The sequence below is a fragment of the Eriocheir sinensis genome, chromosome 4 (assembly GCF_024679095.1).
Source record: "Eriocheir sinensis breed Jianghai 21 chromosome 4, ASM2467909v1, whole genome shotgun sequence".
NCBI lineage: Eukaryota > Metazoa > Arthropoda > Malacostraca > Decapoda > Varunidae > Eriocheir > Eriocheir sinensis.
This window is the reverse complement of record NC_066512.1, coordinates 11,696,554-11,831,393: the sequence shown is the minus strand read 5'-3', so window position 1 is coordinate 11,831,393 and position 134,840 is coordinate 11,696,554. Positions and strand designations below refer to the sequence as shown.

Below are 134,840 nucleotides of genomic sequence, written 5' to 3'. Positions count from 1 at the left end.
GCCGGGGAGAAGTGAAGACAAAATTCACACGTTAGCATCTCAGAAGTAGCGGTGTGATTTGGGAGGGAGGGAGGAAGTAATGAATGAAGAGGGGGAAAACGCAGGTGTTTTCCCATTGGGGGAGGATTAGCAGAGATAATTATCTCCCTCTTTCTCTATTCCTTCCTTTCTTAAGGGGCTCTCACACATTCCCGGTCCCGGTCGCGACCGTCCCCGATGACTCCCGATAAGCCGGTCGCCGGTCGACCGACTGTAAGATCGGGGATTGTCGGCGGCAGACCGCCGGTCGACCGCCGGTCGACCCTGAGGACCGTAGACGCAGCCGACCACCGCCGGTCAACTTTAAAATTTTCAAAGATATCGGCGATGCGCCCGGTCGACCGGCGGTGTGGAAAAATGTCGCCGGTCGACCGGCGGTCAGCCGCCGACACCCACGGCAGACCGGCGGTAGACCGCGAGTGAACACCTGTGTCTGACCTGGGGATTAGCGAGGGAGGAAGGAGGAAAACGAAGAGGAACAGGTAGGAGCGAGAGATGAAGAGAGAGAGGAGATGAATGGGTGAAGAGGAATGAGAGAGAGAGAGAGAGAGAGAGAGAGAGAAGAGAGAGAGAGAGAGAAGAGAGAGAGAGAGAAGAGAGAGAGAGAGAGAGATATATATATATATATATATATATATATATATATATATATATATATATATATATATATATATATAGATATATATAGATAGATAGATAGATAGATAGATAGATAGATAGATAGATAGATAGATAGATAGATAGATAGATAGAGAGAGAGAGAGAGAGAGAGAGAGAGAGAGAGAGAGAGAGAGAGAGAGAGAGAGAGAGAGAGAGAGAGAGAGAGAGAGACAGAAGGGAAAGGAATGGAAGGAGGAACAGGAGAGAGAGAGAGAGAGAGAGAGAGAGAGAAAGGAATGGAAAGAGGAACAGGTGGGAGGGAGAGAGAGAGAGAGAGAGAGAGAGAGAGAGAGATATAGAGAGAGAGAGAGAGAGAGAGAGAGAGAGAGAGAGAGAGAGAGAGAGAGAGAGAGAGAGAGAGAGAGAGAGAGAGTTTTATGCACACGAATGAATTTAGGTATGAAGCTATTTATGAGGTAATTATAAATATATTGAAATGCAAAGAAAGTGTTTGCTCGTTGATGTGCAGCAGGTCTGCCGCCGGCAGACCGGCAGTCTGCCGCCGGTAGGCCGGCGGACTACCGCCGACTGACATGCTGCAGTCGCCGGTCGGAGAAATCGAAAATCGTATATGGTCGCCGGTCTACCGCCGGTAAACCGCCGGCTTACCGGCGGTAAGCCGCCGGTCCGGGGATTATTGCCTATTTTGTCGGCGGTCAGGCCCCGATCGGCTTATCGGGAGTCATCGGGGACGGTCGCGACCGGGACCGGGAATGTGTGAGAGCCCCCTCTTTCTTTCTTCTTTCCTTTCTTACTTGCTTTCTCTTTCTCCTTTCTTTCTCTTTCATTCTTCCTCCCTCTCTCATTTTTAAAAAATCGCGGTCAAGAGGAGCACACTCACGCAGCATGGCTAGGCGCAGACTGACCCGGCTGGCCCGCTCAGAGCCTCAGGTGGGGAACCGCATCGACGTCACGGTAGTCACACACGGCACGTCAGCCCCCCGGTGGGAGGCGGGTTGGCTTAGTGAACACACCTCCTATTTCTCTACACCTTGCCCCGCTCCACTGCCGGCGCAGCGCTCCGCAGGGGCCGTCAACAATTATGATGTTAGCCTCAATAATAACCCTCGATATGCACTTATTCGCAACGTCGTATTGAGTGAGTGAGTCTTAATTGCTTTCATGGATAGCTTGCTGATGTCATTTTAATAAACTTGGCATCATTAGTCACTTGGCCATATTCTGGTTCTTACCAATCACAATATCTTTCTTTTTTACAGTATCACAAATATCCATTATTCAATTTTCCTTTTATCTGATATTTTCTCTATTGTATCACAATCTAATGTCCAACGAGTATTTCCAACTCACTAAACATTTAACCCTAATTCTATCTTCGAGTCTCAAACACCAATTAATAGCCATGATCGGTTATGTTACGAATTCTCTCAATTTCAGTCTGAAGGACTACACAACACTGGTCATTCGCTGAGTGGTTGATTTCAGGCTTCTTGTACCTCATACAATTTATGCATTTCTTCTCAGCCATGGAGCACTCCTTTGATTTATGATCCCCAGCACATTTGAAACATTTTGGGGCTTCTCCATTGTTCTTGGCAGTACAGTTGGCCTCAAGATGGCCGTATCTTTGACAATGATAACATATGACTGCATGGTATCTATCTCTCACAGTATACACTCCCCGTTCTAGTTTTATCTTGTCATGATGCTTGTGAATCAGCTCTCTAACAGTTGGGTCCCATTTCAAAATATAGTGCATTGTGCCATCAGCAACAGGCTTATTGAAAATCTTCTCAATTTTCCCCTCAACTTCTGAAATCGAGTGTAGGAACTCATTCCTGTTTAACAATGTCTCAATTATCTTATCCCCGGTCTCCTCCTTATGCACATTGCAGATCATGATCGTTGGCCTTGATTTTCCCTCACTTTTTGTGCTAACTTGCTCTACATTTTCTAACTTCTGAGGTGCTTCATTCCTTATATTCTCATCATCAAAGTTCATAACAATGTTACCTCAATTCGTGAACCTTGAATCAGTAATCTGAATGCCTTGTAATGCCTGGGATACTTCATTTTTCATCTCAGTAGCCTTTTATCTTGATCAGAGGCCTTCACGACAAGGAGATGCTTCTTCCTCCTCCGTTTTGCTACATCAGCCCAGCTGGCGCCAGCCGACTCTGTCTTGTCAGCGCAAAGCACATCCGCCACCTCGCCCAACTTCTCTTTCACACTGAGTGCCCGAGTTTCAACTTCATCTTTCACAACTATTATTTCTTTAGATAATTCTTGCTTAAATTCATGCAATTTTTCCACAATGTTGGTTGCTAAAGATGCCTTGGGTAAGCATGGCGAACACACCCAGTTTATTTTGGGTATATTATTATGTTTGACCCCTGTCAAATGAGCACACTTCACATGACACCACTTAGGGGACAAACAGCATGCAATCCACTTATCGCCTGAATAGTCTTCACAGACGCAAAACACGTCTCTCAGAGTCCTGCTCCTGCTGCTTGTCACTGTCGAATCAGCAGTTTCAGGAGCTCACAAAACGACCGTCCATCCGCTCTCACTGTCATTCAATCACTCCACTGTCTAGCTACGTCGGTCGCCGCACAGCTCACACAACTGTTCATTCTTTACTCTCTGGCAGATCGATACATCGGTACTTATTATGAGTAAATAATAGTAATCGTTTGGCTCACACATGTCTCTGTTCGGGATTATGGGTTCTTAGCCCCTACATGCTCGAGGGTCTTAAGATATGGAGATGAATGCCAGCACAACACACAGCTCAGCGTAACCCCTCAACTTTACAGTATAGATGTGTAGAATGAAAGAAAATAATGCGCAAAATAGGTAGCTCACACATCCATACTAAAAACATTATACCATACGATTGTATACTTCTCTATTTTTTTCCCCCGCTTAACCCGCCTGACCATCCCTCCTCCACTTCATGTTTTCTTTCGTCTCTTTTCTTCATGACTATCCCTGCTTCCTTTCCTGTTTTGCCCTTGAATAGAAAGATTGGGAAACAGATGTATCGATATGGGGGAATGGAGAGAGAGAGAGAGAGAGAGAGAGAGTGTAAGGGTTAGATGAAAGGTGGTAGGGGAGAGTGAGTGGGTGTCAGCAATCGGGTCAGCACACAGAAAAATGCATTACCTCTGTGTTTGTTCACGACTCAACGAGCGCAAACGTAAATGCATATAGAGAAAGTGAACTAAAAATAGAAGTAAATTAAATGTAAATGTTTCTTACTATATAATTATCATATAATTGTAATGCTAGTCACCTCGCTTATAGTGTGTGTGTGTGTGTGTGTGTGTGACGACTTCTGTAATGGTAGATATTTTTTTTTTACATCTCCGCCTGTAGCACCGGTAGGCTTTCTTCATGGGCCTGGTGGTCGGCCCAAGCCCGTCATGGCGCAGGCCAGTTAGGCTTGGCTCATGCTGCCCCCCGGAACACATTCTTGATTCACTTGGACGGTTTCTTCTAGAGTCCGGGTTGATGGGTGGTCCTCTGGACAGCATGTGGGTAGTCCTCGGCCACTCGGAGGTGACTGAAAAATCCCAGGTGGTAGCGTGGGGATTTGAACTGACGTTGTCCATAGCGCGGTGAATGTGGGGCCCGCACGCTAACCACTCAGCCACCGCCTACCCAAAATGGCACAATGCTTGAATCTTTTGGTCACATGGAGAGGTAACAAGCTAGCGAGATGACAAAAAAGAGTAGATAGAAGGTTAGGGAGCTGTGGAGGTGGACAGGGGGAAAGGGTGGTGGTGAGAGGAAGAGCCGCTGTTAATTGGGGACAAAGTTTTAAAAAATACTCTCTTTGAAGGCCGAGGATGTGAGGAGGGGCAATAACTCGAGCATGCGAGGACAGTGTAGGGACGAGAGTACAAAAAATGGGGTTTCTTTTACTCTGACCACCTTAGAAGCTTAGAACTGATGCGTTATTTTTTCTCTTTCTTACTCTTAATTGAGGACATCCATTTTCTACCTTTTTTTCCTTTGAGTAATCACACGCATGCAAAACGTCTACTTCATTTATTTTCAATGCTGTTCATTATAACTTTTTTTTCATCTGGACCATCCGTGACAATCTAGTTCTTAGTTGGATGGAATGAACTTCAGTAACGTTTTCAGCGTTCTCTTCTTGTTTCTCTATTGTCTTTCTCTATATTCTTCTTTCGAATTCCTCTTTATTATTCGCGTTTATTTTTTTTTGGTGTGTTTAGTCGCACCCTTCTCATCAATAAATATCGTTAGTTCTTACCAAGCTACGCGTTTATTCTTTTCCCACACAGATGGTTTAGCGAGGCGGGATGACGTCAAGAAATTCGAGTCACGTTGCCTGGCGTGCTCCGTAGACCTTTATTTACGATGAAGTGGGAAGAAAGCGAAACATTGAAGCAAATATAGGAAAGTTGTGAAAAGGAATGATAAAAAGAAAGTAAGAAAAGTTGAGAAATTATAGAAAAATTGGACAGGAATAATTGACAAAAGGAAGAAAGATGGACGACCGGTAGAAAACTTGAGAGAGCGAATGACAGAAACGAGGGAATGAAAGAGAGTTTGCGATAAAGAACAACGATAACGACGGGTTGTAGCGAACTGATATGTCCTGTTTGATCATGCGAGTTGCCGCCCCTCAGCACGTGCACCTAACGAATCACTGTTACAGGGGCAGGTGATTAGTCATGCTGCACACACACACACACACACACACACACACACACACACACACACACACACACACACACACACGCACACACAAACAAACGCACACACACGAAGTAGTTACACAAGACAATAGAAAACAGATGGACCTCTTTCGTAAACTGTCCATCAAATGTTATATGAAATAGTAATATAAATAGAATAATTAATAGCTAGAAGGGAAGGCGGTGGCTGAGTGGATAGAGTGACGGCGCCGCGTTCAGGACGACGTGGGTTTTCCCTCCCCCCGTGCCACAAACTGGGATTTTTCAGTCACCGCCGAGTGGCCTAAGACTACCCACATGCTGTCCAGAAAGCCACCTGTTAACCCGGACTCTAGATTTTAGGAACAAAGATGGACTCCGGGGGACAGCAAGAGCCAATGCAAGATGGCGCCACTATAAATACTTGCCTGCGCCACAACGAGCTGGGCTATAATATCAGGCCCCTCCAAGCAAGCCTACCGGCGCCATGGGGAAAACGTAAAAAAAATAGTTATAATAATTGATAGATAATACGAAAGATAGTTAATTCAGTAGATGAAATAAGCATCAAATATGTAATAGAAGATATGAAAAGTTATGAACATAATTGTAAGAAGTATCTTGATAAGTGAAATATATATAAAGTCACAGCATTTCTGTAGTAGAAGGCATCACGTGGCCTGTCCCCGCGGCACTAGCAGTGAAGACACAGCTCTCTACTCAGCGCGTCTGAGCACTAAGCAGATAAAGCTGTAGGGCGAGGGCTCACGCTGGGCCTGGCCGGGGGGTGAACAGGACGTGGGTGGACTAAGGGATACGGCTAACGTTTCTACCCCTTCAGCGGGTCTCCCCTTTTCCTTCCCTCTGTTCCCTCTAATAAAGTCCAATTTGCTTCCTATTTTGTTCCACAACCAAAGCCCTTATTTCTTCCCTCTTTTCCCTCCACCCAAGCTCCCATCCAGCCTCTCCCTTCTTCCCCTTAGTTTCCTATATCAAAGGTCATCTATCCTACTCTATACATATTCAATAATAATAACAACAACAACAACAACAACAACAACAACAATAATAATAATAATAATAATAATATTCACACATACAGACAGACTTGTCTGATGTACATACGTCATGATGGAGTTCCCAGGGCGCTCCACCCTACCTACGCATACAGTTACACTGCGTGTCGGCGCAATACAGCCAGAAGGGTTTGATTCCCGGGTATATTGGAAAAGGATGGGTAGTCTTCTTACACCCGTTCTCCTTTTGGTCTGGCACCACCAAAGACAAATAACCGAAGGGTGGAAACCCAATGCCATTAGACAAGATAGGTACGTGCAGACTTGACTCAGCCCTATAAGATATACGTAGAAGAATACAAGGAAGTGAACACACACACACACACACCAACTCTATATTTTCCATTCTTGCTGTTCTGTTGCCCCGGTAATCTTCACTTCCTCCTCCTCCTTACGTAGCCCCTCTCTCGCCTAACACAGCGGTTCCTAACCATTTTATTATCACACTCCCGCTTGGAAGAGTTCCTAAATTCCACACCCCACTTTCATATATAAATAAAATTCCATTCCAGAATATAGTAGATATAGTAAAATATAGTATAGTAAATTTTGGGACCCCTTCATGACTAGTGCACGATAGCTATAATGTGAGAGGGTTACTCGCCCTCGCGATAAAGCCTAGAGAAAAACGGCAAATATCCCAACTTCTAGACTACAATGTGTCTATTCTGCACTAGAAAAAAGAAGTAATAACGCGTGGAACAGTCGAATGAAGCGATCGAGAAGGGCGATAGCAGCGCCTGGACACAGGTAGAGGAAGGTGCCGGAAGCCCCATGCCTCATTCTTTCAAGCCGCCTCACTCCTTGTGGACGCTCTTCCCCGCTCTGCTCAGCACGACTCCCCTCCCATACCGGCGCCCAGTTCTCCCCGTCACACCGGGCGAGATGGGCGGCCGTGCTTGTGACGATTCCTAGCGCCCACGGGCTGCTTTTCGTCCCCGGCGGTGCGATTCCATGATCCCCTCCCATACCGGCGCCCACTTCTCCCCGTCTCACCGGGCGAGATGGGCGACCGTGCTTGTGACGAATCCTTGGCGCCCACTGGCTGCCTTTTGTCCCAGGTGGCGCGGGTCCTTGATCCCCTCCCGAACCGGCGTCCCTTCTCCCCGCCTCCCCAGGTGAAATGGGCGGCCGAGTTTGTGACGAGTGGTTAGCGTCCATTTTGTTCGCCTACCTCCCTGGAGACCGGTACCCTCTCTCCCGCGTTACGGGTGTACGGAACGACTGTGTTGTGAACCCCGCTCCCCGTATCATACCCCTACTCGGGCTGCGGGCGCGGCTAGCTGCCGTGTTCGATACGTGCGTCAACTCAAGCCTTACCATCAGACACTTCCCTCTACCTCTCACGTTCGTCTTTGTCACACTTGTCGTTCGTTACCCTTTCTGAGGCTATGGCGATTACAGAGAAGGATTTGGCCTCTCTCTCCTTTTGTCGACACGCTTAGCTCTGGCCGACTAAGTGGGGGGGCCAATGTTTTCCTGTTGGTTTGAAATGTTAATTTTTGGCCACTGGTCGGACTGTGTTCTGGAAGGATTAAACTTACCAAAAAATTATGTCGCCATTTTTTTATTTTGGTTATTTCTTTATAATTGTCTCTCAATTTCAGATTTCGGCCCAAATCGTGCTAAATAAGTAGATTGTATTATCCCAAAATAAAGTATGTCTGTAAACACCCAATATATTCCTAAAAGTAATATAATAATTAAGAAAAAAACCTTCGTTCAACAACTCAAACTTTTTTATTCTTAACTTCTAAATTGTACATCCAGTGATAATCTCATAGCTCAAACATGCTTTATTTAGTTCTTTCGGTCTACCATCTGGCTGGGTCTGGTCAGGTAATGTAAGATAGAACTTCAATGTTCATTTAGTATTTGTGTTTATAGTTAGATGGAAGGATCTCCTTCTTCTTCATCTTCTTCAATTCCTAAGAGTGCCTGATATCCATGGCCTGGACATCCTGCGGCGCATTTTGATTGTCTTGTTTGACGACATCCATGGCTTAAATGTCCCTGGCTTCAGTAGTGCGCATGATTACCCTAGAAAGTAACTATACAGAGTCTTGTGCAGAATAGGGTTTAATTGCTCCCCCATTTCCTCCAGGATGGTATCTAGCGAAGATAGTACCTTCAGCTGCTTTTGCACTAGGTGGATGACAGCAGATGAAATCTGGGTCAGTCAGGCACTTCAGAGAGCGGTCCCTGTTTTTTTGGTCAGTCAGTCTTAACTTCCTTGTGCTCTGTGGGTCAATAGAATTTTTTTTTGCATTGATACAGTGCGGTGGCTGTTGCATGTAGGGTCCGCTTCCCATCTGGTGTGTCCTCATTGAAGTCACTGTTGTCTATGGCAAAGAAAATGAATGTCCCCGTGCACATTGTTGCTGGCAAATATTTTCCTTATTCCTGAGTTGCATCTATGACTGCATTGGCCAGTTGGGTTTCAAGCCTCAGGATCCTTGTGTAATCTACTGAGAGGCCTAATCCATGCAGGAATTCAAGGAGCTTCTTGCTCCTAGTGGGCTGATGAACTGCAATGCCAACAGAGAGCAGTTGTGGCCATTCCAAACGATGGCGGAATGGAGCATCTGGTTGTTTTGGCTTGTATGTGACTTGGCGCTTTGACTTGAAGCAGTCACGATGTTCTGACTATTTTTTTTTTTTACGTGTACGGCTGTAGCGCCGGTAGGCTCTCTTGAGGGGCCTGGATGGAAGTCGGCCCCAGCCCGTCATGGCGCAGGCAAGTGTTTATAGTGGCGCCATCTTCTCTTGGCTCATGCTGCCCCCTGGAACTCCTTCTTGATTCACTTGGACGGTTTCCTCTAGAGTCCGGGTTGATGGGTGGTCTTCAGGACTGCATGTGGGTAGTTTTAAGCCACTCGGCGGTGACTGAAAAACCCGAGGTGGTAGCGTGGGGATTCGAACCCGCGTCGTCCATCACGCGGTGAATGTGGGCCCAGCACGCTACCACTCAGCCATCGATGAATGGTGGCAGAACGGACTGTGTCTGTTTCAATGTTTACAGCGGGTCCTGCAACCAACCAGCGAATGAAGGCATAGAGTGCTTTTGGAACATGTTCAGCATCTTCTATTCATTGCTCTTGCTCAGTTCTCCTTTGAATTCCCATTGGTGCTTGTTCTGGACAGTAATGGCAGCTCGAAGTATAGAAGTACTCTCGAACAGTTTCCCAATGTCACTCTCAGTAGTCTTTGCCGTAGCATTCTCCATAGTGTTATCGCGGACAGCTGTTGTGAACACACGGTCTGACTCATTTCACCGTTTCGATTTTCTGAAATGAACATCATCGATGTGAGAGGTGATCTTTCCCTTGATATCTCGCGTAGATGGCTTCATGTATACACCATTGGATTCAAGCATATTAGAGTAGGCCGACTTGGGGTCTGTCATGGTGACAACTTCTCCAGCCTGGAATAGAGTGCGAACTAGGCTGACAAACTCAATGTCTGAAACTACTTTGCCAACATTAACTTCTTGTTGTGTATACGCATTGTCCTCACTGCTGCTGGTTGCACCACGCTGGACATTCTGAACCCAGCATGAGAGGTGGTACTTTACATCAATGGCACGAGCATCGTCCTTAGTGATGGCGGCACTTAGCTGCACCTTCCAAGTTTTATTCTTGCTTTCATCAACACCCTTTTTTAGTTGTTTCCCTGCACTGAATGTACACATCTCGTGAACTGGCTCCTTCCTGTCTTCTTGGCAGAAGAAACACTGCTTTACATTGAAAGGAGTTGTTAGGCCTTTTTGTATCGTGCCTTGGCACGCTCAAGGCGACCACTATTACAAGTAGGCATAACATTTTCTTTGCCACTTTGCTTTCATATATTTTAGATTGGAGGCAGTGTACCCATGCAATCGCCGACTGACCTGTGCATAATCAGCATCTCCACACACACACACACACACACACACACACACACACACACACACACACACACACACACACACACACACGAAAACTTAAATGTTTCAGTATCCCATGAAATATCTCTCGTTTTCCTTATTATTCTCCGCCTTCTCTCTTACATACTGCTGATGACGTCAAAACCTGCGCGTGAGAAGACCTGGTCTATTCTCTTGATCTTGGTCTGGGGTGCCGCTGCATCCCTGGCCTTCGCTCGGACCCATTCTCTATACGACTCCAGTTACCAGCGTTTGCGTTTGTAACAAGTACTTACCATCCATTTGGTGTACTGCCCGTCCCAAGGGCACGGGTGTACGCCTACCGCGTTACCAGCGTCTGCGTCTGTGACAAGTGCTTACCATCCATGTGGTGTACTGCCCGTCCCAAGGGCACGGGTGTACGCCCCGCGTTACCAGCGGCTGCGTTTGTGACAAGTGCTTACCATACATGTGGTGTACTGCCCGTCCCAAGGGCACGGGTGTACGCCTCCCGCGTTACCAGCGTCTGCGTCTGTGACAAGTGCTTACCATACATGTGGTGTACTGCCCGTCCCAAGGGCACGGGGTACGGCTCCCGCGTTACCAGCGGCTGCGTCCGTGACAAGTGCTTACCATTCATGTGACGAATGATTAACTTCCATATGGTGTACCGCCCGTCCTGAGGGCACTTCTCAGATGAGGTCTTTCCTCCTTGCCCCCACGATGAATTATCACGACCTCCCTATCCAGGCTTCGGATGTGCGAGACGCAACTTTTAAAAAGGATTTCCTGGCACGGAAGACAGTGACTACGTTCGCTTCATCGGTGTCTTACTTGTTTCTCATCTCTGCCTGGGTGAACACCCTTGCCTCAAACCACCTTGAAGTTTTATTCTGGTGGTATTCCTCCTCTCGGGTAGCGGAGTGGATTACGCAACATTGTACGCTACGGCAAGTTCGGGCGACCTCAGTCGCTTCTACGCTTACCAACTTGGCAGGACGCATAAGTAGACTCAAGCATGTGGCACTTCGATGGAGTTCCCTTCTCCCCTGCTCCAAGTGGGAGTTTACTATCGTGCACTAGTCATGAAGGGTTCCCAAAATGACGGTTTTGATCTCTGAAGAACCTATTTTTGGGAACCCGGAATGACTACTGCACATTTCTTATTCCCCTCCTCCTTCCCCACAGAAGGTTCCTCCAGCCTCCGTCGAAGCGCCTTGAAAGAATGAGGCATGGGGCTTCCGGAACCTTCCTCTATCTGTGTCCAGGCGCTGCTATCGCCCTTCTCGATCGCTTCATTCGACTGTTCCACGCGTTATTACTTAATTTTTCTAGTGCAGCCTAGACACATTGTAGTCTAGAAATTGGGATATTTGCCGTTTTTCTCTAGGCTTTCCCTCTCACATTATAGCTATCGTGCACTAGTTACGAAAGGTTTCCAAAAATAGGTTTTTCAAAGATCAAAACCGTCAGTATAGTAAAATATAGGAAGCCAAAGTTGACAATAGAAAGCTAATAGTTAGTAAAGGCAATATTATTATATTTTCGCTTTAAATTTCTCAGTATTAACCCACGGTCTCCTGTTAAGGTAATAACAAGTATTATTGGAGAAAGTCCCACTTATCCCCCCCCCCCCCCAGGATAATTCCTCCGCCACCATATGAGGGTGCGCCAACCAGGTTAAGAACCACCGATCTAATACTCGTAAGCGGAGGTGAATGAAGATAAAGAAGAGGAGGAGGAGTAGGAGATAAAAAAAATTCCACTTGCCCTTTTCAAATTTGCTAAGCAGCCTTTCGATAGATCTCTCTCTCTCTCTCTCTCTCTCTCTCTCTCTCTCTCTCTCTCTCTCTCTCTCTCTCTCTCTCTCTCTCTCTCTCTCTCTCTCTCTCTCTCTCTCTCTCTCTCTCTCTCTCTCTCTCTCTCTTTTTTAGGTTTAAGGACAGGCCACCTAGTCTGGACCATGGGGTCTGTGTGGTCTGATTTTCTATGTAAATCTCTCTCTCTCTCTCTCTCTCTCTCTCTCTCTCTCTCTCTCTCTCTCTCTCTCTCTCTCTCTCTCTCTCTCTCTCTCTCTCTCTCTCTCTCTCTCTCTCTCTCTCTCTCTCTCTCTCTCTCTCTCTCTCTCTCTCTCTCTCTCTCTCTTCAGCAAGGCCTTCAGCCTCAACAACCGCTTACAGACTCTTTGCAGAGAGCTTGACGTTGAGTTCTTCAACGCCTGGGACAATTTCTACGGACAGAGTGAGCTCTTCCACAGGGACGGAATACACTTGTCCCTCATCCGGGCAGCCAGATTCGGAAGGCTCTTAAACGACACTGTACGTGACACCCGTTCAAAAAACCGCTCTCGACCACGTCCCTCCACCCCGCCCGTGTAAATAGACGCCATGCATCGCAACAAACCCGTAACCGTGAACCCGCAATTACCACCACCTCTATTACCAAGCCTTTAGATAACTTAAAAATCCTTAGTTTCAATGCGCGTAACCTAAGAAACAAGTTTGATGAACTGAGATGTCTTGCTCTAACAGAAAATTTTGACGTAATTGCTATAACCGAAACACTTATCGACACCACAAATATTGATTTAAGTTCCGCATACAACACAGATAGCTACAGACTCTTCAACAAAGATCGTGTAAACCGTGGAGGCGGTGGCGTTGCCCTTTTTGTCAAAAAGCTATTTGCAACCCACTGACAAAACACTAAGAGACAGTAACGTTGAACATTTGTGCGTGCGAGTAAACATTGCCAAAGTCAATTTGAATATATCTGTCACCTACAGGCCTCCCGGGCAATCATTCGATGACGATCTTGAAATGTACAGCGTTTTAAGGCAGTCACTTAATAACAACGACTCACTGATATTAGGAGACTTTAACCTCCCCCATTTCGACTGGGCGACACTGTCAGGTACAGAAGGCGAGTCACATAGAACGATCGAATTTTTAGAAGAAAATTATCTAAGCCAAATGGTTTCTGAACCAACTCGACAAAATAACATTCTCGACCTTGTTATAACTACCCAAGATAACCTAGTCAGTAATGTCACGGTAGGAGAACACCTCGGTTCTTGTGATCATAAATTAGTGCGCGTCGACATTAGAGCTCAAACATCAGTGACTGAAAATAAAGTAAAGGTACCCAATTTCAAAAGAGTTAACTTCGTAAAAATCCGACAAAAACTAACAGAAATACAACTATCAGATAACGGCAATGTAGAGGAAGCCTGGCTAAGCTTTAAAAAATCATTTACTCGCTCAGCAGAACACATTCGTCTCTTTGTGTGAGAAGCGAATTAACACTAATAAAAGCCCACCTTGGTTTAATAGCGAAATTAAACACTCAGTCAAGGAGGGAAAATTGTTTTACAGGTTAAAGAAAGAACAAAACACGCCCGAAAACATTAGACGTTATCATGATGACAGGCGACGAGTAAAAAGATTAGTATGTCAGGCAAGGCGTAGATATGAAGAAAATATTGCAGCCAACTGTAAAAATAATCCGAAATCCTTCTTCAGTTACATAAACAACAGAAAGGCGATCAGAAGTGGAATTGGACCTTTAACCCGTCCACTGCGATCGGTACAGATTTCGTCTTCACTGGTAGCCTGGTAACATATACTCCCAGGTCTTTCTCTGCCTCTGTGGTGGACAGTGGAGTGTCTCCCATGTGGTATTGGTATGCTGGATATCCCCTCCCAAGGTACAGGACTTTACACTTTTCTTCATTGAATTGTAGCAGCCACTTTTTGTTCCATTCCTATAGCTTTGTGATGTCTTCTTGTAGGGAATCCGCAGCCAAGGGGTTAACAAACAGCGACGGTGCACTAGTGACTGACAGCCAACACATTGCAAACCTCTTAAACAATTAGTTTTCCTCGGTGTTTAATACTAACAGTCTTCCTCCCACTACCACCAACACCAGTACTTATATAAATCTCGAGCATGCATTGCCTAATTTTGAAATAACAGCCGATGAAGTCCTGAAAGCTCAACATTTACTTAAAACAAATAAAAGTCCCGGACCCGACCAAGTATATCCTATACTACTTAAAGAAACAAAGAGCGAAATACTCTCCTCCCTCACAACCGTATTCAATATGTCCTTGCGACAAGGCATCGGCCCTTCGGATTGGAAAAAAGCTAAGGTAATTACAGACCCATTAGTCTAACTTCAGTTGTTGGTAAGCTACTTTAGAGCATAATTAGAGACAAAATTGTGAGTTACTTTGAAAGCCACTCATTAATTGGGGATTCACAGCATGGCTTCCGTAACAAAAGATCCTGCCTATCAAACCTATTGACCTTTTATAAAGACCTCTTCTTAGTTTATGACGTAACCAAATCATTGGACATAGTCTATCTTGATTTCCAGAAAGCGTTTGATAAAGTCCCACATCTTAAATTACTTTAGAAATTAAAGCAAATAGGTATTGACGGTCAAGTAAACCAATGGATCGCGAATTGGTTGAACAACAGACAACAAAGAGTGGTGATTGACGGATTTAACTCAGAGTGGGCACCGGTCACTTGTGGCGTCCCTCAGGGCTCGGTTCTTGCCCAGTGCTCTTCATTATTTACATCAACGATGTGGATGTTGGACTCATTAATCGCATTAATAAATTTCCAGACGACACAAAGATTGGTAACTTCGGTTCTCACTGACAAAGACAGGCAAAGCCTCCAAGAGGATTTGCACAAAATTTCAGCATGGTCGGATAGATGGGAGATGCCCTTTAACGTAGACAAGTGCCAGGTCCTTCAAGTTGAAACATGAAATAAGAAGTTCGATTACGAAATGCGCGGCGTTAAACTCACAAGCGTTCAATGAGTTAAGGACCTGGGGGTCAAAATCGCGTTAAACCTCAAATTCTCACAGCAATGCATCGATGCAGCAAATAAAGCGAACAGAAACTTTTTATTCAAGAATAAAGATGTAATACTTCCGCTCTACAATAGTTTAGTCAGACCCCACTTGGAATATGCGGTACAGTTTTGGTCTCCCCACCATGTAAAGGACATTGCTAAATTAGAAGGTGTTCAGCGTCGGGCAACAAAGATGATCCCTTCCTTGCGCAACAAATCCTACGAAGAAAGGCTTTCCACCCTTAACATGTTCTCTCTTGAGAAACGTCGCCTCCGAGGAAAACTGATCGATTTTTTTTTTTTTTTTACAACAAAGGAAACAGCTCAAGGGCACAAAAAAAGGAAACAATAATAAAAAAAAAGCCCGCTACTCGCTACTCCTAAAAAAAAATCAAAAGAGGTGTCCGAAAGAGAGGTCAATTTCGGAAGGAGAGGTGTCCTTATACCCTTCTCTTCAAAGAGTTCAAGTCGTTTCACGAATGAAGACAGATCAGAATTGTTTATGAGATGACACTTTGCGAACGAGGAACAATGGCATAAAACTCAAATGTAGACAAGTAAATTCAGACTGCACCAAATTTTTCTTCACCAACGTTGTAGTGCGAGAATGGAATAAGCTCCCACCGTCAGTGGCCCAGTGTAACACGATTGACTCCTTTAAAAACAAGCTCGACCGTCACTCCTTGAACTTAATATTAACTAGAGTAGAAATGCAACGTTTTGGAGCCATCTGATTAATGTAGAATCATTTAGGTTTAAGGACAGGCCACCTAGTCTGGACCATGGGGTCTGTGTAGTCTGATTTTCTATGTAAATCTCTGTAAATCTCTCTCTCTCTCTCTCTCTCTCTCTCTCTCTCTCTCTCTCTCTCTCTCTCTCTCTCTCTCTCTCTCTCTCTCTCTCTCTCTCTCTCTCTCTCTCTCTCTCTCTCTCTCTCTCTCTCTCTCTCTCTCTCTCTCTCTCTCTCTCTCTCTTTTTTATTTAAACATAATATCTATGTACAAAAAGGAGGCTCAAAATTACACTCATTAGGTTTAACTATTTCAAGAGCCTGTGTATGAGACAAAATTAATTGACCACTAGCGCACTTGGGTATCCCTCACGCCACCTGTGAGCGGCCAGTTTCACCTGCTACGTGTTCATGTTCTCCACTTGAGGAGTGGTTGCTGTGAACATGTTCCACAGGCGTGTGGTCCTGGCTTTGGGCAGCGCGTGGAGGAAGCCTCAGGGTGATGAGGTGGGGAACCCCCTGCTCCTGGGCTTTGTGGCACACCACCAGTGCTGAGACGTCCCGGCGGTGTTCCAGCGACGTCACGGTGGTAAACGACTCCTCCAGGTGCTCGTTGGCCTCCACCAGACGCAGTGCTCGTTGCGGCACTGCGTTGAGCCTCTGCATGAGGGTGGCAACACTCAACGTCCAGCACAGGGCACCGTACTCTAGATACGATCGTATCTGTGCCTTGTAGAGAGTGAGGATGCCCCGTGGGTCGAGGGATCCCGCTACTCTTCGCAGCGAAGAGACTCGCAGGGAGGCCTGGCGGGCAACAGCTCGGACGTGGTGGTCGAAGCGCAGGCTTTGGTCTACAGACACTCCCAGGACCTTAATGTGGTCCTGGAGGGGTATACTCTTGCCTCCAAGACGCAGCTGGCCGGAGACTGCTCGAGAGGCGTCTGGGGACCGTGAGGTGACCATGGCCTGCGTCTTCTCCGAGGCGAGGGTGACCTGCCACTCCTCTCCCCACTGCTCCACTAGCCTGAGCTGCCTGTTGATCTCTTCGACGGCGCGCTGGCTGTCGGGGCGACAGTAGGAGAGGGAGAGTGTCCAGTCATCGGCGTAGGCTGCCACTGCCGATAGCTGCCAGAGGAGATCGTCGATATATATGTTCCACAGGATTAGGCCGAGCACGGAACCCTGTGGAACTGAGGCTTGCACTGGTGAAGGCCTTGCTAACTGCCCGTTGATCACCACCTGAAGGGTCTTCCCCTGCAGGTAATCCTTGAACAGCATCAGCAGGGCACCCTGGACACCCTTGGAGCGAAGCTTTTTCAATGAGCCCCGCGTACCAAACCCTGTCAAAAGCTCCAGCAATATCACGGGCTACCACGAGTGTGTCCAGGCCTACATCCAGTGCGTCTTGACAATCCTTGTAGAGGAGGAAGAGGTCCGCGGTGGACCAGTCATGGTCTGAAGCCAAACTGTCTGTCTGAGAGGAGATGGCTCTCACGCAGGTGCTGACAGATGACTGCAGCCACCACACGCTCCAGCACCTTGCCCACCACAGAAAGCACGGAGATGGGCCTGTAGTTGCTGGGCTCAGACCTCGATTTATTCTTGTGGACCGGAACCACACGCGCCTCCTTCCATATTGAGGGCCATTTGCACTCACAAAGGACACAAAGGACACAAAGAAAGAACAAACAACAGCAGACCTGCTGGTCCTTACGAGGCTGTTTGTAACAAGCTACACTAACTATCTAATCAAAGGTGGAAGATGAAGGACAGCAAAGGCGAAGGCTCCTCCCCACCCACCATCCCTCCAGCCAAAGCTGGCAGGAAAGAAAAAAGAACCATGCAGCATGGAAAAACTGCATGGAAATTATGTAGGAAAGAGGAAAGAACTACCATTACTGCTACCACTTACCGGGCGATAAAAGCGAACAAGGACACCAGTATTCGAAAGAACTTAACGTTATTACGACAATGAGTAATATCTTAGTTGCTGGTTGGATTCAAAATACTTGTCTAATCTATTCTTGAAGGCCGTAACTGTTGTACTATCAATGATATCACAGGGGAGATAGTTCCAAACATTAACAACTCGATTGAAGAAGTGTTTAGCTTCATGCGACGAGGATCTTTTACCACTTATCTTCAAATTGTGATTTCTTCTTGTTCTATTTGATCGATCAATTGTAAAGTAATCTTCCGCATTAATATCACTGAATCCTTTAAACATTTTAAACACTTCTATTAGATCGCCTCGCATTCTTCGTTTTGATAGGCTGAATAAATTTACTTCTTTAAGCCTTTGTTCATATGATATATTTCTCAACCATGGAATCATCTCTGTTACTCTTTGTTGAACCCGTTCCAACTTTTCTATGTCTTTTCTGTAATAGGGAGACCAAAACTGTATACAGTACTCTAGACGGGCTCGAACCAACGAATTATACAGTTTTAATATTACTTTTTCCGACTTATTATTAAAGACTCGTCCGATGAAGCCAACCAATTTGTTTGCAGTTTTAACTACCTCTGAACAATGCTGACCGGGCTTTAAATCGCTTGATATAGTGATTCCAAGATTCTTTTCTTTACTTACTGCAAAAAGTTGTTGGCCATTCATAACGTACCGAACGCGATTGTTATTTTTTCCGATGTGTAACACTACATTTGTCAACGTTAAATTTGATTTGCCATTGATTGGCCCAACGTGCAAGTCGATCTAGATTTGATTGTAAAGCTTCTTCGTCGAGTGTCGCAATTACTTTACTAGCAATTTTTGGGGCATTTGCAAATTTTGATACTTTGCAAGTGAGCCCATCATCGATATCATTAACATAAATTAAGAAGAGCATGGGGCCAAGCACTGCTCCTTGAGGTACGCTTCTGACATCGAGCCAGTTATATGTAACACCGTTTAGAACTACTCTCTGTTTCCGCTCAGAGAGCCAGTCCACAAGCCAATTGTGAATGTTACCCGAGATACCGTGCGCCAATAGTTTGCTGAGCAATCGTTGGTGGGGGACCTTAACAAATGCCTTTTGAAAATCCAGATATATGATATCTACTGATCTTCTTTCATCGAACACCTCAAAAATATAATGAAAAATATCAAGTAAGTTAGTTAAACACGAATGTTTACTACGGAAGCCATGTTGCGAATTATTTATTATATTATTTTCTTCGAAGAATTTCACCATATTGTCGCGAGTGATAGTCTCCATTAACTTACAAACAATCGATGTCAGACTAATTGGTCGATAGTTTCCTGGATGAGACTTGTCCCCCTTTTTGAAAATTGGTGTGACATTTGCAAGTTTCCAATCCAACGGAACTTTTCCAACTGTTAAAGATTTATTGAATATGATGGAGAGCGGTTTACAAATTTGATGTTTGATTTCTTTTAAGACCCTAGGGGTAATTTTGTCTGGACCAGGAGCTTTGCTTACTTTAATCTTTTCAATTGTGCGTAAAATGTCACTTTCTACGATGAGCACGCCACTTAACATCTTTTCGGTCCTTCTAACCTCCGGCGGTTGAGGTGATAAACAATCTTCGTCGGTAAATACGGATGTGAAAAAGTTGTTTAGGATTGTAGCCATTTCATTTTCATCGTTCGTGTGGTTATCATTATCATTCGCAAGCGGTCCGATACCACAAGAGAGTGACTTTTTTATTATTTACATAGCTAAAAAAATCTTTAGGATTAGATTTACTCGTTTCCGCTATATATTCTTCAAGATTTTTCTCGCTTCGTTTTATTAATTTATTGGTTTCGCGGCGAATTCTGTCCAACTCTTGTTTGTCAGCCTCGCTCTGAGTTGATATGTATCTACTGTATACGCGTTTTTTAAGAGAGAGGCTATTTTGAATTTCGTTGTTCGACCATTTGGGTTTCTTCTTAAAAAAAAACTCCCTTAGGCAAGACGTGAAGACGACGGAGAGAGGACCTGAGAGCTCCTTGGCTCAGTTCTTGAGGAGCCGCGGACTGATGTCATCCGGGCCGCATAAAATTAAAGTCTTTTCAGAGCGAGATAAAAGCACCGTTCCACGAGCCGCCGGCCGAACTTGCTCCGCCCCCGTCCCTTGCGATTGGCTCTCGGGTCCCATGTGTGTCCTTGTTGCACGGACACCTTTCGCTCGCTGCTAGCCCAGCACAAAGGCAGAGGAGACTTCAATTTTATGCCACAGAGGCACAGAGCATCCAAAAAACCACCGGAGAAAGACCAAAGATGGCCTACTAAAATGCTCCTCTCCCAAAACAACATTTAATCATCCAATGTCGCCGCTCCCAGAGAGATAGATTTGCCGTGATTACTACACAAGAGGCCGAGCTAGATTCCATCTTCAACCAAAAAAGTGGCATGGGAAACCATGCAAGATCAAGCCAACTGTGAACACATTTATTATAGATCACATTCACAAATTTCACGCAAACCATGCCATCAAGATAACATTCAAGGTCAAGCAACACTAAAACGTACATAAACTCCGACATGCGCCGCCGCACAATAGCATCCCACGTTTAGAAAACGGGTTAGAGCAAGAAAACGGAAGGGATGACAAACTGCAATAATGACCTGCGGCTCGCCCTTTATGCAAGTAAGAATGTGAAATGCAATATTGTTGTCCAATAGTATGCATCTGCTTACTTCAAAGAAACAAGGTGTCTGCCTCATGCGGGGTAGCCTAGTATTAAACACATTATGGTGGGTGACAATGAAAAAAAGAATGAAGTCTCTGGGTGATCCAGAGCATGATTCTCTGAACATCAACCAAGAGAAGGTATAGAGATGAAAATTGAAGTAACAGATTCTTCAAGCAGTAGCCATCAAGAATGTGAGTCACTTAATAAAGTCTCAATGGAGATTGATGTTCCTCAGAGCAATGAATCTTCTGTTAGTTTAAAGAATGAGGCTCAGTCTGTGCCACATATTCTGATGGAAGCAGCAGAAACTCTGGGCAATGAAGAAACTAGCTTGGCCCTAAAAAAGCTGAAGGAGCGTCTCCAATCCCCACAAACTTCAAATCAGCTTAACAGCTTGCTTTTTAGATTATATATACTAAATGTAAAGAAAGGTGGATGTGGTCGTGGTAGCAGAACTCCATGCCAGCCATCTTCCATCTCAAGAAGAGGACCAGGTGTGTCAAGAGGAGCTACAGCTTTATTAAAAGGACGAAGACCTGGTGGTGTCGTGTCTAAAATGAAGCCCCCCCCGCAACTTGGCTCAAAATGTTCTTAACAATGTTGCACATGCTAAATCACATGGCACTGGACACTAAGGTCCATATGCTAAAGTTGGTAATGTTATGCCTATGTTTGTTTGTACATTACTTGTAAGGCGAATGAAAACGCGGTCGGTTTCTTGGGGCAGCACAGGTGCGGGTCGTCCCGGGTCGCATATTTACGAAAGGTTGTTAGGATTTTGTCGCGCGGAGCCCGCCCCACCCCTTGCAGTGACGTCACGCGTTGATATCTCATAAGAACGTAAGGAGTCTGCAAGAGGTCGGTTGGCCTATACAAGGCAGCTCCTGTACACTCAACCCCACCTTACCTCACCATCCATGGCTTTATCTAACCTCTTCTTGAATGTATCTATGGTATTGGCACCCACAACATGGCTCCCAAGCCTGTTCCATTCGTCCACCACTCTATTGGTGAACCAATTCTTGCCTATGTCTTTGTTGAATCTGAATTTGTCTAACTTAAAACCATTGCCACGCGTCCTACCTGGCTCTTTCACTCTCAAAATTTTATTGACATCCCCTTTATTAAATCCCTTCATCCATTTATAAACTTCGATCAAGTCTCCTCTCAACCTTCGCCTTTCTAGAGAGTGTAGATTTAACTGCTTTAGCCTGTCTTCATAAGGCAAGTTTCTCACCCATTGAATCATCTTCGTCATCCTCCTCTGTACAGATTCTAACATCTTGATATCCATTCTATAATAGGGGGACCAGAACTGAGCTGCATAATCGAGATGAGGTCGAACTAGTGCTAAGTAAAGTTTGAGGATGACTTCAGCGCTCCTATTGCTCATGCTCCTTGAGATGAAACCTAGTACTCTGTTTGCCCGATATTTAGCCTGAATGCATTGAGCCCTAGGACGGAGGTCAGCGCTCACTAGGACTCCTAAGTCTCTCTCACGCCCAGACCTGCTTAGAGGAGTGTCATTTAAGGAGTAATTGTGTAAGGGGTTATTCCTACCTACACTCAAAATGCTACACTTCCCGACATTGAATTCCATCTGCCACTTCCTCACCCAATCATATAGTCTGTCAAGCTCATCCTGGAGAACGGTAGCGTCGCTGTCTGATTGGATTACTCTACCGATCTTGGTACCATCTGCGAACTTACTGACACCGCTCATCTGTCTCTGCCTTTGTCTCTGCCTCTGTCTCTGCCTCTGTTTCTGTCTCTGCCTCTGTCTCTGCCTTTGTCTCTACCTCTGTCTCTGCCTTTGTCTCTGCCTCTGTCTCTGCCTTTGTCTCGGCCTCTGTCTCTGCCTTTGTCTCTGCCTCTCTCTCTGCCTTTGTCTCTGCCTCTGTCTCTGCCTCTGTCTCTGCCTCTCTCTCTGCCTTTGTCTCTGCCTCTGTCTCTGCCTCTCTCTCTGCCTTTGTCTCTGCCTCTGTCTCTGCCTCTCTCTCTGCCTTTGTCTCTGCCTCTGTCTCTGCCTCTCTCTCTGCCTTTGTCTCTGCCTCTGTCTCTGCCTCTGTCTCTGCCTCTCTCTCTGCCTCTGTCTCTGCCTCTGTCTGCCTCTGTCTCTGCCTCTCTCGCTGCATCTGTCTCTGCCTCTCTCTCTCTGCCTCTGTCTCTGCCTCTCTCTCTCTGCATCTGTCTCTGCCTCTCTCTGCATCTGTCTCTGCCTCTCTCTCTGCCTCTCTCGCTGCATCTGTCTCTGCCTCTCTCTCTCTCTGCCTCTGTCTCTGCCTCTCTCTCTCTGCATCTGTCTCTGCCTCTCTCTCTCTGCCTCTGTCTCTGCCTCTCTCTCTGCATCTGTCTCTGCCTCTCTCTCTGCATCTGTCTCTGCCTCTCTCTCTCTGCCTATGTCTCTGCCTCTCTCTCTGCCTCTCTCTCTGCCTCTGTCTCTGCCTCTGTCTCTGCCTCTCTCTCTGCCTCTGTCTCTGCCTCTGTCTCTGCCTCTCTCTCTGCATCTGTATCTGCCTCTCTCTCTGCCTCTGTCTCTGCCTTTGTCTCTGCCTCTGTCTCTGCCTCTGTCTCTGCCTCTGTCTCTGCCTCTGTCTCTGCCTCTGTCTCTGCCTCTGTCTCTGCCTCTGTCTCTGCCTTTGTCTCTGCCTCTGTCTCTGCCTTTGTCTCTGCCTCTGTCTCTGCCTTTGTCTCTGCCTTTGTCTCTGCCTCTGTCTCTGCCTCTGTCTCTGCCTTTGTCTCTGCCTTTGTCTCTGCCTCTGTCTCTGCCTCTGTCTCTGCCTTTGTCTCTGCCTCTGTCTCTGCCTTTGTCTCTGCCTCTGTCTCTGCCTCTGTCTCTGCCTCTGTCTCTGCCTCTCTCTGCCTCTCTGTGCCTTTGTCTCTGCCTCTATGTGCCTTTGTCTCTGCCTCTGTCTCTGCCTATCTGCCTCTGTCTCTGCCTCTCTCTCTGCCTCTGTCTCTGCCTCTGTCTCTGCCTCTGTCTCTGCCTCTGTCTCTGCCTCTGTCTCTGCCTCTCTCTCTGCCTCTGTCTCTGCCTCTGTCTCTGCCTCTGTCTCTGCCTCTCTCTGTCTCTGCCTCTCTCTCTCTCTGCCTCTGTCTCTGCCTCTCTCTCTCTGCATATGTCTCTACCTCTCTCTGCATCTGTCTCTGCCTCTCTCTCTCTGCCTCTCTCTCTGCATCTGTCTCTGCCTCTGTCTATGCCTCTGTCTGCCTCTGTCTCTGCCTCTCTCTCTCTGCCTCTGTCTCTGCCTCTCTCTCTCTGCATATGTCTCTGCCTCTCTCTGCATCTGTCTCTACCTCTCTCTCTGCCTCTCTCGCTGCATCTGTCTCTGCCTCTCTCTCTGCCTCTGTCTCTGCCTCTCTCTCTGCATGTGTCTCTGCCTCTCTCTCTCTGCCTATGTCTCTGCCTCTCTCTCTGCCTCTGTCTCTGCCTCTCTCTCTCTGCCTCTGTCTCTGCCTCTCTCTCTGCCTCTGTCTCTGCCTCTGTCTCTGCCTCTCTCTCTGCCTCTGTCTCTGCCTCTGTCTCTGCCTCTGTCTCTGCCTCTCTCTCTGCATCTGTCTCTGCCTCTCTCTCTGCCTCTGTCTCTGCCTCTGTCTCTGCCTCTCTCTCTCTGTCTCTGCCTCTCTCTCTGCCTCTCTCTGCCTCTCTCTCTGCCTCTGTCTCTGCCTCTCTCTCTGCCTCTGTCTCTGCCTCTGTCTCTGCCTCTGTCTCTGCCTCTGTCTCTGCCTCTCTCTCTGCCTCTGTCTCTGCCTCTCTCTCTGCCTCTGTCTCTGCCTCTCTCTCTGCATCTGTCTCTGCCTCTCTCTCTGCATCTGTCTCTGCCTCTCTCTCTGCCTCTGTCTCTGCCTCTCTCTCTGCCTCTCTCTGCCTCTGTCTCTGCCTCTGTCTCTGCCTCTGTCTCTGCCTCTCTCTCTGCCTCTCTCTCTGCCTCTGTCTCTGCCTCTGTCTCTGCCTCTGTCTCTGCCTCTCTCTCTCTGCCTCTCTCTCTGCCTCTCTCTCTGCCTCTGTCTCTGCCTCTCTCTCTGCATCTGTCTCTGCCTCTCTCTGCATCTGTCTCTGCCTCTCTCTCTCTGCCTGTATCTCTCTCCCTCTGTCTCTGCCTCTCTCTCTGCCTCTCTGTGCCTTTGTCTCTGCCTTTGTCTTTGCCTCTCTCTCTGCCACTGTTTCCGCCTCTGTCTCTGCCTCGTTGCCTCTGTCTCTGCCTCTCTCTGCCTCTTTCTGCCTCTGTCTTTGCGTCTCTCTCTGCCTCTGTCTCTGCCTCTCTCTGCCTCTGTCTCTACCTCTCTGCCCCTCTCTGCCTCTGTTTTTGCGTCTCTCTCTGCCTCTGTCTCTACCTCTCTGCCTCTGTCTCTGCCTCTGTTTCTGCCTCTCTCTCTCTCTCTCTCTCTCTCTCTCTCTCTCTCTCTCTCTCTCTCTCTCTCTCTCTCTCTCTCTCTCTCTCTCTCTCTCTCTCTCTCTGTGTGTCCCTCTCTGCCTCTCTGTCTCTTGCTCTCTCTCTCTCTGCCTTTGTCTTGTTTCTCTCTCGTTTCAATCTCTCTCCTCTCTCTCTCTGTCTCTCTCTCTCTCTCTCTCTCTGCCTGTCTCTGCCTCTCTCTCTGTCTGCCTCTGCCGCTATCTGCCTCTCTCTCTGCCTCTGTCTCTGCCTCTCTCTCTGCCTCTTTCTCTGCCTCTGTCTCTGCCTCTCTCTGCCTCTCTGTGCCTTTGTCTCTGCCTCTATGTGCCTTTGTCTCTGCCTTTGTCTCTGCCTTTGTCTCTGCCTTTGTCTCTGCCTCTGTCTCTGCCTCTGTCTCTGCCTTTGTCTCTGCCTCTGTCTCTGCCTTTGTCTCTGCCTCTGTCTCTGCCTCTGTCTCTGCCTTTGTCTCTGCCTTTGTCTCTGCCTTTGTCTCTGCCTCTGTCTCTGCCTTTGTCTCTGCCTTTGTCTCTGCCTCTGTCTCTGCCTCTGTCTCTGCCTTTGTCTCTGCCTTTGTCTCTGCCTCTGTCTCTACCTTTGTCTCTGCCTTTGTCTCTGCCTTTGTCTCTGCCTCTGTCTCTACCTCTGTCTCTGCCTCTGTCTCTGCCTCTGTCTCTACCTCTGTCCCTGCCTCTGTCCCTGCCTCTGTCTCTGCCTCTGTCTCTACCTTTGTCTCTGCCTTTGTCTCTGCCTCTGTCTCTACCTCTGTCTCTGCCTCTGTCTCTGCCTCTGTCTCTGCCTTTGTCTCTGCCTCTGTCTCTGCCTTTGTCTCTGCCTCTGTCTCTGCCTTTGTCTCTGCCTTTGTCTCTGCCTCTGTCTCTGCCTCTGTCTCTGCCTTTGTCTCTGCCTTTGTCTCTGCCTTTGTCTCTGCCTCTGTCTCTGCCTTTGTCTCTGCCTCTGTCTTTGTCTCTGCCTTTGTCTCTGCCTCTGTCTCTGCCTTTGTCTCTGCCTCTGTCTCTGCCTCTGTCTCTGCCTTTGTCTCTGCCTCTGTCTCTGCCTCTGTCTCTGCCTCTGTCTCTGCCTTTGTCTCTGCCTTTGTCTCTGCCTCTGTCTCTGCCTCTGTCTCTGCCTTTGTCTCTGCCTCTGTCTCTGCCTCTGTCTCTGCCTTTGTCTCTGCCTTTGTATCTGCCTCTGTCTCTGCCTCTGTCTCTGCCTTTGTCTCTGCCTTTGTCTCTGCCTTTGTCTCTGCCTTTGTCTCTGCCTCTGTCTCTGCCTTTGTCTCTGCCTTTGTCTCTGCCTTTGTCTCTGCCTCTGTCTCTGCCTTTGTCTCTGCCTTTGTCTCTGCCTTTGTCTCTGCCTCTGTCTCTGCCTTTGTCTCTGCCTTTGTCTCTGCCTTTGTCTCTGCCTTTGTCTCTGCCTCTGTCTCTGCCTTTGTCTCTGCCTCTGTCTCTGCCTCTGTCTCTGCCTCTCTCTCTGCATCTGTATCTGCCTCTCTCTCTGCCTCTCTCTCTGCCTCTGTCTCTGCCTCTGTCTCTGCCTCTCTCTCTGCATCTGTATCTGCCTCTCTCTCTGCATCTGTTTCTGCCTCTCTCTCTGCCTCTGTCTCTGCCTCTCTCTCTGCCTCTGTCTCTGCCTCTGTCTCTGCCTCTCTCTCTGCCTCTGTCTCTGCCTCTCTCTCTCTGCCTCTCTCTCTGCCTCTGTCTCTGCCTCTGTCTCTGCCTCTGTCTCTGCCTCTCTCTTTGCATCTGTATCTGCCTCTCTCTCTGCATCTGTCTCTGCCTCTCTCTCTCTGCCTCTGTCTCTGCCTCTCTCTCTGCCTCTCTCTCTGCCTCTGTCTCTGCCTCTCTCTCTGCATCTGTCTCTGCCTCTCTCTGCATCTGTCTCTGGTTCTCTCTCTCTGCCTGTATCTCTCTCCCTCTGTCTCTGCCTCTCTCTCTGCCTCTCTGTGCCTTTGTCTCTGCCTTTGTCTTTGCCTCTCTCTCTGCCTCTGTTTCCGCCTCTGTCTCTGCCTCGTTGCCTCTGTCTCTGCCTCTCTCTGCCTCTTTCTGCCTCTGTCTTTGCGTCTCTCTCTGCCTCTGTCTCTGCCTCTCTCTCTCTCTCTCTCTCTCTCTCTCTCTCTCTCTCTCTCTCTCTCTCTCTCTCTCTCTCTCTCTCTCTCTGCCTCTCTGTGTGCCTCTCTCTGTCTCTCTCTCTCTCTGCCTCTCTGCCTCTGCCTCTTGCTCTCTCTCTCTCTCTGCCTTTGTCTCGTTTCTCTCTCGTTTCAATCTCTCTCTCTCCTCTCTCTCTCTCTCTCTCTCTCTCTCTCTCTCTCTCTCTCTCTCTCTCTCTCTCTCTCTCTCTCTCTCTCTCTCTCTCTCTCTCTCTCTAAGATTTTTCGATCCATTGAAATGGTCGGTCAGTCAGACAGCCTCAATGAATTTCCACAAAATAAGCTCTGTTTCAAATACATGCCAAGAGGTTAATTTGTCTCTGTTCTATTTGTGGCGGTGATGGTGATGACAGTGAAGGCCTATTTTGGGGATGACTCTGATGCTGTTGATGTTGCTGGGGACGGTAGTGGATGTGGCCTTGTTTATCCTACTACTGTACCTGTACCTAGTACTGGTGACTTTTAAAACACGCCTTTGCTATGTGAGGAAGACCTGGCCTCGCGGCGTTGCTCGGGCGGGAAAGGAAGCGAGGGCCAGGCTAAGCTAATTTTATGCATCAGCAAGGTTGATCATTGTCGTTACTGTGTGTACGTCCGTCCTTACTTTAAAGCCTTATGTAACTACAGGATGGCGTATATATTATGTAAGGGAGGATACGCTCTCTCTCCAGGGCGTGGACTGCGTTTTTTATCATTATCTCTTCTCCTCCTCCTTCTCCTTCTCCTCCTCCTCCTTGATTCATTACATTACAAAAATACACGTTGGACATCAGAAACTTGCACTCTCTCTTAGGAATTATGTATCGACAAACCTCTTCAACAACATAATAATTTATCTTATCCAGTACCGGTTCAGAATAAGTGTAACTGTGGTATCAATGTACCTCATTATGCCTCATTGTTATTACGTAAATATTAATATGTAAGGAATTTATATGGTGTTATAAGAGTAAACTTGTATGGTGCTATTAGAAGCCAACATAAGGTGCTGTTAAGAACGCTTACGCACAACCGCCGATGCTCCATTGTTTGGGTAGGCGGGTCTGTCGCTTATAAGGGGCGAGAATGCTTATTCAGCGGGATGGAGTGGTGATTCAGTCCATGTCACTGGAGGTCAGTATCTTTTTCTAATATTTCTATATCATGACACATTGTTAAGCTATATAGTGTTCACAACTTCACATACTATGTGTAAGAATGTTAAGAATAGTTTAAGCTAGGAATGCAACAATATATGACTTAGGCTTTGGTGGAAAGAGCCTAAAAGTTGGGATGTGTGTTTCGCTGAGGTCACCAATGTCTTTCACAGTTTCACGGTACGCTTGGCATGTACAGCATACAAAATGGAGGAGTCTTTGTCCGAAGCCACATCATAGGAATAAAGGAAAACTATAACAACGAAGTTTTCATGTCCTGCTGGCAGTCAATGCATGTCTGCGTGTCTGTGTAAATCAGCGCCCAAAAGGGTAACTGCTCCATGTTCGCTTCAATAAGTCTTTCGTAATCACATTGCTGGTTATCTCCCATGGCATCTCTATAAACTAGAATAATTGATATCCCACCACGACCTTTTAAGTCTAGACTTTCGTTAGGTTTTCGACAAGATACCTCCCTAAAAAGTTTATTCATCGGTTATAAGAGACTGCTTGATTGCACAGGTTGTAAAGTGTTTCACCGGAAAAAAAAAACGAAATTTATTCGCAAGGCAGACTTTTGACTGGCTCCCTGTCCTTAATAGTGTATCAGAATGGTCAGCGCTGGGACACGTAGTATTATACCTCGCTAACATTATGCTTTATGCTTCATACTAGATCAAACTAAAATTATCAATTTCCAAAGTTTGTGGAGGACATCAAAGTGGGGAAAAGCCATTGCCATGAACGCTTGGAAACTTTCCACAAGGATCTTGACCGGATAATGCAATGATCTGAAAAGAGGCAAATGTCTTTCAACCTTGACAAATGTAAAAGCATGCACTTTGGTACCAGAAATAGTAATCATGCGTACATCATGCGTGGGGAACCTCTAAAAGTCGTACATGAAATGGATCTTGGTCTCACTGTCAGCAATGACATGAAGCTATCGAGGCACTGTATGTTGGCCTGTAAGGAAGCCAACATATGATCGGAATAGATGCAAAAATCTTTTGAATCGCATCGATCGTTACTTCTTAACAAGAACGTTCTCATATACACACACAACATGCACAAGTCAACAGCCTCTCAGTTACCTGCTATTCCAAGCTTCCATGTTTTTTATCACACATCTGTTACTCTCCCGAGTTTTTTTTTTTTACATTGCGGCCTATTGCACCGGTAGGCTTCTTCCCGGTGGATCCTGATGGTCGGTCCGAGGCTTCTTTCCGGTGGGTCCTGATGGTCGGCCCAGCCCGTTCTGGCGCAGGCGAGTGTTTATAGTGGCGCCATCTTGCATTGGCTCATGCTGCCCTCCCAGAGCTCATCTTTGATCCTAGAATCTAGAGTCCGGGTAGAGTCTGGACAGCATGTGGGTAGTTTTAAGCCAATCGGCGGCGGCTGAAAAATCCCAGCTTGGTGGCACCGGTCGGGGATTGAACTCGCGTCCTCCTGAACATATCTTTAGATATCTTGAGTTTACATAGGAATATACATAGGAAGAACAGACACCAGAAGACCGGTCTGTGGCGAGGGTGTCTGTCTACTACCGTTACTACTAGTAATCTACGTGTGGTAGGACAGAATAGAATAGATGAAGGCTCCTCCCCACCCACCTCTCCCTCCGGCAACGTGCCGGCAGGAAATAGTTAGAACACCATGTTCCTTTAAGGAAGAAAGGAACATGGAAATTTTACAGTAAAGAGAGAAATAAGAGGAAATTACTACCCTTAACTTACGCTACTGGTTACCTAAGCTGTGGGGGAAATTATTAAGTCGTCAGGTTGGCACCATGCTGCAGTGTGCCTGAAACATACGAAAAGGGTCAGTAAAATTTTATATCCCTGAAGTACTTATCCAATGAAGAGTTGAAGCTATTGATACTCTGTGCGCTGACGGTGGGAATCTATTCCAGTGATCGACGACTCTATTATTGAAATAATTTCTGCGCGCCAATGTGTTACATCTGGTTCCCTTTAACTTCATACCGTTGCTACGTGTTATTGTGCTGGAGTCTCTCTGAAATAGACTTTCTGGGTTAATGTTTTCGAATCTATTAAGGATTCTGAACACTTCGATTAAGTCCCCTCTTACCCTTCGCTTTTTTAAGGAAAACATATCTAAACGCTTTAAGCGCTCGTCATACGGCAAGTTGCGAAACGCTGGAATTTTTTTGGTTCTTCGTCGCTGTATCTTTTCTTGCAAAATTTGATCTTTGATATAATTCGGTGACCAGAACTGGACGGCGTATTCTAGATGTGGTCTTACAAATGCTGAATATAATCTCTTCATAAGTTCGGGTGATTTATAATCAAAGTTTCTTGAGATTAATCCTAACATCATGTTGGCGTTTTTACTCGCCGCTGTACATTGATCGCTCATTTTAAGAGTGTTACTGATAATGACACCAAGAGCTTTTTCTTGTTTTACTTCGCTGAGCTCATGTCCTTGAATCTGGTATTTAAAGTTAGGATTCTTTTCACCTACGTGCATTACTTTACATTTATCTAAGTTTCATCACAACGGAGACACAACGGCGCTAGATGACAAAGCCCGCACTCGATGGGCCGAAGGTACACTTATCGTCCTCCTTTGCAACACACACACACACACACACACACACACACACACACACACATATGCTCACACAGACAGTATTCATTACACCAACAGTGTGTCGTGTAGGCGCAAGCAGTCAGACAAAGCAAACAACGCAAACACCACCTGAGCAACAGACGTGTGCACCCAGGGTGGCCGTGGCAGCGAGGTCAGGCGCATCAAAGGGGAGGGAGGGAGGTGGCAGAGAGCAGCAGAGCGATGGATGGTATTGTGGCTGTGCACGTGTGTCTGTCTGTCCGAACCGGTAATGACCTTTTGGGGGCTCAGCGGGGATGCACGGGAAGCGCGGCGTGGTATGGCAGTGTTGTGCACAGCCTCCCGGCATCAGGATGGTCTTCTCCTCCAAAACATACGGCGTGGCAAGTAAGGAATAGGATACACACACACACACACGGCTGGCTGTCTCGAGAGAGGCCCGTAGCAGACCAAGAGGTGAATTACACACACACACACACACACACACACACACACACACACACACAGACACACAGATGGCGGGTAAAAACAGTGTTATAACTTCCATAACTTGTATTATTCACCTTTGGAAAAATGCAATTTGTTAACATTGGTGTATATCATTTTTTCATCCATAGACGCAAAGGTACGAATAAGGCGAGATTCAATACAGTAAAGGAGTTTTGCATGTTGAAGGTTATACGAACTCTTCCCCACCACTTTTTTCCACGCTAAAATGTTTCAAATATATTAGTGAAAAATGCAAAATAGCTCGTTAGCAGCTCCAGGTGTTGAAAGTGACAAGTTGTGGCGTTTATACGACACGAGAAAAGGAAACGAACAAATAATTTTATACAGTGACATTTCAGATATAAATTTACGTGAAATGGCAAAGAATGATGATGATTTGTGCTGAGTATTACGTGTAGCTTTTGGAACGTTAATGCCCGACAGAGACTACAATACGCTTTCGTTAATTCCATGTGTGCGTTTATGAATGAATGAAAGTATGTATGTATGTATGTATGTATGTATGTGTGTATGTATGATTTTTTTTAGTTACACACATGCACGCATATATATATGCATATATACACACATACGAACAAACGTACAGAGATCGAAATATCACGCGTGCGTCCTCAGCTATTCTAGATAATTATTTGAATACATTTAAAAATAAAGGTAAAATTGAGGACATACGATTTAGCTGCACGTGACTTCGATGCCCATCTCGGTTTCATTGGCCCTTGAGCCTGTGGTGGGTAAGCACCACACGGGGCTAGTGTGACATACAGGTTACCACAGTTCACCTTCTCCAGGTTTCCCCAGATACCCATTTATCGACCTCCCCGAATGGAAGGATGAACAGCTGGTTGAACTGTGCGCCGACTGCTCAGGTCGGATTTGAACCCAGGGACCCTGATTTTATAGCTAGGAATGCTAACCACTATACCATGGAGGCACAGACCGAGGGCAGCCTTTATCACCACATTCGAATTACAAACATAATGCTATCACGAAAAGCTAAATGCCACTTTTTTTTCTTTTTTTTTACGTCTTGGCCTATTGCGCCGGTAGGCCTCTTCCCGGTGGATCCTGATGGTCGTTCCAAGGCTTCTTCCCAGTGGGTCCTGACGGTCGGCCCAGCCCGTTCTGGCGCAGGCGAGTGTTTATAGTAGCGCCATCTTGCATTGGCTCATGCTGCCCTCCCGGAGCTCATATTTAATCCTAGAATCTAGAGTCCGGGTTGATAGGTGGTCTTCTGGACAGCATGTGGGTAGTTTTAAGCCACTCGGCGGCGGCAGAAAAATCCCAGCTTGGTGGCACCTGTCGGGGATTGAACTCGCGTCCTCCTGAACGCGGGGCCGTCTTGCTATCTGTTCAGCCACCGCCTACCCAAACCACTTACAATCAGTGTATTTAGTTAATCGTAACATACGGGACAGAAGCTTGACCCCTCACAAGAGAAAACTAAGAAGTGCACAAAGAAGAAATGGGAGAAAAGTGCTTCATATAACATGAAAAGACAGAGAGCGAGCTACATGGATTAGTAAACATTTCTTTAGGACATTCTTAATGACAATCATAAATGAAAAAAATAACTCGGGCAGGTGGGTATAACTGAACACAGATGATGGGTAACCAAAGTATCTGAGTGATAACTTAGAAATTTAAAAAAAAAAATGTTAGGGTAGACAGAGGACCAAGTTCAAAGATAAAATGAGAGCATTTGTCAAAGCAAGATTGAGTATACCAATATCAGACAAAGAGGTGGAGGATATTAGGAAATGCATTAGTCCTGCAGTGAACTGTTGTATGTATGCATATATATATATATATATATATATATATATATATATATATATATATATATATATATATATATATATATATATATATATATATATATATATATATATATATATATATATATATATATATATATATATATATATATATATATATATATATATATATATCTATATATATATCTATTTCTATTTTTATATCTATCTCTATATCTATTTCTATATCTCTATATGTTTATATCTCTCTCTCTCTCTCTCTCACACACACACACACACACACACACACACACACACACACACACACACACACACACACACACACAGAGAGAGAGAGAGAGAGAGAGAGAGAGAGAGAGAGAGAGAGAGATTTTGTTTCATTACACATACGTATTTATTTGTATCAGCATACTCTTTGGTTTATAAAAATAGGCTTTCTAACCTCAAACTTTACAGCAAAGTAGACTTTACAGTCAGTCCGGGTTATGAATCGCTGCTTTATTGGAAGTCTCTATCGAGGCAGTGGAAGGCTTTTCCCATCTCGTTATCGACCTCCTCCAAGAAGGAAAAAGGAATGAGGAAAGTAGGAGCTTGCTTCTCTTCTCTTCAGCGGTAATGGGAACCATTCCTTGATATGGTTTTCTTTCTTTCCTTCATTCCGGTTAAGTTGTCTGTACCTGCCAATTACAATATTCCAAGACACATTATCGAAGAGTATCATTGTACTCGCTTCGACTACAATAATTAACAGGTTCTTCCAAACATCCAGCCTTTATGTAAGTTGTTCACTTAATCATAAAAGCGCCCGCGCACGTGCGCGCGCACACACACACACACACACACACACACACACACACACACACAAATATCTATATATATATATATATATATATATATATATATATATATATATATATATATATATATATATATATCGCTCCTTAGCTCAGTGGTTAAAAGCTCTGCGCTGCCAGGCTTCGTGGCCTGGCAGGCGGAGGTTCGAATCCCTCCCAGACCGGAATTTTTCTGGTTATAAGGAGACGTTACTGTCCCGCTTTTAGCAAGGGGGACGGGGTGTGTGGTGTGTGAAGGTCCCAGCTATATCCAGAGAACGACTATGGTGAGCATGCTCTCGTCGGGAGGGTATTATCTGGCGACTACGAGTCCAGCTCGTGATCAGGACATAAGTGAGTGAATTGCACACACACACACACACACACACACACACACACACACTGAAAATCACCGCCCCGTCACCTGAGGGATGAACCAATTACCTCAACCCACTTGTAATCTAACCGCTTCCTGCATGTGTGTGTGTGTGTGTGTGTGTGTGTGTGTGTGTGTGTGTGTGTGTGTGTGTTTATATGCATGTATGAATGTCTGGATATTATTTGCTTCTTATCCGCTCACAAGAATTTTTTTTATCTTAATCTCTGTTTTCAATCAAATGTATACTTGAATTTCACTATGTCTGTAAGCGGCTGCATGCCCTTGAGCGAGCCATATATATCCGTTACACGCATTTGCTTTTATTTCCGTCAACCTCTCTCAATTTTCCAATACAGCTTATGTAATCCAAACCTCTATTTCCGTCCATGTATCTGCCAGTGTTCCCACGGCGGCCCTCTTTGGTGTTATGTAACTTTTTGCCCTTTAAGTTATTGGTATTTCGCTGTCCGTCCCTTCCTACCCTTCCCTTCATCTTTCTCGTTCCCCTTCTCTCTGCTACTCTCTTTCACCTTCTCTTCCTCTCCCTCTCTCCCTCACTCTCTAATCCTCCTCCTCTGTCCATCTCTTACACTTCCTCGCCCCATTCTCCTCTATCCCGACGTTTTCATTTCCTGTCCCCGTTCTTCTCATCTCCCCTCCCATCCCCTCTTCCCTTTCCTCGCTTTCTCCTTCCTTTAAATATCTTCCCTCCCTACGTACGAGTATTCCTCTCATCCGCGTCCTCACTCCCTCTTCTTCGCCCACCCCTCTCCTCTGAGCTGGGCCAAGTCATTGCCTCTCTTTCGTCACCCTGTCACTGCCCTCTGCCACATCAGAGCCTTGCCGATGCTCTCATTAATAACTAACCTTCACCTCTACATGTCCTGCTTTTACCATCTCCGAAATCGATCGACTAATCTATGAAGCTTCCGTCATTCATATATTTCTCGCGGGTTATTAATGCCGCCACATCATTACCACACCTTTGATGAGTCGTGTGACACAGGCCCCCGCTGTGCCCACCCTCGCCCTGCGTCACTAACTTTGTATTGACAGTTATGCACGTGCCCTCTCCGCCTACGCCTTCCCTCACCTCTTCACCGTTTCTCGTCTCTATTGTTTTTTTTTTTTTTAGTAAAAGAAGCAGCTCAAGGGCATTTTTTTTTTTTTTTTTTTTTTTTTAGAAAAAAAAGTTCGCTAATCACTGCCCTTATGGGTAGGCGGTGACTGAGTGGTTAGCGTGCGGGCCCTGCATTCACCGCGTGATGGACGACGCGGGTTCGAATCCGCCGTTGCCGCCTGGGATTTTTCAGCCACCGCCGAGTGGCTTAAGACTACCCACATGCTGTCCTGAAGACCACTCATCAACCCGGACCCCATCCAAGTGAATCAAGAACGAGCTCCGGGGGGCAACATGAGCCAAGAAAAGATGGCGCCACTATAAGACACTTTCCTGCGCCATGATGGGCTGGGGCCGACTACCATCCAGGCTCCTCAAGAAAACCCTATCGTCGCTATAGGCTGCACGTAAAAAAAAAAAGTGAGTTTAGAAGAGTGGCCAGAGGAAAGGCCAATTTCGGAAGGAGAGGTGTCCTGATACTCTCCTCTTTAATGAGTTCAAGTCGTAGGCAGGAGGAAATACAGACGAAGGAAGATTCTTCCAGAGTTTACCAGTGTAAGTGAAGATGCTCCTTAACTCTTGCAGCAAGGAGTTGGACAGTATAGGGATTAGCTCGAGTAGAAAGCCGTTTGCAGAGGGGCCGCAGGAGGGGGGAGGCATGCAGTTAGCAAGTTCAGAAGAACAGTCTGGTTGAAAATATCGATAGATGATAGAGAGGCAAAATGGTGTCGGATTTTAAGAGGAAGAAGACTGTCAGTATGAGGAGAGGAGTTGATGAGATGAAGAGCCTTTGACTTTACTTTGTCCAAGATAGCTGTGTGGGTGGAACACCCACACACATGAAATACATATCCCATACGAGAACGGACAGGGCCCCTGTATTTGGATAGCATCTGGGAGGGGGAAAAGAACTGGCGGAGACAATACAGAACGCCCAACTTCTAGGAAGCTGATTTAATAAGAAAGGAGATATGAGGTTTCCAGTTGAGATTTTGAGTATAGGATAGACCGAGAATGCTTATGAGGTATTTCCATTCTTAGCAGGTGTCACCACCGTTAGAGCCATGGAGCCCACGAAGCTTGAGCTATTCTTTCAATTATCGTAAATTACCTGTCTTTCTCTGGGACTTGTAACAATTATACTTCAATATAATAAGTGACATTATTGTTAATAATAATGTTGCTGATCATTCTTGTTGTTTTATTTATTGCTAAACGAGAGAAAATATAAATGCTGTCCGGCAGCCTCTCCTCATCCAAAATCGTTCTTGCACGAAAGATCTGTGAAGTCGGGCAGAAATGAGCTTTAAAAAAATATTATTTATGTTACATTATATGCTGAGTACCTGTTTTGGCTGCATCGGTGTCACCTTCGGTGAAATTTATCACAAACATTTGGGCGCCAGGCATCTCGGCAGAAAGCGAGCCTCCTTTGTTTTTTGTCCGTGTGCGACATTGGCTTCCGTCCAATAGTGTTTCTCTCTACCCACAACTCCTGGCCTTAAACGCCATCACCTTTGACCTGCCCACGCTTCTGGTAGCGGCAGGCGTCCACTCAAGGTCATGGTTCATCTCACACAACAACAGCAGTCACTTGAGGGTGGAGTATAATATGCTGGGAGCATAACTTTTTTACTGTTGCAATCATTCTCTTCCATGCTGAGGAGTATTCCATCTCGTGACTGGTCATAAGTTTGCTGTTTATGGAGGAGGATACTTTTTTTCAATCGTACAAAGTCTTCTCTCGTACCCTTATAGTAGTTTGTTTTGCCGCGAAAACACGTTTCTTTTATGAGTCTCATGTATGTCTCTTGACAGTCGATCATATTTTCTTGTAACCTTTGTTTTCCTGGGTTGAGAATATTTGTTTCCTTATGCCAGAGCACCGTATAGAACCTAACGAGCTCTGTATAATTATCATCTTGTAACGAGTGAGAGGCAATGCAGTGAGACAAATTCGGCTCCTTAGCTCAGCCCTTACGTTACCTAACGTAACATAATCCAAGTTAAACAGTCTCTAGTCTGGTTCTGGCTACCGCTTGTTTCCATGTCGCGTCCCACGCAAAGTTTGCATCAGAAAGGTCCTCTTTCGAGGGCCGCCAAAGCACTCCAACAGCAACCGCAGCTGAACACACTCGAGGAGCGCCGGAGGTGAGAACCAGAGCCAGGCAGGGATACAGTTCAAGTTGCGTTACGTTAGGTTAGGTTAGGCTCGACCGGGAAAGTTAAATGGCAGCTTGCACAGGGCAGGGCAGGGCAGACTTAGTAATGCAGGACAGGATGGTGTAGGGATAAATATGGCTGGGCAGGGCAGAATAGAGCAGGTCATGGTATTGCAGAGCAATGCAGGGTAACGAGTGCACAGAACATGTTTCCAATTAATTAAGACAGAGGGAAACATTGTTATGAGGAAATTCTGATTAACATGCAAGGTTGATAATTTAGAAGGTTTAATCTAGTGTTGCTTGATGGGTCGTCCAATCGATCACGCAGAACCCCCTCAGCATTCTGAATACTGACTGAATGCTGCAGAAAGACACTTCTTGAAGCAACTACAGATGAGCAGCCACCGCATCCCATTCTCATTACTCCCTAAAATCAGTCTCAGCAGCCACGTGGGTGCTAGAAACCACGGCAATAAATGCTTAAAATTTGGTAAGATTATGTACTGATGGACGAACGACACGAGAGCGATAGGTCGATAAGGAGGAAGCAAGTGATGGAGTCAGGATTTACGATTCGTACACGCGGTCTTATGTAGAAGTTACGGCCTTGAGGTACCTGCTGGAGGTGATCAGGAGTTTGAGATTGCCTTCCCTAATACGTTCTGACGCAGGGCCCTCCATTTGATCCTCCGGGAAGCCTCATGACACCCACCACTGCACCGTCTTTGTCTCCTCCGCCCCTTATCCTCGCCGCCCAATCATGTGTAGGAGGTCCGAGGCACCATGTCCTACCCGCATGCCACTTCTTTCCCCTTCCTCTCTTTGTCATCTTATCTTCCCACTCTCTTTCCCGTCTTCTCTTCCCTTTCCTTCTTTTCCTTAACTTACTTCCTCCTTCCTCATGCCACCCCCCCATATCATCTTATTTTCTTTCCTCTATACGTCCGTCACTTTTTATCCTTCATTTTCTTATCATTCTCTTTCCTTCGTTTTCCTGTTGTATTTCCCTTCTTCTCTCCGTCACTCTCCCAGCATGCTGCACTATCTCCCCGCATCATTACAGTCTTCTCTATTTTTTTTTCCTTCTTTTCTTTGATCTCCTTTTCCTTCCTTATTTTTGCTTTCTGTCCCCGTCTATTCAATCAGTCAATCAATCCTTTATTTCCTCCATCTTCCCTCCTTTCAGAACACTTCCTCCATGCCTCCTTCTCTCTCCGTTTATCTCCCTAAGGCACAAGATTAGTTTGTCAGCGTCTGTTTCTACCATCTCAGCTAAACGTGATTCCCCATTTGGCTCGTATTACCACTCTCTCTCTCTCTCTCTCTCTCTCTCTCTCTCTCTCTCTCTCTCTCTCTCTCTCTCTCTCTCTCTCTCTCTCTCTCTCTCTCTCTCTCTCTCTCCTCTCTCTCTCCTCTCTCCTCTCTCTCTCTCTCCTCTCTCTCTCTCTCTCTCTCCTCTCTCTCTCTCTCTCTCTCTCTCTCTCTCTCTCTCTCTCTCTCTCTCTCTCTCTCTCTCTCTCTCTCTCTCTCTCTCTCTCTCTCTCTCTCTCTCTCTCTCTCTCTCTCTCTCTCTCTCTCTCTCTCTCTCTCTCTCTCTCTCTCTCTCTCTCTCTCTCTCTCTCTCTCTCCTTTGAGAATGGATGCTTAGGAATGGCGGTGAAACAGTAGAAGGGACGAAGAGGAGGAAGTAGGAGTATTCCCTTCCCCATCTTTAGGCTCTTGATTCTTTTTTTCATCCTCCATCATCCTTGACCCCTCCTTTTCCTCTCTCCTTTCATCAACACCCCTTTTCCAAATCCACCTTATCCAGAACCCTCTCGTTTCTTTCACTCCCCTTCCCCTCACCCTTTTTCCTTCACCCCTTCCTCTCTCCTTCAGTGTGACAAAAGAAAAGAACAGTGACCGTGGTAGTGGTGGCGATAGGACTGAAGGATAAGAGGGAGTGACTGCTGATTATTAAGGTAGTGGTGATAGTGATGAAGAGAATGAAGTTGTGACGGAGATGTTAAGGATGACGATGGTGATAGTGAAAGTAGAAGTAGTGAAGGCTGGTAAGGGTAGTGGTGGTAGTGAAAATGGTGATGATGAAGAGGAAGGGCGTGAAGGGGTTATGGAGCGGTGAAGTGGTGAGTGAAAGAGTGGTGGTGGTGGTGGTAGTGGAGATGGTGGTGGTGGTGATGGAGGTGAAGTGCAGATCGGTTTTGGCTTCGAAAGTTTATCGTCTCGTGTTTCATCGTTTTGTATTTTTTCAAAGTTCGGGGAGAGATGTGTATTCAGGGCGGCAAACTTTCCACCCCGCCTGGAATAACGTGTGAGCAAGTTTCTTGAGGCAAAATTTCTCGCTATCGATTCCTCCTTCCATTGCAGTCTTAAAAAGATAGAGATAGATAAATGAATAAAAGGAATGAAGAAAGGGAGATATAAAGTTGAGGTAAAATAAAAATATAGTTGAGAGTAAAATAGACATTTGTAGATGAACAGACAAAGAAAGGGAAAGGGAAAGACTAAACTAAGAAATGAACATGTTTTCCAAAGCAGCTTATATACGTATACCTTAATCGAGTCCTCCATAATAATCTATAATTATATGCAGTTTGGTTGAAAATTCGACCCACGAAAAGATAATTAGAAGCTCCAATAAATTGTAAAAATATGAGAAGGAAAAACCAATAAGCAGATTGGTGTTAGGTTCCTTTCGTGCCCTCTGTCGTCAACTCCGTCGTCTTGACAACGGAAAAAAACTAATATTGCTAATATAGCATAAAGTTGTAATTGAATAAGAGTAATATTTCGCTAAACTTGCAGTCATTCAGTGAACTCAAAAGAGTTTTCCTTTTTTTTTTCTAATGTTTCTCTATCGCGCTTTTTTTTTTCTTGGGAGAAAATTAAGACATGATATTTCTCCGTTGCTTTTCGCACATCCACCACATGCCCGCGGCCGCAAGTATAACGTGCCTGCAAAGGAGCCACCAGTGTGCCTACAAACCTCTGCATTGCGCTACGTTCGTGTGTTTGGTATATATATCATGTCACTACTACAACACTTCTAGGAAACACTGAGAAAAAAGTAACCATTAAAGTAAACTCCGCGCGAGTTTAATATAGCCTGAAGTTTTAGCATGTGTTGATAGTGCAATACTTCCAGGAAGCGGTGAGAGGAGTAAATAATGAATCTTCTGAAATTGGTAGCCTGTCCATCATGCCATAACGTGCAGTGTAAATACTGTGATCGCCTCCCTGGCTGGTTGGTTACTCGTGTTCCTGCCAGTCACTGCCTCTCGAGGCTTTAAGTGGCGGCTCTTCACACACTCGAGGCGTCTGGTGCCTCGCCCACCGTCAGGGTATAGCCGGGGACATGCATGCTCCGCTCAAGGCCCGCACACACCAGGGGGCGACCGCTTGATGGATGCCCACACATGGATGTAAGGAAACGACAAAAGGCTAAGTCTAGCTTCTTATCGTTTTCATACCCCCTTACGTGGGCCCTCCAGGGGTTCTCAACCTTTTTGATCTTATGTACCCCTTCAAGTTTTTCAGTTTTGGTCACGTACCCCTAACCCAGAATGCAGTACCAAGAAGGTTAAAATGAAATGTATGGTTTATCAAACACACACACACACACACACACACACACACACACACACACACACACACACACACACACACACACACACACACACACACACACACATTGTGTGCGGGCACACACACTCTCCAGTATGTGGGCTCACACACTCTCCCTTGTGGGGGCACACACAATCTCTCTTGTGCGAGCACACTCTCTCTCCCTTTTGCGGGAACACACACTCTCCCATGTGCTGGCATACACACTCTCCATCATGCAGACACATACACACACACACACACACACACTCTCGGTCCCTTGTGCGGGCACACACACTCCCTTGTACCGGCACACACACTCTCTATCCCTTGAGCGGGCACACACACCCTTCTTTGTGGAGGCACACACACTCTCCCTTATGCGGGCACACACACACTCCCGTACGGGCACACACACACTCCCGTATGCTGGCAAACACACTCTCCCTTTTACAGGCACAAACAGTCTCCCTTAGTTTATGAAATATAAATTGTATTATACATGTGAATTAGACACACATTTCAAGCATTGAACCTAGGAGCTAGTGCTGATAGGAACTAATTACTATCATAAGGAAATACTACGTGATTAGCTGCTACTATTTAATAAAATACTCGTTTCTAAACCATTGAGGGTGTATGTGAGTGAGATAGAGGGAGAGAATGTTAGAGGACGACCTCCAGTGAAATGGAGAGATAGGGTACAGGAGTACGTTACGGAGAGGGGGCAAAGATCAGTGAAAAACTTTGAGCAGGCAAGGAGGGAGTGTATGAATAGAGAGAGATGGAAACTCTTCTGCCGTGGCTATCCCATGGTGGGAACCCCTAGGAGCAGGCGTCGATGAGATGATAAACCATTGCGACAATAAACTAGCGTTGCATACAGTTAGTTGCAGCTGGTAATTAGTAATGGTGATAGTTATGTTTATATGTGTGATTGCATAAGAAAAAATACAAAAACATATCTACAGGCAATTTTCCCTATAACTGAATTTGAGCCAATATTTACAGTTTATAACTAGTTACTCACGGTTAAGTGACTGTGTGTGACTAGCATCCCAAGCGTGAAAAAAAAACTGATAAAGTAGAACTAAAGAAGGTATTGTGTTCCAATGACTGAGCTAGTGCTGGTTGTTAAGGCTTGTAACTAGTTCTTAGTAACTTACAAGGAAGTCCCTGTGTGTGACTAGCATAAAAAAAATACCAAGATGTAACTAAAGTAGACATATTTTTTTTTCAAATAGGAGTGACTGTGAACAAGTGCTATCATGAACTATTCACTTGTAGCTAATGTTACTAGTTACTTACTCAGTCACTGTGTGTAGCTAGCATGAAAAACATATGCTGCTTCAGTGAGATGGTTGGGTTTGTTTCTTTGCTACCAACAAGTTAATCCTCGGTACAGTCTTTGGAAGCCGAAACCGAAGTATTTTGAGAAACCAGTCACGTATCCTCAAAATTCCTCTCCCGTACCCCAGGTTGAGAACCCGTGGTCTAGACGCTAGACGGCCCACATTGTTGCTTTTTTAGGTGCTGCCTGTAGCGCCGGTCGGCTTTCTTGAGGGGTCTCTTCTACGATCCCCAGCCCGCTATAGTGGCGCAGGCGAATTTTATTTATAGTGGCTATCGTGATATATGGCTCTTGCTTGGCCCATGCTACCCACCGGTGCTCCACTCGAACGAAGTCGCTGAAGTTAGGGTTGATTGAAGATCTGGGCAGCGTGTGGTTAATCTTCCGCCACTCGGAGATGGCTTGAAAAATCAGCGTATTTCGGTGGGACTCGAAGCTAGGTCCAAGGGCTCACCACACCCGCACGCTGAACCCTCGGCTCCTGAGGAATAGTTTTTTTACTAACTCCTCCACATCCATAAATCTACCTAATCTTCATATAAAGCTTTCAATCGAGTTTATGCATCAACTACATAATCATGCTTTATTTGTTCGACTCATCCGTTATACTTATCCATGAAAAAGGTTTTGCCCATCGCCTTCCGAAGTCTGAATGTGTCCACCTTATACAAATTGTTGAATGTTCTAACATGTTATCAATTGAACTCTTATTAATCCCCTTATCTTATGCGAAACTTCATTCAAATCACATTGCAGTCCATGGCTTTTCAAAGAAGATATCATTTAAGCGTCTTTGGTCCCATGTATGGTAGGTTTTTAAGCCCTTGGATCATTTTGCCATTATTGGAGACAATCTATGAGACAATCTATATCCTTTCTTTTAAAAGACAACAAAATTACTCTATCCCATGGTCTTTTAGCCAACTAAGATGGCCACACAGAGAGTCGGAAACTCTCCATTCATGGTATACAGTGGGTGACGTGTTGCCAATGCCCGTTTTTTATCTCATTTTCTATTCCCCGGTGGGTCAGCGCCGTGACACGCTGAGGTCTGGCATGAGGCATTTATAGGTCTTAACCCGTGTGTTTTCTTCGAGGTGCGAACTGTTCTAGCTGCCGCTTGGCAAACTTTCAAACTAACACCGAGGCCAAGGTTAACCAGTGACATGGACAACTCCGTCGCCTTTCTAACCAAGATATAGTATGAACAGACCATAGGCCGCCTATGTGCGGGGCACATATTCCCAAAGTCTCTGTGGGTATGTGGTCCCTGAGTGAAGACGCTCGGTTGTAACTTCGAAACTAACAACGGGCCGTTCTGGAAAATACTCTCATTGTGATTACCACTCAAAATTACTTGATATATTTCCAACCAAACCTTATATAACCTAACCTAACCTATCCTGCCCTGTTCAAGAGTAGGCGGCACATACTCGTACAGTAGGGATGAGCAGGTAACGTTTATTTGAGTACCGGTTGTACCGGTACCCGAAACTCCGGTACCGTTAGTACCGGTACCGGTAGCGGTACCGAGAGGAGTTTTATTTATCTTAATGACGTCGATGAAATTCCTAATTAAATTTTATGTAAAGAAATCTCTCTCTCTCTCTCTCTCTCTCTCTCTCTCTCTCTCTCTCTCTCTCTCTCTCTCTCTCTCTCTCTCTCTCTCTCTCTCTCTCTCTCTCTCTCTCTCTCTCTCTCTCTCTCTCTCTCTCTCTCTCTCTCTCTCTCTCTCTCTCTCTTATTTAAACATAATATTTCTGTACAAAAAGGAGGCTCAAAATTAGACTTTTTTTTGGTTTAAAAATTTCAAGAGCCTGTGTATGGGACACAATTAATTGTCCACTGTTGCACACACGTACAACATAGAAATACAAAATACAAAAATGATAGAAACACATGTAAAAACAATTTGTATTAGTGTCACTGTCATTTTACGTTTGTACCACTAGCGCACTGGGATATCCCTCACGCCACCTGTGAGCGGCCAGTTTCACCTGCTGCATGTTCATGTTCTCAACTAGAGAAATGTCTGCCGTGAACATGTTCCACAAGCGTGTGGTCCTGGCTAGTGCTGTCTGGAGTGGGATCGAGGCACCTCCACAAGCTGGTCACTGGAGAGTGCAGCGCGTGGAGGAAGCCTCAAGGTGCTGAGGTGGGGAATCCCCTGCACCTGAGCTTTGTGGCACACCACCAACGCTGAGACGTCCCGGCGGTGTTCCAGCGACGTCACGGTGGCAAACGACTCCTCCAGGTGCTCGCTGGCCTCCACCAGATGCAGTGTTCGTCGCTGCACTGCGTCGAGCATCTGCATGTGGGTGGCAGCACTCGACATCCAGCACAGGGCACCGTACTCTAGATACGATCGTATATGTGCCTTGTAGAGAGTGAGGATGCCCCGTGGGTCGAGGGATCCCGCTACTCTTCGCAGGGCAGAGACTCGCAAGGAGGCCTGGCGGGCAACAGCTCGGACGTGGTGGTCGAAGCGCAGGCTTTGGTCCACAGACACTCCCAGGACCTTAATGTTGTTCTGGAGGGGCAGACTCTTGCTTCCAATACGCAGCTGGCCGGAGACTGCTCGAGAGGCGTCTGGGGACCGTGAGATGACCATGGCCTGCGTCTTCTCCGGGGCGAGGGTGACCTACCACTCCTCTCCCCACTGCTCCACTAGCCTGAGCTGCCTGTTGATCTCTTCGACGGCGCGCTGGCTGTTGGGGCGACAGTAGGAGCGGCAGAGTGTGCAGTTATCGGCGTAGACTGCCAGTGCCGATAGCTGGCGGAGGAGATCGTCGATATATATGTTCCACAGGATTGGGCCAAGCACGGAACCCTGTGGAACTGAGGCTTGCACTGGTGAAGGCCTTGATGACTGCCCGTTGATCACCACCTGAAGGGTCCTCCCTTGGAGGTAATCCTTGAGCAGCATCAGGAGGGCACCCTGGACACCCTTGGCGCGAATGAGCCCCGCGTGCCAAATCCTGCCAAAAGCTCCAGCAATATCCAAGGCTACCACGAGTGTGTTCAGGCCTTCATCCAGTGCGTCTTGCCAATCCTTGGAGAGGAGGAGGAGGAGGTCCGCGGTGGACCGGCCAGGGCTGTAGCCAAACTGTCTCTCTCTCTCTCTCTCTCTCTCTCTCTCTCTCTCTCTCTCTCTCTCTCTCTCTCTCTCTCTCTCTCTCTCTCTCTCTCTCTCTCTCTCTCTCTCTCTCTCTCTCTCTCTCTCTCTCTCTCATCTATTAGATAATTCTTCATGTCCGATACTTTTCTTAAAGGTTTACTAATATATAATGTTATTGTTATTAGACTATGAGTCCATCCACAATAACTATATATGCTAATATTTTTATCGAAAAAATAAATATTCACTCGTGTGAGGAAGAAATGAGGAACATCATGAGACTGGTGGTATCCAGTGTCGGTACCGGAGTAGTGGCTGGGTACCGTTGTACCTAACTGGTAGCGTTAGTTAGCGTACTAACTCAGTACCCGCCCACTCTACCGTACGGGCTTCATTGACAGGGACCTTCGTGCGTCGTCTTTTATTTGGTTTAAAGGGGCTGTTGTGACATGCAATTCTAGTTTAAGTAACGTATATTATTTTGGCGATGCATTCATCTATGGATGTCGCGGTAAAGACGTGGAAACTTACGCCACGCTTACTCGTACCACCGCCTTTTTTATGCTAATGCGAAAGGCCTGATATACAACGCCTCTTGTGGGAAAAGAGTCAAAAGTATTTATAGATGGTGACTCAAGAAAAATGTTCCGCTTGAATCACCTAGGACGTGAAGCATTGTGCAAACGGTCCAAAACATGCCTTGGGGGAGGCGGTGGCTGAGTCGACAGAGTGACGGCACCGCGTTCAGGAGGACGCGAGTTCAATCCCCGCCTGGTGCCACCAAGCTGGGATTTTTCAGCCGCCGCCCGTGGGCTTAAACTACCCACATGCTGTCCAGAAGACCCCCCCATCCCCGGACTTCTAGATACTTAGGATTAAATGAGAGTTCCGAGGGGCAGCAGGAGCCAATGCAGGCAAACTGGCGCTACCTATAAACACTCGCCTGCAGAACTGGCTGGGCCACCATCAGGAAAAAAAAAATTGTTCCATTTATAGTAAACAGCGTCCATTCTCACTATGTTTTTTTTTCTATTGTCAGTCGTTAGGTGGTTGATATTTTCTTTAGCAACTCTACAAAACAGGAAACATTATTAAAACAAAGGTCCAATCAGTCTAATTCCCAGTCCAATCAAGCGTTCGATCACTCTGATTTCCGCTCATTCCATTTCCTGTCACTTATTAGGAGGGCGGGGACAGCCATAAAGACAAGCATTATTCTTTATCTTCTCTCTAATCCAGCGATTTCGGCCACTTATGGCCTCGGAACCCCTGAAGTGAGTTATAGACTGTCAAGTATCCCTTACATTCCCTTGATTCCCTTGATACAGCACCGCAAAGTAAAGTGATAATGCTGTTTAAAGATTTGTTTTCAATCACTAAATATACATGAAAAGACTGTAATTAGTTCCTCCAATTTAATGTCACTATCCTTTGAGTAGAACAGTATAGCTCTGCACTCCTTTCTTTTCTTTTGTATTGCTCTTTTTTTATGATTTGCACTGCGAAATAGAACTATTGGTGTTGCTGTTGAGGTTGTTTTTTCTTCTTCTTCATCTTCTTCTTCTTCTTCTTCTTCTTCTTATTATTATTATTATTATTATTATTATTATTACCTCCGCCAACGAAGTTGGAAGTAGGCTATATTTTCGGTCCGGTCAGTATGTTTATTTAGTATTTGTTTGTTTGTTCGTGTACAGTCTCCTGTGCACAATTTTGCGGATATCTCAACCAAATTTTCAGGGAAGCTTCGTGTCCATCCAGAATATAACCCATTATTTTTTTTATATCAAAGATCAAAGGTCAAGGTTAACGTTGCACAAATCGTCAGATTGGCCACAACTTCGGTTCTCGTCATCGTAGAGACTTCAGACTTGGTTCATATTTCAGCTCATGGAAAGATGCACCTTGCATGGCCTTGACCTTGACCTTGACCTCGAAAAGTTCGCCCAAGGTCAAAGTAAAAAAAAAAGAATTTCATCAAATTTCGAAACAAATGCTTCCCTATGATGCACCTTGCATGGCCTTGACTTTGACCTTTGACCTTGACCTCAAAAAGTTTGCTCAAAGTCAAAGTTTAAAAAAAAATGAATTTAATCAAATTTCGAAACAAATGCTTCCATATGATGCATAGGATCACAGTTGATGCCCATACCAATTTTCAGGACGATTTTTGGCGGAGGTGTGCACTCTCCGAGTGCTATACGTCTAGTTTTTATTATTATTATTATTATTATTATTATTATTATTATTATTATTATTATTATTATTGTTGTTATTGTTGTTGTTGTTGTTGTTGTTGTTGTTGTTGTTGCTGTTGTTATTATCATTATTGTTGCTTTTGTTGTTGTTGTTGTTGTCGTCGTCGTCGTCGTTGTTGTTATTGTTATTTTTATTGTTGTTATTGTTATTGTTGTTGTTGTTGTTGTTGTTGTTGTTGTTGTTATTATGTTTACTGGGGAGGGACGATAACATTTCTCCCGCCATCCCTTGAGGATCATCCCGGGCACTGATCCCAAGCCTCACCTGCAGCCCCGCCACGTGCAGTACAGCGAAGGCGCGCATCAGGCCGTCACTCACCTGGAAATACCCACACTTGTGCCATCTCTCTCTCTCTCTCTCTCTCTCTCTCTCTCTCTCTCTATATATATATATATATATATATATTTATATATGTATATATGTATATATATATATATATATATATATATATATATATATATATATATATACTTACTATTATCTATTGAACAGAGAGAAAGAGAGAGAGAGAGAGAGAGGGGGGGGCGGTGCATGGGTCGGGAAGGACTCCGTTGAGGAATACATTACTTGTTCCTGGATGAGCAGCAGCTGGCGCTCTGTTGATAGGAGGATACGGCAGGATCAGGTTAATGGGAACCGATCCGCACGTGGGTGGGGGGGAGGATGAGAAGGTGGAGAAGGAGGAAGAGGAGTAGGAGGAGGAGGAGGAGGAGAAGATGACGAGGATGATGATGATGCTAAAGAGGAAGAAAAAGGAGGAATAGAAGATGGAGAAGGTATTGAGACAGAGAAATAGATGATAGAGAAAAAAAAGAAGATAAATTAGAAGAAGAAGGAAAAGAAAAAGAAGGTGAAGAAGCAGATGGTGATAGATGACGATGAAGGTTAGGAAGACGAAGATGAAAAAGAAAAAAATTAACAACAACAACAAAACCAAAAAATAACGAGAATAACAATAAGAAAATCAGAAAAAAAATGTAAAGAAAAGAGAATAAAAGTAGGTTTGTTGATAGGGAATGATAAAGAGAAGTAGAGGAGAAGAAACAGCAAGCGATATCAGTGTGAGGAGGAGATGGAGGAGGAGGATTAGGACGAATAGGAGGAGGAGGAGGAGGAGGAGGAGGAGATAGGTGGAGGTGGGAATGGTTGAGTAAGGAGTGTATAGATAGATAGGTCGAGTGGACGATACGGGTCGAGTGGACGCCGTATTGTTTGTAGTGGAAGAAGAGGCTGGTCCGGGCGGGGCTTTGATAATCTAGGCTATTAGGTCGGCGTGACTGTGTGGCGAGGAGAGGGGGGGGAAAAGGAGTGGAGTAAAGGATGTACGTGAGAGGGAAGAGGAGGGAAAACAGAGGAAGAAGGGGAAGGAGAAGGAAAAACAATAAAAGGAAGAGGCATAGGATAAAAAAAAATAGTGGTGTTGATTGTGTAAATATCTTCCTACGGACAGAATTTACCGAGAAATATGACGAAGGTTTATTTGAAAGGGAAGCCGAAGCGATGTTGAGGAAAGGAGGTAGTGCTGAGAGGCAGAGGGAGTATAGGAGAAGGAGGAGGAGGAGGAGGAGGAGGAGGAGGAGGAAATATAGAAACATGGACGAGCAGGCAGCTGAAAGCCTGTTGGCTCATTGCAAGACTGCCTGCTCTTAATGATTTAAATAATCCGTCAGCCATTAGAGTGACCTGCAGAAAAGAATTAAGCACTTCGGTTCATACTCGTGAATACGTATAGTTCACTCCTTTCGCAGCAAAGTGACGATCAATACGAAGCTTAAAGGAGTTGATCGTTTCCGAATTAACTGCTGCAAAAAAGCTGTTCCAGTGGCGGACTATTCTTTTCGAGAAATATCAGTCAATCAATCAATCAATCAATGGAGGCATACGCAGTGGGCCACATCGCCTCGCCACACCCTACGACGCCAAGACCGGGGGCTCCTCCGGACAAGTGTTCATGTCAGCCCCCTTCTCATCCGAAGTGCCTCCTTGCAGAATCTATCAACTTGCTCAAGCCACAAGCTCTGTGGGCGTCCCCCTGTCCTCCTCCAGTATGGATTGTCTCAGAAACAACCCGATGAGCAGGGTCAGCTTCTGGGTTGCGTGCCACATGTGGCAACATACCCATATAGCAGCAGTTGACGTTGACGGACTATGCATGGTAATATATGTCTAATTGGTATCACGGAGTAATCGCCGGTTTGACAGTCATTCCAACGATATCCCATGATTCTGCGTAGACACTTATAACCGAAGGCACCAATCCGCCTCTCCAACTCCCTATTTAGTGTCCATGTCTCACAGGTAGAGAGTAAGACAGGGAGTACAACCGACTTGAAGATCCGGATCTTTGTCCTTTTACATAGGTATTGACAACACCATATACTCGTGCTGAGTGAGGCCATAACACCGTGGGCCAAGCCAATCCGCCGTTGAATTTCAAGTTAGTTGAGAGGTGAACACCAAGATACTTGTGTGTGTGCACTGATTCTAGGTCTGAATTATGGAGAGTGTAAGTGTGATGGATGGGGTTGTGAGCTCTGGTGAATCTTAATAGTTTACATTTGTTTGGTAGGAAATGCATCTTCCAGGTGCGCTCCCACCGCTGGAGGGCGTCCGAGTCTTTTTGTAGTAGTCTGCAGTCGTCACTAGTCTTTACTGCTCTAAACAGCAAACTATCGTCGGCAAATAATCTAGTGGAAGAGTTAGGCGTTGATAGTGGAAGATCGTTAATGTACAGGAGGAAAAGAAGGGGGTCTAGAACGGTGCCTTGTGGGACACCTGAAGAAACAGGGACAGTGTCAAATGAAGATCCGTCAAGAAGAACATGTTGAGTCCGGTTAGTAAGAAATGCAGTGATCCAGTGAAGAATAGGTCCTGAAATACCGTAGCATTTCAATTTTAATGTCAGTCTTTTGTGCGGGACTTTGTCGAAGGCTTTGGCAAAGTCTAACACAATAGTGTCAACTTGTTTGATGTCACGTCGGTCAAGTAGCCTCGTAATGTCGTGAAATGTAGTAATAAGTTGCAATTCACATAAGCGTCTAGGTCGAAAGCAGTGTTGTGAGTCAATACTGATGCTGTTTGTGTCAAGGTGATTCATTATGTGTTTGAGTATTACGTGTTCAAAAATTTTATATGGAATCGATGTTAGTGAGATGGGGCGATAATTGGCTGGGTCAGTCCGGTCACTTGTCTTGAACAATGGATTAATGTTTGCCAAAAGCCAATCAGAGGGTAATTAGATGGATGATAGGGATTAGGTGAATATGGCCTGAAGGATGGGGGCAAGGATGGGGCAAAGGATTTAAGGATGAGGGCGGGAATGTTGTCGGGGCCAGTGGATTTAGTTGTGTCAAGTCCTTCCAGTAATTTCTGTACTCCGTCAAGGGGGACTCTCGGAGGAAAGGGGCTGTGTGGCATGTTTGGTGTCAGGTTGTCTTCTTGTGTGTACACCGATTGGAACTCTGTGTTGAGTATTTGTGCTTTGTGTTGTGGGCTGGTTACTAAGGTGTTATTGTTGTCTTTCAGTGATGTAATTGTGTTAGTGTCGTGTTTGCGCGCCTTTAAGAATTTGAAAAAGTTTGTTTTGTTATTTCTTACGTTGTCTGCGAGGTAAGTTGCTATGTGTTTGCGTTCCGCTAATCTTATATTTTTGGCAAGTGTCTTTTGGTGGGTTTTGTAGGCGGTCCAATTATCTGTTGTGTTGTATGTCTGCACCCGTCTGTAGAGTCTTTGTTTCTTGCGATGTTGTTTGCGTAGCTCCCTGGAAAACCAGGGAAGTGTGTGCCTACTAAAGAGTGTTTTTTGTGGTATGTGTCTGTTCATTGAGTCGTGTATGGTGTGTTTCAAGTTGTTCCAGTTGGTGGAAGGAAGTCTTTTGTGTGGGTCTGTCGCAAAAAAATGTCAGTGCTGAAAGCAGTTTGGTCTTATTTGATTATGTCTAAGTCAGCCCTCGAATAAAGGAATATCTGTCTTGGTCTTTGATTATGTCTAATTAGTCGGAGGTCAGCTTCAATGATGAGTATGTCATGGTCACTAAGTCCTGGAACAGCCAGAGTGTTTCTTCTGTTAAGAATGTTGTTGGTGAGAAAAAGGTCAAGTGTGTGTGCTGTGGTCAAAGGGCCACCGTGGCCAGCGGGGCGTGTTACAGCATGTGTTCATGTTGGCTGGAGTACCGTTTGTGAGAGTGAAAATATATGAATGATGTCAGTGAATGTGTCATGTAGTTTGCGTATGTTTGTGTGGGGAATAATGGGGTTGGGGACGTCAGCATCGGGAGGGTCAAATGGGGAAATTGCAGTCCAGTCAATGTCAGGGAGGTTGAAATCACCTGTAATCCAGATGTGTTTGTCTGCCTGTATGCGTGAAAGAGAAATTTGAAGATTGTGTAAATAGCTTTGGATTGAAATTTAGGATACTATCTCTTTCAATCCAAAGCTGGTTGTTGCGCCTACGTGCGCAACGACATCATTTGCTCTCGTGCCCACGACCTTGACTCCTTTGAATTTTCCACCATCTGGTTAAGACTTCACTGTCATTCTATTACTAAATACATCTGTGCTGTTTATCTCTCACCTAACTCTACCAACTATGTAAAATTCTTTGACTATTTGAATTCTAAAGTGGAGCACATCTTGACCCACTCTCCCTTCGCTGAAATCTCCATCCTAGGAGATTTCAATGTTCACCACCAGCTTTGGCTTTCATTCTCTTTCACTGACCATCCTGGTGAACAAGCCTACAACTTTGCTATCCTCAACGACCTAGAGCAGTTGGTCCAGCACCCTACACGTATTCCCGACCTATTAATTCCTTCCGTTTCTCTGTTTTTTTTTTCATATTTCATTGTCTTTTCTCTTTATGTCATCTCCAATTTCTTCTCTTCTGGGATTATTTCGCGGACATTCATCTCTCTCCCTCATGGAGCAGTGGTTTGCGTGCTTAGTTACGAAAGCGTGGCCGGGTTCGAATCCCGGCCCAGCAGTATGCGTGGAGGTCACCGAGCTGTTCATCTTCCCTTTTATTTCGGGATAGTTGAAAAATGGGTACCTGGGGAAGGTAAACTTTGACAAACCCGGACGTTACACTGGCCCGTGTCCCGGGGTAATGAGTTCTTCCCATCACAGGCTCAAGGGCCAAAGCAGCGGAGATGAGCACAAAGGTCACGCGGAGCTATGCACCCAACTCTTTAATTCATCTCTCTCTCTCTCTCTCTCTCTCTCTCTCTCTCTCTCTCTCTCTCTCTCTCTCTCTCTCTCTCTCTCTCTCTCTCTCTCTCTCTCTCTCTCTCTCTCTCTCTCTGATTATCCCGTCGTTTCATGTTACATCATCTTTCACATTTTGTTTTCTTCGCGCTGATCCGTTTTATTTTTCGAATAATATATATTTTTTTGCGTGAGGTGTTAATTATGTTATAAAACCGTAAAGAATGTATAACAATACTAAAATAGAATACAATAAAGAAATGCAACGGCAAATATAAAGTGAAATTTCATTAGCGCAGCAATATAACGATCAGTTATATTGCACCTACCGAACGGGCGTGAGCTACTCCCGGTGAGGATATATGGGAAGCGAGGAGGGTGCAAAAGCCCTTCAAAGACCCTTCCCATGTCCTCACTAACCGTTTCCCTTTTGTCTCATCAACACCAGAGAGCAGTTCAGCATGCTCTCTAAAGACAGTTCCTCTCTCTTTCTACACCACACTACATTCACACAACACACACACCTTTTCCCAAAATTCAAAATTCAAAATGGCGGACCATAAATTCCCCCAGGGAGGACTCCCCTTCTGGCTGCCGATTTGAGAGGTGTCCTAATAACTCCTCGAACCTCCTCCTTATCAATTTCTGCAACATTCGTGGTCTTCGTTCTAATTTTCATTCTGTGGAACACCATCTCTACTCTGTTCCCTCCTACTATCTCTATCCTATCTCAATCCAAAGCTCTAACTCTACTCCTAACTCTACTAACTATGTAAAATTCTTTGACTATTTAAATTCTAAAGTGGAGCACATCTTGACTCACTCTCCCTTCGCTGAAATCTCCATCTTGGGAGATTTCAATATTCACCACCAGCTTTGGCTCTCATCCCCTTTCACTGACCAGCCTGGTGAACAAGCCTACAACTTTGCTCTCCTCAACGACCTAGAGCAGTTGGTTCAGTACCCTACATGTATTTCCGACCGTCTTGGAGACAGGCCCAACATTCTAGACCTCTTCCTTACCTCTAATCCTTCTGCTTACTCTGTCAAACTGTTCTCTCCGTTGGGCTTCTCCGATCATAACCTTATTTCTGTTTCCTGTCCTATCGCTCCTGTACATCCTCTGGTCCCATCGAAGAGGCGATGCTTCTGGCATTTTGCTTCAGCTCGGTGGGACGACCTGAGGATGTACTTTTCCGATTTTCCGTGGAATGATTATTGCTTCCAGGATAGAGACCCCTCTGTGTGTGCTCAGCGCATCACAGAGGTGATTGTCTCTGGAATGGAGGCATACATTCCTCGTTCTTTCTCTACTCCTCACGCTAAAAAGCCTTGGTTTAATCACGCTTGTTCTCGTGCTGTCAATGATAGAGAGGTAGCTCACAAAAGGTACCAGAGCCTTCAAACTAATGCTAATTATGAACTTTACATTTCTGCCCGAAATCGTGCCAAATCTATTCTCCGACTAACCAAAGATTCTTTCATTAATAGAAAATGTCAAAACCTTGCTTTCTCTAACTCTTCCCGTGACTTCTGGCATTTAGCCAAAAACATCTCCTCCAACTTCACTTCTTCATCTTTCCCTCCACTCCTCAGTCCTGACGGCAACACTGCCGTCTCATCTATCTCTAAGGCTGAACTCTTCTCTCAAACTTTTTCTAAAAACTCCACTCTGGACGATTCTGGGCATATTCCTCCTACTCATCCCCCCTCTGACTCCTTTATGCCTGTTATAAAGATTCTTCAAAATGATGTTTTCTATGCCCTCTCTGGCCTCAATTCTCAGAAGGCTGATGGACCTGATGGAGTGCCTCCTATTGTCCTTAAAAACTGTGCCTCCGTGCTGTCACCCTGCCTGGTCAAACTCTTTCGCCTCTGCCTGTCAACATCTACCTTTCCTTCTTTCTGGAAGTATGCCTTCATACAGCCTGTACCTAAGAAGGGTGACCGCTCCAATCCCTCAAACTACCGTCCTATTGCTTTACTTTCTTGTCTATCTAAAGCTTTTGAATCAATCCTTAACCGAAAGATTCAAAAGCACCTTTCCACTTCTGACCTTCTATCTGATCGCCAGTATGGGTTCCGCAAGGGGCGTTCTACTGGTGATCTCCTAGCCTTCTTAACTGACTCTTGGTCATCCTCTCTTAGCCGTTTCGGTGAAACTTTTGCTATTGCGCTGGACATATCAAAAGCTTTTGATAGGGTCTGGCACAAATCTTTGCTTTCTAAACTACCCTCCTACGGTTTCTATCCTTCTCTCTGTACCTTTATCTCCAGTTTCCTTTCTGACCGTTCTATTTCTGCCGTGGTAGACGGTCACTGTTCTTCCCCTAAATCTATTGACAGTGGTGTCCCACAGGGTTCTGTCCTATCTCCCACTCTTTTTCTGTTGTTCATTGATGATCTTCTTTCCAAAACGAACTGTCCTATCCATTCCTACGCCGATGATTCCACTCTGCATTATTCAACTTCTTTTAATAGAAGACCCACCCTTCAGGAACTTAACGACTCAAGGCTGGAGGCTGCAGAACGCTTAGCCTCAGACCTTACTATTATTTCCGATTGGGGCAAGAAGAACCTGGTGTCCTTCAACGCCTCAAAAACACAGTTTCTCCACCTATCCACTCGACACAATCTTCCAAACAACTATCCCCTATTCTTTGACAACACCCAGCTATCACCTTCCTCAACACTAAACATCCTCGGTCTATCCTTAACTGAAAATCTCAACTGGAAACTTCATATCTCATCTCTTACTAAATCAGCTTCCTCGAGGCTGGGCGTTCTGTACCGTCTCCGCCAGTTCTTCTCCCCTGCACAGATGCTGTCCATATACAGGGGCCTTGTCCGCCCTCGTATGGAGTATGCATCTCAGGTGTGGGGGGGCTCCACTCCCACAGCTCTTCTGGACAGAGTGGAGGCTAAGGCTCTTCGTCTCATCAGCTCTCCTCCTCATACTGATAGTCTTCTACCTCTTAAATTCCGTCGCAATGTTGCCTCTCTTTCTATCTTCTATCGATATTTCCACGCTGACTGCTCTTCTGAACTTGCTAACTGCATGCCTCCCCTCCTCCCGCGGCCCCGCTGCACTCGACTTTCTACTCATGCTCATCCCAATACTGTCCAAACCCCTTATGCAAGAGTTAACCAGCATCTTCACTCTTTCATCCCTCACGCTGGTAAACTCTGGAACAATCTTCCTTCATCTGTATTTCCTCCTGCCTACGACTTGAACTCTTTCAAGAGGAGGGTATCAGGACACCTCTCCTCCCGAAACTGACCTATCTTTCGGCCACCTCTTTGGATTCTTTTTAGGAGCAGTGAGTAGCGGGCTTTTTTCTTTATTAATGTTTGCTTTTTTTGTGCCCTTGAACTGTCTCCTTTGCTGTAAAAAAAAAAAAAAAAAAAAAGTCTGTATTAGTAGAAGGCGGTCTGTAAAGAGCAGCAAGAAGAAGCGATTTACTGTTGAAGGTTTGTAACTGGACCCAGGTGATTTCGCAGTCTGTGTCAAGGTCAGGCCTATGCTTAACACAAAGACCTGGCTTGGTGGCGATGATAACACCGCCACCTTTGCCGAGGTCTGTCGGGCGGTCTTTACGGAAAACTTTCATACTAAAGGGGGGAGGGAGAAGCTCACTACTGTCAACGTAAGGAGTCAACCATGTCTCAGTCCCTACTATTATATGTCGGAGTTATGTGAGGTGATTAGATGGTCTAATTGGGCTATTTTATTTTAATACTACAGAAATTAATTGTTAATAGTCGGAGGGAAGTGTGGCTATGACGTGGTGAATGCGGAAATAAAGGGATAGGTGAAGATGGTGATGATGAAGAAGAAGAAACGGGAGGGAGTGAAGAAGTAGAGGTGGCAGGTGAAACGGGAGGCGATGAGCAAAGGGAGGAAAAGGAAATAGGGACTGGGCAAAGTGGAAGGGTAGGATTGGGTGTGGGCGATAGGGCAGACCTGGGGTTGTTAGTAACGGAAGTGAGAGGTGAGTGATGAGTCAATTAGACATGCAAAGTCCTAGTGACATTAAATTTAATATGATTTCACATAGGTTTAAGGACAGACCACCTAGTCTGGACCAGTATGTGTGGTCTGAATGTCTTTGTAAATTCTCTCTCTCTCTCTCTCTCTCTCTCTCTCTCTCTCTCTCTCTCTCTCTCTCTCTCTCTCTCTCTCTCTCTCTCTCTCTCTCTCTCTCTCTCTCTCTCTCTCTCTCTCTCTCTCTCTCTCTCTCTCTCTCTCTCTCTCTCTCTCTCTCTCTCTCTCTCTCACCCATGTCCCTCCCTCAGACCACCATCAGCATCTGTTCCTGGAAAAGGCAGACGGAGGGAAGGAGAAGGACGCTGAGGGAGCGGTCGCCCCGACACCTGCCGGGGAGGACAGGTAAGGCAGATAACAGGGGAGCGGGGAGGGGGTAGGAACCCGGGTCTGTTGTTCATTTATATCATTACAACATTAACTATGGACGAGATATTAGTGTAAGTGTTATCACCTCTAGCCATGTACCAGCAGAGCAGAAGAGTGTGTGTGTGTGTGGGGGGGGGGGAGTCGAGGTCTAATATTCATGTATATTATAGTCACAACGTTAACCATGGCCGTAATGTTAGTGTTTGTGTTATTACCTCTAGCCATGCACCAGCAGTTCCCTTCAACACCAGCATCACCACCGCTACTAACGACGATAGCATCACCACCATCATCACTGTCTCCACTACTCCAGCTATGAGAGTTGGTTTAAATTTCATGCACGCTATCATCGCCAGCAAAATTTCTAATCCCCCTCCCACCACCACCACCACCACCTCCACCACCTCCACCACCAATACAACTAACAATGTCTCTATCACCATCATCACCACCACCACCGCCTTCACCACCACAACTACTAACAACACCTCCACCACCATCATTACCACCACTACTACTATTAACAATGTCTCCACCACCACCACCACCACTACTATTAACAATGTCTCCACCACCACCACCACCACTACTATTAACAATGTCTCCACCACCACCACCACCACTACTATTAACAATGTCTCCACCACCACCACCACCACTACTATTAACAATGTCTCCACCACCACCACAACTACTATTAACAATGTCTCCACCACCACCACCACAACTACTATTAACAATGTCTCCACCACCACCACCACTACTATTAACAATGTCTCCACCACCACCACCACCACCACCACTACTATTAACAATGTCTCCACCACCACCACCACCACTACTATTAACAATGTCACCACCACCACCACCACCACTACTATTAACAATGTTTCCACCACCACCACCACCACCACTACTATTAACAATGTCTCCACCACCACCACCACCACTACTATTAACAATGTCTCCACCACCACCACCACCACTACTATTAACAATGTCTCCACCACCACCACCACCACCACCACTACTATTAACAATGTCTCCACCACCACCACCACCACCACCACCACCACCACCACTACTATTAACAATGTCTCCACCACCACCACCACTACTATTAACAATGTCTCCACCACCACCACCACCACTACTATTAACAATGTCTCCACCACCACCACCACCACTACTGTTAACAATGTCTCCACCACCACCACCACCACTACTATTAACAGTGTCTCCACCACCACCACCACCACTACTATTAACAATGTCTCCACCACCACCACCACTACTACTATTAACAATATCTCCACCACCACCACCACTACTATTAACAATGTCTCCACCACCACCACCACCACTACTATTAACAATGTCTCCACCACCACCACCACCACTACTATTAACAATGTCTCCACCACCACCACCACCACTACTATTAACAATGTCTCCACCACCACCACCACCACTACTATTAACAATGTCTCCACCACCACCACCACTACTATTAACAGTGTCTCCACCACCACCACCACCACTACTATTAACAATGTCTCCACCACCACCACCACTACTACTATTAACAATATCTCCACCACCACCACCACAGCTACTATTAACAATGTCTCCACCACCACCACCACTACTACTATTAACAATGTTTCCACCACCACCACCACAACTACTATTAACAATGTCTCCACCACCACCACAACTACTATTAACAATGTCTCCACCACCACCACTACTACTATCAACAATGTCTCCACCACCACCACCACCACTATTAACAATGTCACCACCACCACCACCACCACTACTATTAACAATGTCTCCACCACCACCACAACTACTATTAACAATGTCTCCACCACCACCACCACAACTACTATTAACAATGTCTCCACCACCACCACAACTACTATTAACAATGTCTCCACCACCACCACCACCACTACTATTAACAATGTCTCCACCACCACCACCACCACTACTATTAACAATGTCACCACCACCACCACCACTACTATTAACAAAATCTACACCACCACCACAACAACCATTAACAATGTCTCCACCACCACCACCACCACCACTACTATTAACAATGTCTCCACCACCACCACCACAACTACTATTAACAATGTCACCACCACCACCACCACCACTACTATTAACAATGTCTCCACCACCACCACAACTACTATTAACAATGTCTCCACCACCACCACCACCACTACTATTAACAATGTCTCCACCACCACCACCACTACTATTAACAATGTCTCCACCACCACCACCACCACTACTATTAACAATGTCTCCACCACCACCACCACTACTACTATTAACAATGTCTCCACCACCACCACCACCACTATTAACAATGTCACCACCACCACCACTACTATTAACAATGTTTCCACCACCACCACCACCACTACTATTAACAATGTCTCCACCACCACCACCACTATTAACAATGTCTCCACCACCACCACCACCACTACTATTAACAATGTTTCCACCACCACCACCACCACAATAATGTCTCCACCACCACCACCACCACTATTAACAATGTCTCCACCACCACATCCACCACTACTATTAACAATGTTTCCACCACCACCATCACCACTACTATTAACAATGTCTCCACCACCACCACCACCACTACTATTAACAATGTCTCCACCACCACCACTACTATTAACAATGTGTCCACCACCACCACCACCACTACTATTAACAATGTCTCCACCACCACCACCACCACTACTATTAACAATGTCTCCACCACCACCACCACTACTATTAACAATGTCTCCACCACCACCACCACCACTACTATTAACAATGTCTCCACCACCACCACCACCACCACTACTATTAACAGTGTCTCCACCACCACCACCACCACTACTATTAACAGTGTCTCCACCACCACCACCACCACTACTATTAACAATGTCTCCACCACCACCACCACCACTACTATTAACAATATCTCCACCACCACCACCACCACCACTACTATTAACAATGTCTCCACCACCACCACCACTACTACTATTAACAATATCTCCACCACCACCACCACAGCTACTATTAACAATGTCTCCACCACCACCACCACTACTACTATTAACAATGTCTCCACCACCACCACCACAACTACTATTAACAATGTCTCCACCACCACCACCACTACTACTATTAACAATGTCTCCACCACCACCACCACCACTACTATTAACAATGTCTCCACCACCACCACCACCACTACTATTAACAATGTCTCCACCACCACCACCACCACTACTATTAACAATGTCTCCACCACCACCACCACTACTATTAACAATGTCTCCACCACCACCACCACCACCACTACTATTAACAATGTCTCCACCACCACCACCACTAAAAATGAGATCACCACCACCACCACCACCACTACTTTTTTTTTTTCCAATTACGGGAAATAGGTTTATATAAGCGTTATCATCACCAGCAAGGCGCCTGAATCCAACACCACCACCACCACCTCCAATGACGAGACCCCCAGCACCACCACGAGCGCCGCCACTCCTGCACCACCTCCAGCGGGCAAAGGCCTGGGCGTGTATGTGGCCGCCGCCTTCCTTGTGGCCGAGATGTCCGGCTCAGGCGTGCTGGCCCTGCCCCGCGCCCTCGCCAGCACAGGTGAGCATTGGGACACCTGCCGGGTTCCGTGCACGAGCGGCAGGGGAAGGGCACAGGAAGGGACAGGATTATTTTTTTCTTTTAAATATTTTTTTGATACTGTTGTTGTTGTTGTTCTTCTTCTTTTTCTTCTTCTTCTTTTCTTCTTTTTCTTCTTTTTCCTCTTCTTCTTCTTTCTCTTCTTCTTCCTCTTCTTCTTTTCTTCTTTTTCTTCTTCTTCTTCTTCGCATTATTATTATTATTATTATTATTATTATTATTATTATTATTATTATTATTATTATTATTATTATTATTATTATTATTATTATTATTATTATTATTATTATTATTATTATTATTATTATTATTATTATTATTATTATTATTATTATTATTATTATTATTAACAAAATTATTATTATTATTATTATTATTATTATTATTATTATTATTATTATTATTATTATTATTATTATTATTATTATTATTATTATTATTAATAAAATTATTATTATTATTATTATTATTATTATTATTATTATTATTATTATTATTATTATTATTATCATTATCATTATCATTATCATTATTATTATTATTATTATTATTATTATTATTATTATTATTATCATTATCATTATCATTATCATTATCATTATTATTATTATTATTATTATCATTATCATTATCATTATCATTATCATTATTATTATTATTATTATTATTATCATTATCATTATCATTATCATTATCATTATCATTATTATTATTATTATTATTATTATTATTATTATTATTATTATTATCATCATTATCATTATTATTATTGTTATTATTATTATTATTATTATTATTATTATTATTATTATTATTATTATTATTATTATTATCATTATCATTATTATTATTGTTATTATTATTATTATTATTATTATTATTATTATTATTATTATTATTATTATTATTATTATTATTATTATTATTATTATTATCATTATTATTATCATCATTATTACTCCTGTTGTTTTTATTATTATTATTATTATTATTATTATTATTATTATTATTATTATTATTATTATTATTATTATTATTATTATTATTATTATCATTATCATTATTATTATTATTATTATTATTATTATTATTATTATTATTATTATTATTATTATTATTATTATTATTATCATTATCATTATCATTGTTATTATTATTATTATTATTATTATTATTATTATTATTATTATTATTATTATTATTATTATTATTATTATTATTATTATTATTATTATTATTATTATTCCTCATCCTCTTTTTGTGTTCCTTGCTATTTGTTCTGATGGTGTCGTTTTTCTTTCTCTTCTTGCTGTGAGGTATGTGCAAGGCTCCCATATCTCCCACCTGGCGTTCCACCCACCATACTACATCCCGATCCACCTTTTTTCACCCATTAACTTGTCACCCTCTATTCCTCCCTTCTTTTCCTCACCCCATTCACCTTTCTACTTGCCCTCTCGTTGGTTCACCCGTCACCCTGATAACATCAAGCAGTAAAAGAAGCCTGGAATAACGAAGGAACGACAAAGAAGAATCTCGGCCAAAGGAGCTTTTAGATGTGACAAGAACTCCTAGAATTAAAGCAGTTAGGCTCAAAGGTGAATCCGTCTCCTTGCACGTAGTGGGAAAGTTTGCTGGTAAAAATGAGACGAAATCGCGAGAAGGCAAAAGGAACGAAATAGGTAAAAGGATGGAAGGAGAGTGAAGAATGAATATGACCTGTGCCGCGTAAAGAAAACGGCGAAGGAGGGATAACTAGAGGAAAGAGGAGGAGGAGGAGGAGAGAACGAGAGGAAAGGAGGAAAGAGGAGAGACGAATGGTTAAAGAGGAAAATATTATTATTGCAGTTAACGTAATATTTGGCAAAAGCAGGCATGAAAAATAAGGAAAGAAACACGGAAGAGACAATATTGCGACCAAAAATCAAGGTGCAGTTTTCTGTATTGTGTGTGTGTGTGTGTGTGTGTGTGTTATTTATGTATATCTGTCTTCATATTTATCTGTCCAGGAGTTTTTTCTGTCTGTCTACGTCTATGTCTGTCTGTCTCTCTTAATATATTTGTACGTTTAAGTAGCTTGAAAAATATAACGACGGAAATGGAAGAACGAACGAAAACAAGAGAAAACAAGGCGAAAAGGTAAAAACAGGCGAGGGAAGGGACGGAAGGATGGCAGAGGGAAGTAAAGGGAAAGACAATACAGCTGAAGAAAAGTATTGGGCGCGTTATTGCAGCTATTCTTTGTGTGTGTGTGTGTGTGTGTGTGTGTGTGTGTAAGAGAGAGAGAGAGAGAGAGAGAGAGAGAGAGAGAGAGAGAGAGAGAGAGAGAGAGAGAGAGACGAATGATATAATCTGGGGTATATGCAAGGCAACGCATGGCCTCGGTGCTCTTCTCCGTCTCAGTAGCCTTCAGCTTGGTGGATGATGTATTACCCCGCACACAGGGCAAGCGTGACATTCGGGTTACCACGGTTTATCTTCCTCTGGTTTTCCTTCCTCCGCCTTACAGTTCCTGCTTATCCTATTCCCTATTTTAGTTCACATAGCTCCACATTTCTTCCCTTCTCTTCCATTCCGTTGCCTCTCCTTTTCTATTCTCCTCTTTCCTTCTCTTCCCTGACCTTTTTGTCCTTTCTCTTTCTTTCCCTTCAATTGCCTTCCTTTCTCTACCCTTTGTTTCCCTTTCATTACCTTCCCTTTCCTTTTATTCCATTCCGTTTCCATCTCTCCTCTCCCCTTCTCTTCCCTTTCCTTTCCTTTCCTTTTTTCCCTTCCCTTCATTTTTCTACCCTTGCCTTTTTATCCACCTTTTTCTTTCATTCTCTTTCTTCCCCTTTCTCTCCCTTCCCTCCCCTTCCCTTCTCTTCCCTTCCCGTCTCCCTTCTCTTCCCTTCCCGTCTCCCTTCTCTTCCCTTCCCGTCTCCCTTCCTTTCTCTTCTCCCTTCCCTTCCCTTCCCTTCGTCTCCTGCACTTTCTCCCCCCAGCAGTAATTGAAGCCACGGAATCAAAATATCGGAGCCAATTAAGCTGATTACGGGTTCGTTCCCCCTCCCCCCATTCCCTGCCTCACGCCTTTGCCTCATTAATGAGATAATAATGAGAGGCGTGAGGAAGCGGGACGTCAAAGGGAAGGTGAGGGAGGAGGGAGGACAGTGGGGAGGAAGAAAGGAGGACGTATGAGGATCAGAAAGTAAGGAGGAAGAAAGTTTGCGAGGGAGAGACCCAGAGGAAAGGGAGATAGGAAGAAAGAAAAATCAGGAAAGAGGAAGAGGGAAGATACAGGAGAAGGATGAGGTAAGAGAAGTTGGTAATAAAGAGCATGCTGGAAGAAGGAAGGAAAAGGAAGGAAACTTGCATAAACGAGGGGAGGAAGGGGGCCAGGAGGAGGGCGGAGTGGATTACTAAAGAAAAACAGGAAAGAGGAGGAAGAGAGATGAAAAGGATAGAGGAGGAAAGAATATTCGAAAATGGCGTGCATATAAGGGAGGACAGAAAAGTAGGAATCAAGGAATTGAGGAAACTAAGAAGTAATGAGAAGAGTAACTGCAGGAAATGAAGGAAGGCATAGGAAAGACGTAAGGGTGAAAGGTGTAGCATTTCTCTTTTACCCGTAGTGTGTGTGTGTGTGTGTGTGTGTGTGTGTGTGTGTGTGTGTGTGCACGCGCGCATTCACACACGATCTGATTAAGTGCTGAACTCGTGGTCGCCAACCCGTACCCTCCGGGAGAGAGTTTTGAGTTCGTTCGCCGAGGTATGGGTACGGCTGAAACCTAACACACCACACACCCTCACTTTAGGAGAGACAGTGACCTCACTGCACGGCTCTCACAAACAGATAAAAAGAAAATATTTCAAAAAGGAAGGTCCTTACTTGAAAATGTTCAAGTCGTACAAGGAGAATATAATTATTGACGAAAGAAGGCAATTTCAGAGTTTACTAGTGAAAGGAATGCCAGGAGAAAGGTACTCGTTAACTCTTGCATTTGAAATTTGATCGGCATAGGAATGAGGTAGAGTAGAAAGTTGTCTGCAGCGAGGCCACAAGAGGGGTGGAGGCATGCAGTTCATAAGTTCAGAGGAGCAGTAGGTATGAAAACATCAATAAAATATGAAACTAAAGCAACATTGCAGCGTACTTCAAGGGTTAGAATGCAGTCAGTAAGACAAGGGGAGCTGAGGAGACGAAATGTCTTTGACTTTACTCTTTCCAACAGAGATATATATTTGGAACCTGCCATACACATGAGATGCATGCAAGGCGTACAAGGTCCTTGATAGCATCGGTGGGGAGGGGGAGAGGCTGGTGGAGACTATGCTAAACTCCTAACCTTGAGGAACTGGGTTAGGAAGAGAAATAACAGCAAGGCCAAATATTAAGTGTTCTGTATATAGCATGTAGACTTAAATGGTACGAGTCTCCATGGGTTAGTTTAACTATTATGAATCTGCCGGTCTGGGTTTGAATCCCGGCCTGGTCAGTCAGAGTGCAGCCCACACCTACCTTTTAGGATGGTCGATTTGTTGGTGGTAGCGAGTGTTCTAAGTGCTAATTGGTTCACGGATAAAGTCATATCCGCCAGGGCTACTTTATTTGGACAAACTTACAGAGGTCATGAGCACAAACAAAACACAAAGAAAAGGTGTTTGTGTGTGTATGCGTTTGTGTGAGTGTTGTCTGTGTAGGTTAACATTTAAGTGTTGGTGTATGTGTGGAACAATGTGTATGGGTGGACAACAAGAGGACATGGACGGACAGTCAGAGATAAACGAGTTCAAGAAAAGTTAACAATGAAGACGCGACACAACAGATTGGCAGACAAGTAGTGACGATGAACATATTCACAAATTGAGTCAGCTTTGCAGCGCCCATTTTCTTGAGTGTCACTGAGGGGAAGGAGCACGCAGTTTGAGCGGTGACTGCTACAGATTACTCCCCCCCAGTGACGAGGGAGAAGGAACGAAATCTTCCCTGATGCGGGGGCGCTGTGGCAGACGGTAGTGCGTTGCGGTGAGTAGCGTTGTGCGGTGAGTTGCGCTGAGTAGAGTTGCGTTGAGGTGCGCGGTAAGTTGCGCTGAGTAGAGTTGAGGTGCGCGGTAAGTTGTGCTGAGATGCATTGCGTTGAGTAGAGTTCAGCTACGGTGAGTCGACCTGGGGTGAGTAGTGCGGTGACAACAGCTACAGTAAGTCGAGCTGGAGTGAGTAGTGCGGTCACAACAGCTACGGTAAGTCGAGCTGGAGTGAGTAGTGCGGTGACAACAGCTACGGTAAGTCGAGCTGGAGTGAGTAGTGCAGTGACAACAGCTACGGTGAGTCGGGCTGGAGTGAGTAGCTCGTAGAGGACAGCTACGGTAAGTCGAGCTGAGATGAGTAGCGCAGTGAGGACAGCTACGGTAAGTCGAGCTGAAGTGAGTTGAGGGTTGTGTGCAGCTGCAGTGAGTCGAGCTGAGGTGAGTTGAGTGGTTGGCTGTTTAATAGATCCTGGAAGGCTTGAATCCGCACTCCCAAATCGCGAACCACGTAAACGGTTCCTGAGCAGAAGAGTGGTGCTCTGAAGGACACCGCTGTTGTAGAGGAAGTGTTAAATGTCGTCGTCAGGTATGGTGAAGTCGAGCGGCGTGGAGATGGGCGAAAGGCACTGGCGTAAACGCGCCGGGGGCCACGGCAGTCCGAGAGTGCGTCGAGGGAACTGCGTGTGTGAAGGCGCTAGCTGCCGGCGTGCCAGGGGTCTCGGCAGTCCGAAAGGGCGTCGAACGACTGCGTGGTAAGGCGCTAGATGCCAGCGTACCAGGGGCCACAGCCGGTTGAGGAGTGAGGGGGGCTAGCATGTGCCAGGGGCCGCGGCAGTCGTGAGTGCGTCGAACGACTGCGTGGGAAGGCGCTAGATGCCAGCGTGCCGGGGGCCACAGCGGGTTGAAAAGTGAGGGGCGCTAGCATGTGCTAGGAGGCGTGGCAGTCCGTGAGAGTAGAACGAACTGCGTGTACTATAGGCGCTGGCACGTGCCAGGGGCCTCTGTGGCTCGGGGAGTGAACCAGTGTTCAAAAAGGCACTGTAACACAACACTGTACGCTTAGTAGGTAACACTGTGACACTAACTGTTGCTGGGGACGTGCTGCACTGAACTGTTGCAGGACACACTGCACTGTACACAAAGATCCATAAGTGTAGGATAATCCAAGAGGGCGGTGGAAGATCCAGGAGGCGGTGGTTAATCCAGGGGGCAGCTAGTAATCCCAGTGGGGTGTCACACTGTGTTTGCGTGTCTCTCTGAGTCTGTGTGGTGTGCGGTGGCGTATACACTGAGTCTGTATGGAGTGTACACTGAGTCTGTGTGTGGCGTGTACACTGAGTGTGTGGCACTGTGTGTCTCAGTAATGTGTCTCACTGTGTTTGAGTGTTCACTGAGTCTTGTGTGCGTGTCTCGGTCGCCGTACCAGCGGGAAGGCAGGAAGGAGGAGGGGTGGGGGTGGGTGGGTGAGCGCCCGGAGGAACACCATGGGGTACAAAAGATGCCTGGAGAGGGGGCACAAAGGATGCCTGGAGGAGGCGCACAGAGGGTGCCTGGAGGAGGCGCACAGAGGGTGCCTGGAGGAGGCGCACAGAGGGTGCCTGGAGGGGGCACAGAGGGTGCCATGAGGGGGCACAGAGGGTGCCTGAGGGAGGCACAGAGGGTGCCTGGAGGAGGCGCAGAAGGCGCCTGGAGGAGGGCACAGAGGGTGCCTGTGGGAGGGCGGGGGAGAACCCTGAAGGTGGCAACTACGCCCACGGCGTAATGCTTCTCCCGATCTGAAAGGCTCAGCCTCACGAACCCCAAGTGGATGTGAGGATTTTTGACCCAGGAGAGGGTAGGACGAATGAATCAGATGCTTCTGACCCAGGTCCACCCTCTGGGAGAGAGGGCCCTTGAAACGGCACCGGTTATAAGTCACCTTAAACCACAGCAACACTGCAGGGTCACCAATTGTTGGTGGTAGCGAGTGTACTAAGTGCTAATTGGTTCACGGATAGAGAAAATCATATCCGCCAGGGTTACTTTATTTGGACAAACTTACAGAGGTCATGAGCACAAACAAAACACAAAGAATAGGTGTTTGTGTGTGTATGCGTTTGTGTGAGTGTTGTCTGTGTAGGTTAACATTTAAGTGTTGGTGTATGTGTGGAACACTGTGTATGGGTGGACAACAAGAGGACATGGACGGACAGTCAGAGATAAACGAGTACAAGAAAAGTTAACAATGAAGACGCGACACGACAGACTGGCAGACAAGTAGTGACGATCTACATATTCACAAATTGAGTCTGCTTTGCAGCGCCCATTTTCTTAAGTGTCACTGACGGGAAGGAGCACGCAGTTTGAGCGGTGACTGCTACAGATTCATGGGTACCTGGGGAAACCTTGGGAAGGAAGATTGTGGTAGCCCGGATGTTGCAATGGCCTTGTGTCCAGTTTCTCACCCGCCACAAGCTCAAGGGCCAGTGGAGATGAGCATCGCGACCACGCGCAGCTAATAGTGAATTCTCTCAACTTTACCTTTACCTCTGCCATAGACTTCACAATCTCTTGACGGCCGATTTTCAAAAATTTAAAATTTAAATATTTTCAAAACCAAAGCAGCTAGCGACCTGAAACTAAAACAGGCACCTGTATGAGTCTCCATGAGCAGCGGTATCAAAAATTCAAAGTCGTTCCCTAATAAAATCCCGATTAATTGTTTTTATATAAGTATAACAAAACTTAAAAAGCTATAAAAATCTCAGATTTTTTACTAGATGCAAAACATCACCAAATGCAGAGATAATCACTTATATTTTCAGAATCAATAGCAATATTTAGCATATCTTATAAGTTTTGCCCGAAATAGCTACTTATTTTTTTTATTTAGTGCAATTTTTACGTAAGTTTTAACATCTAATAAATCACTTAATTTCACATTAGAAACTTAATACTTGAGGAAAGCATGCAGAAACATCTTAATTTTACTCAACAAAAGCAAAATATTCATTTCTATATACAATCACAACTTATTTTGGTTGAATTCCGATGTCACTCTCGTCCCTGAACAATCACTTTAGCCTTTTGGGGCCCCGGTCAGTTTCCTGGACTTGTACACGTCCCTGTTCCTCGCCGTCTCCTTCCTGCCCTCCTCGATACTGCTCCTCTTCCTGCCGGTCGGCTGCTTCAAGGCCTTTTCCTTCTCGCTCTTCTCTGACGTCCTTTTGGAGAAATTAGCACCGAAACAGTTGAAGAGGGACCTGCTGATGTGCGGCAAGATGGCTCTTGGCACGTCGGGTCTGAGGCCGCCAGGAACTCCAGGAGGTGCCTGAACCCGTCCCTGTGGCGCATGGCAAGAGGAACCTCAACCTGCGCTCCTTCTTGTCCTCCCTGCACATCAGGGAGTCCCACAGCGACATCCCGAAGGACGCCATGTGGGCCATTGGGAGAGATGGCCGCTTCAGGACCCTCCCCTGTCGACCAGCTCGACCAGGGCGTCGAACATCACAGAGGGCGGTCGCCCCTCTCTCGGCTCCACGGTAATCTTCATCTCCTCCTGCTGGGCAAGCTCCTGCTTGCAGCACTCGGCCACAGAGGAGTTGGCCTGGACCTTCCTGGCCAGGTAGCACCGCGGCGAGGAGCAACTCGTCCGTCGGCGGGTCCGGCTGGTCGTCGGCCAGCTCTGGGCCAAGATCACCTCGTCGTCCTCCTTCCTACCTTCTCTGGCCCCGGTCCAGGTCGGCCTGCACGTCCCCGAGGAAGAACCCGACGAGCTTGAGCAAATGCAGGCGACGCGGAACTGAGCTGGGCACTAACTAAACGTACATTTCTTGTTGGACTTCACTATCCTACAGTTATCATTCATTTTACGTAAAGATTTCAACCTAAAGTTACGCAAATTTGCCATTTTTAACACAACGTTTTCAAAGTGCACGCATGGTGCTATTTTATATAAGTTACCTTGAATCCTCGACCAAATCACTCTAGCTGCTTGTATGCACTAAAACTTGAAGATTTCGTCCTGTTTCCACTTAAATTCGGAGTAAGAACGCAGAGTGTGTTTGAGTTGTCGCAGTGAAAGTCGCCATAACAATCGGATTTCCCGTCAACTAGTTGTGAAGTCTATGCCTCTGCCTTAAAATGTGTAGTCCCTTCTGAGATGGTCTTTTGTAGAGTCGTCGTCCTTTGAGTGGATAAAATAGCTCGTTTTAGATAAAATCACCAATGAACAATAGAGAGTTGGTAATAGAACAGAGCCCTGTGGAACACCCGTGTATATAGGTTTAGGGGTAGAATAGTGATCATATAATTTAGCTGAAATGGATGGACATGAAAGGAAACTAGGATTGAAGGCACAAAAAGAGGGAAAGAATCCGTAGGGGGGTGGTTTAGAAAGCAATGATTTGTTTCAGACTTTAAAAGCTTTCGAGATGTCTGAGTATCTATAAGGTAACCACAAAGCTTCACCGATACGCCTACGAAAAGGATGGCCAGGAATTAGTTAATACGGCTAGTCCACTGGAATCCTTCTGGAATCTGTGCATGTAATCAGAATAGGAAGTTGGAAGTTGATTGATATTTATGAACTTTCTGTTGAGGGTTTCTTCAAAAGATTTAGCAAGACGAAAATAACGCCTTTGGACGGTAGTTTGAAGAATTAGAGCGATCATTCGTAGACACAGGTACATAGGGGTGAAGGAAAGAATTACCGATGCTGACAGGCAGAGGTGAAAGTTTTACCGGGTCCATCGGGTCCAGTAGAGTGCTAAGGATGCTAAGTTAGGCCAGAGTGCATAGAACACAATTACCGGCGTCTTGTCCTCTTATTATCTTCCACACCGAAAATTTCTCCTTATTGTCGCTACCCTCGTTATCTTCTAACGCCTTTTTCATACTAACTGCTTTTCTTTTTCTATATTTGGTCTTCACCTCTCCGACGGTTTCGCTTTACACGCCTTTCTAATCTAGCTCACCTCTATACTGTGCAAATCCCAACTGCTAGAATTAACCAGCATCTTCATTCTTTCATTTCTTTCGCTGATAAACTCAAAAACAGCATTCCCTCATACGTATTTCTTCCCTACGACTTTAAGAGGGGATTATCTAATCTCTAATCTTAACAGATATCATTATTGGAACTAATTTTCTTCTGTTGGAACAGGGTACTTGCGAGCTTTTACCGTTTTTGTTACGGCTTCCCATATGTTTACTGTAATAATATACTTTTTTTTTATTACAACAAAGGAGGCAGCTCAAGGGCACAAAAAAGGAAACAATAATACAAAAAAAAGCCCGCTACTCGCTGCTCCTAAAAAGGAATCAGAAGAGGTGGCCGAAAGAGAGGTCAGTTTCGGGAGCAGAGGTGTCCTGATACCCTTCTCTTGAAAGAGTTCAAGTCGTAGGCAGGAGGAAATACAGATGAAGGAAGATTGTTCCAGAGTTTACCAGCGTGAGGGATGAAAGAGTGAAGATGCTGGTTAACTCTTGCATAAGGGGTTTGGACAGTATAGGGATGATCATGAGTAGAAAGTCGTGTGCAGCGGGGCCGCGGGAGGGGGAGAGGCATGCAGTTAGCAAGTTCAGAAGACCAGTCACCGTGGAAATATCGATAGAAGATAGAAAGAGAGGCAACATCGCGACGGAATTTAAGAGGTAGAAGACTATCAGTAGGAGGAAGAGAGCTGATGAAACGAAGAGCCTTAAACTCCACTCTGTCCAGAAGAGCTGTGTGAGTGGAGCCCCCCCACACATAAGATGCATACTCCATACGAGGGCGGACAAGGCCCCTGTATATGGATAGCAACTGCGCGGGGGAGAAGAACTGGCGGAGACGATACAGAACGCCCAACCTCGAGGAAGCTGATTTAGCGAGAGAGGAGCTGTGAAGTTTCCAGTTGAGATTTAGAGTAAAGGATAGACCGAGGATGTTTAGTGTTGAAGATGGTGATAGCTGAGTGTTGTCGAAGAATAGGGGATAGGTGTTTGGAAGATTGTGTCGAGTTGATAGATGGAGAAATTGAATTTTTGAGGCATTGAAGGACACAAGGTTCCTTCTGCCCCAATCGGAAATGATAGCAAGGTCTGAGGTTAAGCGTTCTGCAGCCTCCAGTCTGGAGTCGTGTACTTCCTGTTGAGAGGGTCTTCTATTGAAAGAAGTTGAATAATGCAGGGTGGAGTCGTCGGCGTATGAGTGGACAGGACAGTTTGTTATGGAAAGAAGATCATGATGAATAACAGGAAGAGAGTGGGTGATAGGACAGAGCCCTGTGGAACACCACTGTTGATAGGTTTAGAGGAATAACAGTGACCGTCTACCACCGCAGAGATAGAACGGCCGGAAAGAAAACTGGAGATAAAGGAACAGAGAGAGAGATAGAATCCGAAAGAGGGCAGTTTAGAAAGCAAAGACTTGTGCCAGACTCTATCGGTGGCTTCTGATATGTCTAGCGCAACAGAGTAAGTTTCACTGAAACGGCTAAGAGAGGATGACCAAGAGTCAGTTAAGAGAGAAAGAAGATCGCCAGTAGAACTCCCCTTGCGGAACCCATACTGGAGATCAGATAGAAGGTTAGAAGTGGAAAGGTGCTTTTGAATCTTCCGGTTAAGGATTGATTCAAAAGCTTTAGATAGACAGGAAAGTAAAGCTATAGGGCGGTAGTTTGAGGGATTGGAATGGTCACCCTTCTTAGGCACAGGCTGTACAAAGGCATACTTCCGGCAGGAAGGAAAGGTAGATGTTGATAGGCAGAGACGAAAGAGTTTGACCAGGCAGGGTGTCAGCACGGAAGCACAGTTTTTAAGGACAATAGGAGGCACTTCAACAGGTCCATAAGCCTTCTGAGAGTTGAGGCCAGAGAGGGCATAGAAAACATCATTTGGAAGAATCTTAATAACAGGCATAAAGGAGTCAGAGGAGGGATGAGTAGGAGGAATATGCCCAGAATCGTCCAGGGTGGAGTTCTTACAGAAAGTTTGAGCGAAGAGTTCAGCCTTAGAGACAGATGAGACGGCAGTGCTGCCGTCAGGGTTAATGAGAGGAGGGAAAGAGGAAGAAGTGAAATTGGAGGAGATATTTTTGGCTAGATGCCAGAAGTCACGGGAAGAATTAGAAGAAGCAAGGTGTTGACATTTTCTATTGATAAAAGAAGTTTTGGTAAGTCGGAGAATAGATTTGGCACGATTCCGGGCTGAAATGTAAAGGTCATAGTTAGCGGGAGTTCGAAGGCTCTGGAACCTTTTGTGAGCTGCCTCTCTATCTTTCATAGCACGAAAACAAGCATGATTAAACCAAGGCTTTTTAGCATGAGGAGTAGAGAAAGAACGTGGATTGTCTGCCTCCATTCCAGAGACAATCACCTCTGAGATGCGCTGGGCACACACAGAGGGGTCTCTCTCCTGGAAGCAGTAATCATTCCACGGGAAATCGGAAAAGTACATCCTCAGGTCGTCCCACCGAGCTGAAGCAAAATGCCAGAGGCATCGCCTCTTCGATGGGACCAGAGGATGTACAGGAGCGATAGGACAGGAAACAGAAATAAGGTTATGATCGGAGAAGCCCAACGGAGAGAACAGTTTGACAGAGTAAGCAGAAGGATTAGAGGTAAGGAAGAGGTCTAGAATGTTGGGCCTGTCTCCAAGACGGTCGGAAATACATGTAGGGTACTGAACCAACTGCTCTAGGTCGTTGAGAAGAGCAAAGTTGTAGGCTTGTTCACCAGGCTGGTCAGTGAAAGGGGATGAAAGCCAAAGCTGGTGGTGAATATTGAAATCTCCCAAGATGGAGATTTCAGCGAAGGGAGAGTGAGTCAAGATGTGCTCCACTTTAGAATTCAAATAGTCAAAGAATTTTACATAGTTAGTAGAGTTAGGTGAGAGATAAACAGCACAGATGTATTTAGTAATAGAATGACAATGAAGTCTTACCCAGATGGTGGAACATTCAGAAGAGTCAAGGTCGTGGGCACGAGAGCAATTGATGTCGTTGCGCACGTAGGCGCAACATCCAGCTTTGGATTGAGATAGGATAGAGATAGTAGGAGGGAACAGAGTAGAGATGGTGTTCCACAGGATGAAAATTAGAACGAAGACCACGAATGTTGCAGAAATTGATAAGGAGGAGGTTCGAGGAGTTATTAGGACACCTCTCAAGTCGGCAGCCAGAAAGGGAGTCCTTCCTGGGGGAGTTTATGGTCCCCCCCCAGGCGGGGACCGAGGCAGTGTTGTTTTTCACCATTTTGAATTTTGAATTTTGGGAAAAGGTGTGTGTTGTGTGAATGTAGTGTGGTGTAGAAAGAGAAAGGTACTGTCTTGAGAGAGCATGCTGAACTGCTCTCTGGTGTTGATGAGACAAAAGGGAAACGGTTAGTGAGGACATGGGAAGGGTCTTTGAAGGGCTTTTGCACCCTCCTCGCTTCCCATATATCCTCACCGGGAGTAGCTCACGCCCGTTCGGTAGGTGCAATATAACTGATCGTTATATTGCTGCGCTAATGAAATTTCACTTTATATTTGCCGTTGCATTTCTTTATTGTATTCTATTTTAGTATTGTTATACATTATTTACGGTTTTATAACATAATTAACACCTCACGCAAAAAAATATATATTATTCGAAAAATAAAACGGATCAGCGCGAAGAAAACAAAATGTGAAAGATGATGTAACATGAAACGACGGGATAATCAGAGAGAGAGAGAGAGAGAGAGAGAGAGAGAGAGAGAGAGAGAGAGAGAGAGAGAGAGATGAATTAAAGAGTTGGGTGCATAGCTCCGCGTGACCTTTGTGCTCATCTCCGCTGCTTTGGCCCTTGAGCCTGTGATGGGAAGAACTCATTACCCCGGGACACGGGCCAGTGTAACGTCCGGGTTTGTCAAAGTTTACCTTCCCCAGGTACCCATTTTTCAACTATCCCGAAATAAAAGGGAAGATGAACAGCTCGGTGACCTCCACGCATACTGCTGGGCCGGGATTCGAACCCGGCCACGCTTTCGTAACTAAGCACGCAAACCACTGCTCCATGAGGGAGAGAGATGAATGTCCGCGAAATAATCCCAGAAGAGAAGAAATTGGAGATGACATAAAGAGAAAAGACGATGAAATATGAAAAAAAAAACAGAAACGGAAGGAATTAATAGAAGTAAGACGATAAAACGCAAGAAGAGGATAATGGAATATTTTTCTTTCTCCGCACCCAATATGTTTATTTAGAGAGAAAAGGAGTGTGTGTATGTGTGTGTGTGGGGGGGGGGGAATATACGAAGAAAGGTAAATTTCTAAAGGGCGAGTGCTACAAAAAAAAAAAAAACATGTAAAAGTAAGTGCGTGAGAGAGAGAGAGAGAGAGAGAGAGAGAGAGAATATGTTATAGGAGAGAAGTGTGTGGCAGTCCAAAAAGAGATAATTTAATGGAAAGAGGAATAGAGGATGAAAATACCAGTACAGCAGAGAGGCAGTGAGCTTTCTCCTGCTTTGTCATGGCGCTGAACTGTCTTCTCTACTATAAAAAAAGAAAAAGAAAATCCATTGCTCGTTGTAGCGCTGCGTTAATAAAATTTCACTTCATATTTACAATCTTGTTTTTGTATTATATTTCATCTTCGTATTGTTCCATATTACCCTCGGTCGCCTAATTTCCCTCCCGGCTCTCCTGATATATTCATGCCCTATTCCTCTCTTCTTGTGAATTGCCTCCTCTTGTGTTGCAATACGCTTCTCTCCAAGAACACTTTCTCTCTCTCTCTTTTCAATGTAGCCAAGATCAATATTGTTTGATTATAATAATAATAATAATAATAATAATAATAATAATAATGATAATAATGATAATGATAATGATAATAATAACTAGACGCATAGCACTCGGAGAGTGCACACCGCCAAAGATCGTCCTGAAAATTGGTATGGTCATCAACTGTGATCCTATGCATCATATGGAAGCATTTGTTTCGAAATTTGATGAAATTCTATTTTTTTGGAACACTGACCTTGGGCGAACTTTTCGAGGTCAAGGTCAAAGGTCAAGGCCATGCAATGTGCGTATTTCCATGAGCTAAAATATGAACCAAGTCTGAAGTCTCTACGATGACGAGAACTGAAGTTATGGCCAATCTGACGTTTTGTGCGACCTTAACCTTGACTTTTGACCTTTGATATAAAAAAATAATAGGTTCTATTTTGGATGGACACGCATCATATGGAAGCATTTGTTTCGAAATTTGATGAAATTCAATTATTTTGGGAATCTTTGACCTTTGCAAACTTTTCGAGGTCAAAGTCAAAGGTCAAGGTCAAGGCCATGCAAGGTGCGTCTTTCCATGAGCTAAAATATGAACCAAGTCTGAAGTCTCTACGATGACGAGAACCGAAGTTATGGCTAATCTGACGTTTTGTGCGACCTTGACCTTGAACTTTGACCTCTGACAAAAAAATTAATGGATTCTATTCTGGATGGACATAAAGCTTCCCTGAAAAATTGCTTGAGATATCCTCAAAATAGTGCATAGGAGACTGCTCATGAACAAACAAACAAATAAATAAACATACTGACCGGACCGAAAATAAAAAACCCTCCCAACTTCGTTGGCGGAGGTAATAATAATTTATTATTATTATTATTATTATTATTATTATTATTATTATTATTATTATTATTATTACTATTACTATTATTATTATCTCCTCGATTCAAATTTCCACGTGGTTGCTTCGCTGAGGCCTGAGATGCCAGTGCTTAGAGCTTTCCCACGGTCGATGTCTCGCTATTACCAGTTGATGTGTTTTGTCTTAATATGTTTGACAATTTGAATAATGTTTCACACTGTTCCCGTCATGACTTTCCTATATTAGTAATCTTTCGTTTTCGCTCAAACGCCGGAGACTTCTTCCCCTTCCACCCCTCCTCCCCTTCCCCTTCACTTCCCCATATCCTCCCTACCTTTCCTCCCTGGCTACTGCAGCTGTTATTCAAGGTCGCACCACCCTTCCTTCCTTCCTTCCTTCCTTCCCACTTCCTCCTCCTCACATGACGCTGATCTTTCCTCTTCCCTCTTCCCTGTCCCCTCCCTCATCCCTCGGAAAGTTGCAGTATTGACCACAAAAAAAATGATATGTCCCACTCAGATATCTTTCCCTCGCCCTCCCTGTCCTTTTCTGCCCATCTATTGTAAATTAGGGCAATTGTACTATTTTAAGCATGTTTCCTTTGTTTGGATAGCCAGGATAGACACTGAAGTATTTTTTTATTTTGAGTACCGCTACCGCAGTACCGCACACCGCACTGGGAAAGAAAAAAATGGGACCGCACTACTCCGGAGAATGGACCGCACTACCGCAACCGCACTACTGATTTTTCAGTACCGCGCCCACCTCTTACATAATATTTATCCTCTTACTTTTATTGATTCCTTCCGTTTCTCCGTGATATTATATTCCATCGTCTTTTTTTCTTAACGTCATCTCCGAGTTCTTATTTCCTGGGATTATTTCGCGTATATTAATTCTCTCTCTCTCTCTCTGTGTGTCTCTCTCTCATTATCCGTGTCGTTTTCCTCATCAAATCATAATCCCGTCGTTTCGTGTTACATCATCTTTCATATTTTTCATATTTCATATTGTTTTTTGTTTCTTTTTCATAAAAGATATCCTACACACACACACACACACACACACACACACACACACACCTTTACACCGCTCCGGTAGCAACACCGCTCTGGTAGCTCAATCGGTAGAGTGCTGCACTGCAAGGCTTCACGGCCAAATAGCGGGGTTTCGAGCCCTGCTCAGGCCGGATTCTTTCCGTTGACTAGGAGTGGTTACTGTCTCCCCTTGAGCAAGGGGGATGGGATGTGTAGTGTGTGAGGTCCTGGCAGTACCCAGAGATCGACGATAATGAGCACTTGCTAACGTCGGGAGGGTACCTGCTGGCGAAAGGGAGTCCAACTTGTGATCAGGCCGTGGTGAATTACACACACACACACACACACACACACACACACACACACACACACACACACACACACCTGGAGATAAAGAAGTAATGATGTTCACTTCTACCTGTCAAGTGAGGAGATGTGCGAGGCGGTGATAACGAAGGGCAGGAAGGAAGGAGTCAAGGAAAAGAAGAGAAAAAGTAAAAGTGTGCAGAGAAGTGTGAGGGCGGTCATGGCAAAAGAAGGGGAGGAAGGAATGAGAATCGAGATGAATTATTGTCGAAAAGGAAAGATGAGAGACATAAATAAGATAACGAAAAGAAGGTATGAAAGAAAGTTTGTGTTCCTAATGTGAGAGATTGAGATATATACTTAAATAGATAGACTGAATGACAGATAGATGGAAGATAGATAGACAGCCAAATAGAGAAATAGAGACAAACTAACTGACCAATATATGGAGATGTGAAGACGGACGACACACATCATGCATATTCCTTCGTCTCCTCTTCTCTGACTCCAATATTCGTGTCCCCGCTCCCTGCCAGGTAAATATCCTTCACCTGTCCATTACGTCCCATCGCCTTCCCGGCATTAGTGGCCGTTAGAGGGCGTCTCGGTGGTTTCACCTGACTCGCCTGATTGGAGTTCCTCTTCATTTCAATGTTTGTCTATATAAGATTGTATAAATATAATACTTTAGAAGGAGACTAACAATGCTTTACTAGTAGATTATTATATTATTAATGCACACACCAGGCTGCTCCTACAGAGAGAAAAGAAGCGTTACTAATATGTTAATTAGATGTTATAGGTATCTTCTTTTTTTTTCTTTCAAATTCGCCACCATCCATATTTTCATTAGTTTCTCATTTTATGTGATGGCATTTTAGATGATTATATTTGTATGTCTTCGTGGGACGCAACGATCCGGTGGATTAGAGCGTCAAGCCATAGGAATGATGACCCAGGGGAATGTGGTTCGAATCTTAGGGCCGCGGCGTGACGTCAGGAACAGCCTCGTGAACCCTTAGCCGCACCGCACACGGGTGAAGGCTGGCAAGGGAAAAACTTGCATTTCTTAAGTTTTTGACAAGGTCTTAAGATAATAATGGAATACAAGAGAAACTTTACCTCTGTGCTCAAAAAAGTAAAATATGTAAGCCGTGTTAGTACATTTGACGATTTGAGAGAGAGAGAGAGAGAGAGAGAGAGAGAGAGAGAGAGAGAGAGAGAGAGAGAGAGAGAGAGAGAGAGAGAGAGAGAGAGAGAGAGATTTTCCCCATTCCATTAAACCTGAAAACTTTTTATATCTTATCTCACCCTTCGAAATTTCTATTCCCCTTCCTTCCCTCTGTCATTTTCTTTGCTGTTTGTCATTCCCCTCTCGTTTTATCATTTTTATGCCCATACCATCATCCAGACTGGATATTTCCATTTAGCCGTCGCGTTTATCTACGTTTCCTTCCTTGTCCTCCTCCTCCTCCTCCTCCCATAAAACTTCCCTATCACACTTCAACACTACTGAGCTTTCATATGCCTTACCCTATTTTTCATCCGCTCCTCTACTTCATTTTCTTGTTTTTTCTACTCTCTTTTTCCTTTCCACCATCTCTTAGCAGCTCTTCCTCTTCTTATTCTTCTTAGTTCTCGTCACTACATGTATCGGTAAAGTTGAGGCGTATGTTATGCTGCGCGTGGCCTCGCTGCTCATCTCCTTACTGGCCCTTGATTCGTCGCCCATTGCAACGCCCTTCTTACAAAAGTAGTCCCGTTGTGGGCAACAAGCTTTATGTTGCCTTTTCTCCCTTATTCCCGAGTTTCCTCCCTATTTATTCTATCAGTGTAAACAGTTGACACACACACACACACACACACACACACACACACACACCACTCCGTGGCGCAACTGGTACAGCGCTTCGCTGCCAGGCTTCACGGTCTGACAGGGCGGCGGTTCGAGCCCGCTCAGGCCGGATTCTTTCCGTTGACTAGGAATGGTTGTTGTCCCCCCTTGAGTAAGGGGGATGGGGTGTGTGGTGTGTGAGGTCCTGGCAGTACCCATAGATCGACGATAAAAACCACTTGCTCATGTAGGGAGGGTACCTGTTGGCGATTACGAGTCCAACACGTGATCAGGCCGTTGTGAATTAAACAAACACACACACACACACACACACACACACACGCACGCACGCACGCACGCACGCACACACACACACACACACACACACACACACACACACACACACACACACACACACACACAAATAAATTGTTACGGTGTCATGCGGATACCCAGGGCGTAAGGTCAAGAGGCGGAAATAGCCAACAAGGTTTGACCCCTGTTGGCGCCAAGAGACACAATAAGGTGTGAATAACGACTTACCTGGTACCTTGCGTTCGTTCAGGCCTACCTAAGGCTGAAGCCACCCAGCACAGGGCTTGATCCCTATGCAGGTCGCCACGTGGAGGTGACCACGACACACAAAGGTTCACGCTATACGCTATACCACAAGGACACTCGGTGCAGTGCTCGCAAGAGCGCAACCACAAGCACACACAGGCACACAAAGATTAACTGAGATAGCATGTACAACTATGTACAAACTTTATTACAAAAAAAAAATATATACTCCACCACACACACCCAGCTGAGCCTACACCGTTCCACGTGCTTGCACAGTACCTAAGCTGACCTGGCTACACTAACGATTGGGGTACTTAGCTTGGTGCGGAGAAGAAAATGAGATGCTGTTGCTGCAGCTAGCGCAACTTGCCCTCGACTGCCTTTGGCTCCTAAGGGGCGCGTGCTCAGCGGTAAATGCGGCCGTCGACGTCAGGGCAGATAACTCGACGCAGCCGAACTGAGAAACCGTGCGTGTTGTGTCCCGCTAGGCAAGGCCCGGGACCCCCAAGACGCCAGCAGACGGGAAACCGCGTGGCTACTTCAGGCACCTGGCAAGTCTGCTGCCTTCCTAAAGGGGCTATTACACTGGGCAAATTTTCTGTGGCTCATCAGTCAAACCACGATTTTCGGTGGCGTGGTTCTCATTTCCGTGGTTTTCTGACGTGTCCACGATCTTCCAAAGCTACGGTAGATTTCACCGAAGGACGATGATATTACTCACCATCATCATCATCAGCAATAACAAGAAACAAGAAGAGGAAGAAGCTACACCCTACTGTCCCTTCATTCGCACAGCTATGAGTGTTGTTGCCTGGACCAAGGCCTCCGAGGCCACTTTAATTGAGAAATTACGGGACATGCCAGCTTTGAGGGATCCCAGGCATGAATTGTATGCAAAAAAAACTGCATTGAAGGAAGAGCATACACTGGTTTCCTAAGCCTTGTGTCTTTCTTGGCTATAGATCCTTCTAGAGGCCCATAGACGCCGGGGGAAGCTTCCAGCACAACAATATGCTCAGTGTAATAGCCCCTTAAGGGGTCAGTTTCAAGGGTTTACCTCCAACAAATAGTTTTCTGCGAAAAAATTCCGTAGAATTATAGAAAGCATGGCCTTTTTAACGGTATACTAACATATATGTACGTAGATGAATTGGGTCGGAAAAATGTTTTATTATCCGAATTTACCGCGCCAGCGCGTCTTGGAACACTGAGCTCTCAAGCGCATACGCGTGGTACTCTTAGCAGAAAAATCACCCAAAATTGTTTTTTTCCCGATTTTTAAAAATTATCTACAACACTCGCTCATTCCTAGTTGGCAACTCTGGATCGTGAGTCAGAGCCACGGGGTGCTATCTGCTTCCTCACACGTCTCAGCTATCAACCCGCCTTTGTCACGCGTAGGTATACAGTATTTCCCTGCAGAAATCTCGCAGTTTTCGTGCTTGAAAACTTGCCACGACCTTCTAAGAAGGCCCAGAGGAGGATAGAATGCGTTATAGCTGCCAGGAGGAGGCAGCTAGAGACTCGAGGAACCTCTACAGCCACTACAACATCCGAGCCTGGTGTTGAGGGGGAGCTGACACCTCCTGATACCCCCATCAAGAATGGATGAATCCTAGTAAAAGAAGAGGACCGGATGCCAGGGAGTAATACTTTATGCAGAAAACTCTCTGAGACCTATACAACCTCCAGCACCGTTCATACAAAGTCATATAGATCACGAGGTGAAGATTCGTTTTAGTACCATACCAGTATTTCATTACCTACCTTATGAAACATCACTAGCTTTTCATATATCTTTTCTACAAACGTTCAACAATCATGGAAACGCTTTCAAAATCCAATTCAAGGACTATTTATTGTTGAAAATAGGGGAAAATATTCACGAAAGCGCCGCCGCCGCAGCCGCAAAATATCTCGCAGAGGTTTTAGGGTGGGGAAGCACCGGTACCAGATTGCTCGGTACCGGTACCAAGACTGACCACTCGGCACTGGTTGGTACCGAGTAATCATCATTCTACTCGGCACTCGGTACCGGTACCGAGTGCCGAGTACAATCATGATCACTCGGTACTGACTATTGCCACTAGTTCCGGTCCCGGTTGGATCTTAGTGATGCTCGCCAGTCGCCATGCGGTATGGGCCCTGTGGAGGCGAATTAAGCCTTGAATGTTGTGCTGGCTGCTGAGTCACTGCCTCGCTGACCGTCTTCCCAAGTTCCCACCATTTTTTCTGCTTTTTGTTTCCATCATAGTTCCCGTCTCCGTTATTTTATTATTGGATTTATTTATTGGCTTTATTGGATAATTCTTCATGTCCGATTCTTTTTTTTTTTTTTAGGTTGCTCATGTCCGATTCTTTTTTTTTTTTTAGGTTGCTAATATATATTGTTATTGTTATTAGACTATGATCGAGTACAAACATAATAACTATACATGCTATTTTTTTATAGGAAAAATAAATATTCACTTCATTCAGAGAGAGAGAGAGAGAGATGCAGGTCGTGCAGAATGAATCGGATCTTGGAGTCACTATCAGCAGTGACCTAAAACACGCAAAGCACTGTAAAAAAAGCATATAACAAAGCCAACACTATGCTCGGGTTTATTTAAAGAAACTTCGAATGCAAGACGCCGGAAGTAATGTTATCTTTATATAACTCAATGGTAAGATCTCACCTCGAGTATGTAGTACAATTCTGGTCCCCTAATTACAGAAAAGACATTGAATTATTAGAAAGAATCCAGTGACGCGCTACGAAGATATCTTCATTCTTTATTTTTACATCTTACATAGTGCAATTAAATACAAATATATCGATGAGCGGGCAACGGCCCGCCGCTGGCGGACAATGCCTACTAAGCATGCAGTGTTGTGTTACAGTGCCTTCTTGAACACTGTGGTTCGCTCCCTGAGCCACTGTGGCCCCTAGCACGCGCCAGCGCCTATAGTACACGCAGTTCGTTCTACTCTCACGGACTGCAGCGGCCCCTGGCACATGCTAGCGCCCCTCACTCCTCAACCTGCTGTGGCCCCTGGCATGCTGGCAGCTAGCGCCTTCACACGCAGTTCCCTCGACGCTCTCTCGGACTGCCGTGGCCCCCGGCGCGTTTACGCTAGTGCCGTTTGCCCATCTCCACGCCGCTCGATTTCACCATACCTGACGACGACATGCAACTCTTCCTCTGCAACAGCGGTGTCCTTCAGGGCACACTCTTCTGCTCAGGACCCGTCTACGTGGTTCGCGATTTTGGAGTGCGGATTCAACCCTTCCAGGATCTATTAAACAGCCAACCACTCAACTCACGCAGCCCAGCTTACGCAGCCCAACTTACCCAGCCCAACCCCTCGCTGCTCAACCCCTAGCTTCTCAACTCGCTGCTCAACTCACCTCAGCTCGACTCACTGCAGCTGAACACAACGCGCAACTCACTTCAGCTCGACTCACCGTAGCTGTCCTCACCGCGTAACTCATCTCAGCTCGATTCACCGTTGCTGTCCTCATCGCGCAACTCACCTCAGCTCAACTCACCGTAACTGTTCTCACTGCGCTACTCACCTCAGCTCGACTCACCGTAGCTGTCCTCACTGCGCTAATCACCTCAGCTCGATTCACCGTAGCTGTCCTCACCGCGCAACTCACCGCGCAACACAATGCATCTCAGCGCAACTCACCGCGCACCTCAACGCAACTCAACTCAGCGCAACTCACCGCGCAACGCAACTCAACTCTACGCAACGCACCACCAGCTACACTCTCTGTACCACAGCGCCCCCGCACCAGGGAGGATTTCGTTCCTCCTTTCTCGTCACTGGGGGGGAGGATCAGTAGCAGCCACCTCTGAAAGCCGTGTCCTCTGCTTCCCCGATGACCCAAGAAAATGTGGCGCTGCAGCACAGACTCATTAAATGTACTCGTGTGCAATGTTTTCGTCTCCCCTCGTCTTGTATCTCCTGTGCCGTCTATGTATTTTCATTGTCGCGGTCTCGTCTCCCTGTTGTCCAGTGTTCCATCATCAATGTTAACTTCTCTTGTTACAAGTTTATCTTCTACTGTCTGTCCTCGTCCTCCTATTGTTAACTCATACATATTGTTTACTACATACACTCACATTCCAATGTCATTCACTCTACACTACATCTTCACAAACACATATACACTCAACCACCTATTTTATGTGTCTTGTATATGTCAGTGACCTGTGAGATTTTTGTCAATAAAGCAACCCTGACGGATATTGCCTTTCTCTGTCCGTGAACCAATTAGCACTCAGAACACTCACTACCGCCAACAAGCCCTCGCCTCCTCGTCCTGCGGGTTCTCTGTGGGCTGCTGTCTGAGCTGGGCCGTGGTGGGTCAGTGCAGCAGGTAATGGACCAGGGGGCGATGGACGACTGCTTCGCAGTGCTCACATTGCCGGCCCACGAAGTCGTTTCTCATCTCCTGGAGCGCGCGATAGCCAAGCCGAAGGCGGTGCAGCATGACCTGGTCCGCCCTAGCCCGCTCCCGGCCGGGATGAAAGGGCTGGTGGTCAGTGGCCCTGGCGTACCAGGCCCCCTGCCGCGAGTACCGCTCAACCTGTCTGTGCAGGTCCTCTGCGGAGCTGGCGGCAGCGCGTCTGGCCTGCACTTTAGCCTGCTGCAGGCTGGGCAGGACATTGCTGGTTACGGCTGGCATGATGGTGGCTGCACGGGCTGCGTCATCTGCCTCGTTCCCACGCAGGACTACGTGGCTGGGCATCCAGTTGAGTTTGATGTCCCGCCCCTGTGCGGCGATGCCCTGGGTGAGGCCCAACATGGCGGCGACGAGCCGCACGTTGTCAGCTGTTGGATGCCATTGCTGCAGGACCTGCAGGGAGGAGGGGGAGTCTGTGTGCAGCACGACAGGCCCCTCCCGGTGCTGCAGGTCATGCTCCAGGGCATGCTTGGTGGACATCAGCTCGGTTTGTAAGGTGGAGCAGTGATCTGGTGTCCTCCACGACAGCGTCTCTCCTCCGGTGACAACCGCCGCGCCCGTAGCGCCTCTCTCTGGGTCGATTGAGCCGTCGGTGTAGTAGACACCACAGCTCCCTGCGTTGGCCTGGGCCACCACCATGAGCGCGTGTTGCAAGAGTTCCCCCTCTGTGTACAGCACCTTGCTGGCAGGCAGCTCTCTTATGATGATCTCGGCGGTGGGGAGCTGCCACGGAGGTGGAGCGATTAGTTGGCGGCTGGACGGTCAGGTCCCTCCCGCCGCAGGTGGTCGAGATGGGGTAGGGGGCCGACAGCCTCAGCCACCTTCAACAGCCAGGTCTTGCCGGTGAACAGGTCCCGCCTCTGTGGCAAGACTCTGCAGAGCTCCACTCATGCCACCGACTCCCTGTCTTGGTGGAGGACCTTGGCCACTCGGCAGGCAGCGATCAGCAGAACCCTGCTGGCCAGGGGCACAAGGCGGGTCTCGCTCTGCATTACACATCTGTTGACGCTACGAAGATGATTCCACCCTTGAGAGTCCTGCCGTATGAAGAACGACTCAGGCGACTTAACATTTTCACGCTGGAAAACAGACGCCTACGGGGGGATATGATTTAGGTCTTCAAGTACCTAAAGAACTTCAGTAACGTCGACCACTCCAAGCTCTTTGAGCTACAGACCAACTCAAGTACTAGAAACAACGTCCTCCACATTCAAGCGAAGCGATGTAACACAGACATTGGTAGGAATTTCTTCTCTAACCGAGTCATACGCCATTGGAACGACCTCCCTGCTGAAGTAATAAGTGCAGAAACCATCAACTCCTCCAGAAATCGCATCGATCGTCACCTGTGAGAACAGGAGTGAACTGAAAATACGCACGGAAATGCCTTTAACTGCTCTGCAGGCACCAAGTGACTCAGGCAGATCACGGCGCTACAGCAGGCAACCTCGTAATGAGCCAATAGGCTTTCTGTTGCCTGTCATTCCATGTTTCCTCTTCCTCCTCCTTCGATGAAAGCCTCTGACAGGGTACCACTCGGGAGACTTCTTTGGAAGTTAGAGGAGACACTAACCGCGTGGATAAGATATTGGCTTACCGGTAAACAACGTCCAAGAGTGGACAGTCTCATGAATGGCTGCATGCCTGTTACCAGCAAACTATCGCAAAGGCGATAGTACTACTATACAGAAAAGTTAAAAAATTTGCTAGATTCTGGCGCCTAGGCAGGTTGGAAAGGTTGCAGCTGATTGGCTGCACTGCTCTCCTCCTAACACACACTCATATGTCGGACCATCTTGCTCAGTGAGACATGTTTATATTATATACACCTCATATACGAGATAGCCAGTTTTGGTCATCAGACTCCAGCAGTAAAATGGTATTACGGTGAGTTGAACTGAGAAGATGTTGAAAAAATGTTTATAACATCTTTTAATTATGCTCACTATTTTCAACAGTTGTTCATTGACTGCAGAAATATATTATTACGTTACGTAGGAAAATCTCGCGTGAACACGATAGTGGGTTCAGAGTGCAGATAAAGCTCCACATATTGAAAATATAGAGTTATTTATAGCAACATGTCACTCCCCGCAACAATCACGGCGCGCGCGACACTCATCTTTTGTTTTTTAACATAATCACGCAGCGTGTCGCGCGCGCTGCGGTGGTTGCGGCGAGTGACATGTTGCTATAAATAACTCTGTGTTTTCAATACGTGGAGCTTTAACTGCATTCTGATCACACTATCGTGTTCACGAGAGATTTTCCTACGTAATGTAATAATACATTTCTGCAGTCAATGAACAACTGTTGAAAACAGCGAGCATAAGTAAAACATGTCATAAACATTTATTTAACATCTTCACAGTTCAGCTCATCGTAATACCATTTTCTTATTTGTTTTGTCGAGTTTTTAAAATACATCTTGATTCTACAGTCACTGCTGAGTCTGATGGTGTCAACCAAAACTGGCTATCTCGTATGTGAGGTGAGCTATGGCATATAATAAAGAAACATGTCTCACTCGAGCATGCAAGATGTGGTCCGACATGAGTGTCTGCGAGAGAGCGGAGCAGCCAATCAGCTGCAAGCTTACCAACCTGCCTAGGCGCCAGGAATCTAGCTTAAGTGAACCTACTATAATACTAGTAATAATAATAATAATAATAATAATAATAATAATAATAATAATAATAATAATAATAATAACAATAATACCCCTTCGCCCCTTCACCCCTCTCCTGTACAGGGTGGGCGGGGCTGCCGCTGATGGCGGTGCTCTGCCTGGCGGTTGGGTTCGCGGGCACTCGGCTGGGCATGTGCTGGGTGTTGCTGGAGCACCGCTGGCCGCAGTACCGCGCGCCCTGCCGCCAACCTTACCCGGCCATCGCCCGCCGCGCCCTCGGCATCCCGGGACAGTGAGTACCGGCATAGCGGGGGTATACGTAGCATTGTCTTCATTTTCTTTTGAAAGCTAAAAACAGTTTTCATTTAGTATAATTCAAGTATGAAACTTTGTTCCGTTATTTTAGTAAAGAACTTTCTATTACCTTAGTTTATTTCTGTTGATTAATTTTTTTTTTCATTTATTTGGCGTCATTTGTTTAAGCACGTCAAGTCAGTTTTGTTAAGATAAGAACATAAGAACGTAAGGAGTCTGCAAGTGGACGGTTGGCCTTTACAAGGCAGCTCCTGTACTCTTAACCCCACCTTACCTCACTATCCATGACTTTATCCCACCTTTTCCTGAATGTATTTATGGTATTGTCACCCACAACATGGCTGCCAAGCCTATTCCATTCATTCACCACTCTATTGGTAAACCAATTCTTGCCGATGTCTTTGTTGATCTGAATTTATCTAACTGAAAAACATTGCTACGTGTCCTACTTGGTTCTTTTACAACCAAAACCCTATTGACATCCCCTTTATTGAAGCCCTTCATCCATTTATAGACTTCGATCAGGTCTCCTCGCAACCTTCGCCTTTCTAGAGAGTGTAGATTCAAATGCTTTTCAGTTATTAAGTTAATTATCTGCCCGTTGAACTTCAGCTATAATTTTGACCTGTGTCTTTCTCCAAGGTATAGTGACCATTGGAAAAAAACGAGCTCCTAGTTAAGAATCCGCTGGCCTGGATTCGATTCTGGCCTGGGACAGTCGGCGCCCAGCTCATCCAGCTGTTCCTACTAGTCCAAGAGTATTAGTTAAAACCCGGAAATATGAGGGAACAATCTTAAATTTTCAAGATAGTTAAAAAAAATATGTAGAATCACATATTAAAAGTCCCTGAAATTCCCTTTGTGCTTCTTCTAAAATCCAAGATGGTGCCCAAAATGGCTGCTGTTACAATATTTCTCAATAACTGCTTCCAAACAGGTTAGAAACACGAACAAAGTGTCTTAATATATGTTTTAAAGTATTGGAAACAATATATTATTTACAAGTTACATATAATGGGAATATTTAATATGCCCAAATCAAAATGAATAATTTGTTGAAATTGTTATTTTTACAGCTTCGCTTCCAAGCAAATATCGAAATCAAATGACAGTCACACACCGCTCATATGGATCGTCAACGTTATGCAAACAGCAAATAAGTGCACGCCAGATAACTATCATTAGGACTTGGTGTTAGTTCTCATTGATGATTACAATAATGAATTAAGCACAGAGAAAACCGTGACAATAAGACACAACTCTCAGAATGGTTTATTATTTTTGTTGAGTCCTCGTTATTTACTCTTGTTTTCACCTATGTAAGACAATACAAACCTTCCTTAATCATTTATATGCCTTCTACATGGTTAAATACCCTCCTAAATATCGTAAAATAAGAAGAAAAAAAAATGTACTGGAGCGATGTGGATCATATTACTTACCTGGATCATTTTCCTATTTTGGGAGAAAAAGGGAAGGCACAACATCGGCCTTTAGTGATCTTGTTGCCTGTGGAAACTTGCTGATCAGCTTCCTCTTGATAATGTAGTGCTGTGTGTAGTCTGTCGCCTTGAAATGACTTGAACAAACTCTGGCAGTATCTGGATTTACTTATCATTTCGACTACATGCTTGAATCCACTGCCTGCCTAAGGACTTTGTCTTCGGAAAACGATAAAACCGAAGCTTTCCTAGCTTTTTACACCTGTTATTGTTATTACAGCCGCAAACAGCACACCTTGTCATTGTTCACAGCAAGAAACCTCAATCCAGTGGCGCCGCGGCCACACGTGTATCTCCAGTGACGTCTCTGTTTACATGTGACGTCACGAGCGCGGTGCATTGTGGGAAAAAAACAAGTGCTTAGCGATTTATCCTAATATGTCTATCATCCTTGCGTGTGCTCTCTCAATCCTAAGCGGATTAACATTAATTGCTCTCCTTCTTCTCCACCAAGTGTTCTCTAATTCTTATCCTACTCCGCCCAACAGGTGTGCTTTAATTGCTTCCCCCAAATTCCTTCCACACTCTCCATCTTCCCCGTGGTCTGAGATTTTTCCTTAACAATAACTTATACTAAAATCTAATACACACAAGAACAAGAATATAGCAATGTATAATAATACAGAAATGTATTACAACACACACACACACACACACACACACACACACACACACACACACACACACACACACACACTCACACACACACACATGAAGGAGTAACAATGTTTGAATCATCCTCACGTAAGTTATATATATATATATATATATATATATATATATATATATATATATATATATATATATATATATATATATATATATATATATATATATATATCTATATGAACAAGGGGGGGGCGTGACGATTGCTTAGATATGCATAGGGGGGATTATGTAAAAAAACGTGTTGGACCCACGGCCCTACACTCTCCGGACCTTTCAGGTCAGGCCCCACTGTGTACCCCAGTTTCCTCGCTTCCACCCATTTCTTATTTTCCTACTTTCCTTCCTGCCTCATCCCGTCTTAACCCTCTCCTTCGGATAATTTGCCATTCTTCAAACTACGCTCATTTCCCGTCAGCCATCCACAACTCCCCTTTCCTTCTATCTCCGATCGCTTATCCTCACTTCATCACTTTTATTTGCTTCATCCGGTCTGCAGGGAACAGAAGGGAAGGCGAGTTCGTCAACAAGGGCTCTGTGTTTGGAAGGGAAAGGCGGTGGTGTGTTCAGGCGCTGCGGTGTGAGTGTGGTGTTTGTTCGGTGACTTAGATGGGTCTTGGAGTGTTTGTTTGTCGGTTGCCTTACTTATGTAAACCCAGTGTGTGTGTGTGTGTGTGAGTGTGTGTGTGTGTGTGTGTGTGTGTGTGTGTGTGTGTCAAAATAACTTGATGTTCACTAAGCCTACCTTGTTGCTTCCTACGCTTAGGGCTGTTCACCAGTTCGTACGCATCATGCCAAATAGCATTCATTTCCGACAAGAAAGAACTGTTTTGAAAAAGAAACTATTTTCAAGGGACTGAGAAGTATACGTACTTTATCTATTTTTATACATGCTTTATTTTTCAGAGCCGCTGCATTCTTGTGCAGTCCTAATTGGAAGACGCGTATGTACTGGCAAACATTCCCTAACTTTATTTCCTCCTAGGTGGGGGGTGGTGGTGGGCCAGGCTCTGTCGGTGGGTGGGGTGACGGCGGTGGTGCTTTTCCGTACCGGGGACCTCCTGGCCTCCCTGGCGACTCCCTGCTCTCCCCTGCCTCTGCACTGGGGTCGTGGCATGCCTGCTGCTCCCCGCGTCTTGGCTGGCCACACTGAAGGATTTTGGTGAGGTGCTAAAGGAGTGATCAAAAGTTGGGGCCGTACGCTGATTCTGAGCGTATCCTCATCTTCGTTATACTGGCCCTTGAGTCTTTGGCGGAAATAACCCATTACCCTGGGACACAGGTCCAGTGTGACATTTGAGTTAGCCTATAGTAGCAGGTAAAAGTGGAGTAGTGGACGGAGGAGATTGCAAGAATAAGAACTAGCAGGGATAATACAAGGTGAAAAGAAAAGAAATAACATTGCATAGACGAGTTGAATGCAGAGAAAATGCAGGCAGTGATGACAGCAGGGCAGAACCACAGAACCACACCTTTTCCTTCCCATGTACCCAATTATTTACTCCATCTGAAAGGATTGATGGAAAGGTGGGTGGGGAGCGCGACGACTGGCCGGGCTGGACTCAAACCTGTGCCTGTGGATTCAAAGTTAGGCGTTCTAACCAATTTATCACGAGGCGGTGGCGGTGGTGGTGGTGGTGATGGTTGTGTGTATTACTCTAATAGCTAATGATTTTTGCTTCGATACACTATTAGTGTTTATTATGTGATATTGACAGTAGTATACGTAAATGGTAGAAGTAGTAGTAGTCAAGAATGTATTCTTGCCGGCACTGGTGAAATCTCATGCCTTGGTGGAGGAGGATAGGGATATGCTAACACTTCCTCCAAGACTGGACGGAATGGGGATCACCAACCCCGAGAAGCTGGCTGATAAGGAGAACCAAAACTCCATCAGCCTTACCAGATCCCTCATCAATAGGATCATCGCTCAGGAGGCAGAGGGCGAAATAGACCAAACAGAAATAAGAGAAATGAAAGGAAAAATCTCAGAAGAAAGGCAACAGGCCCAAAAAGACGAGCTGGACCGTCTAACTCACCACCTGTCCACAGAAATGGGTAGAAAAATCCACACAGCACAGGAGGCAGGCGCCTCTAACTGGCTCACGTCATTACCAATCAGAGCAAAAGGCTTCAGCCTCAACAAGCAAGAATTTGTCGACGTCGTTGCTCTGAGATATGGCTTGCCGATTGAGGGGCTGCCTGATCTCTGTGCATGTGGATCACCAAATGATATCACTCACACCATGACATGTAAAAAGGGAGGCTTCGTCTGTATTCGACACGATGAAGTGAAGGATCTGACAGCCAGCATGCTCGGGGAGGTATACCAAGACGTCACTACCGAGCCGGCACTGCTTCCCCTGGACGGCGAACACCTTCGGTACAGGACGGCCAATACCTCACATGAGGCACAGGTTGATGTAAGTGCCCGTGGATTCTGGGTGCGCGGACAGCGGGCGTTCATGGACATCCGCATATTCGACCCGATGGCTGCCTGTCACCGTGAGCTGCCCCTGGAAGCCGCCCACCACAGGAACGAGCAGGAGAAGACAAGGGCATACGGTGAAAGAATTCAACATGTAGATCAGGGCAGCTTCACCCCCCTCGTCTTCACCACATCCGGCGGGATGGGTCCCAGGGCCCGATGCTTCTACGCACGACTCGCGGAACTTATCTCAGAAAAAAAAGCATCAGCCAAGGAGCCACGTTGTAGCCTGGATGAGGTGTCGCCTCTCGTTCTCCCTGCTCAGATCGGCCATCCTATGTCTCAGGGGCACCAGACGCTCTGGCCCAAAAGCCACCAACATCTCCAATATTGACTATGAGGCCACAGTGGTGGAGAGTGACATTAGGGTGGGTCGGGAGTGACATGAGTCGGGTAGGAAAGGGGGATCAAGACGCAATAGATGATAGGGTGTTATGTATATATTTAGTGCTAAGTAGTATAAGTGATATGGTTGGATGCCACAGTCATTAGCGAACAGAGTTCGCTAATGACCTCCGTTATGGAGCCTCCATGATTATGTGTCGGGAAAATAAACATGGGTTGAGGTATCTTTAATGTAGTAGTAGCAATAGTAGTAGTAGTAGTAGTAATTGTTGATGTTGATTGCTGATGATGATACGACTGAAAATGATAATAATGATGATAATGATAATATTGTCAAAATAAGCACCAGCAAAGGAACCACAACAACGGTGATCTTCCCAACAGGTTCGTCTCCGTGGCAGGTGTAGTGGTGACGGTGCTGCAGTGTGTGGTGGTGGTGGTGACGACGGCGCTGGAAGGCACACCATCTCCCGACCCCTCCATCACCACCAACACTACCTTCACAAACACCACCAACACCACCATCACGATCTATCCTTTCTACACGTCCCCGTCCCTCTCCTCCTTCTTCCTCGGCTTCGGAACCATCCTCTTCTCCTTCGGGGGCGCCTCCACCTTCCCCACCATCCAGAACGACATGGAGGACAGGACTCGCTTCCCTGTCAGTGTCACCATCGCCTTCCTCGGTAGGACACAACCCTTTGCCTTCCCACATATCCAAAAAGATCATGTGTAGGCTTTCCTCCCTCACTTAATGGGTCAAGTTTTAGAGGCTGACTCACAAAGATAAAGATAGTGGGCACATAGTTAATAGGTCTGGGTGATAAAAAAGGAGTAGGTGTAAACTTTATAGTGAAGGGCTGTGAAGGATTTAATGGGTAGAGTGGAGTATGTACTGTAGTGTGATTGAGTGTGGATGATTCAGTGCGCAGAGTGGAGTATGTACATGATTCAGAAGGCAAAGATGGACAGAGAAGGCTTTGAAATGGGCATAGATGTCTGTGCTGGTGGAGGAGATGGAGATGGATGACTAGATGGGTAGAGGAAATGTGTGTGGATGAATGGTATGGTTAGTAGTAGTGGCAAGAATATGGATTAGGATTAAGCGTGGGTGACTTTGTTGGTGGAAGGAGATGGAGGTTACATGAGTCTGGATGGATGACTGTATGACTAAGTGGAAGAATATGGATCAGGTGAGTTCATATGGCGGGGCAGGAAGAGGAGGGGAGAGGAAAGGTGTTGGGTCAGGGCATGGTCGGTGCGGTTGGGACAGGCGGGAAGAGGAGGCTGGGTAAGAGGAATAATTATGCAAGTCAGACAAACACAAGAGGAAAAGGGAAACTGGATGGCCAAAGCTTGTTATGTTGCGGGCATGGAGTCCAGGGTCACGGGGCGTGTTGTGGTTGGTTATTAGCAAGCTGAAGAGGATCTATTGAGCTTTAATTAAAACGAGGGGCGAGCTGTGGGAATACTCTCTCTCTCTCTCTCTCTCTCTCAGTCCTTCTGGCCCTGTACATGCCGGTGTCAGGGGTAGGATATGGTGTCTTCGGAGTCCACGTGCCCAGTAACATCCTGCTGGCGGTTTCCGGGGCGGCCGTGACAACTGTGAGGGTCTTTCTCTTCGTCCACCTGCTCTTCGCCTTCATCATCCTCCTCAACCCGGTGGCCCAAGGCGCGGAGGAGCTGCTCGGCGTTCCTCATGGTGAGCATACAAAGCCGAGGCTGTTTTGAACCTCCTCCTCTTAGGGACACAAAATATTTACTGTGTCACAACCGCCTTCACTTTTTCTTTCCATGTGACGTGAGGCGAAGTTAATTTTGTGTCTTTTATATTTTCTTAGCGAGTGTTCATCTCGCTCTCCTCGCCCGCCCCATCTGTGAATTGATTAGACAATGCCTTTTGTGGCTCTGCTTTTTGCTGTTGCTGTTGTTGCTATCTTTAGTTGAAGAGGAGGAAAGGGACGATGATTCTCTAGTTCTTCCATTATCTCTTTTATTTCTTTTCCTCTTCCATTTTCCTCATTTTTGTGTTCCTCTAATGCATGAAATATTTGTCTCGCAGAGTAAGTTTACCGTTCCTACCGTTTCTTCTTCCAGTCCTCTGTCTCTTTTTCTGCTTCGACTCAAGAGATTTGTATGTGGAAAGAATTTTGAAAACATTCTTCCTCCTTCCAATTCTCTTCCGCCTCGATTACTCCGCCTCCTCCTCATTTTCTTTGCGTCCGCTAACTGTTTTTTTTTTCTTTACTCTGTCTTTTTCCACATAATATTTGTTTTACTCATTGTGGAAGAGGAGGAGGAAACTTAATAACCTTCTTCTCAATATCCCTCTTGCTTTCTCCTCCTTTTTCCTCATACGCCTAGAAAAATATTTGCCTGTCCTGGAAAGAGATGAGGTTGGGAGGACATAATAAGCTTCACCCTTCACTTCTTCTTCTTTCTTCCTCCTTCCTCCCTTTAAAAACACTATTTAACTTCTCGTCATAAGCGTCCATAAACACGAGCCTAAGACCCAAACAGTCCTGAGCAGTTATCTGCATTTGCCCTCCTTTTCATTCCCTCATTATCACGTCATCTGTAAAATGTAAATCTCTTACAATATGAAATGAGAAGAAAAACACATCTCAAGACATTCTAATTGAAATTCAGTGCGTCTTCTCTCTCTCTCTCTCTCTCTCTCTCTCGTGGTAATTCCTTCATAGCTTCATTAAAACTTGTCTTGTGAGCGCGCGTGTTGTCCCTGCCGAGCAGAGCAGCGGCACGAAGTTCATTGACACGGAGGAGAAAATATTTTGAACCGAATATTTGAAAAGTACATTCTGGACATCAGCGTCTGGCAAAAGAACATGATTTGTTTTTTTCTGTGTATACACACACACACGCGTACATTCTCCCCCTCTCTTCTCTCTCTCAGATGGGAGATGCCCTTTAACGTAGACAAGTGCCAGGTCCTTCAAGTCGGAACAAGAAATAAGAAGTTCGATTACGAAATGCGCGGCGTTAAACTCACAAGCGTTCAATGCGTTAAGGACCTGGGGTCAAAATCGCGTCAAACCTCAAATTTCACATCAGTGCATCGATGCAGCAAATAAAGCGAACAGAATGTTGCTTCATTAAAAGAAACTTTTATTCAAGAATAAAGATGTAATACTTCCGCCTTCAATAGTTTAGACAGACCCCACTTGGAATATGCGGTACACATTAGGTCTCCTCACCATGAAAAGGACATTGCTAAATAAGAAAGTATTCAGCGTCGGCAATAAAATGATCCTCTCAGCAACAAATCCTACGAAGAAAGGCTTTCCACCCTTAACATGTTCTCTCTTGAGAAACGTTGCCTGAGGAAAACTGATCGAATGTTTTAAAATTTTAATGGTTTCACGAATGTAGACAGAACAAAATTGTTTATGAACGATGACACTTTGAGAACGAGGAACAATCTCATAAAACACAAATGTATACAAGTATATTCAGACTGAACCAAAATTTTCTTCACCAACGTTGTAGTGCGAGAATGGAATAAGCTCCCACCGTCAGTGGTCCAATGTAACACGATTGACTCCTTTAAAACAAGCTCGACCGTCACTTCCTTTGAACTTAATATTAACTAGAGTAGAAAAGCAACGTTTGGAGCCATCTGATTAGTGTAGTTTCACTTAGAGTTTAAGGACAGACCACCTAGTCTGGACCATGGTGTCTGTGTGGTCTGATTTTCTATGTAATTCTACGTAATCTCTCTCTCTCGGTACAACAACAAACATTGGGTAGTGGTGCTCCAACTATTGTCTCACAATTCAAAGAAAGTAAAAGGCCCAGGATGTTGTAATATGGATCCACAGGTGTGTGAATATATACAGATTAAGGGGCTAAGAAAGAGGTGTAGTGCTATTTGACTTAAACATATTTTATGGTTAAAATTTTAAGCCTTCTCCCAAAGCACCCCTCGACCCTCGCACCAATTTCTGCTCATGCGCAGTAGCCTGTAACACCGTTGCTATGAAAACGTGGGCTTCACCCATTCTACCAATATATCACCACAATACTGCCTTCCTTACGTGCCAATATATTAAATGCATCACTATCAAGCAATCATCCGCCATATCTTCCGGTTATAAGCACGAGAAGAACCTGTGTAACAAGCATGTCTACAGACTGTTTTCTTTCTCAAACTGCATGGGACGAGCAGCTGAGTCCTGAACCATCTTTGCGGTTTCCAACTAGAAAATTTCTAGACAAGAATTTTCACAAAGCAGATCTGCAGAAGCGATGCCGTGAACGGGGACTAACAAAAGTATGGGTGAACAAGGACAAGCTCATCGACATGATTCTCAAAAACACTCAACCAACTGCTTCAACCTAAGGCATCACTCAGCCAGTTCCCACTTCATTATCTTCAGCCGAGGTGCAACCACTCCACTCTGACGTCACACATACATCATCTACACCTCCTGACGTAACAAACCCTGACTTCACAAAGTCTTCATCCACTGATGGCACACAGCCTTCCTGCATCGGCGACGCACAGCTACCCTCCACGGAAGTTGCACAATCAACACAATACTCAACATGTCATGCAGCCACCCCCTAACGACGTCACGCAGCCATCGTCTAATGACGTCACACGAACACCATGCACGACATGCAGCGGCCATCCCCACGCGTCACCCCCCCCCCCTACCCTCCCCGCCCCTAGCCTCCGCGACAGGTGGGATCGAGAAGGGATGCATTTAGGCAAGATAACTAAGGACATCGAAGCAATCATGTCTAAGTTAAAAATAAAGGATACTGAAATCGAACTACTGAATACAGAAGTAAAGACGGCCTATACAATAATTGAGCTTCTTCAGCAACTAATCAGAGAACTCTCTCCTAACCTCTAATCCTTCTGCTTACTCTGTCAAACTGTTCTTTCCGTTGGGCTCCTCCGATCATAACCTTATTTCTATTTCCTGTCCTATCGCCCCTGTACATCATCTGGACCCACCGAAGAGGCGATGCTTCTGGCATTTTGCTTCAGCTCGGTGGGACGACCTGAGGATGTACTTTTTCCGATTTCCCGTGGAATGATTACTGCTTCCAGGAGTGAGACCCCTCTGTGTGTGCCCAGCGCATCTCAGAGGTGATTGTCTCTGGAATGGAGGCATACATTCCACGTTCTTTCTCAACTCCTTATGCTAAAAAGCCTTCGTTTAATCATGCTTCTTCTCGTGCTATTAAAGATAGAGAGGCAGCTCACAAAAGGTTCCAGAGCCTTCGAACTCCCGCTAACTATGGCCTTTACATTTCAGCCCGGAATCGTGCCAAATCTATTCTCCGACTTACCAAAACTTCTTTTATAAATAGAAAATGTCAACACCTTGCTTCTTCTAATTCTTCCCGTGACTGGCATCTAGCCAAAAATATCTCCTCCAATTTCACTTCTTTCTCTTTCCCTCCTCTCCTTAACCCTGACGGCAGCACTGCCGTCTCATCTGTCTCTAAGGCTGAACTCTTCGCTCAAACTTTCTGTAAGAACTCCACCCTGGACAATTCTGGGCATATTCCTCCTACTCATCCCCCCTCTGACTCCCTTATGCCTGTTATTAAGATTCTTCCAAATGATGTTTTCTATGCCCTCTCTGGCCTCAACTCTCAGAAGGCTTATGGACCTGATGGAGTGCCTCCTATTGTCCTTAAAAACTGTGCTTCCGTGCTGACTAACTGCCTGGACAAACTCTTTCGTCTCTGCCTATCAACATCTACCTTTCCTTCCTGCTGGAAGTATGCCTTTGTACAGCCTGTGCCTGAAAAGGGTGACCGTTCCAATCCCTCAAACTACCGCCATATAGCTTTTATTTCTTCCTCTATTCCAAAAGCTTTTGAATCAACTTAACTGGAAGATTCAAAGCTCCTTTCCACTTCTAACCTTCTATCTGATCGCCAGTATGGGTTCCGCAAGGGCGTTCTACTGGCGATCTTCTTGCTCTTAACTGACTCTTGGTCATCCTCTCTCTAGCAGTTTCGGTGAAATCTTTCTCTGTTGCTAGACATATCGAAAGCCTTCGATAGAGTCTGGCACAAGTCTTTGCTTTCTAAACTGCCCTCTTCGGATTCTATCCTCTCTGTTCCTTTTTATCTCTAGTTCTTTCCAGCCGTTCTGTCTCTGCTGTGGGAGACGGTCACTGTTCTTCCCCTAAACCTATCAGCAGTAGTGTCCCACAGGGCTCTGTCCAATCTCCACTCTCTTTCTGTTATTCAGTAACGATCTTTCCACAACAAACTGTCCTGTCTCCACTCTGCATTATTCAACTTCTTTCAATAGAAGATAATCACAACAGCTTAACCTCAGACCTTTGCTATCATTTCCGATTAGCAGAAGGAACCTTGTGTCCTTCAATGTCTCAAAAACTCAATTTATCCACCTAGCAACTCGACACAATCTTCCAAATATCTATCCCCTATTTTTTCGAAAACACTCAGCTATCACCTTCTACACTAAACATCCTCGGTCTATCCTTAACAGAAAATCTTAACTGGAAATTTATCATCTCCTCTCTTACTAAATCAGCTTCCTCGAGATTAGGCGTCCAGTATCGTCTCCGCCAGTTCTTCTCCCCCGCACAGTTGCTATCCATATGAAGGGGCCTTGTCCGCCCTCGTGTGAGTATGCATCTCACGTGTGGGGGGCTCCACCACACAGCTCTTATGGACAGAGTGGAGTCTAAGGCTCTTCGTCTCATCAGCTCTCCTCCTCCTACTGATAGTCTTCACCTCTTAAATTCCGCCGCGATGTTGCCTCTTTCTATCTTCTATCGACATTTCCACGCTGACTGTTCTTCTGAACTTGCTAACTGCATGCCTCCCCCCCTCCCGCGGCCCCGCTGCACACGACTTTCTACTCATGCTCATCCCTATACTGTCCAAACCCCATATGCAAGAGTTAACCAGCATATAAACACTTTCATCCTCACGCTGGTAAACTCTGAACAATCTTCCTTCATCTGTATTTCCTCCTGCATACGACTTGAACTCTTTCAAGAGAAGGGTATCAGGACACCTCTCCTCCGAAATTGACCTCTTTTTCGGCCACCTCCTTTAATTCTTTATTAGGAGCAGCGAGCAGTGGGCTTTTTTATTATGGATTCCATTTTTGGGCCATTGAGCTGTCTCCTTTGTTGTAAAAAAAAAAAAAAGAACTGGAACAACAGAATCACGGCAACCACAAACCACACGAGGCAGCATCAACCATCCCAACTCCTTTAGGGGATACTAACATACGACGAGTTCTACGCTCTGATCTAGACGGCAACTGCTCAGTGAAGACTGTTATTCGTGCTAACATGGACCTACTAAGAAGCTGGGTGAGTGAAAACTAAAGTCCGTCCTGTCTGAGTATTATAATCTACTGTGGTTTATATGACATTCTGTATGCGACGCCTCCGGAAAGTATTCTTGATTGCCTTGGTTCTTTAATTAGTGATCTCAAAGGAAAAAACAGTGATATGAAAATATATGCATGCCAGGTTGTACCAGTGCCAGTGTCTCAAGTAGCCCAAGCAAAGATAAGAAATTATAATCAATATTTACTTAAATGGGGAGATACAAATGGGTAACGATAGCAAAAACAGCTCCAGAGTTTACGCTCGGTACTGGAAATGTAGATGAGTTGTATTTGATGAAACAAACGGTGAACCTTTAATATTAAACAGACTGGGAGTGATCAAATTATTGGGCTCTATTGAGAAACAGTGCTCAGGGTTTCGTATCTGCAATAACTGGAAGTGTCAAAGATACTCGAGTACCTTCCTTGACAACGACTTCAAGAGGGATAAGCAATCTTCACAACGGGGTGACAGACAATACCAACGCCAAAGTACAACAGTGCGTCCCCTCACTGCTCCCTCTCCACCTGTCCCCCACAGCTCCTACTCACAGATTTCCTGACTGTCACACCCTCACACACGTCCTGCAGGCTTCTTCCCTTACCAACATTACGCCTCCTCCGCTGTGCTCTCTTAACACATTCGTACAAGCGGCTCTCGCATCCTGCGCCCCAGACAGCTCAGGACAGCACTTATTTATGTGCCTGTTCAGTTCCTGCCCGGAAAACCAGGAACACTGTATGTTGTAGCTACTCAGAGCCCTCCTCCCAGCACATGGGTCTGGGGCGGGAAACAAGATGGAGGTCGAGGTGGATGCGACCCCGCACGCTGCCTGACTGCTGAGGTTGGGAGGACGGCCGAATATCTGGAGGCCACTTCACCCAGCAATATGCAACACACGGAACACCTTCTACATCTAACAGCTTTACAAAACTCAGACAAGGTTGTTTCAACTGTGGCGAACACAACCACCGCCAAGTCAACTGTAGATTTGACCACCAACTGAGATGTAAACCATGCCACCGACTAGGAACAAACAGCGATTGTGCTACTACTACAACCAATAGGAACATGGCGAAGAAGACAGAACCAGAAGACCCATTAGTGAAAGGAAAAGTTGACGATTGACCACATAATCTTATATATATATATATATATATATATATATATATATATATATATATATATATATATATATATATATATATATATATATATATATATATATATATATATATATATATATATATATATATATATTTTTTTATATATATATATATATATATATATATATATATATATATATATATATATATATATATATATATATATATATATATATATGTATATATTTTTTTTTTACAACAAAGGAAGCTGTTCGAGGCATAAAAAGAAAACAATAATAAAAAGCCTGCTACTGCTGCTCCTAAAAAAGAAACAAAAGAGGTGTCCAAAAGCAAGGTCAAATTGGAGGAGAGATAACTTGATACCCTCCTCTTGAAAGAGTTCAAGTCGTAGGCAGGAAGAAATACAGATGAAGGAAGATTGTTCCAGAGTTTACCAGCGTGAGGATGAAAGAGTGAGGATGGTGGTTAACTCTTGCATAAGGGGTTGGACAATATACGGATGAGCATGAGTAGAAAGTCATGTGCAGCGGGGCCGCGGGAGGGGAGGCGTGCAGTTAGCAAGTTCAGAAGAGCAGTCATGTGGAAAATCGATAGAAGATAGAGAGGCAACATCGCGGCGGAATATAAGAGGTAGAAGACTATCAGTATGAGGAGGAGAGCTGATGAGACGAAGAGCCTTAGCCTCCACTCTGTCCAGAAGAGCTGTGTGAGTGGAGCCCCCACACATGAGATGCATACTCTATACGAGGGCGGACAAGGCCCTGTATGGACAGCAACTGTGCGGGGAGAAGAACTGGCGGAGACGGTACAGAACGCCCAGCCTCGAGGAAGCTGATTTAGTAAGAGATGAGATATGAAGTTTCACTGAGATTTTGAGTTAAGGATAGACCGATATATATATATATATATATATATATATATATATATATATATATATATATATATATATATATATATATATATATATATATATATATATATATATATATATATATATATATATATATATATATATATATATATATATATATATATATATATATATATATATATATATATATATATATATATATATATATATATATATATATATATATATATATATATATATATATATAGATAAATTATATATATATATATAAAAATATATATATAAATATATATATATATATATATAGGTATATTTTCGGGAGGAGAGGTGTCCTGATACCCTTCTCTTGAAAGAGTTCAAGTCTTAGGCATGAGGAAATAAAAATGAAGGAAGATTGTTCCAGAGTTTACCAGCGTGATGGATGAAAGAGTGAAGATGCTGGTTAACTCTTGCATAAGGGTTTGGACATTATAGTGATGAACATGAGTAGATAGTCGCGCGCAGTGGGGCCGCAGGAGGGGGAAGGCATGCAGTTAGCTTGTTCAGAAGAGCAGACAGCGTGAAAATATCGATAGAAGATAGAAAGAGAGGCAATATTGCGACGAATTTTAAGAGGTTGAAGACTATCAGTAAGAGGAGGAGAGCTGATGAGACGAAGAGCCTTCGACTCCAATCTGTCCATCCAGAAGATGCATACTCCATACGAGGGCGAACAAGGCCCCTGTATATGGATGGCAACTGTGCGGGGGAGAAGAACTGTCGGCGACGATACAAAACGCCCAACCTCGAGGAAGCTGATATAGTGGGAGAGGAGATGTGAAGTTTCATGTCAAGATTTTGAGTTAAGGATAGACAGATAATATTTAGTGTTGAAGAAGGTAACAGCTTAGTGTTGTCGAAGAATAAGGGATAGGTGTTTGGAAGATTGTGTCGAGTTGATAGGTGAAGTAATTGAGTTTTTGAGGCATTGAAGGACACAAGGTTACTTCTGCCCCAATCGGAAATGATAGCAAGGTCGGAGGTTAAGCCTTCTACAGCCTCCAGTCTGGAGTCGTGTACCTCCTGTTGTGATGGTCTTGTATTGAAAGAAGTTGAATAATGCAGAGTGGAGTCGTCGGCGTACGAGTGGACAGGACAGTTTGTTATGGAAAGAAGATCATTGATGAATAACAGGAAGAGAGTGGGTGATAGGACAGAGCCCTGTGGAACGCCACTGTTGATAGGTTTAGGGTAAGAGCAGTGACCGCCTACCACCGCAGAGATAGAACGGCCGGAAAGGAAACTGGAGATAAAGGAACAGAGAGAGGGATAGAATCCGAAAGAGGGCAGTTTAGAAAGCAATTACTGGTGCCAGACTCTATCGAAGGCTTTCGATATGTTTAGCGCAACAGAGAAAGTTTCACCGAAACTGCTAAGAGAGGATGACCAAGAGTCAGTTAAGAGAGCAAGAAGATCGCCAGTAGAACGCCCCTCGCGAAATCCATACTGGCGATCAGATAGAAGATTAGAAGTGGAAAGGTGCTTTTGAATCTTCCGGTTAAGGATTGATTCAAAAGCTTTAGATAGACATGAAAGTAAAGCTATTGGGCGGTAGTTTGAGGGATTGTAGCGGTCACCCTGCTTAGGCACAGGCTGTACAAAGGCATACTTCCAGCAGGAAGGAAAGATAGATGTTGATAGGCAGAGACGAGAGAGTTTGACCAGGCAGGGTGTCAGCACAGAAGCACAGTTTTTAAGGACAATAGGAGGAGCTCCATCAGGTCCATAAGCCTTCTGAGAGTTGAGGCCAGAGAGGGCATAGAAAACATCATTAGATGAATCTTAATAACAGGCATAAAAGAGTCAGAGGGGGGATGAGTAGGAGGAATATGCCCAGAATCGTCCAAGGTGGAGTTCTTACAGAAAGTTTGAGCGAAGAGTTCAGCCTTAGAGACAGATGAGACGGCAGTGCTGCCGTCAGGGTTAAGGAGAGGAGGGAAAGAGGAAGAAGTGAAATTGGAGGAGATATTTTTGGCTAGATGCCAGAAGTTTCTATTTATAAAAGAAGTTTTGGTAAGTCGGAGAATAGATTTGGCACGATTCCGGGCTGAAATGTATAGATCAAAGTTAGTGGGAGTTCGAAGGCTCTGGAACCTTTTGTGAGCTGCCTCTCTATCTTTAATAGCACGAGAACAAGCATGATTAAACCAAGGCTTTTTAGCATGAGTAGCACGTGGAATGTATGCCTCCCTTCCAGAGACAATCACCTCTGTGATGCGCAGAGCACACACAGAGGGGTCTCTCTCCTGGATGCAGTAATCACACCACGGGAAATCGGAGAAATACATCCTCTGGTCGTCCCACCGAGGGGAAGCAAAATGCCAGAAGCATCGCCTCTTCGGTGGGTCCAGAGGCTGTACAGGCGCTAAAGGACAGAATACAGAAATAAGGTTGTGATCGGAGGAGGCCAACGGAGAGAACAGTTTGACAGAGTAAGCAGAAAGATTTGAGGTATGGAAGAGGTCTAGTATATTGGGCCTGTCTCCAAAACGCTCGGCAATACGTGTAGGGTTCTGAACTAACTGCTCTTGGTCATTGAGGACAGTAAAGTTGAAGGATTGTTCACCAGGCTGGTCAGTAAAAGATGATGAAAGCCAAAGCTTGTGGTGAACAATGAAATCTCCCAAGATGGAGATTTAAGCGAAGGTGGGTCAAAATGTCTTCCACTTTAGAGTTCAAGTAGTCAAAGAATTTTACATAGTTAGTAGAGTTAGGTGAGAGATCAACAGCACAGATGTATTTAGTAATAGAATGACAATGAAGTATCAGCCAGATGATGGAAAATTTAGTTGATTTATATTCAGATATTATGCTTCTGAGAAGAGAAGGAAGCCATGATACCAGAATTTTTTAGATATTTCTTATAGTTTCTTTTAATCTATTTTTTCCTATAAATATTGTGAGGATACTTTTGTGCTTATACAAATGTCTTGAAGTAGATATATTCTTGTTTTTAGCCAATCACACCTTAAATTATATTAATATTATGGCGAGTATTATGAGTGTCCGTACCATTCCACCTCCCTGGCCGAACCATCATCACGGGTGGGGATGGTTTGGACGATTTAGAAACTTGTCTTTCATCACCTACATCTGAAAACTGGAAATAGCTACGAGTGTCATATTAAAGAACCAAATGATGAGGGAACATTTTGAGATCAACAAAATTGCACTATTTCTAAACTCTTTTTTCTAAAAATATTTTTCTAAAAAGTGGCAGAATCATCACCGCTCTCCCTACAAATCATGATCTTTGACCTTAATTTTCCCACACTTTTAATACTAACGCTCTACAGATTCCATTATTCTCATTATCGAAGTTCATGACAATATTACCTCCATTAGTGAATCTTGAATTAGATATTTGAATGCCATTCAATGCCTGGGAGACTTCATCCTTCATGTCTGTTGCCTTCTTTTCCTGTGTAGAAGCTTTTACAACTAAGCTATTCTTCTTCACTTTTCCGCTTCTCTTTGCCACCTTAGCCCAACTGGATTCACCACGGTCAGCAAGAAGCGTGTCAACAATTGATCCCAGCTCATCCTGCACCTTCACAGCCTTTGATTCAACCTAATCCTTAACCACAGATATTTGTTTAGATAATTCTTGCTTGAATTCATCCAATTTCTCCACAATTTTGGTAGCCAGAGATGCTTTATGAAGGCATGGGTTGCAAATCCAATTTATTTTAGGTATATTCTCCTGCTTAATTCCAGACAGATGAGCACACTTCACATGACACCATCTAGGCACAGACAGCATCCAACCCACTTATCCCTGTGGGATCCGCACAACCGTAACAGAAATCCCCCACGTCCTTGGCTCCACCAGCCATATCGACGCAGCACTTTCGCGAGCAGCAGGACCTGCACAACCGCTCAACGCGGCGACTCACTACTCACTCCAATCTATCTATCTCTATCTGTCTATCTATCTCTATCTATCTATTTCTCTCTCTCTCTCTCTCTCTCTCTCTCTCTCTCTCTCTCTCTCTCTCTCTCTCTCTCTCTCTCTCTCTCTCTCTCTCTCTCTCTCTCTCTCTCTCTCTCTCTCTCTATATATATATATATATATATATATATATATATATATATATATATATATATATATATATATATCTATCATCTGTCTACCTATCTCGCAGGAAGGCTGTATGTGCTGTCTATTTGGCAAACAAAAACACAGTTGATGAATAAATTAATTGCTTCAAGTGAACGAACGAATGAATAATTAAATTGATGAGTATATGGGTAGTCAGGTTTATAGAATAACGAGCTACTGGAAACCCTCAGCAGAACATAAATAAAACCATCACACCAATGAAAACACAACGATCAAAAGCACACATTTCTGCGCATCATGAGTCTCTCGCATCGGCATTCAAGGAAGAAACAAGCTTACGAAAAATAAAGAGAACAGAAGAAAAAGCTGCAGAAAAAATCTTATTGGTTGACGTTATTATTGACTGCAAGTTTTGCAATGATGTGTTCGGGGCCGGTCTTCGTCGCTCTAATTTCGTTGATTCTGTTTTGCTTGGAGTGTTGCCTTATTTTTCAAGTTTCTTCTATTCTCCTCGCATGGCACGGTCTGCTTCATAGAAGGTGAGCGGCAGAAGACTCGAAAGGAACGATTTATTTTTCCTTCCATTTTAAGGAGAATTCAAATGTTTTCACGCAGATGTCTCTTTCTTGTTTCCTTGATTGGGTCTTTTCCCTTTTCCTTAAGCTGATTTTATTCCTTTGTTTCTTTTTCTCTTGCTTTGTAGTCAATTTTTTTCTTTCGTACTTTCTTCATTTTTTTCTTTGTTTAAGCAAAAAAGTAAGGAAACTAAAAAGGAGGGCAGCAACCTCGCATGGCTGCTCCTGATAATATTATTCACGAACTCCTTTCCCCGCCGTAAATTTATTTTACCTCCATTTAGAATAATCGATGGTGTTTGCTTTAGGTATTGTGCTTCATTTGTTCTACTTGTACATCACCCTGTCCTCTTTTTCTTCCTCTTGTTCTGGTTCTTAATGTTGTTGTTATTATTCTTTCTTCCTCTTCTTCTTGTTCTTGTTCATATTATTTGTTGTTATAATTCTTCTTCTTCTTCTTCTTCTTTTGTTTTGTTTTTCGCCAGTCTGTGTGTGGTGATGATTGATAGAAGACATCGTTAGTTGGGAGGAGAAAAAATCAGGTCAAACGGAGGACAGCGTGTAGAGTGAGTCGTCCTTATAGTTATTGTTGTGATGGCGCAAAGGATGAGCGGCGTGAAGATTGTGTGATGAGAGAGACAGACAAACACAGAGAGAGAGAGAGAGAGAGAGACTTGGTAAGAACAATACTGCCTTTTTTTACTCCTTATTAAAAAAAAATGGCATTTCAATAATTCGCTGATACAGGCACAGTAATTGTGTTAGTGTATGCAAGTAAAGCTCATTACGTATTTGTGTAATTAGCGTCCGATACGCGTACTGCCGGTATTTGAAATGCATTAGGCGTGTAAGGCAGCCGCAACTAATTAGTTATTGTAATCCGCGAGGTGCGTTAGTGCAACTTTTCGGGGAATGAAAAAATAGTACTATTTCAGTATTATACTTATTATTACTTTTGTTATTATTATTATTATTATTATTATTATTATTATTATTATTATTATTATTATTATTATTATTATCATCATTATTATTATCATTATTGTTATTATTATTATTGTTATTATTATTATTATTATTGTTATTATTATTATTATTATTATTATTATTATTATTATTATTATTAGTAGTAGTAGTAGTAGTAGTAGTAGTAGTAGTAGTAGTAGTAGTAGTAGTAGTAGCACCAGTAGTAGCAGTAGTAGTAGTAGTAGTAGTAGTAGTAGTAGTAGTAGTAGTAGTTGTAGTAGTAGTAGTAGCACCAGTAGTAGCAGTAGTAGTAGTAGTAGTAGTAGTAGTAGTAGTAGTAGTAGTAGTAGCAGTAGTTGTAGTGGTGGTAGTAGTAGTAGTAAAGAAAGTAGTTTTCAAAGGTTATCTACCTGTGAGCTGCGTCACGCCTGTATTTTGAAGCAGGTAAACTGATCACTTTTCACTGCTTACATTTCTTTTAACTCGTTTACCTACATTCGTCTCTTCCTTTCCTCTTCCTTCTTTTCTTCTCACCATCAATTACCGCGATTCACCACCATTTACCACCATCCATCACCACCTCTCTTCCCTACCTTCTTCCTTTGCTATCTTCTTCTTCCTTCACGTTCCTCGCCTCCTTTGCCCACCCCCTGAAGTGTGGCTCCCATCCCCCTTTGTGATCTGGCTGGTGGTGGTGTACATGAGACTAAGTCGTGACTGGGAGCCGTTGGACATTTCTTAAGAGAACCATATAGCTGCACAGTGGTTCCCAACGTCCTCCACTCACGACCTTTTCCCAAACCTTGAAACCCATACGACCCCTTGATATCAGCAGTTTTACACTTTTTTTTATACTTATTTTCACCCCACCCGGCCTTGACGTGTCCCAAGAGACACCCTGGTGTTTCCTCTCAACATTCGCCGGCAGGAGCACACACCACGAGCAGAATAAAAGCTTAGAAAACAATCTCAAAATGACTACCTATAATAAAAAAATCACCTCAGCCGTTTCTACCAAGGCTTCGCGACCCCCTCCCACTTATCCTCCGCGACCCTCAGAGTCACGACCAACAGTTGGGAACACCTGATATAACGATATCTTGTGACGCTTTTCTTTAATTTCTATAGATCTGCGGGGACTAGTGACCTTTTATTATTGTCTGTTTAGCGTAATTACGAACCTTTTTTTTTTACAACAAAGGAGACAGCAAAAGGGCACACAAAAAAAGAAAACAATAATAAAAAATAGCCCGCTAATCGCGGCTCCCAAAAATAAAACAAAGAGGTGGCCGAAAAGAAAGGTCAATTTCGGGAGGAGAGGTGTCCACAATACCCCTCCTTTGAAAGAAGTCAAGTTGTAGCCAGGAGGAACTACAGATGAAGGAAGATTGTTCAGAGTTGACCAGCGTGAGGGATGAAAGAGTGAAAGATGCTGGTTAACTCTTATAAAGGGTTTGGACAGTATAGGGATGAGCATGAGTAGAGAAGTCGTTATTGCAGCGGGGCCGCTTGGGGAGTGGGGAGGCATGCAGTTAGCAAGTTCAGAAAAGAGCAGTCAGCGTGGAAATATCGATAGAAGATAGAAGAGAGAGGCAACATCGCGCGGCAGAATTTAAGAGGTAGAAGACTATCAATTATATGAGGAGGAGAGCTGATGAGACGAAGAGCCTTAGCAAACTCCACTCTGTCCAGAAGAGCTGTGTGGTGAAGCCTCCCCACACACGTGAAGATGCATACTGCCAGCACGAGGGGCGGACAAGGCCCCTGTATATGGATAGCAACTGCGCGGGGAGAAGAACTGGCGGAGACGATACCCAGAACGCCCAACCTCGAGGAAGCTGATTTAGCGAGAGAGGGAATATGAATTTACAGTTGAGATCTTGATTGGGAATAGACCGAGGATGTTTGTGAAGTGTTTGAAGACGGTGACAGCTAGTGTTTGACTCCTGTTTTATGAGTAGTGGGCGTTTTGAGCACTTGCCTGTAGAGTGGCTTTTGTGTAATGTAGTGGAAGCTCTTCTAACAACAGAAACTTTTCATACAATGGCTGTATAACCTCCTTCTGTGCCTTGTGTTAGATCTCAAATGGAGAACCCGTTTCACGCTGTTGGAAGTGGTTGTGATTTACATAGAGCCGTCGGAGCACTTTGTAAGGGCGCGCCGCCCAGCAATATGTGGTACTGCTCTTCTTTATCAGCACTCTGCCTGACATTACGAAGACTGAGGCAGCCTCCTTCATTGCCTGTAATGTGTAACCTTAAGTAGGGCCAGTTTGTATTTACATTTTTTGTCTCCAGTTTTCCGGCTCCGTGTATCCATTTATCTCCGTTCATCTCTGTATATCTCCGTGTATACCTCAAATTTATCTGCTGTTATTTGGAAACGAAAATTGGTGACATCGTGTTTCTCCGCCGTTCTGCACTTTTCCCTTTGTTTCGTTTTCTTTAATGACATACTCTGCATTCCTTTTTTCCAGACTTTCCACGTGTTTCGCTTCGCCATTTCAGCAATTCCTTCTCTTTTCTTTTATCATCCGGTCGTTTCGTTTTCTTTTCCGTTCTGTTGTTATGTCAAGTTTCTGCGTTCTCTTAGTGTATGTATTGTTTAATAGGCGTTTACAGATTTTCTTTTGCTTATGCGTTTTCATCCTCCAGTTTTTTTATCCTCGATCGTCTTTCATTTCTCCAGCGTTTTGGGTGGCGGCGGTCTTGTGCGGTGCAGGAGCCTGCTGGTGGCAGTGGAGGTGGTGGTAAAGTCTCCTCGTGCCAGACTTCCAGGCGGTGCTCCAACCTGGTGGGCGGCTCAACCATCAACGCTCATGTCCTTCGTGCTGCCCACTTCCCTCTGTTACCTCCGCCTCAACGACTTGCCCCAGACGACTCAGGACGCCCCCACAGGTTAGACGCTCCCACCCCGCAGGAAAGGTGTCTGCTTCACGCGTGCAAGAATTGACGATAGGTTCAATGCTGAGCGGTGATGTTGAGGAAGAGAGAGAGTGTTGTGTGTGTGTAGGCACCTGTAACTTCTGAGCCGTATTTGTTCCTTGTCTCAGAGTAAACTTTAGGTGGAGCCTGACTAGCATTAATTGGAACGACAGGCGACACGAGTCCTGGACGTGACAGGGAATGGTGTGGGACAACTCTTGAAGTGGTCGCCAATTCTAGCTACTAAATGGAGCAGTGCAGTAAGCGGAGGTCTGGCAGCAAATCTAACACTTCCACGTCTCTGTGACTCCATGACTGACAAGTTTTGTCCAGGAAATACAAACGTGGAGAATGTTATAGAGCTGGGTATGTTCGCCAACTGTTGCTCACTGGTTAATTTAGCTCGAATATCAGAATTAAAAAATGAAAAATTGAACTCTCAGTACAAAATGAAATAGTTTTGAAATGAGATTGATGACCTATGCATATTCTATCATTTTTTATTCGTACCTCATTACTTTCCAGATTTTGTCTTGATATGAGTAGGGGAGACCAGGGCAGGATTGGCACACTTTTACATTTTTCAGCTGATGGAAGCAAAACAATGAGGATTTTGTTAATTTGATAGTTTCAGTCAAAATACAAACATTCCTCTTACATTCTGTCTGTCTAAAACAATGTTTTCTCTCCAAACAAAAGTACAGCATTCTTTAGAGAAAAAATAATTAACATGTATAACTTACCCCCGCATACAGGAGTGAGATTAGCACCTATATGAATTAAGGCACATCATATATTAAAAGCAACTTAGAAGCGTATGACCATAATTATATACAGATTATCTGTACTGCGTAATTTAAAGACCATTCTGTCCCAAAGTAACACAAAACATACATTTTCAGTCAAGAAAGAATACCATTACAACATCATAACAAAAGGCTGACCATTTATCATATTAAAGAGTGAAAATAATTAATTAATTGTAGCAGCTATTTTGTATCAATCTATCTTCAAAAAGCAGCCTGGCACTGTGGGCTACGTGAGTGTGCATGCCGCAACCAGTTCATGTATATGGCTAATGTGAGGCAAGTTGACACTTGAGCCAACGTGCTTTTTTCATTGAGCCAACTTGCCCCATTCAAGAAATTAGCCATGAACAACGATTTTAGTATATACTGAGAAACCTAGTGTGATCGGTATTGAGGGTGAACAGTCCTTATACCCTAAGTTAGAATATGCTGAATTGAAAAGTACCCCCAATAAACAGAGACATGTTATAGCAAAATAATATAATCAAAAGAAAATTTACTTTCCAGCATCAAAAATCAAACTTTTGCCCCAGCAGCCAACTCCTGCAACCCCTCAGGATGGCAGTTTGTTAGTAACTGGGGATTAAGGGGTGAGCGGTACCGGTACAGTACCGGTACTAACAGTATTTCAACTAAACGGTACGGTACCGGTACCAGATTCACTCGACCGTGCAGTACCAGTTATCAAGTTATTTATTGGATTTATTGATAATTCTTCATGTCCGATTTTTTTTAGTTTGCTAATAAATATTGTTATTATACTATGATCGAGTACATCCATAATAACTATACATACTATTTTTTTATCGAAAAAATAAATATTCACTTCATTCAGAGAGAGAGAGATCACCACTTAGTAAGTGGATATCTCAGTGATATATGGGTAGTGGGTACTCGATCATAGTCTAATAACAATAACAATAAATATATTAGCGTTTCTAAAGAACTCGTGGGACTCACTAACTTTTTAACCCAAGACTTACGTTTTCTTTTTACTTGCCACTGTTAAATTCTGTATGACTCGTTAACTTTTAGAGAGAGAGAGAGAGATCATATTTATCAATAAAAGCAACGAAAAAGTTTAAATCCCTTGGCGAGAGTTTTTGGATATAAAGAATTGCATGATGGATTATAAGATGATAAAATAATGGAGGTGTAGCAGGCGAGAGAGAGAGAGAGAGAGAGAGAGAGAGAGAGAGAGAGAGAGAGAGAGAGAGAGAGAGAGAGAGAGAGAGAGAGAGATCACCACAGAGTGGATATCTCTGTGATATGGGTATTGTGTACTCGATCATAGTCTAATAACAATAACAATATTTATTAGCAACCTAAAAAAGAAAAAGAATCGGACATGAAAAATTATCCAGTAACTCCAATAAATAAATCAAATAATGGAAACGGGAGCTGTGATGGAAACGGAAAGCAGGACAAAATGGTGGGAACTTGGGGAGACGGTCAGCGGGGCAGTGACTCAGCGTCTACACACAGGGCTCATACCACATGGAGGCGGGCGAGCACCGAGCGTCACTAAGATCCTAAAGGCAATGCGCAGTGCCGAGTGATCATTAAGCTTCCCGGAACCCAAGTGATCATGATGCTTCGCGGTACCAGTACCGATAACAGTTATCGATACCAGTACCGGCGAGTGATCGATAAGCTTCCCGGAACAAGTGATGCGATGCTTCGCGGTACCAGTACCGATAGCGGTTATCGATACCAGTACCGGTACCTGGTATCGATAACTGCGAGCGCTACCGGTACCCGGAAGCATCATGATCACTCGGGTTCCGGGAATCTTAATGAATCCTCGGTGCTCGCCGCCTCCATGCGGTATGGGCCCTGTGTGCTGACGCTGAGTCACTGCCCCGCTGACCGTCTCCCCAAGTTCCCACCATTTTGTCCTGCTTTCCGTTTCCATCACAGCTCCCGTTCCATTGATTTGATTTATTTATTGGAGTTACTGGATAATTCTTCATGTCCGATTCTTTTCTTTTTTAGGTTTAACTAATAAATATTTACTGTTATGACTATGATCAATATAATAACTAACTATACATGCTATTTTTTCGAAAAATAAATATTCACTTCATTCAGAGAGAGAGAGAGAGAGAGAGAGAGAGAGAGAGAGAGAGAGAGAGAGAGAGAGAGATTTACATGGATTTACATAGGAAATTAGACCACACAGACCCCATGGTTTAGACTAGGTGATCTGTCCTTAAACCTAAGTGATTCTACATTAATCAGAAGGCTCCTAAACGTTGCATTTCTACTCTAGTTGATATTAAGTTGAAGGAAGAGAGAGTTTTCTTTACAGGAAATTTGTTTGGGAATTTCATCAGAAGTCATTAAGAAAAAAAAAACTCCTTTGGGTACCGGTACCGGTACCGGTACTAACTGTACTTGAGTTTTCGGTACCAGTACTACGGTACTCAAATTAACAATGCCCATCCCTACTGGGGATCAATGTGGCGATCACTTGGTGTGCGTATCGCTGCCGTCGAGCAGTAAATAGTGAAATTATTTCAAGTGTGCCAACTTAGCCTGTAACTTGCCCCGGTCTCCCTACTAATTTGAAAGGTGCCTACCATTGGCGAACACACCTATCGGAGAGCAAGGGTGTGTGCAGGTTTCTTCAGTGAGGAGGCAAAAATATGTCTGAGTCTGAGGCGCCTCGTGTCTGCTGCAGGGTTGTGGGGCGTGGGGAGCGTGTGGCGCTGTGGGGCGTGGCAGTCGTGGGCGTGGCGGGTGGCCTCGTTTCTACCTACACGGCCGCGTCGGTGCTGGCGTCCCTGGCAGGTGCAGCGCTCGTGCTTTTAGTAGTCAGGGCTTTGCGGGGCCGGGCTTGTGCTGCCGGTGTGGTGTCATCTGTCATCTGGTATCCTATATAAGACATCCCATACTTAATTTCGCATCGCGGAACCCAATCTTTACTATCACAGAGTAACTAAGTGAAGCATCTAAGTGTAAAAACAGTACCAAGGAGGTCATAAAAAGAGATGCAAAGCAGAACAGGTCACAAGAAGAAGAAGAAGAGTGATTATTGATATCCTAGTTATATACATACATACGTCATCATTTGCTTTCATAATAATATAAATAAACTTGGGTGGGACAGATCCCGACAAACAGTCGACAAAAGACACGGTACCATGTCGAGATTGATGTATGTATTCAGGATGGGATGTCTCACGATCTTGGGATGTCTCATGACACCACACCGGGGCTCGGAGGCTGACCGCCGCCTAGCCTGGCTGGCTGACTGGCACTCACCGGTATAGCAAAGTTGGGTTGTTTGAATTTATTAAGCCATAAGTTTATTTAACCTTGTTTTCTAAATAAATTATGCTGATTTTCTCGATTTTTCATTACATATCTTCATTGCAACAATTCTGATGGCTGATGTGATACTGAGTGAGGTTTGCATTTTACGTCTTTACATTTTGGTATCCTTGCATCTTTACCATGCGCTCATGCTGCCTCCTTCACAGCCCTGAATCACGTTGCCTTCTCCCTGCATGCTACTTTGAGGCAACTTAGCTGATTTCCTGAGCCTGAATGTCATTGTTCCACCGCATGCGTAGCCTCCTCGTGTATATTATTATGTATTATTATTTTTTTTTAATACTGCCTCAGAGGGAAATTCAGTCATCTTAGCTCTCAGGTCACTTTAAATTCAATCGCCACACTGCCTTTCCTTTCCTGTGTGTCACCGCGTCTGAAAAATCGCAGCTGTTCCACCATTACCAAAGTCCTCCTCCCCTCCTCCAGGCTGGCAGCAGCACTCCTCGCCCCTTAGGTAAGCCTCCCCGATGTTTTACGTGAGCGTCAAAAAGAAACTCAGAATCGCGGCCCAGTGGGACGTGTCAGCGATATCCTCCCGTACGCCATCTCCACCCACTCCGCCCTCTCCCTCTTGCAGAGGTTTGGCTTTTATGAACGGTGCTAATCTCGGACGTCTTTATCCTGGAAAACGGGTACCTCAGGGCAGTGTTTTTAGTTCAAATTTATTCTGTATTATGATAAATGATATTCTGTCGACAACTTCCCGTCCCCGAAACCTTAAATACTCACTGTACGCCGACGGTTGTACGATATGGCACTCCTCATACGCACAATTATCGGCTGGGCGGATGCAACTCGCACAGCTCGTCCAGTACTGGGCCTCGCGGTGGAGTTTTAAGTTTTCAGTTCAGAAATGTGTCGGTGTTGTTTTCACTTTACGTAAAATATCTGATTTGCGCTTAACTTTAAATAACCAGCCGATACACTTAAAAATTCAGTTAAAATCCTTAGGTCTGCACTTTAATAACAGACTTAATTGAAAATTCACGTAAACAACATGCTTGTTCGTTTGTAGTAAGAAAATAAATATCCTAAAATACCTATTGGGAGCAGACAGATTTTTTTTATTAATGGTGTACAAATCCCTGATACCAACTCACATCGACTATGGCTCGCAGGTGTATGGTTCGGCATCTGCTGCCACGCTGAGTCGGTTGGATGTGTTTCAGAATGAATGCTTACGAAAGTGCCTTGGAGCCTTAAGATGTACACGTACAATGCCTGCGACCATTTAATTTTATACCAGTGTTTATTCCTTTACGACGATGTGACGATGTGACGATGCGACGACTAAACACAAACTCAACAGAATCTACTCGAGAATATATATATTTTTTATATTACATATTTCCATCCATTTCTATGTTCTTGATCTCTTGGCAGCCGATGAAACCATGTATTACTGTTTCCTTTCACAGAAACTGATCGACAACCGCGCACAACGATAAGTTGGCATATTGAAAGAAAATACACTTTTAGCTAAGTTTCCCATTGAGTGATTGGCTCAGGTCAGGAGGGTGGTGCGCCCGAGACTGACCTCTTCCATCTTGGACCCTCAGTTCTTCTGTCACCTGACGTCATGCGCAGAAAGAGACAAATTTGGGACCTCCCCTCTGGTGAACCTACCTTCCATTCTCTTTACCTTGGTCAGAGCTATAGTCTATCGAATCTAACAGGCGCTTTAGGCACGGCTCCTTGAGAGCCGCACGCCACATCACCCCATCACGCTCCTCAGAGAAGCTCTACCCCCCCCTCTCTCTCTCTCTCTCTCTCTCTCTCTTATTTACGTTATATATACTAACATCTTTTGTGGCTGTGCAGGACGCGAGAGTGAGACCTACGTGAGTCTTCCATGGTGTCGTTGTTTCCTCAAATCCCAAGCCCTTCATAACACCATGCAGTCGTATTGTGAATATATGTATAGTCCATAAATAGATAACGTACAGACAGACATCCTATCCTTGACAGGTGTCGGAAGGGCTGCCACAACAGCTCGCCGGATAGGCAGGCGGCAACACTCGCGCTCTCTACCATCCCCCACACACACACACACACACCACACAATTTATATATATATATATATATATATATATATATATATATATATATATATATATATATATATATATATATATATACACACACACACACACACACACACACACACACACTAACAGAAATTAATCTTGGCCCTGCATATCCCGACACTCTAACGCTAAGGTTATTATTTCGGCTGTTCAACCATAGCTTTCAATATGGTAAAACAATCTCCATCTGGCAACGCCAGTTCCTTCTGTCAAAAAGAGGAGTCGGTTAGTAACGAACACCCATGGAGGTATTATACCTCCATAATACCTCCATGCGAATACTCAGTGCTTCAAGAAAGTAGTACCCCGCCCTACCCTCCCTTGCTGTCGCTGATATTGTTTTATTCAAGCCTTGGTTTTATTGTTTCTTGCTTCTAATTCAGCGGTTCTTAACCTGGGGGTCGTGATCTCCTTGGAACGAGGTAAGTTGTTTTAAGGAATATTGGATTTTATTCGTATGGTGTAAGGTTTTCTGCATTTTATACCGTATCTACAACTTCTGTAATGAATTGTAAGTGGAAAGAGTTTTACAATCTGTAATAACTTGCTAATAAGCCAATGAAGTAGTCAGGAGAAATACATTACAATTTTACTGTGTACACTAGCTAATAATTTTACTGTGTACACTAGCTTATAATTTTGCATTTTGTTAAACCAGGCTTTTTTTTTTTTTTTGCATTCATGAATACTAGGCTATTATTTAGCAGTTAGGAATAATATGCTATTAATTTGAATTCATGAATCCTAGGCTATTATTTTGCATTTAGAATATGGCTATCATTTTGCATTTACGAATACAAATCTATTGTTTTGCGTTTAGGATACTAGGCTGTTATTTTGCATTTAGGAAACTAGTAGGCTATTATGCATTTAGAGTACTAAACTATTATTTTGCATTTAGGGATACTAAGCTTTTACTTTGCATTTAGGAATCTAGGCTGTTATTTTGCATTTATGAATCTAGGCTATTATTTTGCATTTAGGAATACTAAGCTATTATTTTCCATTTAGGAAAATTAGGCTATTATTTTGCATTTAAGAGTACAAAGCTATTATTTTGACCCTAGATTGAATTTTAACCCTAGATAGGTAATCATATAAATCTTGCTACTTTCCATACTTTGGGGTTGATTGGACCCCAAGGAAATAAATCCACAGAAAATCAGGTATTGAATTTACTGAAAGACTAAACTAGTCACTTGATGTTTAAGGCCTCCTCTATAATTTCAACTTCTATTTTAGTTGAAAACATAACTTTGAAATTCTGAAAAATATATTTTCCAAAACTTTTCTCATTTATTTAGTGACATTTAAAAACATATGTATAACAAAAAATCCCGTGACCTCAGGGCATCCTTTGTCTAGGAACTGTAAGTGGAGGATGAGTGAAAATCATCTTGAAGACAGTAGCCAGCAGACCCTGTTGGAAGATAGTGGAAAGTGTTTTGAAAATGAGATTTTTCCACCATTTTGAGTAACTTTTTTCTGGTATTTTCAGCGCCTATAAACCGATATATTAGTGAATTTAAATGGATGAAAATAAAGATATAAACCAAATAAGGTATTAAAAACACCTTGGTTCATATTTTCATGATATTTACCTGGTCTTACCTGCAGTCATTGCAGCGAAGGTAGCTTTGGCGAGTCCAGTTATGGGGACGCAGCAAAGAGGCATAGGCGGACTTCACTTTGGTGTCATTACTTTTGGGAAGAAGTAACACCTCCTTTTCTTTCTTTTCCACAGGGCCTTCCTCATCCCCCACACATATGGGTCCACGTCCCAGTAAAAAATGAATTTATTCACTATTCATATATACATATTTATCGGCACCAGAACGACCTGTATCCACTTGTAAAATATTATATATTATCTCTAGTTTTATAATATTCACTTCAAGAACCATTATTATACATATTTCGTCATGAAAATCTCCCGCACAAAAAAAGACCACAAACGAGAAAATTCACATATGGGACACCATCACTTGCAAGCGTACACAATCCATAGTTTACGGCCAATGGGGGTGCTGGCCATCCCCACGTCATCGCAAGAGCAACAGTTTCCAAAAGAAATGCTCACACACTATAGTTAAGCAAGTGTGTTCGCAGAAATTCGAGTTTTGTCACAATAAGTCAGCCCTCTCCTGAAAATTCAGCTACACTATTAGGGTTTGGGGGCATCCTGCGCCCCCAGAGCAGCCACAGAATTGCCTGGGGATAAGAGTGACGATGATGCCCACTCTCCCGTCAGACTAAAGCCATAATGACTAGGAAAACACTCGCAGTGCGCGTTCTTTACATCATTGTGGCGGGAAGAGGAAAACTTGCTTCAGCACGAAAGCTGAGGTGTCTGACACCCCAGATTACCTATCTAGGTTAAGAATGCTAAGCGATTCTTTTGCATTTATGAAACTAGGCTAATATTTGCATTTACGAATATTAAGTTATTATTATGCATTAAGAAACCTAGGCTATTATTTTGCAGTATTTTTTTTTCTTAAGAGAAATAATTCTCTCTCTCTCTCTCTCTCTCTCTCTCTCTCTCTCTCCACTTCAGGAATTCCACCTACAACACTTGTTTCCTCACATCCTTAAAAATACCACCATCTCTTGTAAATTCGTCGACTTATGAGTGAATAATGTATGACAGATAGCTATTCAGAGTTGGTGTCTAATATAAGTGACAGGGAGCATGAAATGGGATAAAAGGTAAGCTTACGATAATAAGTGAAAAATTAAAATAAAGAATTATATATAAATGCACTCACCACAAAAGAAATCGGTCCAGAGATGGATTAGGCTAATATTTTTTAGTATGACTGCACTCTCTCTCTCTCTCTCTCTCTCTCTCTCTCTCTCTCTCTCTCTCTCTCTCTCTCTCTCTCTCTCTCTCTCTCTCTCTCTCTCTCTCTCTCTCTCTCTCTCTCTCTCTCAAGCAAGAGTGTTTTTAAAAAGCAGAAACTGAGCGGGCAGAAGAGATGTTAGTGTTGTGTATTATGAAGCTTTAAGTTTTTTTGTATATCTATTGATACTAAAACGAACTGAAATGAAAATGTGACTTCATGGGTCCATGCGCATTACCAGTGGGAGGCTACATACAAACTTTGGTGAGGTTAGGTAAAAAAAATAGGTCAAAGTTGTTTTTTTTTGAGGATTGAGCAGCGGTTCCGACACCCGTCAAGAATGGACGGAGTCTATGGTACAGACTAACAGTGAGACAGATCGCCATGCGCAGGTCATCCCTAGATGTGTAAACAATGGGAGGTTCTCCGCCAAGCCACAGGGCTCAAATTAGAGTCGATGGACTTTAATTGTGGATTTGAGTAACTGCGACAAACTGGTGACGTTAAATATAGCGCCATGGGAACCACCGAACATAAACATAAAATGTGACCTGATCTGTTACCACGACCTAAACTCATGAACCCGGAGGCGGAGATCTACCGCACTTTCGTGCCCTGCTCGCCAGTCACCAAAACTCACACCACGTGTACACTGACGGCTCCAAGACGGATGAATGTGTGGGTGTAAGTGTTTGGTCGAGTGAATGTGCCTTCGGGTATCGGCTGCAGAACCATAGATTTGTCTTCTCTTCAAAACTTTTCGGGTTGTCTCTGAAAGGCGAGCCCAGCATCAACCCCCGTCCTTTCCGCTTGGGCAATACGATGATCCAACGTCCAGGCACGGGCTCCATGGCGGCGTTGAATGTGAGGCCTGACAACATAACGGCTGTAAAATTCTTGTGTGGCCGTCACCAGGGAATTATTCAAGTCGGCAGGTGAGAGGAAGTCAAAGGTGGGAGGAAGGCTTGAGATACACGAGATGTACGTGGGGCAGTACTTTGGAGGGATTGAAATGCGGGTGCGATGATGAAGGAGTGGAGGGCGGGCCGGAAGGGAGTACTGCAGATTGAGGGCAACATGGTCGGAGAAGAGTGTAGGAATGGAGTGGCAGCTGACACGGGACGCCACAAGGTCACACGTTAGGATGTGGTCCAGTGTGGCTTCACCAGTGTCCTAGCGGATAAGGCGGTAACGGCAGATGTAGTTGAGCAGAGGTAAGTCGCTGCGGCTGGGAACGGGAGAAGCATCGCCATGTAGATCATTCCACGGTCTGTAGGTGTCGGAAGGGCTGGGAGATTAATCACGGCAGAGTACACGTTGCACAGTCGGAGTTTGACATCTCCCACAGTTACCTCAAAAAGCTGAAAGGTCATATCAGCGTGCGTAGAGCAACGGAGAAGCCTGTGTGCTATAGAGGAATGAATGTAGGCAAGGAGGCCTTTCCTGGCGTGGTGTACGTACGAGACGTAGCCAGAGAGCAAGGGAGGGGCTTCCCCGGGCAGAGCACCACCGACAAAAGCTTCTTGAATAAATATGACCTGTGGGTGATGGCGGTAAACGTAGGCCTTAAGTCCAGCGAGTTTAGAGTAGTGTCTGATTACGAAGACATTCCATGATATAACATGAAGCAGCATGGGACTAGCGAAGTTTACCCATAGGTTTGTAGGAGGCAGAGGAGGACGCGGTGGGGTGGGCCTTTGCCGGGGGGAGCAGTGGGGTGGTCTTGGGAGGCGAGGTCACCCAGCCTCTAAAGGCGGGAGGCAACAATATCGAGCTTCTCAATGAGTGCTGTGACAGAGGTGATGACAACTTGGTGTGATTCGACAAAGCTGGCAAGAGTGCTTGAGGTGGCAGTTTGCTAGGTGACCAGGCTGTGGATGCGGGCATCTATGGGATCAAAACGTGCCGAGAGAACCGTACAGCGTGATTCCAGAGCAGCGACAGCTTTACGAAGAGCAACGACTTCAGAAGAGTCAATGGGACAAAGAGGGGAAGGCGAGGTGGCGGGTGATGATGGTGGTGGGGGTGGCGGCGGCGGCGCAACACACTGAGCTGGGGCGGGGTGGGACCGCTTGGCGCAGCCATGCCAGACATTGACCCCCCGGCATGTTACAACGAGGGACTTCCACTGCGAGGCGTCTGGCGCTGGCGGAGATGAGGATTCCGACACGGAGGTGGAGCCAGCAGCCGCAGTAGTCGTGGATGGGGTGCGATATGGACAGGAACGGCTAGCATGGCCGGCAGCACACCATGCACACTTGTCCGGGGCAGAGCAGTATCGTTAAATATGGCTGATGCCCCAGCATTTGAAGCCCCACGACTGTTCATCCTTCATCCTACGCAGCTCACAGGAAGAAGGCAAGAAAGGAAGGAGAATTCGACGACAGACGGTGGAGGTTCCGGAGACTCAGACTAGACGGTTGATGGGCGTTCCGTTTGATGGAATCTCTAAAGACAGATCCTCTCTTAATCCACACCACACTACATTCACACAACATATACACCTTTTCCCAAAATTAAAATTTCAAAATGGCGCACATACACCAAGCCTCAGGTCCCCGCCTGGGGACCACAAATACCCAGGGAGGACTCCCTTCTGGCTGCCGACCCGAGAGGTGTCTTGATAACTCCTCGAACCTCTTTCTTCTCAATTTCTGCAACATTCGCGGTCTTCGCTCTAATTTTCATTCTGTGGAACATCATCTCCTCTAAACCTCACCTTCTCTTCCTTACCGAAACACAGGTTTCTGAGGCTACTGACAGCAATCTCTACTCTGTTCCCTCCTACTATCTCTATCCTAAATTTCAATCCAAAGCTGGATGTTGCGCCTACGTGCGCAACGACATCACTTGCTCTCGTGCCCACGACCTTGACTCTTCTGAATTTTCCACCATCTGGCTAAGACTTCATTGTCATTCTATTACTAAATACATCTGTGCTGTTTATCTCTCACCTAACTCTACCAACTATGTAAAACTCTTTGACTATTTGAATTCTAAAGTGGAGCACATCTTGACCCACTCTCCCTTCGCTGAAATCTCCATCGTAGGAGATTTCAATGTTCACCACCAGCTTTGGCTTTCATCCTCTTTCACTGACCATCCTGGTGAACAAGCCTACAACTTTGCTATCCTCAACGACCTAGAGCAGTTGGTCCAGCACCCTACACGTATTCCCGACCGTCTTGGAGACCGGCCCAACATTCTAGACCTCTTCCTTACCTCAAACCCTTCTGCTTATTCTGTCAAACTGTTCTCTCCGTTGGGTTCCTCCGATCACAATCTTGTTTCTTCATCCTGTCCTATCGCTCCTGTTCACCCTCTGGACCCACCGAAGAGGCGATGCTTCTGGCATTTTGCTTCAGCTCGGTGGGACGACCTGAGGATGTACATTTCCATTCCGTGGAATGATTATTGCTTCCAGGATAGAGACCCCTCTGTGTGTGCACAGCGCATCACAGAGGTGATTGTCTCTGGAATGGAGGCATACATTCCTCGTTCTTTCTCTACTCCTCACGCTAAAATCCTTGGTTTATTCACGCTTGTTCTCGTGCTGTCAATGATAGAGAGTTATATCACAAAATGTACCAGATCCTTCAAAATAATGCTAATTATCAACTTTACATTTCTGCAAGAAATCTAGCCAAATCTATTCTCAGAATAACCACAATTCTTTCATTAATAGAGAATGTCAAAACCTTGCTTTCTCTAACTCTTTCCGTGACTTCTGGCATCTAGCCAAAAACATCTCCTCCAACTTCACTTCTTCATCTTTCCCTCCACTCCTCAGTCCGAACGGCACCACTGCCGTCTCCTCTATCTCTAAGGCTGAACTCGTCTCTCAAACTTTTCTAAAACTCCACTCTGGACGATTCTGGGCATATTCCTCCTACTCATCCCCACTCTGACTCCTTTATGCCTGTTATAAAGATTCTTCAAAATGATGTTTTCTATGCCCTCTCTGGCCTCAATCCTCAGAAGGCTTATGGACCTGATGGAGTGCCTCCTATTGTCCTTAAAAACTGTGCCTCCGTGCTGTCACCCTGCCTGGTCAAACTCTTTCGCCTCTGCCTGTCAACATCTACCTTTCCTTCCTGCTGGAAGTACGCCTTCATAAAGCCTGTGCCTAAGAAGGGTGACCGTTCCAGTCCTTCAAACTACCGCCCTATAGATTTATTTTCCTGTCTATCTAAAGCTTTTGAATCAATCCTTAACCGGAAGATTCAAAGGCACCTTTCCACTTCTGACCTGCTATCTGATCGCCAGTATGGGTTCCGCAATGGGCGTTCTACTGGTGATCTCCTAGCCTTCTTAACTGACTCTTGGTCATCCTCTCTTAGCCGTTTCGGTGAAACTTTTGCTATTGCGCTGGACATATCAAAAGCTTTTGATAGGGTCTGGCACAAATCTTTGCTTTCTAAACTACCCTCCTACGGTTTCTATCCTTCTCTTTGTACCTTTATCTCCAGTTTCCTTTCTGACCGTTCTATTTCTGCCGTGGTAGACGGTCACTGTTCTTCCCCTAAATCTATTAACAGTGGTGTCCCACAGGGTTCTGTCCTATCTCCCACTCTTTTTCTGTTGTTCATTGATGATCTTCTTTCCAAAACGAACTGTCCTATCCATTCCTACGCCGATGATTCCACTCTGCATTACTCAACTTCTTTTAATAGAAGACCCACCCTACAGGAACTTAACGACTCAAGGCTGGAGGCTGCAGAACCTTACTATTATTTCCGATTGGGGCAAGAAGAACCTGGTGTCCTTCAACGCCTCAAAAACACAGTTTCTCCACCTATCCACTCGACACAATCTTCCAAACAACTATCCCCTATTCTTTGACAACACCCAGCTATCACCTTCCTCAACACTAAACATCCTCAGTCTATCCTTAACTCAAAATCTCAACTGGAAACTTCATATCTCATCTCTTACTAAATCAGCTTCCTCGAGGCTGGGCGTTCTGTACCGTCTCCGCCAGTTCTTCTCCCCTGCACAGTTGCTGTCCATATACAGAGGCCTTGTCCGCCCTCGTATGGAGTATGCATCTCATGTGTGGGGGGGCTCCACTCACACAGCTCTTCTGGACAGAGTGGAGGCTAAGGCTCTTCGTCTCATCAGCTCTCCTCCTCATACTGATAGTCTTCTACCTCTTAAATTCCGCCGCAATGTTGCCTCTCTTTCTATCTTCTATCGATATTTCCACGCTGACTGCTCTTCTGAACTTGCTAACTGCATGCCTCCCCCCCTCCCGCGGCCCCGCTGCACTCGACTTTCTACTCATACTCATCCCTATACTGTCCAAACCCCTTATGCAAGAGTTAACCAGCATCTTCACTCTTTCATCCCTCACGCTGGTAAACTCTGGAACAATCTTCCTTCATCTGTATTTCCTCCTGCCTACGACTTGAACTCTTTCAAGAGGAGGGTATCAGGACACCTCTCCTCCCGTATTTGATCTTCCTTTCGGCCACCTCTTTGGTTTCTTTTTTAGGAGCAGCGAGTAGCGGGCTTTTTTTATTATTGTTTTCTTTTTTTGGGTGCCCTTGAGCTGCCTCCTTTGTTGTAAAAAAAAAAAAAAAAAAAAAGTGTGCACGTCTGGCAGTTCCTTGGCAAGGGAGGGGTCAGCTTCGACAGTGTAGCGAGTGATGAGCTAGGTGTGGAATTTACGGGCCCTGTCGAATGAATCCTGAACATCGAGGTGTAAGGACAGGAACTCGCCACCCTTGACCTTGTCAATGATGTCCGTTCGGCGCCCGAGATGTACAAGAAGCGAGCAGTGACAGCGGACATCTTCACCTCCGCCAGCTCCCGGTCGAGACGAAAAGCCTTTGTAACTTCAGCCAGCCAGCGAAGCTTCACGTCACAGCTCTGGTTTTCCTTAATTAAAGGCCAGCTTAACGTACTCGTCCCGGGGAGCGAAGACCGGAGCAGCAGATGGGGAATCGAAGGGGCAGTCCGAGGAGGAGGGCGAGGTAGGGGGTGGTCAGATGTCAAAAGTGGAGCAGGAAGGTTGGAAAGTTTCGTTTAGTCGGCGCAACATCTGTGGTCATATGCCGGAGAGAGACAGTAGGGGAAGGAATTATAGGAGAAGGGAACAGATCCCAGGAGACGGGACACAACCCCCGATTAATACCTGGTACCCATTCACTGCTGGGTGGACAGGGGCGTAGGGTATCGGAAAAGCCGCCCAAATTTTCCACTCCGCCCGGGAATCGAACCCGGGCTCTCTCGGTTGTGAGCCGAGTGTGCTAACCACTACACCACGAAGCCCCCAAATGGAGCAGAAGCTTCGCCGCGCTTTGATGTTTTGGCAGCAGGCGACGATGGTTCACTACCGGTTTCGAAACCATGGTCCACGGGACGCTTATGGGAGGAGGCCTGAGGACGAAGATACGGCCCCACAGGATCAGGTTCATGATGACCAAAGGGTGCAAGAAGAGACCAGTAATCCTCGGGCTGGTCGTCATCGTCACTCATGGCAAGATTGTTCTGGACATCACCGATGGAGCCTGGTCCTGAATAGGGCTACTCCATGACGCCCAAGTAAAGCTGCTCCCACACTGGGGTTGGTAACGCGCGTCATGAGTCGGACTTGCGAGGGGGAAGGGGAGGGAAACTCCCAAACGGGCGAGGCGACCGTCTGAGTCAGACGTCAGTGGACGTTGTACGGTTCCTTCCCTCGGGGTAATACAGGGAATCCCTTTATCCCTCTCTTCTCTCCCTGTCCCCGGTATAAAAGAGAGCGCAGAGCGATGAAGTGGCCCATAAGCCACCCTCATTTCAACCTACAGGTAAGCAGCTTTCCGTTGCCCAGTGATTTAACGCCCTCCCACACCCATCCCAGTGAAGCATTCCTCCCCTTCTCCCCAGTGCATCATCCCCCCCCCCCTGTCCCCCGGCTTACCATACTGATTAATATCTTAGGGGCGAGTAATTACCCTTTTGCCCACAAGCCGCCCTCGATCATTTCAACCTGCTGGTGACGACCCGGCGACACAATCGTCTCGTCCACACACACACACACACACACTCGCACACACCACCCAAACTCCCTCCTACCCCAATTAATGTTCAACATGTAATCGTTCTCTCGTAGCTCTTGTGAGCGAACCGTAGGTCCTCCAAGGTCATGTCGTGTAGATTGTAAGTTCTAGGGCAATCTAGGCTATTAACATGCAGTGTTTCTCTCGTATCCCCTTGTGAGCGGACCGTTGGCCCTCTGAGGTTATGCCGTATAGATTGTAAACTCCTCTAGGCCATCTTCACTGTATGGAAACAACTGAGCGCAGGACTCGCCAGTCCGCCAAATGCCCCTCGGCTAGGTTCTCGGTGAGTCCCGCGTAGCTCCGCCCATTTTACCATATATGGGAGTTGAGGCGATCGAGTCGCGTGATGACGCGCTTGAAAAGTCCTAGTGTGGGAGCAGCTTAAGAGGCGTCCGGGACGCTGGCAGCACAGCGTCAAGGAGGAGTGACCTCACAGGGGGAGTGACGTATCCATGGCGTCACACGCCTCCCACTGCGCATGCACAGACCTGAGGGACGCCGGCTGGAGGGATTTGTGCCAGGTGCCCGATTTTAAACTGAGCTACAGTTTAAGTCCAAAAGCACTCAGACACCCTGAAGACTCTGGGAGGACGACTGGGTCTTACTGTAGCTCAGAGCACAGACTGGAAGGCGGCAGGTTGCTAGGACTTGAGAAAATCAGCTAAATCTGCTGAGCTCGTTGAGTCCGTTGTTTATACCAGCGAGAGAGAGAGAGAGAGAGAGATTTTACCCGTGGTATCGAAACTGTTTCAGCTTTGTTATTAAAAGAGAGAGAGAGAGAGAGAGAGAGAGAGAGAGAGAGAGAGTTATATTTTCCTCGTATGTTCGAAACTGTCCAATGTTATTCAAACGAAGCTTCAACCCATAATAGACCCCAGCGCTTCATCCCGCCTCCTCCTCCCCTGTCAGTGTGCCTCGTGACCTGGCCTGGAGGTTTCGTGACGCAAAGGAGGCTGACTGGCCTGACCTACGGGAGGCACCAACGGCAGCAGCAACAGCAGGAAGGGGAAGGCAAGCATGGCTGACCACTGGCAAGGAGAGGCTAGCAGGTAAGGCAGAGGTGATGATGCATGGTGGGTGTGCTGGTGACGGTGCATGACTGCTGCGGTGGTGAGTATGGTGGTGGTGGCTGTGGTAGTGATTGCTGTTGTGGTGGTAGTAGGGGATGTGGGGCTGTGACGGGGGATGCGGTGATGATAGTTGTGGATGTAGTGGTGATGGAGTGGTGGGATGATAATTGCCTTGTTAATCGATGGTCGTCAGAACGAAGTGTTTAGCAGGAAACGAACTTTGGTTTGGAGAAAGTGGAAAACATAATTATTTTTTTGTGGGGATTTAAAATAATAACCATGAAAAGTGGGGGAGGGGGAATGATCTTGTTCACCCCCCCCCCCCCTCCTCGGCACCCCACATCGTGTGCAGAGTGATATGGCCGCGATATTTGTCAGTTATAGCATTTTTTTCACGATAATGGTCTCTTTACACGTCACTCGAGGTGCAGAGTGGGTAATTGAGTGCGCGTTAATGAGGCAGATTACACCGGGAATAGATTTAGGGACAGGTGAATATTGAGCCTACGAATGGTTGTGGGTGCGCGGAAAGACGTGCGGTGGTGGAACAGTGTGGTCGGGGAGAAGTGGAGTAAAAGACAGTGGTTAGGGATGGTGTGGTGGGAATGAAATGTAGTAAGGGGTGGTGGCAAGGGGGGGGGGGGATGTGAACGGTGTGGTTGGAAGAGGTAGGTGATTGAGGTGGTGTTGGTGGTTGTGGGACGATGTAATGGGGGAGTGATGGAGGTCGTGTGGGTAATACTTTCTAAAAAGTCCGCCGCCCCTTCCGCCACTCCAGCCCCTCCTACCCCCCAAGACAAGCCTGGGGAACTGTGGGGAACCGGGGTTTGGAGGGGGGAAGCCAAAATCACTGAAAAATGGGCTTCCAAAATTTCCCTAGAAAAATCCCTAAATGAAGGAAAATTCCAGTCTCGAAAGTAAGGAAAGTCCTAACTTTATAATCTAACAGCCCCTCTCGACACCCTGCTAACCAAGGGGGGTTGCGCACCCCTCTGGACTCCTCACATGTTTGGTGCGCCGGAAAATCTTTTTTTTTTTTTTTTTTTTTTGGTGGGGAGCATATTTAAACTACTCCAACCGAACTTTACGACCTGCTAACGAGGGGGCTTCGCCCCCCTCGACCCCCCTCCTAACCAAGGGGGGCTGCGCCCCCCCTGGACCCCCCACATGTAGGGAATTTTCCTTAATTTAGGGATTTTTCTAGGGAAATTTTGGAAGCCCATATTTCAGTGATTTTGGCTTCTCCCCCCCCAAACCCCAGTTCCTCACAGTTCCCCAGGCTTGTCTGAGGGGGTAGGGGGGGCTGGAGTGGCGTAGGGGGAGGCGGACTTTTTAGAAAGTATTACCGTAGTGTGTTTTGTGGTGACGAGATGACATGGTGATGGAGAGGCGATGTAGTGCAATGATGGGCATAGGTAAAGCTAATGGTGATGTTGATTGGGGTGAGGGGATAATGGTGGCGGTGTTTGTAATGACGAAGGAACGATGGTATTAGCTGGTTAATAATGCAACGTTCGAAGCTGGGTTGGAATTTTGTTTAGATGGGGGAGAGGTGGTGTTTGTGGGCAGTGTAAGTGGTGGGGAGGGGCGAGGTTTGTGTGAAGTGTTTGTAGCGGGAAAGGGGGAAAGGTATGTTGTGGTATTTGAGGCAGGAATAGAGGAGGAGGTGTTGTGTTTGTGTGGGGAGGGGTAATGGTAGCAGGGAAAGGGGATACGTGGAGAGGAGACGGGATGGGGAAGAAAAAGTTGTGGTGGTGGTGGTGATGTTTGTGTGGGTGTGATGATGAGAGGGGTGACTGTGATGGGAATGTTTGTGGTGGAGAAGACGTTGTCATGGATGCGGAAAGGGAAGATCGTGGGGTCTCTCTCTCTCTCTCTCTCTCTCTCTCTCTCTCTCTCTCTCTCTCTCTCTCTCTCTCTCTCTCTCTCTCTCTCTCTCAAACCGGCTATTTTTAATATATACCAACGTCTATCATCACTCGCGTTTCCTGCTTCCTCCTAACTGAGCCAGGCTGCTGGTGGTGGTGGTGGTAGGGGTAACGGCGTCACCTCCTAACTAAAGTTAGTAATTCCACTTTATGCTTTTAAAACTTTCTTGCCGGAAGTTCAGACTCAATAATGAAGCAGCCTTACCAGCGGCGCGGGGTACCTAGTGATTGGCTCCCGCGGCGGAATGCACGCCACTCCTTTCTCTTTGTGTTGCTAATTAGCGAAAATGATTTGTTCCATTAACATTTCAGAGATGAGAGTTTTGGAAATTTTCTTGCTCAAATAATGCCTTAGGAAAACATGAAAGTACTTTTAATAGGTATATAATTAAATTATATACATTTGTGAATAAAGAAAAGAAACAATACAAGGCTGGAGTGTATCAGTGCTTTAGTGTCAAACAGGTGAAGACAAAAATTTGCCGTCAACCAGGTTAGACAACAACAAGAAAAAAAGGCGAAGTGCGAAAGAGCGCCAAACTCCCACCAGATGGCGCACGGGCGAAAGCTCCCAACTCCCCACTGCCGCATCATAAGCCGCAGCCTCGACCACAAGAACAGGAAGTCCCCTTGATGGCAGCATAGAGGCTCTTCTGTCCCTGCGTGGCCCATTATTCTTGGGTGGAACAGTCCTTGAAGGTGTAAAATATATTTGTAAAGTAGCGATTTATGCCGTTGAGGTACAAAACAAAGACGACGAGGAACAGGACGTCATGAATTATGCCGAAGACAAAGCAGATCTTGTTCACTTTCTCTGGGGACATCGAAGCGGCGGGCGAATCGTCGTGATTGTCATCGGTCAGCCACTGGCCAATCTGGTGCGTGGCGGCGCCTTTGCCCTTGTCGAGCGGTGGGGATGGCGGCCTCACTGGGAGGACGAGTGTTTCCTTGATAAGCGAAGCCTGGCGGAGTTTCTTGTTAGCTGCTGCTGTGACTTTCCTGTGCTGGAATTCCACGATACAATGAAACAGGAAGAAAAAGAAGAACCGGAGGATCCAGTAGAAGAACCACATGTCTATGGCCTTCGGACCAGAGGAGGCCGGTAAGGTGCTGCTCGTCTGCAAGAAAAGAGACTTGAACGAGTGTGTTGCAGCGACGAATGATCATTACCGGCTGTTGCCTCAAAAAAAATTTCACAATAGAAAACAACTCAAGGGCAACAAAAAGAAAATGTAGAAAAAGCCCGATAACCGTTGCTCCAAAAGCAGAAAGTAAAGAGTGGCCAAAAGAGAAGTCAATATCGGATGGAGAGGTGTCTTGATAAACTCTTCTTGAAAGAGGTCAAGTCATAGGCAGGAGGATATACAGAGTTTACCAGTGTAAGGGAGGAAAGAATGGAGATGCTGGTTAACTCTTGCATAAGGGGTTTGGACATTATAGGAATGAGCTACAGTAGAATGTCGAGTACAGCGTGACCACGAGAGGGGGGCAGGCATGCAGTTAGCAAGTCCAGAAAAGCAGTCAACATGAAAATATCGATAGATGATAGAAAGAGAGGCAACATGGCAGCTGAATTTAAGAGGTAGAAGACTGTCAGTAAGAGGAGGGGCTGATGAGACGAAGAGCCTGAGATTCCACTCTGTCCAAGAGAACTGTGTGTGTGGAGCCCCCCACACGTGAGATACATAGTCCATACGAGGGCGGAAAAGGCCCTTATAAATGGAAAGCATCTGTGCAGGGGAGAAGAACCGGCGAAGACGATACAAAACGCTGAACCTCGAGGAAGCTGATTTAGTAAGAGAGATGTGAAGTTTCCAGTTGAGATTTTAAGCTAAGGATAGACCGAATATGTTTAGTGAAGAAGGTGACAGCTGAGTGTTGTCGAAGAATAGGGGATAGGTGTTTGGAAGATTGTGTCGAGTTGATAGGTGGATAAATTGAATTTTTTAGGCGTTGAAGGACACAAGGTTCCTCTTACCCCAATCGGAAATAAGAACAAGGTCTGAGGTTAAGCGTTCTGCAGCCTCCAGTCCGGAGTCTTGTAATTCTTGTAAGAGTAGAGTCATCAGCGTATGAGTGGAGAGGACAGTTTGTCATGGAAAGATCATTGATGAATAACAAGAAGAGTGGGTGATAAGACAAAGCCCTGTGGGACACCACTGTTGACAGGTTAAGTTCCCCTTCACGCAAGCTGTTTTCTCCCGCGTGGTTTTCCGCGCGAAAACCGCGCGGAGCGCGGTTTAGAAAACATGTCTTCACACGAGCGGTTGTCTCCCGCGCGGTTCGTCTGCAGCAGTGCACAGAATACTTGTCAGTTTGTCGAGACTTGCTTGTTTGTTTGTTCGAGATGGAGGACGTAAAGAAGAGAGTGATCTCTGTGTATATAATAAACAGGGTGTTAAAGAAGAAGCGACTACGTAAATGGTGGACCCCCCAATAAACAGCCCTCGGCTCCTTCGAAGAGCATTCTTTACACTATATTCTGACCTGAAAGCTTATGAAGAAAAGTTTTTCAATTATTTCCGCATGCCATCATCTACATTTGAAGAACTTGTGAGCAAAATGGACCTCTGCCCCATGTTAACCATGTCTGCCGCACGGGGAAAAACCGCCCGTCTGAAGGGCTCCATAGACTTCCATATTATTCTGAACCGCCTGGCGCCGCGCGGGTTAGCAGTGCACGCGGTTGGTAAATCACTGCCGAGCGGGAGTTTAAAGGGGCTATTTATTACACTGGGCAAATTTTCCGTGAATCTTCAGTCATAATTCCTCGATTTTTGCCTACGTGGACACACGACGTCTTCAAATCACACTTGCCCCGCGCTCCGTGGTCTTGCCAACGTTGCCAGATTGTCTTACTCAGCCTCTTATATTTACCGACTTCTGACCCAAAAACTGTCTCATGGACCCTAATAAGGAGATTCACTCATAATTATCGTTAAAATAGTTAATTCCTGATGTTTCTTGGTAGTAGTTAGGCGTCAGAAACCTGTAAATACTATGCTCTGAGTACGATAATCTGGCACCGACACATTCTCACAACAAATATGGCTGACGCCTGACGTCCTTGTTTGCACCCCCGTTGTCACTCAAAGTGACACTCAATTCATACAAGCAACGGAAATAGAAAAGAAAGTGGAGGTGGCAATGGCTTGCAAGAAGAGAGGAGGGCAATGAAGTGATGTAGCTGTTGCAAGAACTACGTCTAGAAGACGAGGAAGGCATGTCCCGTATTCTCTCATTTTAAGTGACCTCGGAGGCCTTGGTCCAGGCAACAACACTCATAGCTAAACTAATGTATAGGGACAGTAGGGTGAGGCATTCTCTTCTCTTTTCTTGTTATTGCTGCTGATGATGATTATGAATACCGTCGTCCTTCGGTGAAATCTACCGTACCTCCGGAAGGCCGTGGACACGTCAGAAAACCACGGAAATGAGAACCACGCCAGCGGAAATCGTGGTTTGACTGAAAGTCCACGGAAATTTTGCCCAGTGTGATAGCCCCCTAAGCCGCGCGGCTAGCGTGTGAAGGGCCCCATTGAACTCCATTGATTTCTAAACCGCCCCCGAAAATCGCGCGGGAGAAAACCGCTCGTGTGAAGGGGGCCTTAGGGGAAGAACAGTGACCGTCTACCAGAGCAGAGATAGAATGCCCGGAAAGGAAACTGGAGATAAAGGAGCAGAGAGAAGGATAGAATCCGTAGGAGGTTATTTTAGAAAGTAAAGCATTGTGGCAGACTCTATCTAAAGCTTTCAATATATCTAGCGCAACTGAGAAACTTTCACCGAAACGGCTATAAGAGAGGATGACCAGGAGTTAAGATAGCAAGAAGATCGCCAGTAGAACGCCCTTTGCGGAAGCGTTCCATACTGGCGATCAGATAGAAGATCAAAAGAGGATAGGTGCTTTTGAATCTTCCGGTTAAGGATTGATTCAAAAGCTTTAGATAGACAGGAACGTAAAGCTATAGGACAGTAATTTGAGGGATTGGAACGGTCACCCTTATTAGGCACAGGCTGTATGTAGGCGTACTTCCAGCAGGAAGGAAATGTAGATGTTGATAGGCAGAGACAAAAGAGTTTGACCAGGCATGGTGTCAGCACGAAACCACAGTTTTTAAGGAAAATAGGAGGCACTCCATCAGGCCTATAAGCCTTCTGAGAGTTGAGGCATGAGAGGGCATAGAAAACATCATTCTTAACCCTGGATCACCAGTCCGGAATCCCGTCGAGAGGCCTATTTTGTGTCGCTGAGAAAACGATGCTAGGCCTATGAGGCTGGGGGCCCCTGACATCTTAGTTTGGGTTGTGGTCTTGCCTTGTCAGGTGCTTTCATGGGGCTCATGTATGTACCATAGATATAGGCATAGCTGGGCGTTATCGCGATAAGTTATTGCGATACTTTATCGCTGATAACAAAATCGGGTTATCGGACATCCGCTACTTATTTAAATATATATCGGCATCTTCGTTACTTTTGTAACCAAACTAGCGATAGTCGCTACTTTTTCCCGCCTTTCAGAATAAAACCATTGTCTCCTCCTTACTGCGCATGCGTTGCCCGGGCGCCTGGTGTTGTATGAAAAAACTTCGGGGTATGAAATATCTTCGGTGAAGAGATTTCATACTTAGATCATCAACATTAAAACACTAGGTTATTTTTTTATGTTAGACTCAAAAATCAATATATCAGAGAAAAATCATATAACTTTGCC

The 134,840-nt window shown here is 45.2% G+C and overlaps 1 protein-coding gene across 1 annotated transcript; it reads left to right on the top strand.

Moving 5' to 3' along the window:
• The first annotated feature begins 31,083 nt into the window (after window positions 1–31,083).
• Window positions 31,084–110,978, top strand: LOC126982193 (uncharacterized). Its single transcript, XM_050834045.1, has 10 exons — window positions 31,084–31,248; window positions 57,475–57,568; window positions 61,113–61,303; window positions 87,882–88,050; window positions 90,064–90,117; window positions 91,227–91,257; window positions 93,418–93,760; window positions 94,573–94,776; window positions 100,976–101,060; window positions 110,798–110,978. The coding sequence occupies exons 1-10, from the start codon at window positions 31,158–31,160 to the stop codon at window positions 110,976–110,978; spliced, it is 1,443 nt and encodes a 480-aa protein (XP_050690002.1). The 5' UTR covers window positions 31,084–31,157.
• The last annotated feature ends 23,862 nt before the right edge of the window (window positions 110,979–134,840 follow it).

Coding starts and splice junctions, on each gene's coding strand:
- LOC126982193 (XM_050834045.1), top strand. CDS start 31,158: ATGCACGGGAAGCGCGGCGTGGTATGGCAGTGTTGTGCACAGCCTCCC. Junction 57,569..61,112: donor ACACCTGCCGGGGAGGACAG/GTAAGGCAGATA, acceptor TATCATCACCAG/CAAGGCGCCTGAATCCAACA. Junction 61,304..87,881: donor CCGCGCCCTCGCCAGCACAG/GTGAGCATTGGG, acceptor TCTCCTGTACAG/GGTGGGCGGGGCTGCCGCTG.